Source organism: Megascapheus bottae, chromosome 7, assembly GCF_031878675.1.
Source record: "Megascapheus bottae isolate mThoBot1 chromosome 7, mThoBot2.hap1, whole genome shotgun sequence".
In the NCBI taxonomy this organism is placed as follows: domain Eukaryota; kingdom Metazoa; phylum Chordata; class Mammalia; order Rodentia; family Geomyidae; genus Megascapheus; species Megascapheus bottae.
Genome location: NC_143515.1, coordinates 21,904,925 through 22,026,820, shown reverse-complemented (window position 1 = coordinate 22,026,820; position 121,896 = coordinate 21,904,925). Strand labels below are relative to the sequence as shown.

At 42.1% G+C, this 121,896-nt stretch overlaps 1 non-coding gene, 3 pseudogenes and 2 gene segments (V, D, J or C); all 6 read right to left on the bottom strand.

Moving 5' to 3' along the window:
• Positions 1-19,386: 19,386 nt before the first annotated feature.
• LOC150060389 (immunoglobulin kappa variable 2-30-like) lies at positions 19,387-68,222 on the bottom strand. The segment is given in 4 exon segments: positions 19,387-19,908; positions 23,134-23,168; positions 67,510-67,822; positions 68,158-68,222. Coding segments are annotated over 4 exon segments (720 nt in total).
• LOC150060420 (small nucleolar RNA SNORA40) lies at positions 34,284-34,411 on the bottom strand. Its single transcript, XR_016536320.1, has one exon. It is a non-coding gene; the product is annotated as a small nucleolar RNA SNORA40 (small nucleolar RNA).
• LOC150060419 (WW domain binding protein 1-like pseudogene) lies at positions 64,933-66,095 on the bottom strand (annotated as a pseudogene).
• Positions 68,223-75,867: 7,645 nt separating the features above from the next.
• Positions 75,868-79,868, bottom strand: LOC150060418 (immunoglobulin kappa variable 2-29-like). The segment is given in 3 exon segments: positions 75,868-75,960; positions 78,977-79,440; positions 79,804-79,868. Coding segments are annotated over 3 exon segments (606 nt in total).
• Positions 79,869-90,478: 10,610 nt separating this feature from the next.
• On the bottom strand, positions 90,479-91,577 carry LOC150060417 (WW domain binding protein 1-like pseudogene; annotated as a pseudogene).
• Positions 91,578-115,131: 23,554 nt separating this feature from the next.
• On the bottom strand, positions 115,132-116,229 carry LOC150060416 (WW domain binding protein 1-like pseudogene; annotated as a pseudogene).
• Positions 116,230-121,896: the final 5,667 nt, after the last annotated feature.

Genomic DNA, 121,896 nt, shown 5'->3' with positions numbered 1-121,896 from the left:
AGCTGCATAGAAGGCTGAGATATAAGACTACAGGACAAAGACAGCCTGGGTAGGAAAAATCTATGAGACTTTTCATAGTGCTGGGATTGTAAGAATGTGCTACCAACAGCCTGGCTAACAGCAACATTTCAAAGGAGAAAAAAATGTACCGTTTTACATTTCCGTGCAGCAACATTCTTAACACTTTATCTATGTTCTCTTTCCAGTATTTGTTCATAAACATGTATATATTGTTACAGAGGGCTGATTTTAGGCATATTGAATTGCACACTTTACAAATGTCCCATTGATTTATAACTTGTCATAAAGATTTACTTGACTAAAGGTTAGCACATTGAGGTAGCTTTCCATTATTTCAGCAGCCATAGACATTTTCCCATTTTATGTTATTTATTTGCTTATTTTTGTGGTTCTTTGGGTGGAATCCAGGGCCTGGCTCATGCTAGACAAATTCTCCATCGCTGAGCTACACCCAAGCCCTCTAATGTTTGAATTTAAAATTTCTTGCAATTAAGTTAAAGAGAATAGAATTTTAGAACATTTCTTGGAATTATCAAGTTAAAAGGAATAGAATTTTAGTTGCTTTCTATATTCATTACCGAATTCTTTATCGAAAGAGTATGCCACTTTGAAACGCCAATGAGATATTTCACAAATGTTACTTTTCAACCATAAGAAGATTATTTTGCAGGTGTATTTCTTCCTTTTCAACCTGAAAGAAAAAACAAATCCCTGAGAGTAACGTAGGCTATCCATCTATGTACAACTGTCTGTTTCAGGTACTGAATTTGACAGATTATCTTGTCACTGAGAAACGAAAATAACTGACTTAGCTCCAGGTATCAAGTGCCAAATGAGCTGCCTTTTGAAAGCCTGATAGTGGAAACTCTGACTTTCTGTTTCTGTGAGTGCAGGTGGGAGTTGAGGGAAGTTATTCCTTCTGGTCTAATTCAGTGTAACTCATGTGGCATCAGTAAGCAAGCCTGTCACACATGGGGAGACCAGTGGCACTCCTTTTGCTGACAAGAATAGAGAGGCCCACCATGTTACCTTTCATGAAAGACTCTGCTACCACTTCCGAAATTCCCTTACAAAGGTCATTAACAATTATGTTGCAAAGAGTTTTCCCGAGATTGTTTATGTGATCATGACTAAATGTTATATATAAAATGTAGCCAACTGTTTTTATCCCCAGTTTTATTGTAAGACCTATTTTAGAGTTCATAAATCTCATGATCACAAAGAAGCAGACCAGAGAAAGGTATAAATCTCTTTTCAAATCTAGGGTGTATTTTTTTTGTAGTTTTATCTTACTTTAGGCTACTCATTTATTCATTATTTATTTATTGTTCCTATAAGGGGGGCTTGAAATAAAGCTTCGGCACTGTCCCTTAGCTTTTTTGCTCAGAGCTAGAGGTCTACCACTTGAGCCAAGTTCTACTTCTAGATTTTTTGGTAGTTAAATGAAGATAAAAGTCTCTTTGACGTTCCTGGCTAGTCTGGCTTTGAACCACAATTCTCAAATCTCAGCCTCCTGAGTAGGCAGGATTATAGGTGTGAGCCACTGGTGTTTGGCACACTTTATTTTAGGACATATTGTTCAAGGCCAAAATCACTCAAACAGCTTCTATAGCACAAATGAAGGAAAAACTAGACAATTTCTTTTTCTTTTTCTTTTTTCTTTTTTGCTAGTTCTGGGCTTGGGCTCACGGCCTGAGCACTGTCCTTGGACTTTCTCAAGGCTAGCACTCTACCACTTGAACCTCAGCACCACTTCCAGCTTTTTTCTATGTATATGGTACCGAGGAATTGAACCCAGGTCTTTGTGCATGCTAGGCAAGCACTCTACCACCAGGCCAAACTCCAGGCCCTTTTTTTTCTTTTTTTATGATAATGTATAGAGGGTTTACAGTTATATTTGCCAGGCATTAGGTGCATTACTTCTCATTTTTTGTCCCTATTTTCCTCCTCTACCCCCTCCCAATCAACTTGTTTCCCCCCTTCCCTTTTCCCTTTCAAATAAACAAATAAAACATATGTACAATATGCCAGGTAACAAAGTCAGATACTGTAACAATATGAGATTAACCAGAAGGCAACAAAAGAGAAGAGAAAATGTAATGACAATTTCATCCAGTGTTTATATAACCAAGATGCTTGGGAATCACGAGATTTTCTCCAGCTTTCCAACAGCTACATTATTCAAATAATGGAGACCGTCTCCTGGTCTACTTCTTGGACTGAAAGGTGTGTTCTTACCATCCCCATGGGAGAACATATGTTTTAGGTTGTGGAAGGAAGGATTTTCATTGGTATAAGGCTATGAAGATCAAGGAAGTCATGAGCTAAGCTACAGGATATTTCTTGCCTAGCTCAGTTATTTTAGTTTCTTCTTCACCAGTTATCTTCATTAAAACAATGATTCTTTAAGTGATTTTCACTTGGTGAAATTTCAAAAGTCATCTCCAAAAGGAATGTGGAAGAGTTTTCATATAAAAAGTGATTTCTGCCGGGAGTTTGGCCTAGTGGTAGTGTGCTTGCCTAGCATACACGAAGACCTAGGTTCGATTCCTTGGTACCACATACATAGGGAAAAAAAGCCAGATGTGGTACTGAGGCTCAAGTGGTAGAGCTCTAGCCTTGAGAAAGTCCAAGGACAGAGCTCAGCCCAGAGCTCAAGCCCAGGACCGGGAAAAAGTGATTTCTATGTCATACAAAAAGAAACAACCTTAAACATTCCTCTATGGCTATGTAGAGATGACATTTTTTAGATTTAGGAAAAGACTTTCACAATTACCAGTCTAATTCTCCATGTTATAGATAGGGAAACAGACCCAGTGTGTTGATTAAGATTGTTAACAAGGTAGTAGCAGACAAGGGATGCTAGTTTACTTTTCAGACTGCATGGTAAGTAATGTTTGCCTTAAAAAAAAAAATCTTCCACCAGTTGTACAAAGGGATTTCAATTCAACATGTCAATTAGTAAGTGCAAGACATCTTGATCAATGTCACCTGTTCCATTATTCTCCCTTATCTCTTCCAATTCAGTGTTCTTATTTTTATAAACAAACAGCCTAGTTCAGGAATTAGAGGCAAATAATAATCATTACAACAAGAGTGCAGTGTTAATTGTAAAGGACTCTATGATTTATAAATTTCAGTGTTTAAAAATTATCGTTAAGTAGTTGTAGAAGAAGTCGTCATTTAACAAAGCAATTTATGAATGCAATATATCTTGATCAATGCCACCCCTTAAACGTTTTAATTAGCTTATGTTAGCTGTAGGGGGAGGATTTCACTGTTACATCTCCATACATACTTACATTGTATTCCAACCAATCTTAACCCCCTATCATGCTCCCTGCCCCCCAATTTACAGACCCTAAACACACAGAAATATGGATGTCTACAGCAAAGTTTATTTGATATTTTATAAAATAGTCCTAGTACATCAACATTTTTGCCCCTTTTGTAGTTTAAAAGTATTTTGTTTTGAGATTCTGAAGTGATTTCTAACTTTTCAAAGGAAGAGAATCATTGGATAGAGAAAGAATCCCAGGTCCACTTCACTCGTGATTTTTAAAAATCCATCTGATTTATTTTAGTTAGAATAATAACACATTCTTTTTTTTTTTTTGCCAGTCCTGGGCTTGAGCTCAGGGCCTGAGCACTGTCCTTGGACTCTCTCAAGGCTAGAGCTCTACCACTTGAGCCTCAGCACCACTTCCGGCTTTTTTCTATGTATGTGGCACCGTGGAATCGAACCTGGGTCTTCGTGCATGCTAGGCAAGCACTTTAACCACTAAGCCAAACTCCAGGCCTAGAATAATAACACATTCTTTAAGTGAGGCAGCTAGCATAGAATTTTCTGAGATTATCTAACATAATTCTGGCAATTACTTTAACCAAAACTGGACTCTTTTCTATTTTATTTCTTAAAAAATGGCTTTGGTAAATGCCAACTCCTTTGTACAATGACTTAAAAATAGTAAAATAATGAAGAAATTGGATTTGTGGATTTTGTTAACTGTGCATAACATTTTAAATTACTAGATTTTTTTGAACGAGGAGGGTAAGGACATGATTTAAAAATTTGCAGAATGCTTTAAATTTGAGTGGCAAGTTCTGGGAAGAAGGAAGATGAGTAGAAGACCCTCTGTATCCTGGTAAATCCTGATCTTGGGGTTTATGACTAATATTCTGATATGAATAGGCAATTCCTGAAGTAACATATTTGAGCTTCAGAAATTGTCTAGCAATGATCAGATGCAGGTTGATTAAAGTAACCAGCACGGTTACCTCTAGCTAGATTCTGCCCTTGGTACTTGTCACAATTCTTATCATCCCCCTTTGAGAGTATTATCTGAGCACTTGGTGGCTCATGCCTACAATCCTAGTTATTCAGGAGGCCGAGATCTGAGGATGCAGTTCCAAGCCAGCCCTGGCAAGAAACTCTTCAAGACTCTTATCTTCAATTAATTAGCAAGAAGCTGGAAGTGGAGCTGTGACACAAGTGAAGGAATACCAGCCTTGAGCAAAAAAGCTCAAGGATAGTGCCCAGCCCTGAGTTAGGGCACACGAGTACTGACACTGGAGTACACACACACACACACACACACACTCTCTCTCTCTCTCTCTCTCTCTCTCTCTCTCTCTCTCTCTCTCTCTCTCTCTCTCTCTCTATGCCCTGTTATTATCATAAAAGTTACAAACAAGATTTAGGTAATCTTAGTAACTTGCTCTAGGCCAGTCAAGTACACTGTGGAAGAGCTGAGCTCGAAGTCCTGCCTGGCTTTACAATGTAGAATTTTTCCAGTGCACTTTTGTTTATACTGAAGAAATACTGGTTTAAGTATTTTTCTACTTTCCTTGAAAATGATTCCAAGATACATCCATTTCCTTTCTCTGGACATACTGAGTAGAGAGGTCAGGCCCATAACTCCCCCTGCCTCTAGCCTAAGGCTAGGTGGCATCCCACTTCCTGTTCCTCCTGATGAATCAGCATACAGTGGGGCTCCATGAGCCAGGTCATGAAACAATGCCATACTCTAACTTTGCCTTATTTCCCCCTTGGTGTTGTGTGGACAAGCTCAGGAGTATGGAAATCTTAGAGGGAAGGGTTCCCCAAATGTATGGAGGTACACATCAGCAACATCTGGCTCCTTCATCATCTCCTGAGCAATCTGTGGCCGACTCCCAAGCCAGCCCTGTGGTGAGAAAAGCCTGCTTTCATTTCTTCTTTCACCAAGCCCATCTGGACAGAGCAGGTGCAGGGCAAGGTGCTTAAAATAGAAGACTTGGTTCCGAGTGATGTGGCACTGCGGAAATCCCCTTGCCTCTTCACCTTCTGTTCAGAATAATGACCTGATGAAGATGTGGCTTTTCACTGCAGCTGTCTCCTCCTCCCCCTCCTCCTCCTCCTCCTCCTCCTCCTCCTCCTCCTCCTCCTCCTCCTCCTCCTCCTCCTCTCCTCCTCCTTCTTCTTTCTTCTTTCTTCTTCTCCCTCTCTATGGCATTTGTCATTTTTGTCAGTTGATCTGTCTATAGGTTCTTTTTTTGTAAAATACGTAACTTGTTTTTGGTAATCTCTAGGTTCCCTCCTTGCTTTGACATCCTGTGTCCATTTCTCTGATTAGGAATCAGAGTTTGGAATTCATCATTTGTATCTCATTTGATTTGCTTAGCAATGTTATTCCAATAGGAACAGCTGGGAATAACATTCTTTATTTTTTCTTTCTTTTTGATGCAGGGTATTGCTACATAAGCTAGGTTGATCTGACCACCATATGAAGCCTAGGCTGGCCTTGAACTTGAGACCCTCCTGCCTCAGCCTCCCAAGTGCTGGGCTTAAAAGCATGTTTCACCAAACATAATTTCTTATAGCCTTTCTTTCTTTCTTTCTTTCTTTCTTTCTTTCTTTCATTCTTTCTTTCTTTCTTTCACTTTCTTGGTGATTTTTTTGAAAGATTTTATTTTTTTGAAAGATTTTATTAACACTGATTTTTATATGATATTTCTTTTTATTTATTTATTTATTATTTTTATTTTTGCCAGTCCTGGGCTTGAGCTCAGGGCCTGAGCACTGTCCTTGGACTGTCTCAGGGCTAGAGCTCTACCACTTGAGCCTCAGCACCACTTCTGTTTTTTTTCTATGTATGTGGTACCAAGGGATTGAATCCGGGTCTTCATTCATGCTAGGCAAGCACTTTAACCACTAGGCCAAACTCCCGGCCCCTATTTTTTATTTTTTAATCAATTTTTTATTTCAATGTATAGAGGGGTACAGTTATATTCGCCAGGGAGAGGGTGCATTACTTCTCACACATTGATATCCCTTCTTATGTTTTTGTCCTCATTTCCCTCCCACCACACTCTCCCCTCATTTTTCCCTTCCTATTTCAAATAAACAAGTAAACATCTATATATTATACCAGATAACAAGTGGGATACTCTAACAACATGAGATTAACCAAAGGGCAATGCAAGAGAAGAGATAAAAACATAATACATAAAGAATAACAGTCACTTATAATTAAGCTCTTGTTTCCATGTCCTGGAGGTACATTAATTCTTTTTTTTTTTTTTTTTGCCAGTCCTGGGGCTTGAGCTCAGGGTCTAAGCACTGTCCTTGGGCTTTTCCTCAAGGCTAGCACTCTACCACTTGAACCTCAGCACCACTTCCAGCTTTTTTCTATGTATGTGGTACCAAGGAATTGAACCCAGGTTTTCATGCATGCTATGCAAGGACTCTACCACTAGGCCAAACTCCTGGCCCGGTCCATTAATTCTTACAGCCATTCTTAATTATGCTATTATCTTGACATTCTGTTTACTCTGCCCAGAAACAAAAAGAAAGCTTGAAAGTGGCTTGATGAGTTTGTTTAGAGTTCTTAAAACTAACAGACAATTAAATTTAGTATCTAGGGCTGTTCTTGTAATAACTGTTCTTTCTTTTTGGCTTAACAAATTTTTTTTTTTTTGCCAGTCCTGGGCTTGAGCTCAGGGCCTGAGCACTGTCCTTGGACTCTCTCAAGGCTAGAGCTCTACCACTTGAGCCTCAGCACCACTTCTGGCTTTTTTCTATGTATGTGGTACCATGGAGTCGAACCCGGGTCTTTGTGCATGCTAGGCAAGCACTTTAACCACTAAGCCAAACTCCAGGCCCCAAATGTTTTTTTTTTGCCAGTCCCAGGGCATGAACTCAGGGCCTGACCACTGTCCCTGGGCTTTCTAAAGGCTAAAGCTCTACCACTTGAGCCACAGCACCACTTCCAGCATTTTCTATGTATGTGGTACCAAGGAATCGAACCTGAGTCTTCATGCATGATAGGCAAGCACTCTACCACTAGGCTAAACTCCTGGCCAACAAATATTCTTAAAATCTTAAGAACTTGGACTTTTAAGAGATTTCTCTTTACTAAAATTTATTAATTCTTGCAACAAACCATGAAAAAGGCCTTGCTTTCCTAATGTACAAAGAAGGAAAGTGAAGTTCAGGAAATAATAATAATAATAATGATACCTTTTTAAAAATGGTTTCACTGTGGGAGATAAATGAGACTTAGACAAGTGTCTGACTTAATTCAGACTAAGGACAGGTTGGTTCACATCTACGAAACAACTATGAAACAACTATGTTTCACTTTTTTTTCCTGCTTAATGAGGCTAGAAAATAAGTTTAACGATGGCTCTTTAGCCTTAAATAAACCAGTCATACTGTGCACATATATGTAGGCATGTATGTATGTATATTTGTATGTATGTGTGACTTACTTGTTTTTACGTTTTGTGGTTCTGGGGATCTAACTCAGGTTCCTGAGTATGCTAGGAAAGCATTCTATTACCGAATGATATCCCCAATTTTCTACCAAATAGGCTAGCACTTAGTGCTAGGATGACAAATATTTACTTAATCATTAACTATTTGTACACGTTTTCATTTAACACCACAGCATATTTTAAATGAGACAAAGTGAATACAGATGAAACCATCAGAGAAGAGCTTAGGTCAGTGGTGGATTGGACACGGATGCTTCAAGCAGAGCAGGCAGATTCTCACAGTGATGGTTTCTGAGTTAAAATTGCTGGGAAAATGGACAGCCACTAGCTGGTCATTCTTGGAACCAGTCAAGGTTGTGGGTTACAAAGTCCAATGATGCAGTAAAGGCCAACTAAGTCATGAAATCTTAGTAAGAGAATGGTATGTATCATTCAAAATGATCTATTCTTTCCAACACAGACTCTAAACACATTGAATCTATAAACCTAGGTAAGAAAAGAAGTACTATGAAATAACAGCAAATAGGCCAGGAGTTTGGCCTAGTGGTTGAGTGCTTGCCTCACATGCACAAAGACCTGGGTTTGATTCCTCGGTACCACATACATATCAGAAAGCTGGAAGTGGTGCTGAGGCTCAAGTGGTAGAGCTCTAGCCTTGAGAAAGTCCAATGACAGTGCTTAGCCCTGAACTCAAGCCCAGGTTTGGCAGAAAAAAAAAAGAGATAACAGCAATTAAAATGAACATAAGATCTCACTAGTGTGACTGACACTGTGCTAATGTATAGAAATGTATAGATAGCAGAAAAATTGATGTGAGAAATTAAAATAACTGAGAATAAGGTTATGTACGGGTTTATAGACGAATTTAGAAGAGATATCTTTTTTAAAATTAGATTTTTCATTTTAATCATTAACAGAAACCAAGATTAATCTTACATTAGATAATGGTTGGGCTGAATAATGTGTCAGTCCCTAGAGGAAGACACTTCTCTGGGTCATGACTTCTCATATTCTTTATGATCTATCTTTACCTTGAGTCCTTGAGAGTATATGCAGATAATGCATATGTACATTCACATAATCAACACACACATATTGCAGCAAAACTAGAAGGTGATGTAATTTTCTTGCTTCTGCCTGCATTTCTATGGTGTTCCTTTTCAGATGTTCCTACAATCTGATACAAATCCAGAGGAAAGGAGGGTAGAACAGGGTAGCCTATGGTGTTGGTCCAGGCAGGTAGTTGTGTGGAACGGAAGGCTGGAACTTACAGGGTAGGTACCTGAGAGGCAATTTTTCCATTTGAGTGACTCTCTTGATCTTTCTGGTTCTGCTTCTTCACCTGAAAAGTGGCAAAATAATGTCACACTCCGCCAGTCAATGAATCCAAAGAACAAACAAACAATCACACACACAAAACAACCCCTCTATAATAGTTCTATAAACATTTATCAATCAACCATCCACAATTTATTCATTCAGCTGTGAACTTATTTATTCAACAAATGCTTGTATGACTAAGGCACCATGCATTATGCCAAGTTCTGTAATTGCTATAAAATAGTACATGGATTAAGTGTAAAATTTTTAGTACATTATGTGACAAATTCTGGGTAGACTAATTTAATAAAGTATACCCTTTGCAGTTCTAGATCATAAATGTACTAAACAATAATAAGCAATAAATATGTTAATTTCAGTAAGTGTTATTTGAGAATTATAATCTCTAATTTGGTGATATAAAGGTAGATCCTGATTTCAATGAAATTAAGAGGAATTATAAGAATCAAAGGTTACAGCTTGGGGAGATGGGGAAGGAGGGAAAGTGGGAGAAAAACATGGGAGGGGATAATAAAAGTTAAATAAGGAATGTATTCACTACCTTATGAATGTAATTATAACCCTTCTCTACATCACCCTGACAATAAAATTAAATAAAAATAATAATGTATGTAGATTGACAAAATAAAAGATATTTAAGGGAGACAAAAAAAACTCCTAGTTTGGGTTCTCAGTAAATGGTATGTGAGTCATAAGTTGAAACATGGAAACAAGAATGGCTTTCTATTGCTCCCCCTACAATTGTGATTCTCAGATGATTTGGTGCATGGTTTCCAAGGGAATATAATAGACAGAAGGCTTTGTGTCTTGGGAGCTTCTATTTTGATAGGAAATAAGTCAGAAATTCCTAGAACTTATATATATATATCATATGTTAAATACAAATATAGTATGATATTTAGTTAATATAGTATTGTGGAAGAGATTGATGAGTTTCTATTAAATTAGGATTTCTTCATTAGTCAGATTATTTCAAGAAAGATAGAATTCCTGTAAGCTATGTGGAAATAGCACAAAGCCTTTATTCTTCAGCTGTATCTGTGGAAAAATACATTACATGAATTAGGAGGATAACAACTCAGATAGTGTTCCTGTAAGGCTATTTGTGCAGAATCTTATTATTGGGGTATTTCATAAATCTGAAAACAGTGAGTGTTACATATCACTTTCCTATCAGATACTTGGAATTCGTTTAAAGTTACTTTTCAGTGTATTACAGAATAGAATACTGGTACTGAAAAGAAGTGTATTTCCTTTTTAAATAATTAGGAGTTGCTGGGTTTCTGAGCTTGTTGCTTGAATGTTAGAAAACCAAGTTGAGATTGAGGGTGGAGAGAGCCAGTTGCAGGTATGATAGTTAAGCAGAAGTGTGTGTGTGTGTGTGTGTGTGTGTGTGTGTGTATGTGTGTGTGTGTGTGTGTGTGTGTTTTGGGGGTGGGAGTGGTGAAGGTTAGATTGTCATTTTTTCACATATTTCACTTGTTTCAAATAGTACTTTTTTTAAAAATAATTTTATTGCAAAGTGATGTACAGAGGGGTTACAGTTACATATTTAAGGTAATGAGTGCATTTCTCGTCCAGCATTGTTATCCTTCCCTTGTTTTTCTTTCACTTTCCCTCCTCCCCCACCATCCCCTCCTCCAAGTTTAAAAGTTCATTTCGAACATATTGTCTTGTGAGTAGTTCAGTTGCATTGCTTTGCCCTTTGTCCTTTGTCTCACCAGTTTTTTCATTAATAGTCAATTTGGGTGCTCTTGTCTGTGTGCTCAATCATTTACAACCTTCAACAGATGGGTGGGGGTTGGAGAAACCAAAGAGAAGCCAATGTAAGGGCAGGACAAATGATGAGATCCTATTAGCCCTTTGGCTAGGGTGACTTTTGTCATGGTTGCTGTAATCCAAGGAAATCTCATCTCTGGTAGGGCGCATTAGTTAACATAACAGAGACTCCAAAATTATGTCTCCTGTCAATGGATCTTGGTACACCAAGAAGCAGTCCAGCTAGCAGACCCACTACACAGTGAATGTCAGAAGCCAGTAGCTCATTATGCTTGGGGAGGGATCTGTGTTTAGAATTCTCTAGGATAAATGCTATCTAGTCTCTCTGCTTTTCTTTTTTCCTCCTTTCTCATTATTTTCATCTCTATTACCTTTTGTATTTCTCCCAGCTTTTGAAAATCATGTTCCTCATTGTGATCATTTTTTAAATTAATTTTTTTTAATTTAAAGAATTTGTTAACATTGATTTTTATATCATATTTCAAATGATGTGTTTAACAAACAAGTATTCAGGAAGGGAATCTCTATATACAATCACTGGCGCTTAGATTTTAGAACATAATTAAAATTAGGCTGAGGGTATGTATGTCATAGCTACATATTAATCTATGTAATAAAACATTATGTCTATAGAGTCATAAATTTTTATGTCTATGTACTTGTGTTTATATTTCCAATACCATGTCCATAGCATTGGGTACTCAAATATTGAGTCCTCTCTCTTGTACTGTTTGGATCTAACAGCCACATATTAAGGATACCATGTGCCTTTTATTCCTTTGGTATTGACTTTAGATGAATCTAGAACGAATCAAGTTGAGTGAGATAAGTCAAGATCTTGTGATCATTTTTAATATTTTACTTTAATTTGGGTCAGGGTGCCACTCATGCTACTCAGCAAGCATAAGGCTTTGAGTTCAAACCTCAGTACAGACAAAACATGTTTTCTTGTATAGAGCATGGACTTGAAGTATAAACATCAATTTGCTAAATAAAATGCTATATACCCTCACAGGATATATTTCCCATTTCTTCATAAAGAGGAGAGGATTAAAATATCTGAAAGACTGTGGAAGATGTGGCCCAGATTGTGTGTTGGGATGGGTGATCTATCAGGAGTATCCTCATGTCTAGATTATTGTCTTTGGTGGATAATCAAACCCATATGTGTGCTTAGTCTGCAAAGAGCATGGTGAACCTTTCTCATTGTGTTCACATGGAGGGAGGAGCTCTGAGCTTTTGTTGGAAGGGCTGAAGGTGAGTGTGGAGTATTTGTGGGCCTTACTGCTGGCCCAGCAGGGCAGAGATTGATATGTCCTCCCATTACTTGAGCTTCTTCCCCCCTTTGCCTCACAGACACTAGCACTTGGGTCACATTGATCATCAATGATTATAGGATGAAAAAAAGCCAGGTATACGCCCAAACTTAGAACCTCTGAGAGATTGAACATAATACAATTCCCCAAGATGCTTGTTCTTTTCTAGATGTGATGTTATTTAGTTCTATACACAGTGGAGGGTAAAAGGAACCACTGGTAGAGAAGACCTTCAGTAAACCTGTCATCACTTCTGAGTCCAGGCAACCAAGTGGGTAGGAAGGGAGATGGATGTTAACAAGAAGCTCAGGAAGAGTTTGTGATGCCTTAGAGTTCAGAGCCTCCTTTTCCACAAGGGGATAAAGCTCTCTTCACACATTGTCCTTCTAGCTGGGAAGATAGCTGGATAGTTGGACCACTTGAAATTATATGATGATAACTGAAGAGCATATTTCTTTTGTTCACTATGAAATCTTTAGTGTTTTGGGAAATGCATTTTTTGCCTTACTTCTGCAACATTTTGTAAGTTCTCTTATGGCTTTGTAACAGGATGGATAGGGGGAAATAAAGTGAACTCAACTAGCTCCTTAGGCCTTGGGATGAGACACAGGATCAGCAAACTGTCTTCACCTTGTGCCTCATTTTATTGTGTTAGTTGCAAGATTTTCCTTACTTTTCCCTATTCAGTAAGAGAGAATGAGTAGTTGGGTTACCATGTATCATTGTATATTGGAGGAAACAAATGTTTCAAGCTCAACTTGCTAATAATTCAAACCAAGAAAAGATCATCATGGATCAAGTACAATATTTCATTTGTTCACTCAGGGTGAGATGATGCTGAGATGGAAATTTTACTCTTAATGCTTTAGTATAGACAGGAAAAATAACTTTATGAGTGATGTATTCCCATCTGAAAGCTAGCTCATAGCTTTCCATTCCTTCACATACTAATGTTTGGGCAGGCGTGTAAAGAGATGCACCTTCTCTGTCCTCCAACATGCATCAGATACTCCTCCTCTGTATTTGCTTTTGTAGAAGTCCCTAAACATTCCATCTGTCACCCCATTGTTCCCTGTTGCAATTTCTAGTCACTTGTTTCTACCCTAGGTGGGAGCTCCTTGGGGTTGAACCTTCTGTCTTTTCCACTGTGTTATCTGCCGAACAAAAAGTAAGAGCCAGGTACATAGTGATGATGATAAATGTACATTGAATAAATGAAGGTGATCATCTCTATATACAAACATAAATTTTTACAAAATAACTTTAAGAGTTTTTTGGTGTGAAAAGGAAGTCAACTTTCCTGTGACTTGATTAAGGGTCAATGGATGGGGGAATGGCTGTGTAGAAGGTTATATGCACGGGTGGGAAGGGAACATGCTAGAAGAGAAAGCTTTGGCTATAAGCTCAAGGAAGCTTACTGAAATGTATTCTGAAATGCTGCTGGCTCATGTCCACTCTTCCCAGCCTCTTGGTTACTATCCAACACAATTGGTTTCTTGCTGCTCTCAGATATTTCCAGGACCTCTCTTGGTCCCATGAAGCAGCCCCTCTTGCTCACAGCTTCTTTCTCACATATCACATGGTCACTGAGGTGTCAGACCTCTTCAAAGACATTGCGTATTCCAGCCTGAGATTTTCCAGTAGGAGATCTCTAGAGTTGAAGATGGGGCACTGAGTGGAGCTGGATGTCAAACAGGGTTGGGGGCTGGGGTTTTTCCATTCCTGTGCTGGACACGGATGTGGCCAGCTGCTTGGGGAGCCCAGGTGTGTGGGGTCTTGGGAACTTCCGAAAGGGTGTGGAGTGTACCACCCAGCCTATGGGAGGAAGATGGGAGTGAGAGCAACAGATGTGCTCTGGGTTCTGTTTTCGGTTCCCCAAATGGCTGTCTCCTTGACCAATGCAGTGTAGCCGTTGCTATGACAGTTGCTATCTTGGTCCTTGGGACTCTCCCTCTGAAGGTAGCATTACTTTTTTTAATCATTTCATGGCCAGTCACCATGACACTTGGTAGCAACCAATCTGACTATCTGGAGTGGGAATGAATGCCTGGGGTTGAATTTTGAGGACTGTGATGGGATACTAAGACAAACCTTTGATTAATGAATTATCTTTACAATCTAGACTAGCATTCTTCTCAGTTGTCTAAGGTGTGGCTGAATCTCTATTTCAGCACAGGTTCCTGGATTCTTTCCACAAGATGTCTGAAATAAGGTCCTTAAAAAAAGCAAATTTTATTTAATATTTGACATACAATTCCAGGAAATACAGTTTCAGAAAACAATGGCTACACAATAATGTATTGCCTCTGTTGTGTTAGAGCAAGCATCAGTTTTAAGTACAAAGCCATTAAATGACCATCTTTCAACAACTGAAGCAATGACAGAATGTCAAAAGAAAAACAAAGACAGATTAGCACAGGGTGGGCTATTTTACTTTAAGCACCATTACATGCATGGGTTTCCAGGCATATACAATTGAGTTGAATGTTTGGCATTAAGAGAAGAGGTGTTTTATCACCTAGCATTAACACACATTAGAAAACTGTGTAGTGCCAAAAGGATGGAATCCTCCCCACACCTGTACTCTGCAGCCAAACAATGTCAACTACGCAATAAAATTTTCTACTGAAAGTTTCTTTATCAAATTACTGCATAAACTGGGAGCAACTTTGAAATTAAGGAGCATGTACTCCTTTGTATTTTCTGTTTACATCAGAAAACAAATAGAAATGTAATGTATTCATTAAGGAGCATTAATTTTACAAAGAGAAAAGACTAAGAACAGATGCTAAGCTAATTAAGCTCTTACTGAAAAAACAAACAAAAAAGTAAAACAAATTAAAAAACCACAACAGATAGATAAATACTGGCTTCAAATTTCATTTTTTAAAATCTTAAGATCATATCATTCAGTCTCTGATTTCATCTTGTTATCTATTAAATGAAATATTGGATTTCTAAGCTCCTTCCTTCTTTGCTTCTCTCTCTCTCTCTGTCTCTCTCTCTGTCTCTGTCTCTGTCTCTGTCTCTCTCTCTGTCTCTCTCTCTCTCTCTCTCTCTTCTTTCTCTCTCTAAAGGCAGCAGTTAGTGGAACCATTGGTGACCCAGCTAAAGGTAATGGGACATTCTCTGGTGAGATCTTTGTCCATTCTGTTACCTCTTATCTTCATCCTAGTTAGACCTTTGTTCACACCAATCTAGAGGCTCCTCCTGAATTCCTGAACCTAAACAAATCTAAGTAATACACATTTAGTAGGAAAGTATTTCCAGCACATGTATATGGGCCTTTCTGCACCAGTGACCTGGACCTTCCCTTCTTTTGTGTTATTGTTACCTCACCCACACCTTCACATCTAACCAGCGACATGGTCCAACAATTTTTCCTTATTTCTGAACCTCTCTTTCCTCTCACATTTCCCCTCTCCTGAATTGTTATCTTCAGAACTTAAAAATGCTGCCATTTCTGTCCATTTCAAGCACACCCTCTGTGGACTCCAGTTCCCTTTCTGTTCTTTCAGTGACTGCTTCATAGCTCTCATTCACTGTTGTAATTCTTTCTTTTAAAGAGTTGTCCATGCACACTGATTCCATTGTAGATCCCGTTCTCCAGTTCACCAACTGTCCCTACATCTCTAACACTAATGGCCCAGTTTCATTGACCTGTCATCTGCTATCAGCACAGCAGAAAAATTCAACCTCGTTGTACAATTTCTTCTAGATTACACAACATCACCATTCTCCTAATTTCTCTTTTCTGGCTGATCATTTCCAATCTTCTGTTCCTCCTCATCTTGGGAATTCTCTACCTGTTGAGACTACTCTCCTAGTCGGGTTTTTTTTTTAAATGCCAACCATAGAACAATGACACTTTAATCCTTCTTTCCTGAATTCTAGACTCTAATATCCTACTGTATACCTCACCTCTCCTCTTGGTTTTCTAACAGACATCTCAGATGTAACATGTGTTTGAAAAAGAGCTTCTGAAGCTTCATTAATCAAGCCAATGTTTATTTAGCCTGTGATGGTCAGACAGATCAGTGGAATGACATGGAGAGTGTAGCTGTAGTCTCAACTTCTATCACTAGTAGCTATGCCCCAAAGATGCCAAAATGGGAGAAAGCCTTTTAAAACTAATAGTGCATAGCCATGGGGAAAAGAAGGAACTTGGAATCTTCACACTATTCAGAAAAATTAATTCTAGTCATTCTGCTCTTTTGCTTCAATACTTGCTCACATGTACTCATTATCACTTGTGAGCATGATTCTAGGTCATTATATACAATGATGTGGGAAAGGTAATAGTCACTAATTTGTCCTCTGTCTGTCTGTCTGTCTGTCTGTCTGTCTGTCTGTCTGTCTGTCTCTCTCTCTCTCTCTCTTTTCCTTTTCTTTTTTTCCCTTTTTTTTGTCATTCATGGTTCTTGAACTCTTGGCCTAGGTGCTGTTTCTGAGCATTTCAGCTAAAGGCTAGCACTCTACCATTTTGAGCCACAGCACCGCTTCCTCCTCTGCATTTCTCTAGGCTCATAATAATGGCTGACTTGTCCCCTGGTGGTGCTCAGCCCATGGGCAGAGGGCTATCAGACCCTGACTTGTGTCCTAGTAAGTCAGCCTTAAGTCTTCTGTGGGCCACTCTGGCCAACAGTTTAGTAAATTGTTAGATTTCACTTTGTTAACTTTTTTTCCCCCAGTCCTAGAGACTGAACTCAGGGCCTGAGCACTGTCTTTGGGCTTTCTCAAGGCTAGAGTTCTACCACTTGAGCCACAGCACCACTTCTGGCTGTTTTAATGTATGTGGTATCAAGGAATGGAACCTGGTCTTCGTGCATGCTAGGCAAACACTCTACCCCTAAGCCCCAAGCACTTTAACTTTTATAACAACCCTTCCCCTCCCCCAGTACATGTCTGTGTTTTGAGTGATGCCTGTTATGGGAAGACAAAAAAATTTGATGAGCACATGAACTCACTAAGGGTCTAGTTGCTTGAAAGCAAGAAGAGAGTTGTTAGGTTGACATATTGAAGAGTTAAGTCTTGGGATTGCCAATGCCTGAACCAGTATAAAAAGACAGAGAGACAAACATTTATCTTGGTTTCCTCATTGCTCTCTCTATTTAGCTCTTATGCCCCATTAGTCAGCCTTTGCTTTTTCTTTTGCCTTTATTTCCCTTCCTTCTCAATTTTCTTTTCTTCATTTTCCCTCAGACTGTCATCTTTTTCTTTTCTCAAAAATAATATACTCCAATGTTAATAAATTCTTTAATAAAAAGTAAAAAATATTAAAAAATATACTCAACATGGTTACATGCTTGAGGATTTGTTGGAACAAAGATATAACTAGCACCGACTTCAGGAAACATGGTTTTTATAGAAAGAGAGTGAAACACTGGGCCTATTTGAAGTCACAGAGTAACCTACTCTTTTTTTGGGGGGGGGTCACTGGACTTGAACTCAGCCTGCTCACTATCCCTGAGCTCTTCAGCTCTACCCTTGAGCTAAGCCCCACTTCCTGTTTTCTACAGGTTAATTGGAGATAAGAGTCTCAGGTTCTTTTGTGCCAGGGCTGGCTTTGATCCTCCTCTCTCAGTGTCCTGAGTAGCTAGGATTACAGGCGTGAGCCACTGCACCCAGCTAAAGTATCCTACTCTTGATCTCTGGAAGGCAGAATTGCAGAGTCCTCAAGAAAGAAGAATGCTGGGTTCCCACTTACTACTGTCTGACCTCTGACTTACTCTTCCCAGCCTTTCTTATCTGTAAACTGGTCATAAGACATTTCTTCATGTGAAGTTTTTTTTTTGAAGTATAAAACATACACAGAAGGGTGCATAGATCATTTAATAATACAACTCAAGATATTTTCACAAAGTAGCATGTCCCATGTTGAAGAATGGATCATTCTGCAACCTCCCTGATGCTCCTTATTGTCTCCCTACAGGCATTACCTCTCTCCATCCTCATCAAAGAGTAACTCATTCCTCAGTTCTTCTTTCAGTCTTTTGACAGTACTAGGGGCTGGGAGTGTGGCATAGTGGTAGAGTGCTTGCCTACCATGCACAAAGACCTGGGTTCAATTCTTTGATACTACATAACAAAGAAATACTTGAAGTGGTGCCGTGGCTCAAGTGGAAGAGAGCTGGCTTTGAGATAGCTCAAGGACAGTATCCAGGTCCTGAATTTAAGACCCAGGACTGGCAGAGAGAGAGGGGGGGAGGGCACACACTGGGGTTTGAACTGAGGGCTTTGTACTTACTACTACTGAACTCTTCCTTAAGTAACCCCTCTTTCTACAATTTCTAATTTTATTTTTTCCTGGTTTGAACTGTATATGGATGACTATACAGAGAATGCCTCTTTAGTATTTGGTTCCTTTTGATAGTGTTTATTGGCATTATCTATGTCATCAGGTATGGTTATCATTTGTTAATTCTTTTTATTGAATGGTAGTTCATCTCAATTTAGTCTACTAATGGTAGACATTTGGGTTATTTCTAATATTTGCCTTTAATAGAAGAAGGCTACTCTGGACATTCTTGCTTAAGTTCTTGTGGCCAGAGATATATATATAGGAGTGGGATTTCTGTTTATAGGTAATGAACATCTTTAAGCTTTCTAGAGCCTGTTCAACATTTTAATAAGTTTATTTGGCCTCAGATTGTAATGAGAATTGAATTGCCTTGAGGCAAGTGCCCAGCATTACCTTTTGGCACATAGGAGTTTTCCCTTAAGACATGTTTAAAAATGTAATAGAGTCCTAAGATTCCATCAAGATCAAGTACCAAATGGCTTTAGACATTTCTGTTATTGCCTCTTCACTTAGGCTGGTGCAATTGTTTTATTATTTCATATCACATTGCTATTCTTCCTTCACTAAGTCCTCAGGGTTTGTCTGAATTCTATCCAAGGGTATGGGATTGTATGAACTGTTCCCCTTAAGGAGTACATGAGGCCTTGCTGAGAAGGAGACAAGAAACAAACTTCTCCCACTTGACTCAGGAGATGGAAGTGCCAGTAGATGTCATGTGGGTCTCAGGAGGGGGACCTTGTAGTGGACAGTAGAGTAAAGCTACAATGCACGGTTAAAAATAGTGGCACATTTGAGCACAACTCAATATTGTTTCTGTATAATTGGAATTACAATGTATAACAACGATTAAATGAGGAAGGAGAGAGATCATCAAGTGCAATGATTCACTTTATTCATTGTTCCCCCCACCAATATCATCATGATTAAAGCTAAGGAGGAGGAGGGGAAATGAGGTGGGGAGAGGGGTTGGAAGATGGAAATGGGGGTATGCCCCTTGTGGGAAAAGGACTGTAGACAGCTGAGGCTTGGCTTGAGGAGAGGGTGCATGTGCCTTGGCAGGCCTTTCACTCTAACATTCATTCCTGTTGAAATCCTTGGTAGTGGGGGCGGACAGAGTCTTATGGGTGACCTCACAGGCATAGATATTATGACTGCTGTACTCGGTACTGGTCAGCGTCAGGGTGCTGCTGAGGCTGAAGGTGAGATCTTTGCTGTCCTGCTCTGTCTTGCTCTCCAGGATGCCGCTGGTCTTGTCAGCGCCATCAACCTTCCACTTGACTTTGATGTCGCTGGGGTAGAAGCTATCCACAAAGCACACTATGGAGGCACTTCCAGATGTCAACTGCTCTTGAGATGGTGGGAAGATGGAGACAGTTGGCTTAGCGTCATCCCCTGAGGGAGGAAGCACAGAGGATGGATTTAAATCACAGAGAATAAATAGCTCCTTGAGTGATTGTTGTGGATGGTCACATTGAAGACAGACACATAAGAGAGCAGGCTTATCTTGCAGAATTCAGACAAAAAAAAAAAGCCAGGATGTACTCGTATAAATCAATGGCTTGATGGTTTAGAGTTACACCCTAGATTTTCCCCTACTCCTTAGGAAAGTTCTGGTTTTGAATTCTTTGAAGCCATGCTGAGGCCTTTTACTATGGCTCAGTGCTTCAGTCCAAGAACACAGATCACTGATCTCTCTGGGGCCTTTGTTTTTTTTTTTCTTTTTAGAGGTCTGAACAGATCTTGGGCCACTCTGAATGCAAGAAACTAGGGTAGCAGAAAATGGACTTTTATTTCCTCCACCCCTATGTCCTAGCACTGCCACATCAGGCTCTCCCTGGCTTCCTTTGGTGTGGGGAGGCCAAAGCCATCCTACCCAGGTAGCCCATGCCTGTGTGTGTGCCAGGGTGAGTGTCAGTCTTCTCACCCTTTGGGACCAAATCAGCACCTCTTCTCTTCTACTCCTCACTGTGGCCTCCAAGTGAGACCCAGAACCTGGCTTGAAAGTCTGTAACCACATAGGGCCATTTTTAGTCAGGCTAGAAGGAGTTAACTGACATCTTGGCCACCTGCCTGGGAGGAGCTGGCTAACTTCAGTTCTGAACAAGCTGCCAGATGGCCTCCTGGAAACCCCCTCTGAGGAGATAGGAGCCCTTGTGTGGGAAGCCATAGTTAAAATGAAAACCAAGCATCTTTGTGAGAAGGAGTCCACAGAACCATGAAGCTATATATTTAAATAACGCTAATTTCAATGTTAACCAAACAATTCAACCTAAGGGTCTGAACTTTTACAGTTGATATTGTCTTCTCTTTCAACCCTCATTAACCTAATGTTTTTCCTCCCCATATGACTGTACAAAATAGATTTGGTAACAAAATAGTTAAGTGCTTGCAAAATAATCACAGGAAATCATCAAATGAATAGCCTTCTATCTGAGTGAAATTTTTTTCATTAATCAATTTACAAAGAAATTCTTTAGGGTTTAAAAACAATTTTTTTCCCTCCATGACAAGAAAATGCACCTGAGTGGATCTTGATCTCTTCACATTTTCCATTTAGTTTTAAAAATTTAAGAGTTATTGTATTTGATATTTCAAGATAGCTTATGAAGCTTTTAATCGAGTTTAACACTTTTTCAAGGTTTTTGTATGACTGAAATATCATCCTAGCTGAGCAATTAAAATTTTCTTATAAATCTTTAGGCATCTAAAATACAATTGTTTACTTTCCTTCCTTTAAACACATTTCTTTCAAACTGAGTTTTTGGTGACAACTCTCTTATTAAACATTAGAATAAGAGATATTTTGAGTACAAAGATTGGACTAAAAAGAGAATTATTTGCCAAGATCTTAGATTTTCAGGGTGAATCAAGATCAACATTTTGACAGTTGATCAGTCATTTTAAAGACTCTAAAAGTGCCAATGCTGTAGATTCTCCACTGATGTGGTTCTACTATTGGGCAAATGTCCTTTTCTAACTTCTTACTGATACTGTTAGTGAATGATATTGATTTTTACAGCTATCTTATAAAAGAATTAGTTTATCAGGCAACAGACTAAGAAATAGAGCTCTCATCTTTTCTATATTTTACACAATGAGCAAAGCCCAACCTATTTGTCAAAATTCAATAAAAAATGAATTTACTTTTTTCTTTTGAGTTTCAAGAGCCACTTTTTCATCTGCAGTTTTTCATATTTTTTAGCCTTTTTTCAGTTCCAAGAACCTCTTTTTCATCTATATTATATATATTTTTTAAGTCAGTTTGGCTTAACTCCATCTTTTGATCTCCAAATCCATTTTTGAAACTGAGTTTGATAAATTTGAAATATGCTCATTTACCCAGTCCATAAAACTCCTACATATACTTCTAAGAGTCAAAGCCTGTGGCAATTAGGTGCAAATTTCAGAAGGCAATAGAGAAAACTTAAGCTCCAATTGTATCACTTTGCCAAAGGTGATAAATAGATATTAGCTTATTTTTTCTCAATTTTTTTGCTACAAATATCACTAGATCAATCACTAAGTAGAGAAATTCTTTCAATTTAGATGCCACGTCAACTGACAAGCTCTTTGCTCTTCCTTGTGCTGAACAAATTTTCACTCTCTTAGTCATCTGCATTTTAGATTTGAACATTTTCCTTTTGGGCTTCATCTCAGCTTATAGGACTAACATGAAAACTCCCCATATCTTACAACTCTATATGAAAAAAAGAGTGAGAAAAGTGCACTTACGTTTGATCTCCAGCTTGGTCCCCGCACCGAACGTGAGCCACAGTCATGACTCTGCCATTTGTCCCTCAACAAAAACCTTCCTTGAAGCCAGTCAGCCAAAGTCAGAGAAAAGCATATTTCCTTGCCTGTCTCCTCAAAAATCTAACAATCTGCTTATTTTTTAAGCTGACTCTCTTCTGGCATTTCTCTCTTTACTTTGGAATCACTGAGAATGATATCCCAGAAATGAGGCCCAAACTTCACAAACAATTGAGCAAAAATGTACTTACGTTTGATTTGCAGTTGGGTCCCTTGGCCAAACGTGAACCACAGTGATTCAATTTGATTTCTCTCTGGACAAAAACCTCTCTAGAAATGTCATTCTATCCCTTTCTCTTAATCCCTTGTTCTGACTTAGCTTTAAAATGTAGCCACCAGCTATTTCTGACACCCAACTACTGGAAAACTCAAGAAGGAACACAAAGCAAGTAATGTGACAGAGTTAGTGAAGAAATCAGGTGAAAAGGATACTTACGTTTGATTGTCAACTTGGTCCCGCTGCCGAACGTGTACACACAGTGGTGTCTCTAAACTTCCCTCATGTACAAAAACTGAAGTCCCTTTCTGAGAGTTGAGCAAGGCTCTGTCTGGATTATGCTATTATGCTTCCTTATACATTTTTTTGAAACTATTACTTGGAAAGGTTTATTCTCACCCAATGACTGACTCTTGTTTTTCAAAGAATGTATACAATCAATTCTCAAGTCTGCTTACTGAGATCAACTTTAGCTATGCCTCAGAAGATGCTAGGGTCTGGCTTCCTGGAGTTAGTTTATAGATCATTTCATAGACACAGAGACCAAAAGACACACACAACCAAGAATGGAGAGTTTGGGTTTTACTCACGTTTGATTTCCAGTTTGGTCCCTTGGCCGAACGTCCACCACAGTGATAGTTCTCCATTGCCTTGCTGTACAAAAACCTTTCTCATCAAAGAGGAACAGAGCCTTGAATCAGCTGCAAAGACTTAGCTTCTTTTCAAGCAGATGTGAAAGCCGATGGGCTTCCCTAACAAGGGTTTGCTTTCTTAGGTGAAATCTAAAATTCAAGAATAACCCTTTCATTAGCAACCTACCACACCTGGAATGCTTATAATTTGTTTATTTAAAAAATAGCCCATGTTGAACATTATACTCAGTAATAAAAATGGAAACATGTTGATACTATAGTCCAAGACACTTTGAAAGCTTAACTTAATACTTTTGTGTTTATTTATAAAAAATGGCCTAAATATAAGTTGTATAGAAAAAGATGTAAATGAAAAAAACATCTGTTTTTGGGGGAACTGTTGCCAAGATTTTATTTGGTGTAATTATAGAATTCATTGGCTTTTCTCAGTTCACAGTAGGTAAGATTGCATTTCTGTTTAGACTTCTTTGCTATGATGCTATTTCAAAAAAGGGATATTAAATCTGGGTAATATTGGCTCATGCCTGTAATCCTAGTTACTTAGGAGGCTGAGATCTGAGGATTTTGGTTCAAAGCCAGCCTAGGCAGGAAAGTCTAAGTTATCTCCAACTGCACACACACACACACACACACACACACACACACACACACGGCTGTAAGTGGTAAGTGGAGCTGTGGATCCAGTGGTAGAGCACAAGCATTGAGTGCAAAAGCTCAGAAACAGCACTCAGGCCTAAAGTTCAAGCCTTAGAATAATAAAAAAAGAAAAGGTAGACTTAATATATATCAAATCCAGGTGTATATGTTTGAAATGTATTTTGGAATTGAACTATAGATGATATGTTTAACAAAAATGAAGTTGGATAGAGCAGAAAAATAGGCTTAATTTGGTGGCGAGGTCTGTTTTCTTGGTCTTGGGGCTCACTTCTCACTGGGCCAAAACAGGTACTGCTTTTGGAGAGATCATGGAATCCTAGCCTGCCATGGTATTGCCATAGTTAACTTACTAAGATTGACTACTGAAGATCTTCTTTTGATTCCTGATTACAGTCTGGTTTCCTGATTCATCTTTCATTCCTCCCCCTTTCCATACATTGTAGCTACTGACTTAAACTCCTTGCAGTTCTGTAGTCTCTAGCTTATATAAAACTTTCCTTTTGCTTGGGAACATCTTTGCTCACCTGGGTTAGTATGAGCTGGTTGTCTTTTATGATTTGATTCAAGTGACTGACTCCTTCGCTCAGATTATCCCCCAAGGAGGTAAACTTGAATGCCAAGTATGTAGATAGGTTACTATGCTCAAGATAGCTAATTGCTCTTATCAGTGGTCATTGAGTAACTAAAAGCAATTAATAAATAAGAGCAATTAGATGGGAAGCTATTTTCTTAGATTATAAGCTATTTTCTTAGACTGTCCATTCTTTTGTTTTATTTGACAGTGTTCAGGAGCTTCACAGTATCTCCACTTGGCCAATGCTCAAGAAACATTTAAAGAATACATTTTAAAAAACCTAATTGAAAATCAGTAATAGATCAGACACAGTGAGTAATAATATACCAAATATCAATACTAAAATTTACAAGAGAAATTGTAACTGTAAACTCTACGATAAGGTGGTAGATTATTTGATTCTGTCACTGGGAGCTTTGCAAATTGCCTTAGCTAGGTAGACAGAATCTGCTTAGTTAGTCAGACTCTATCAGAATCAAATAGAACGATTCTGCTAGTTATGATGAAGAAAGAGACAATCAAGTTGTAGGAAACAGAGAAATTAGAAGTTGAAAGGACGTATGCAAAATAGTTAATGAAGGATGTTGCCAACATGGATCATAAAGAAGATAGAAAGTTCTTTTTTGGCAGAGACATAAGCATTATCTTGCCCCCAACACGCTAGGAATTATAAATTAAAATGATTCCTGTTTCATAAATGAGATGAGGAATCTGAAGTGCAGAAATGTCAAGTAAATGGTTTGTGACAGCAAAGGACATAACTGGGATGTGCCTAAAAAGATATACAAGATTGTGCATTGGAATTTTGTTTAAAAGATGAATACTGAAATGTTCATAAATTTCAGTTTGGTTAAACTCTTTTTTTTTCCTTCCCAGTACTTGGACTTGAAGTCAGGGCATGTGCACTGTCCCTTTGCATTATTGCTCAAGGCTGGCTGGCTTCAAACTGATATCCTCATATTTTGCTTCCTGAACAGGCATTGCCACCAGGGACTGGCTAACCTACTTAAAGGGCTTTACAATGGAGCGAAAGCAGCCAATAAAGTAACACTAATTTGTATCTAGTGACGTGACAAGTGTTTGTGAGGATGCAGGTCATAGTTGTCAGATCTGATATCACAATCTTGTTAAAAATAGTTTTGTAGGTATATAAATAGAAGATAATTCCTAATTGCTATACAAATGGCCTGGTAATTATCCTCGGAGATGGCAGAGGAGAAATGACATATTTTCTCTTCTGTATATTGCACGTATGTTGTAGATTATTTGCTTTTTTCCTGGTGTGTTGTGCGTGTGCGTGTGTGTGTGTGTGTGTGTGTGTGTGTGTGTGTGTGTGTGTGTACATGTGCATTGGAGCCCCAAACTCGGGGCTTTGCACTCTTGCTTTGCTTGCTTGCTTATGACTGGCACTTTACCACTTGAGCAATACCTCCAGTTTGGCATTTTGCTAGTTAATTGGGGAAGGAGGCTCATGGCCTTTTTCGACTGTTCTGGGTTTGAATTGTAATTCTCTGATTTAATCTCCCGAGGATCTAAGAAAATTATTGACTTTAAAAAAATCATGTGGATAAATTTATTTCATGGTCTTCAGAAATAACAAAGCTATATCATCGAATAAAGGCATTTTCTAACATTGTCTGATAGCATTCTCAGTAATTAGATGCAAATATTGCAAATTATACTACAAACATAATTTTAAAATATGTGTGCAAGAATTTCTTTCATTTCATCATTTAATCCTTTTCTTACAATTTTTAAACCAATAGTGTAAAAAAGTAAGAACTTCCCTGGTACCACACAGATTACCTTTCACAAATGGAGAGGTAGAGGCTGAAAAATGGGAATGGAAGAGATGAGCTAGCCAGGTTAGGGAGTAGCTTGAAGACTTAACATGAAAAGTGCTTTAGAACAGGGTTGCTCTAAAGCAATCCTTGCTCACACAGTGGTGTTGACAGGAATGTTGAAGAGGAGGCCCACTGAGAAGTGGTTACACATTTTAACATGCACGGTGGAAACAAAGAATGTCTGCAAAGCATCTGTGCGAGGCTCTGCCAAGAACTGAGATTCTACACTGGACGTTGACAGGGTCAGCTTATTGAAGAAAGGCAGTGTCAATAAGACCATCTGGGAGGTGATGGAAATCACGTTTTTTGGAGTCGTGGGGGGTGGCGAGCATTCAATCAATAGTTCCTCATCACTGCACTACTGCAGCTACCTCCATTTGACAACTAGTACAATCACATTCTCAGAACAAATTATTAACTACTTATAGAGGGAAGAAATGGAGGCGGGGGGAGAGGAAGAAGAAGAAAGAGGAAAACGGAAGAGGGCAGAGAGAGAAGAAACAAGCAAACGCCCATCAACAGATAATATTGAATATTATGGATAACTACCTTGGCCATAAATATTCCTCAGATCTAACAATTTAAGGAACAGAAGACCTTGTATGTGCGAGGCAACTTGTCTATTGCTGAGCAACATCTCCAGACTCCATATTTTGTTTTATTTACCATAACTAGCCAGCCTATTTCGGGAGCTTCTCTCACATCAGCACCACACAGAAAATCACTAATGTTTAGGAACACAGTAGCACAGCTTGGTCCCTTTAAGCTTCCTTACCTGGCTGTGGAATATCGTTGTCTGATATATATCCTGAAGCCTGTGGTTCACTACTTTATTCTTAGTCACAGTAGAGTCCAAAGTAGGTGGCTGGTTTTGTCTCAGCTGCAATCCATGGATAACAACTTGTCATTTCTACTGTCCCTTGGCTGATACCCATCAGAAGAGAAGGGGATTCTCTGGTTCCACATCCAGTGATGCTCTGAAGTGGAACGAGCATCATTCTTCCAAGTGTCATGAGTGAATATCTGTCTTGGGTCTCCAAACTGGGCCCCACTAGCCTGGAAGGAAAGAGACAGGGGAGGTCACTTGAGGAAGAGCTGTTTCTTTGCTTGTGTCCATTTCTATTCCTCTGTAGAGTCGAGAGTATCAGCAGAATATTCTTCCCTGGGCGCAGATGCAATATGACCAAGATAATCCAAGATTCTGATCCCACTCTGAAAACTGCAGGCTATTCCCAGCAGGCTGTTCCTAGCAGGCTATAAGGCTGTAGTAGTTCTTGATTGCCTTTAATGAAGGGGAAAACAGCAGCAACTGGGGCAAGGGTTATTGCTCATCAAGGGCTCAGCATCTGTGATTTACATAGCAGGTGCTGTGGTTTCTGGCTCTTTTTACTAGAATGACCAGTGGAACTGTTGAGCAGATCCCTCAAGCTTCTGCCCTAGCCATTGCTTGCCACATAGTGTATGTGGTGGTTGTGGTCATCCTACTTTCGTCCCCAGGTTGATATGGCCTGGCATGTGTCTTTTGTATGGATGGAATCCTCTGGAGAGGAGAGGGTTGGACCAGCGGGTTTAGTGGAGTTGTATGTGAGTTCTTGAATTCCCCAGGTCATCCCTGCTCTTCCAGTGGGTATAGAGTGATACCACTGAGGGAGGACCACGGGGGGGCATTAACTATGGAGAATAATCTAGGGGAGTAGAAGTTGGCACTGGGTAGCATAAAATAGGAACAAATGTGCAGAGCCTGAATCCTTGGGAGGAAGGAGAGGCTTGCTTTATGCTTCCTTATTTTTACTGGTTTCAGTGAAAGCCAGCTGCCAAGTCACTCTTCCTGGGGAACAGCATGGAGACCTGCCCTTTCGTTAAGAATAATGAATGCTTAGTCACTATAAGGTGCTTCCTGCTTTTCCTATATGAGTGGTTATAGATACCCATTTATTAAAATCCCTGACTAAGGGAATGGCCTCGCTGATAAATCAAACTTTAAATGTGTATTGGGACCATTGAATTTTGTACTTAGTGATGACATGGGTTTCTTGTTTAATTGCAGCTACTTATTTTTGTTTTACTTCCTTCTTTTTGTTTTTTTTTTAAAAAATCGTATCTCTAAGTAGCTATACAAAGCTCTACAACTCAATGTGTCAGTTTATGTGTACAATACATTTTGATTAGTGTCACTCCTTCCATCATTTGGCTTTCATTTGTTCCCCAGCTTTGCCTGTAGTCCCAGCTACTCAGAGGTTAGGAGGATTGATAGCCCAGACAAAACCTTGGCAAGACTTCATCTCTACAAATAACCCAAGTATGGTAGTATGAACTAGCATCTGTTGTGGAAGGCCATCGATACAAGGATTTGTCAGAGGTCAGGCCCAAACAAATGTGTGAGACCCTACTTGAAAAATAATGAAAGCTGGTGGCGTGGCTTAGCTAGTTGGAATGCTTGCTTTAGCAAATAGGGGTCTGATTCAACAAGGAGTACTGCCAAAAAAAAAAAAAAAAAAAAAAGAACATTTGGCCAGGAGTGTGGCCTAGTGGCAGAGTGCTTGCATAGCATGCATGAAGCCCTCGGTTTGATTCCTTGGTACCACATACACAGAAAAAGCCAGAAGTGGTACTGGGTTCAAGTGGTAGAACGGTAGCCTTGAGAAAGCACAAGGACAGTGCCCAGGCCCTGAGTTCAAGCCCCAGGACTGGTTAAAAAAAAAGGAATGTTATACATGAAAATCAAATGTGAAGAGTTTGTTAGGGAACAAAAAAATGCCACTGTAGGGAGTCTCTCCTTTTTTTTTTTGTTAAATATGTCCCAAATTTGATGCTGGAGAAATTGTTTATGCAGAAACAAACAAATAACACAAACAAAATCATTTCTGAGAGATGGTTTTGTCCAGTGAGAAGTCCAGAAAACAGGCAGCTTATTAAGACAGATTGCTGTGTTTTAGCCATTAGTCATGCACCACGAACCTCTCTCCATCTCTGCCTGTTCCCTTCAGGGCCTTGGAGAGCTTGACTTGTTCAGTGATTTCAGCAAATTACAAAAAATTAAATTCACATGGCTCTGGGCATGATGGTACACATCTGTAAGTTTGGCGTGTAGGAAGTGGAAACAGGACAATTTCAAATTTATGGCCATCCTGGGATACATAGTTCCAAACTAGCCTAGACTACATAGCCAAGACCTCGTCTTAACAAAACAGGACAAAATAAAATACAACACAACACAACAAAACAAGTTTTGGGCTTGCCTCAAATGTGAGAACATGCCTGGGCACCAGTGGTGTACACCTGTAGTCCTAGCTACTCAGGAGGCTGAGATCTGAGGATTAAGGTTGGAAGCCAGCCTGGGCAGGAAAGTCAATGAGACTCTTATCTCCAATAAACTACACAGAAAAAGCCAGAAATAGTGCCATGGCTCAAGTGACAGAGGGCTGCCTTGAGCCCAGGGACGGTGCTGAGACCCAGAGTGTAGAATTTAAGCCCCAGGACTGGGCCAGGGGGGTGGATGGAGAAGAACACTTGCTGAACATGAGCATGTGTGAGGCTCTGGGTTGAATCCCTCCTATGCTAAAACAAAATAACAACACACATCACACGAGACAATTCAAAACAACAGAAACCTTGAAAAACCATGTAGAATGTGTTCTCTTGCCATTTAGAGTTGAACTAGAAAGTAAAAAGAGAAAAATAACGGAAAGAAGTCCATTTTTTGGTGAACTAAATAACACATGTCTAAATAACATATGGGAACTTTCTAGAAAATGAACAATTATATGTTGAATGGAATAAAACCAATAATAAAATCTTAAAATTTGTACATTACAACTGGAATCCAGAGGCACATACCCACTTATTCCAGAGAAATAAAACTTATTCCACAGAAAAACACATAACACCATTGTTCACAGCAACTTTATTTATATTAATAAAGTACTAGGAAGCAATTCTAGAATAAGTTAGTAATAGGACAATGTATAGTGAATTTATACTATGGAATTAAGACTAATAACAATAAATGGTATAGATACTTGGATAGATCTTAGGGTCACTGTGGGAGCACAAAGGTTTTATAATCTATGAGTGTAACAATTTTGTCATTTCACAAATAGTATGAGCTGGAAATGGAACTTTAGCGTAAGCGCTGAATACTGGATTTGTACACACACACAAAAAAATCTAAGGGACTGAAACCAGGTCCTGAGTTTAAGCTCCAGTACTAGCATGGACACACGAAAGGAAGAAATAGTACAACATAAACATTTTATAATTTTAATAAAACTGTAGAGAAAATAGTGGTAGGCAGGAGTTAGGGGTTGTTTGGGGCAAAGGTGTAAGTGTGGTGCTAGTTTTTAGCCTACTTGTCAACTAAGTTGAGATCACGCAGCTATGGCCAATGCATTGGAGACCACACATCCTTTCGGCTGCTCTACAGTAACCATAATTGACTGTCTGCTACAAAGACACACAAGTATCTCTTTACTGTGTACAGATAGCAAGGAAACTTCCTGGGTGTAGGATATGTGCACTACAAATTGTCTTAATTTGGGCAAATCTTTGTGTCCTCATTCGAGTGTATCTTATGGTTAGTTTCAACTCAACATGTCAGTTTTATGAGTGTATCTTGACTAATGTCACCTTTTCATCATCTCTTCCAGCCTCATTGATCTTCTTAAATTTTCCAGTCCCATTTTCGCATATATACACATATGTACACACATATATTGAATATTACAACTGCATTTTCCCATTTTCCCTCTCTTCATATATCTACCATTCTCCTCTAGATCTCCCCACCCCTAACACCACAAGTACCAGCTTCCTGTATTCATTAACTACAGGTTAATTGCTCAAAGGTGTTACACCATTGGGATTCTCCCATGCATAACCATACTTCAGTGAAGACATTTGTGTACCTGTGTACATGACCCTGTGTGTATACATATGTATTTATAAATCAGATCTAACTTCTGCATGTTGAAGAAAACATTTCTTTGTTAATGATAGACTATCATTCTTCCTGATGATGAGTGAAATTCCAATGTATATGTATGTATCTGTGTATATATATTTTCTTTGTCCATTTATCTGTTGCAGGGCACTGGAACTGTTTCTATATCTTGGCTGTGGCAAATAGTGCAGCAATTAACATACTACATACATACTACAAGTGGTTTTGCAGTATCTTCCCTTGTAATCTTCTGAATAAATGTCCAAGAGTGGTATTGCTGGAGCACAGGTTTTACCACTTGAGCGTCAGCTCAAGTTAAGTGGCGATAAGAGCCTCATGGATTTTCCTGCCCGGGCTGGCTTCAAACTGTGATCCTCAGGTATCAGCCTCTTGAGTAGTTAGGATTATAGATGTGAGCGATCAGCACCTGGAACTTCTGGCTTTTTGATTCTTAATTGGAGAGAAGAGTTTCCTAGACTTTCCTGCCTGGCCTGGCTTTGAACTGTGTTTCTCAGATCTTGGCCTTCTGAGCAGCTAGAATTACGGATGTGAGTTGGCACCTGATGGGAACGACTAAATTTAGGTAGCAGGTGTTACAGAGGTTATTTAACAAAATCCTGATTTGTTATCAATGTAGTAATTACTGGCTTAAAAATACCGTGTGTGTGTGTGTGTGTGTGTGTGTGTGTGTGTGTGTGTACTCGCATACGCACCATTTAGGTAGGTAGGATTCCAGAGGGAAGTTGGATGGAGTAGGTACGTGAAAAAGATAATTTTTGAATTTAGGATTAATTACATTAGGTTCTGTGTCTATATGATAGAATATTCTGAAAAGGTTATAGATGAAAGCAATGAGAAGAAAATAGTCTGAGGTCTCCTGTTGACCAAGTGACTCATTTTGAAGTTTGGTTGCCATTATAAAGTGTCGTCAGCAGATGGCAGAGGAGGGTAATCCCAGAGCTCACTTCTGTCATACTCAGTAAGCATTCTAGCTACCACCAAACTGATGATCTCTATTATCTATGTCTCTATATCTTTATGTTCATCTATTTCTACATCTCTCTCTCTCCATTTCTCTATATCATCTACACTCATATGTGCACCCATTTGAATGTTTACATATGTATATTTCCACCTATCTACATTTAGAAAATTAGTGTACCTATTTATTTATTATAAGGTGTTTTCTGACTATAATAATAAGCAATATTTCATGGCAATTAAATGTTTCCTTTCCCAAGGACATTGTGCTTTATCATAGCTTATCCAAGGTAGCTTTAAGGAATAGCTGTGGAATTTGACATGTGGAAAATGATACAATCATGGTTCAAAAAGAAATGTACTCTGCTTCACTTAGGTAACTGTAACCCCTATGTACCTCATCTCTAAAATGACAAAAAAAATTAAAAAGAAAATGACCCAGAATTGTCACTCAGCCATCCCCAGAATTCTTTCTTGTTGTAATCATGTATGCCTCTTCTGCAGCTCCATTTGAATATTTAACCCAGTCTGTAATATGTAGATCTTAGTAAATTCAAAAAGTCTAAACTCATTCAGTGGAAAAGGGAAAGTTTCTTTCTCAATAGGATCACACGACCATAACATTTATATCCACATTATTTATAAAGTCACCTTCAATATCTAGGACCTGCTGTGGACGCAAAACTCTGAGTGTGCTTACATCCTTTACATCTTGCATTTACACCTCTTCCTGTATGCTTCAGATCATCTCAGGACTATGCATGCCTACTATAGATCAATGTGAAGTGAATTGTGGTTATACTGCATTTTCTACAGTACAGATGTTTTATTTTCCGTTTTTATTTATTATTTTTGTCAATTGTGGGTGGGGCTTGAACTCTGGGTATAGGTGCTATCTCTGAGCTTTTTTTTTTTTTGTTTTGTTTTTTTGCCAGTCCCGGGCGTGAGCTCAGGGCCTGAGCACTGTCCTTGGACTTTCTCAAAGCTAGAACTTCACCACTTGAGCCTCAGCACCACTTCTGGCTTTTTTTTTTTCTATGTATGTGGTACCAAGGAATCGAACATGGGTCTTTGTGCATGCTAAGCAAGCACTCTACCTCTAGGCCAAACTCCCAGGCCCTCTGAGCCTTTTTTTTTTTTTTTGTGGGGCTTGAGGCTTGAACAACTTGGCCTGGGCATTGTCCCTGAGCTCTTCAGCTCAGGCTACCGCCCTACCCTTGAGCCAAGCGCCACTTCCTGTTTGTCTAGGGGTTAGTTGGAGATAAGAGTCTCAGGTCCTTTTGTGCCTGAGCTGGCTTTGAACCTTGATCCTCAGATCTCAGCCTCCTGAGTAGGCTTCTCTGAGCCTCTTTGTGCTCAAGGCTAGCACTTTACCACTTGAGTTACAGCATCACTTCTGGTTTTTGAGTGGTTAATCGGATATAAGAGTCTCATGGGGACTTGACTGCCTGGGCTGGCTTCCAAAGGCAATCATGAAATCTTAATCACCTATGTCTAGGATTGCAGGTGTGACGAACTCACTGGGGCCCACTGGGGACATTCTATGTCTTGAGCCACAGCACCACTTATGGTTTTCTAGTGGTAAATTGGAGATAAAAGTCTCACGAACTTTTAGTGCCCCGGCTGGCTTTGAACTGTGATCCTCGGGTCTCAGCCTCCTGGGTAGCTAAGATTACAGATATGAGCCACTGCACCGGCTGTTTTATATTCTTGTCATTCATATTTTTTTGTGTATACTGATTGCTCAAATAGACTTCATTGTAGTATTTCATATATTTATATAAAGTACTCTAATGGTTTTAGATATTTCTCACCCTTTAATCTTTTCTTTCATTCTTCTATTCCCCTTAAACAGTCCAACTGTTGACATATTACTACTTATATGTTCATTATATATGCTCACATATTACACACATGTTATATATGTCCTATATTCCTTTGTGTTTTTACATGCATATTTATCTTTTGGGTTTAGCAAGCACACATGAGAGCAAGTATATGATTTTGTCCTTTTTTTCAGCTTTTACATCCATTTTATCCTCAGAGTCAACTGTGTGAGTTAACAAATCCCCACACTGGCAAATGTAGGAATCATATTCCTTCTTACATGTAACAAAATTTCATATTCAGTGATGAGCTCTGGCTTGCGAAAGAGGATTTATTGTTTGTACCTGTCTGTAAGGCTTTGTTACAAACTAAACAAAGACACACACACACACACACACACACCTCTGTTCTGTGACTTTGTCCTCAAGTAGTCTTGCTTTGCTTACTATGAAGGCTCCAGATCTACATACTTCTCTGATAATGACTCGGTTTCATGTGAAGCCAGGCCAGGCTCCATGGCACATGATTTTTAAGACTTCCCAAAAACCTCTTCAGTTCCTCACAGGGCAGGCACAGACTCCACTGTGGAAATCAGCTGCGGATGCTGCGTTTCCTGCTGCTTCCACGGTACGCAATATCCTAACCCTGTGGTACCTACAGCCCAGAGCAAAACCCTCTCTGAGCAGGGTGGCCCACTAGTCCCCATGGGCTGCCTGTCAGGGGGTCAGCAGAGCAGATGCTGTGAGGCAGTGTGAGGACAAGGGTGTAGAACTGAGAGCAGCATGCTGCAGCTGAAGCCTCTTTCCCCAGAGATGGCAACTACACTCAGTTACTCAGAACAGCCACCATCAAGAAGACCAGCAACAACAAGTGCTGGTGGGGATGCGAGGTAAACAAACCCTTCTAAACTGTTGGTGAGAGTGAACTATTTGTCTGGCCTGTGTGTGAACCATGATTCTTCTGATCTGTATTTCCAACGGCTAGGAGTAGAGGCCAAAGTTACCCCTCTTGGCCACCTACACGTCTGAAACCCCATAAGATATTCTCCATGTTGTCTATGCAGCCAGTGTTAGTTTACACACATCTGTTCATTTACAGTGCACATTTCTTAATATTTTCTTTGCTAAGGGAGGAAACAATATTTCCATCAGCACAGGTCTCCTTAGCAGTTTTTTTTTTTTTTGCCAGTCCTGGGTCTTAAAATCAGGGTCTGAGCACAGTCCTTGAGCTTTCTCTAGGCTAGAGCTCTACCACTTAAGCCATTGCACCACTTCTGGCCTTTTCTATATATGTGGTACTGAGAAATCGAACCTGGGTCTATTTCTAGGCAAGCACTCTACCACCAGGCCAAACTCCCAGCCTTCTTAGCAGTTTTTTTTAAAGCATTTATTTTATATGATAATTGAAACTATGATTTTTCCTTTTTATGTTTTGTAAACAATATTTCTGTCTGCTTCATTTTCTTTTCTCCTTCTCTTGTGTCCTTGCCCTGTAACAAGGCACTTAGGTCATTTTTTTGTTGTCGTTGGTTTTGGTCAGTTGTGGGGCTTGAACTCTGGGCCTGGGTACTGTCACTGAGCTATTCAGCTCAAGGCTGATACTTTACCACTTTAAGGCACAATGCAACTTCTGGTTTTCTGGTGATTAATTGGAGATAAGAGTCCTGCCCAGCTTGGCTTTGAACTGCAATCCTCAGATCTCAGCCTCCTGATTAGCTAAGATTACAGCCACCAGCTCCTAGCCAGATGCCAATTTGATGTGCGCGAATCCTAAGCCTGAGGTTCATTCCCTGCAATATGTGTTTCTCACTGCTGACGTCCTTACCCCATCACTGCCTTCCATGCTCCTCCTCACATCAGGGCCCTGAGGTCTGTCTTATATGCCATCTCTAACACCAACAACTTTTGCCAACTTGCAGAAGCCCTCATGATAGGTTGGTCTGGTGAGATCAGACCTAAGGTGGCTTTGGCCAGGATCTTTAGTAACCATGGAGTCAGTGAAGATTGAGAACATCCATCACGGTGAGCATGGCCACGGAATGTGCAGCACCAGGAGTACCAGTCAGAAGGCATGTTTTCCCCCCAGCTTCCCCCGTATGAGGACTTGATCTCAGGGATTCCTGCTTTCTACACACTCTACCACTTGAGCCATGCTACGATGAGTCCTTCTGGCTTTAGTTACTTGTAGGGAAAGTCTTTCATTTTTGTTCAGAATAGGCAAAGATCTTCCTACTACAGCCTCATGCAGAGCTGAAACTACAGATGTGTGCCCTCAAGCCAGTCTGTTTGCTCAGATGGAATATTGCTAACCTTTTCCCTGGGTTAGGCTTTAACTGCAACCCTCTCAATCTCAGTCTCCTAAGTAGCTGAGATTACAAGTGATTACAAGATGCTGGCCACACTCCAGGGGAAATGGATAGGAAGAGGTGAGTCTGAAGCGTCACATTATCCCCACTGGATCCTAAATACTGAGAACTGAAAGATTAAGTGTAAACATTATAAGACATTTTCATGCTTTTCCTTCCATTACTTTTCCCAAGTGAAGTGATACTTGTGTGTTTGGGATTTAGTGTATATCTCACTGTCAAAAAGAAGAGAATTGGTAAAGCACAAAGTCCCTCTATAAGTCACCTTTACCATTTTCCTGTTGCTGTGGGAGTCTTCCCAAGAACATGTCTTCAATCTTTCTGGAAATTTCCTTTGTGTTAGCCTGTGTATTTACTCAGAAGTGACAGGGAATCTGTACATTTCTGTCACATGCTACGGGGAGTCTGTTGTAGTTGACCATTAATGGGTTTCATTGAGTGTAGCTGTGGCTCCCTCGGCATGGCGACCTCAACTGCAATGTCTGGCTCTGAGTTCCAAACCTTGTCCTTGCACACAGACTCAGAGAATCTGCTCTGCTGCTTCCCATGTAGGCAGCACAGGGCCACAGCTGGGCTGTCCCACGCAGGGTGGTTTTTGTTCTGGGCTATAGCACTGTGTTAACAATTTTTGTACCTTGCCCACAGTAATAAACTCCAGCATCCTCAGGCTGCACCCTGCTGATTTTCAGGGTGAAATCTGTGCCTGCCCCACTGCCACTGAATCTGTCTGGGACCCCAGTAACTCGGTTGGAAACCTTGTAGATCAGGAGTTGTGGAGACTGGCCTGGCTTCTGCAGGTACCAATTCAAGTAGGTGTTTCCATCGCTATGTACGAGGCTCTCACTAGACCTGCAGGAGATGGAGGTGGGCTCTCCAGGATTGATGGACAGAGAGAGTGGAGTCTGTGTCATCACGACGTCTCCACTGGATCCTAAGAAACGAAAGAAAAATATACGGCTATATATAAAACTTATCAGCAAGTTCCATAATTTTCCTTTGTTTTACATTACAGGTTAAACAATTTATTGTTGGGATTTTGATTTAGAATCTAAATAAATTTTAAGACAGGATGTAATATTTTCACACAAATGGCTTTGTCTATACCATCTCATGCAATAGAACACTTTTCAGTAGAATACAGGTCCTGATGCTTCAGGAATCTTCCTGCCTGTCGCAGATCTAGATATCAACTTCCATGTAGAAATAACAGATTTGAACATCACAAGTAGACAGCACACACAAAAGCATCAGTGGTACCCCCAGGCCTTATCCTCACACCCCTTCCCTACTCATCTCCTTCCTCTCCCTGTGCCCTTACCAGGGATCCAGAGCATCAGCAGCCCCAGCAGCTGAGCAGGGCACCTCATCTTGAGAAATGGAAGTGTGCAGTGCTCACCAGTCCCTTAGGGTCAGAGCTGAGCTTTTATGTTAGACTTGGCAGGGAGGCTCCTCCCTAGGGAGCTCTATGCAAATGCAATGTTGGGTGCAGCCAGGTGCAAAGACTTGAAGGACATGGAAGGAGGCATCTTAGTTGAGTCCAACCATTTCAGTATTGGAGGGAAGCCAGTGGAGGTGAATGTCTTGCTGTTTGTCTCCATGGGCAGTAGGAGGCCATGGGGAAAGTCTGGCTGTGTTGGAGTAGAAGTGGGAGGGGGAGGTGCATGGGGGCCAAGCTCTCTAAGGCAGCCCACAGACCCTGTGCAGGGCAAGTGGAGGGATTGGTCTCCTGGAGGGGAGCAGTGCCTATGTGTCCCATTCTCTGTTGAAAACATAAACCACTTTGTTCTCACAAGTTTGTCCTTTGGTTTCCTCTAATTGACAGCATAGACTGGACCTTGTTGCCATGTGAAGAAAGCATGGCAGAACGATTAGCAAGAGCTTTCCCTTGGAGGTCCTTTTGTGCCTGGGCTTGCGTTGAACCTTTATCCTCACATCTCAGCCTCCTGAGTAGCTATATGAGCCACTGTGCCTGGCTAAAACTTTTCATTTAAACAATATTTAATAATGAATTACAGAATTTGAGTTTCCAAACTCAAGCTAGTTTACATTTGTCAAATTTGTTCATGCTATAGTGTGCTTATTGTTTAACACTTAGTTGGGTTCATTATCCATTGTGTTAGAAATTTTACCAATGTGAAACATGGTTCGCTCAGTCTCTCTCCCAGCTTATCCTCACTTTTTCTCTCTCTCTCATTTTCTAGAGGTTAATTGGAGATACAAGTCTCAGGTCCTTTTGTACCCAGGCTGGCTTAGAACCTTGATCCTCAGATCTCAGCCTCCTGAGTAGCTAGGATTACAGTTGTGAGCCACCATGCCTGGGTCCTTCTCTCTTTTTCTTCTCTTGCTCTGACTCCTTTGTTTCCTTTTCTCTCTCCTTTTTTCCTTCTTTATTTACCTCCCTCTCTTCCTAATTCCCTTCCTCCCTCCTTCCCTTCCTCCCTCCCTCCCTCCCTTCCTTCCTCCCTTCTTTTCCCTCCCCTTCCCTCCCTCCCTTCCTCCCTTCCTTCCTTCGTCCCTTCCTTCCTTCCTTCCTTCCTTCTTTCCTTCCTTCCTTCCTTCCTTCCTTCCTTCCTTCCTTCCTTCCTTCCTTCCTTTTTTCCTCCTTCCTCTCATGATTTCCAGCATGATTTGTTTTAATAAGATTATTAACCAGAGGAATTTAGCAATTAGGCTTCAGTTATTTTGGGATATTGCATAGATTTCAAATAATCAATTCAAATCAGGAGCTCTTCATGAATTCATCTAGGAAACTGGGGTGTAAGAGCTTCTATGTCGCTCTTACAACAGTTACCCTTTCTGTGGTATCCTGGGGATCCCATATCAGATATGCCCACCGCCCACTGCCCACACAGTTACTTCTTCATTTGCTGGCTGTTTTGCATAGGCCCCTGGAGGCTTGCCCAACGGTGCAGGTTTTATATATGTGAGACCTTTGCAATGGGAAAACAGCTGCAGCAGGCAGGCAGGAGCAGGAAGATGAGCTCAAGAAGCCAGGTCCTCATCACTCTGCTTCTCTGGGTCTCTGACCTGTTGTGATGCTTTCAGTACCTTTTGTAAATCTGAAAAATGGTTTGGATGGAAGCAAGAGGTGTTCTCTTTGCTGGTGTTTCTGTTCTTTTTGTTTTATTTGTCTGTCTTGGGGAGGGAAATGTAGGGCATAGAAATGGAGGAACAAAGGGTAAACAAATGCAGATGTGGAAAATGAAGTATACAAATTGTGGGTGGGGATACTGAACTCCTGGCCCCAGGAGGGGGAGAGTGAAGGAGAGGTGACATTTTCTAGAAAGAAATCTACTCATTATCTGATTTATGTAACTGTAACAACTCTGTAATCACCTTTATAGTGACAATAGTAAAGAAAAGACTAAAAAGTATAATAAGAAAAAATGTCTACCTCTAGTATGGATCTGATAAGTGCTACTTATCAGTCAATCAGAAGTGCACGTAAGTGGTGTGTTTCCATGATGAGGTCTGAATGTGTGCGCATGTATGAATGACCGCTGTCCATGCCTGCTTGCAGCTGCCTGTGGGAGTAGAGCAGCTGTGGCAGTGGAGAAAAGCCAAAAATGAACTGCAAATCTAGTTAGAATGTTTACAGCTGTTGTACCCTAAGTTCGAGAACCCGCCAAAAGACTACCAGAGACCACGATGAATGCAAGCCACAAAGAGCTGTTTATTAGCAAGCTTGAGTTTGGTCCTACGTGCCCATGAAAGTCAGTGATGCTTGGAGCCCAGAGCACAGAGTCAGCACAGTTTTTATAGTACAGAACAAACAAGTCTGGGGGATTTCCATTTTCACAATATTACAGTTAATTAACCCTTACATTGATGGACTCCTTAACACCTTATCTGCTTTATTAACTGTAAACAATTGTGAAGCTCAGCTGCTGACTCGCGGACAAATTCCAGGTGCCTCCACTAAGTCTCCGAGTGAATAGCTGATGACATTTTTGAATCCTTCTGATAAGGATTTAGGGGAAATCATCTCCCAGCTTTCTGCAAGATGGAGGTAGATTTAACAAAATGGATTCTGACTAGTTACAGCTTCTCAGCTTCAGCTCTTTATTCTTAGCTTGATCTCTTCATTCCCCCCTTTTAGTTATGTAGCCCAATGGGCCAATCCTGGCCTAGATGGTCCAGATGAACGCCTTCAGTGGTCAGAAGCCAGAGGGGGTACGTCAAGCAAGGCATGCTGTCGTCAGCGCTTTTGACTGGCTGATAGGTGGTCTCCTCTTTAGAGCTGCCAGGCTATCTTATTACTCCAGTGTGGTTCACCCAAAAGCAATACCCCAAGGCGACACTCAAACCTCTAGGAACAATATATCTAGTCCTCTTTTGTTCTGGATGACAACTTCACCCCAGTGAATTCTCTGGGAGTCTGAAAGTCCAAAGTCCTCACATGCTGTCTCCACGTAGGAGTGATGGGTCCAGTAGCTCTTTACTGGAAACCAGCTGGGGAACATGTTCCAACACTGACTTGTGAGGCCTATAAGGGCTGGATTTAATCATGGTTAACAGTGCCAGCTGAGATAACACATGGCTGGGGGGAGCAACAATTGTTATCAGACTCGGGCAGACAGCATTCTTTGGTTTGGAGGGGCATACAGTGTGCCCTCCTAGTTCTACACCCAAGAAAACTCTCACAATTATGAAATATACATCCAAGCATAGCAGCTTCTCAGATGGGCACAAAGAATAGTTCCACATCCTGACCCTGTTTATATTATGGCTAGCTCAATTATATGCAAATTTTACTTTTAATCTCCATTTTCAAGACATGCTCATACCATCTACTATAAACAGGAACTCTCTAGGACTATTCTTCTGTTTCTTTACTGAACTTTTTCTCTCTTCTTTACTTGACTATACCCCTGATTCATATTTAGCACCTCTCATGTCTAGGCTGTTCAGCACTGGATGGAAAATTACAGGGGTTCATTGCAGTTGGATGCAAGCACACAAAGATGTGCTTGGCACTTGCCTTTACCCATCCAGAGTCACCATGATGGCTGCAAAAAGTTACTTAGGGGCAGTCTCCTCACTTCATTTTTTTACTCACATGAAATCATACTATTTCTCTGTAAAAGATTTCTCTGTGAGATTTCTTTGTAGAGAGAGCTGAATTTCTGCCTGAGCTTTTCTCCCCCATAACTTCATTAGGGGACTTTGAACTTAGCACAAATAGAATGTCCCACCACCAAGGGTTTATTTCCAGTCCTGTCAGGAAGCATCTGTGGGGTGGTGGAATCAGGCAAGACAGGTGGCAGCAGCTTCATCTCTCAGCAGCTCCAATGGAATGTCAAACTTCCTGCTGGGTCACCTGCAAATTTCTGCACAGACTGGTTAGAGAAGCTTACCCTAAGGCCTGACTATGGTGAAGTCTCCCAATGATTTCCTGGTTGTTTTTCCTGAGCACACTCATTTTTGCAGGCTGGCACCCCATTGGTTTTTAGGACAGTATAGGGCTGAGATTCCAGGGTGACAATTTTTAGTAACCAGATTTTCTTTAAACGAGGCTAGGATTCTCTAGACAGGTATACAAGACTTGAACCTGTAGCCATTCCCCACAGGTGCAGTCTCCAGTCTTGCACATCTATTACTACTCTCTTCCATACCTCTAATTTATCCTGTGTCACTTTCCAAAAATGACTCTGGTCCATTCATCTTAAGGGGTTTGATGGACAAAGATTCATCTTCTATAACTTCTTCAGGCTGACTCAGGGGCGTTGTCTCTATACTTAGCTAGGGACCCTAAAAGCTTAGCCTGTTTTACCAAGAGGTTGCCAGGATTCCATTTTAGGAGCAATATTTTACTCTAAACTGGAGATCATATAAAACATTTAACAACTGCACAAACTTTTTCTTTGGCTACAATAATGTAGTTTACTTAACACCCATTTGCAAAGGCATTTTCCTGAATTTGTGGCTGATGTTCAACCCAAATCTCACTCAGCTAGAGCTTTGAGCATATGTGTCGTGTCGGGATTGTAAACTACCCAGTATTACAGATGCCTGCCAAGTTATGGAGTAAATAGACATGGGCATTAGTAAGGTATGCTTGAAAACTATTCTATGACCTCCTGGCTCTGATTAATTTCAAATGGCCAAGCACAGGTGACTCTAGGATCTGACACCATCTCTGCCATCGAAGCAGTGGCTTACTGCATCTGGATGCTTCATTGTCCCAGTAGTGTCTCTCCACACAGGGATAAATGTCCCATTGGCATTTCACTTGCTTGGTTTGTTGCTGGACTTGAACTCAGGGCCTGGGCACTGTCCCTCAACTCTCCAGCTCAAGGCTGGACTCTGCCACTTTGAGCTCCAAAGCAACTCTGCCCACCAGCATTCTGATGGCAGATGTGACACCACAGTCTCAGAGGGACTTTGCTTTGCCCGGGCTGGCTCAAAACTGCAGCTTTCAGATCAATGAGTCCTACAAAAGACCATTTTACTCCAATTAAAGCAACAAGGTGGTCAACATAGAAATCGTCTCTAAGCATGATCTTACCTGGAATTTGGTAAGGGCCAAAATTACATCTGAATAAGGATTGCTGTCCTTCTCCAGGGGCCTGTGGGAAATTGCTATAAAGTAACTTACAAGAGCAATCTGAAATAGTAATTAAGCAATCCTTTCTATAGTCCTAATTTTCCTTTTTTCTCTTTCTTGAAACAAACATTTAGGACAACTTCACTTTCAAATTTTGTTCAGAAACCCATTTCTAATGTTCTTTAAAACTTTTACTGATATTTGCTTAAACACTTAACACTTTAGTCTTTATTTGCATTTGAAAAACCTTTAAGGGCTCAAGGCACTCTCTTGCCTCCAGGCCTCCTTTAGAAGAGGCTTCCCCCCCCCCCCCTGCAGTTTAGCTTACTGCCTAGAACTCCAACAACAGTTTTAAACTCAAGTAAGTTTTTCCTTAATGCCAGAACTACAAACTTCATCAGTGCACCAAAAGTCCAGACTTAGTTTCCTTCTTTTTCTAAAATACACCCAATTGCTAAGTAGTATGAAACCAAATCATAAGGAGATAAACTTTTAAACATTCCTTTTAAATTTTAGGGGGCAGTTTAAGAAATACTAATCACATCACCCACATTTTGCCATCAGATTTTCAGTGTCAGTCTGCAAGGAAAAAGGGTGAAGATGGTCCACTCAGTCCATCTGACCAGGTTTGAATGAACAGTCTTTGTGCCAGCTTATCTTTCAGCTTGCGTGGACCCTCCCTTAGGGCCTTTTCCACCATGGGAACCCAGAGCTGCACCTTTGCCAGCTCACCTCTCACCCCCAAAGATGGTTACACAGGACTATCCCAAGTTTTCCTGTCCTTTTTTTGGGCATTTGATTACCTAAACAATTTTAAAAGACAGACAGACAAAGTTTCTGACATTGATAAACAAATTCACATTAAAATCTCTAATACATGTCTCCAAACTTTAACTTAAAGGAATAAATTCCAAATTTCCTAATGCCTCTGGGCTAAACAGGATACAATGTTTACAGTGTAAACAGATTTTTTTTCCTCCTTAAAACAATGCAATAATCCTTTTAGACATTGGAAAACATTCAAACCTAATAATTTTCTTGAAGATTAGACTTAGCTTTACTCAATTGCCTTTGTTTTTTTTTTAGTATAAATTCATCAATTGTTCTATACAGCATGCTGACAATTTAACCTTGAACATGTTCACTCACATCCATTCAGACACACATTCATACTCAAAGATCTTAAAGCACGCAAAATTAATATCAGCAGTATATTTTCTGGAAGTTTGTGTCAACAGTTTTCCAGTCTTACTCTTGCAGATGAGATCTAGGTTCAAAACAAAACGTTTTACAAGGTAATTTAGTTGAAATTATTATTTGGTGGGACACTTCCAGCACCAAATCTAGCCCACCTAGAGTATGACTCTAGTATTTTCCCAATTTTGACTAGGCCACCTCACATGACAGTTTACAGGACCAAATTTAAACCTGGGAAAACAAGACTGATGCCTGTGTCCTGCCACCAATTGTCTCCAGATTGTGCAGCTGAGTGGGATGAGCCACACCAGGCCTGAGACTTATTTACCAGGAATGTCCAAATGAATAGTGGCAAAGACACAAAAAACAAGAACCCATTAGGACTGGTACAGATTTCAAGAATGACATGGCACCAGACAAATCACCTCAGGAAACCATAAAACAGGGGCAGAGAAACAAAGACCTTTAAGGAAACCCCAAATTTTCTCATTAGAAACTTTAAAATGTTGCAAGACCAAGTCTAGGGGAAGATCCTCTGTGGATGCCGCTTGGCTCATCTCCTCAAACACAAGACTTTGAGAGGGAGAGATAAGAAGTGGGGGGTTAGATTTCTCCATGTCAGGCTCCCTCTTTCTCCTCCTTTCTGATTCTGGAGACATGTCCTGCCTTAGAGGGAGAAAAACAGTTTTTGTTAAGCAGGGGAACGTCCCTCCGGTGGTCATTCTGTAAAGAAAGTAGGACATTTTAACTGGCAGAACATTTTAAGTTTTTCTGGGTAAACTTCATCACTGGCTGGTCAGCCTTGCCCTGGAAATCCTTAAAATGCTGAAGGATAAGGTTATGGGCATTGCAAGCTCCTTACCTCCCTTTATGACCCATTTTCCTGAAAGGCAATGAGAAACATCAATAAGGGGCAAGACACAGATAGTCAACATACAAAGACAGCAACCCCTGCTGGACAAGAAATCAGTTCGAAGATACTAAAACTAAGCCGAATACAACTGACATACAAACATAGAACTACAGCAAACACAACCGTCATACCTGGGAGACTCTTGTGCCCTAATCTCCAGATGTTGTGTCCGGGAGACTCAAACTCCCTAGCCTGCAATGACCCAGAGTTGCCATGCCCGGGAGACCACACCATGCTCCCTAATCTGCAGCGGCCTAGATAGCAAAACAATGATCAATGTGACATAAGACAATCACACAACAAGATGAAACACATGAAACACTTACACAGACAGATTGCTTACATGCCCAGACTGTCAACCAGGAGGAGGGGACTCCAAGTCCCTCCAAGACAGTCTGGGTAGGGCTATCAAGCTCAATCACAATGTGCCCATTCTTGAGGTAGCCCACTCCCCGTGGGGCACAAGGGACATCTCCCACTGGCCCGTTGGCTGTCCTATAGCGCGTCCACCAGGAACTCTTGCCAACCCGAAAACTGAACCTGCAGGCAAACACAAAACCAAACAGAAACCAGGCGCCGAAAAAGAAATAATGACAATTGTCCTTACTTACCGGCCATTTTCTTCTGGCCCTGTGCTCTGGCGTCTGGGTGGGCTTATAAGGGGCATCCCGGACGAGCCCCCAACGGTTGTACCCTAAGTTCGAGAACTCCCTGAAATACCACTAGAGACCACGATCAATGTAAGCCTGAAAGAGCCAATTATTAGGAAGCTGGAGCTTGGTCCTCCGTGCCCAAGAAAGGCAGTGATGCTTGGGAGCCTCGAACACAGAGTCAGGACAGTTTTTATAGCACAGAACAAACAAGTCTGGGGGATTTCCATTTTCACAATATTATAGTTAATTAACCCTTACATTGATGGACTCCTTAACCCCTTATCTGCTTTGTTAACTGTAAACAATTGTGAAGCACAGCTGCTGCCTCGGGGACAAATTCCAGGTGTCTCCACTAAGTCTCTGAGCGAATAGCTGATGGCACTTTGTAATCATTCTGAGAAGGGTTTAGGGGAAATCATCTCCCAGCTGTCTGCAAGATGGAGGTAGTTTTAATAAGATGGATTCTGACTATTTAGAGCTTCTCTGCTTCAGCTCTTTCTTCTTAGCTAGAGCTCATTATAGCAACATAACTCGGTACCAGCAGACAGCAGGACAGGCTCCTAAAGCACTGATCTATGGTGTATCTACTTGGCCATCCAGAGGCCCTGATCGATTAGGTGGCAATGAGTCTGGGGCAGACTATACTCTATCAGCAGCATACAGGCTGAAGATGTGGCAGAGTATTACTGTCAGCAGCAGCATAGCTATCCTCCACAGTTCTTCAGCCTCTAGCACAAATCTCCTCCCCAGGCCATGGGTGAGTGGGCCTTGCTGTGTGGACAGCTCCCTGCTCACACAGCCCTCAACTGGCATCCTTCCTCTGTGCCTGAGAGGCTGCATTTCTTCACTGGGGCCTGGCAGGGTATGCAGGGCCCAGGGAATCATTTCTCTTTTCCCAAAAGATATTAAGAAATAGACAGACACTGGTGGCTCATGCCTATAATTCTAGCTACTCAAGAAGCTGAGATCTGAGGACTGCAGTTCAAAGCCAGCTCTAGCACTACAGTCCATGAAACTGTTATGTTCAATTAACCACCAGAAAACTGGAAGCTGTTCTGTGGATGAAGGGGTAGATTGGTAGCCTTGACCTGAAGAGCTCAAGAAGAGCACCCAGGTCCAGAGTTCAAGCCCCACAACCCCCGCCTCCCCCCAAAAAACTCAAAACATTTCAGCCAAGTGCTGGTGGTTCAACCTGGATTCCTAGTTACATAAGAAGCTGAAATTTGAAAGTCATGGTTCAGATCCAATATGTATAGGAAAGACTGAGACTCTGATTAACTACTCAAAAGCTAAAGTGGAACTGTTTAGATTTTTGAGAAATCATCAAACTGCTTTTCCTTATTGATATTGCTAACAACTGGGGTCTCATCTACTGGGAATTGCCTCCTGAGTATCTAGGATTACAGGTGTCAGCCAGCATGCTCTGCTTGAGCATGTTTATTTTATTTTATTTTTCTAAGAGCCTTTTCATTTTATTCAAATACCTGCTAGTTTTCTATTTTTTCTCAGGAAATGACCAAATTAGAGGAAGAGAGAGGTGAGTCTGAACATGGAGTATGGCTGAGGTGGCATCTGGGTACACTTGGGGTTCCATTCACAGTGAGGAGGAGGGAGAGAGGGAGCAGGAGTCTGGGTCCAGACCAGCTGCTGTAGATCAGATTTCCCACCCTGGCCCCACACTGAGTGGGAGAAATCACACTTCTGTGAGATGAAGTTGCTCTGGGTTTCTCATAGTGTTTAGTGGGACCCAATTCCAACTGATGCAACTATGTATTACTTTCTGAAGTTTATATGTCAGTTTGTCCTGTGACTTTCTCTTCATTTCAATGTTGATTTAATCTAGTGTAACTTCAATATGACACCAATTTTCTGGCATCATTTATGTTTTTATATATAATGGTGGTTTGTTGGGTACTGTTGGCTCACACCTGTAACGGTATCTACTCAGGAGAGTGAGATCTGAACATTGTACTTCAAAGTCAGTTCAGGTAGACATGCCTGAACCACCAAAAAGCTAGAACTGGAGCTATCACTTGAATGGTAGCGCAATGTCCTTGAATGAAAAAAACTAAGAGACAGTTCTTAGGTCCTGAGTTAAGTTCCTCTATTTGCACCTCGCTCAGATAGCTCTTTAGTATTCTCTGGAAAAATTTAAAAATGCTGAACTTTTTCTTAAAAATTTGGTAAAACTTGGCCACTTCCTTTAGTCTGTACCTTGGGGGTCATTACACTAAGTTTTGTTTTTAAATATGATTGAACTGATGCAAATATATAAATGAAAGAAATGAAAATAAAAGTCTGAGGCCTCTTATAGACCGAATGTTTAAGTTGCGTTGAAGTTATAAAGGATTGTCAGAAGATGGCAGAGGAGGATAAGCCATGAGCTAAATTAGGTCTGATGGCTCCATCTGCTGCTAGCACCAAGAGCTGTGATTATATCTCTGTCATCTATATCTCTATTATATCTTTTTCTACATCTATGTATATCTCTCTCTCTCTGTATCTTTCTATCATCCACACAGACATGTACTCTCATGTGAATATTTGCACGAGTATATTTCCATATATCTACATTTAGAAAATTATTGTACTCATTCATTTATGGGTTTTCTGACTATAATAATATGCAATTCTTCAGGACAATTAAATATTTGCTTTCTCAATGCCACTGTGCTTTAATGTAGATTATTTAAGATTGCTTTATGGAATAACTGAGGAATTTGATGAGTAGAAAGTGACATAGACACAGATATGTGATTTTTCATGATTATAAATTTTCATGAGCATAAGCCATTTTCATAGTGTTCTTTTTTCATATATTTTTATTGTAATTAATAGAAGGGTTACATTTTATTTGCCAGATAGAAGGTGCCTTAATTCACATTCATTGATATCCTTTCCTTGCTCCCCATTTCCCTCCCCCCTAGCCTCACCCCTCATCTTGTTTTCCCCCCTTCCCTATCCAATTTCAAATATCCAAATGCAAATATATCCAATATATCAGATAACAAAGTGAGATACTATAACAATATAGATAACCAAGGGACAGCAAAAGAGATGAGAGATAACATAGTACATTAAGAACAACAATCACTCATTAGAGGGCTTTTGTTTCTATATCCTAGAAGTTCTTTCATTTAGCGTCATACTATATGGCCTTATGAATCAAGGTTTTGTTCTATTGTAAATCTCTGCTAGGAGAGCCCAAGGTTTCTACTGATTATGACAAATGATGGAAACCATTGAGCCTATGTTCCTTTGAGTCTGGCTTACTTCACTTAATATGATTTTTTCTAAGTCTTTCCATTTCCTAACAAATGGGGTGATGTCATTCTTTCTGACAGCCGCATAGAATTCCATTGTGTACAAATACCACATCTTGTTGATCCACTCATCAACTGAGGGACATCTAGGTTGGTTCCATATCTTTGCTATGGTAAATAGTGCTGCAATGAACATTGTTGTGTCTTTTTTTCTGGATGATTAGGTAAATGCCAAGTAGTGGAATTGCTGGGTCATAGGAGAGCTCTATGTTTAGTCTTTTGAGGAACTGCCATACTGCTTTCCATAGTGGTTGAATGAGTGTGCACTTCCTCCAACAGTGTAGTAGTGATCCCTCCTGGCCACATCCCCTCCAGCATCTGTTGTTATTAGTTTTCTTGATCCTGGCCATTCTAACTGGAGTGAGGTGGAATCTTAGAGTTGTTTTGATTTGCATTTCTTTTATGACCAGAGATGTTGAGCATTTCTTCATGTGTCTATAGGCCATTTTTTTCTTCTTCAGAGAAGACTCTCTTTAAGTCTTTGGCCCATCTTTTAATGTTACTTTGGAGATTAGTTTTGGAGTGATTCTATTTTTGAGCTGTTGATATGTTTAAGATATAAGGCCTTTGTCCGTTTTATGGTTGGTGAATATCTTCTCTCATTCTGTAGGCTTCCTAATTAATTTACTATCTATGTCCTTTGTTATTCCAGCCTTTCTCTGATTTGTTGTGATTCTTGGTCCTTATTAAGAAAGTTTCGACTTGTGCCAAGGAGGCCTATTCCTTCTTGTAAAGTTTTCAATGTGTCGGCTTTTACCTCAAGGTCTTTGATTCATTTGGAGTTAATTCTAGTGCAGGGTGACAAAGAAGGATCCAACTTTAGTTTTCTGCAGGTGCTTAACCAGTTCTGCCAGCACCACTTGTTGAAGAAGCTGTCTTTCTTCCATTCTATTTTTTTGGCTTCCTTATCAAAGATTAGGTGGCCATAGGTCTGTGGTTTAATATCTGGGTCCTCAGTTGTATTCCATTGGTCTTCAGGCCTGTTCTTGTGCCAGTACCAAGCTGTTTGGTAATTAGAGCTCTGTAATAGAGTCTAAAGTTTGGTATTGAAATTCCTCCTGTGCTGTTCTTTCTGCTAGGAAGTGTTTTTGCTATACGGGGTCTTTTATTATTCCATGTGAAATTTTGGATTGCCTCTTCTATTTCTTTAAAGAATGACATTGGGATATTGACGGGTATTGTGTTGAATTTGTAGATAGCTCTTGGCAAGATTGTCATTTTCACAATGTTGATTCTTCCAATTCAGGAGCATGGGAGGTTTTCCCATTTCCCCAGTTCTTCTTTAATTTCCTTTTTAGGGTTTTAAAGTTTTCATCAAAAGATCCTTTACATTTTTAGTTAAGATAATTCCTAGGTACTTTATTTTCTTTGAGGCTGTACAAAAGGAGTTGCTTTCTTGATTGTTGCCTCATTCCTCTCACTGTTGGCGTAGAAGAAGGCAGTTGATTTTTGAGGGTTAATTTTATGCCCTGCGACCTTTCCAAAGTTTTGAATCAGCTCAAGGAGCTTGGGAGTGGAGTCTATAGGATTCTTTAAATACATAATCATGTCATCTGCAAAGAGGGAGAGTTTTTACTTCCTCTTCCCCTATGTGGATCCCCTCTATGCTTGCTTCTTGCCTTATTGCATTGACTAGGAATTCTAATACTATATTAAAGAGGAGTGGAGAGAGTGGGCATCCTTGTCTCATTCCTGATTTTAGAGGGAATAGCTTTAGCTTTTCACCATCAAGTATAATACAAGCTGCGGGTTTGTCATACATAGCCTTTATTATACTGAGGAATGTTCCATGGATTCCTAGTTTCTCCAGAGCTTTTCACATAAAGGGGTGTTGGATCTTGTCAAATGCCTTTTCTGCATCTATTGAGACAATCATGTGATTTTTGTCCATGCTCCTGTTGATGTGTTGTCTAAGATTAATTGATTTGCGTATGTTGAACCAGCTTTGCCTCCCTGTGATGAATCCAGTTTGATCATAGTGTATAATTTTTTTTTGATGAGTTATTGTAGACGGTTGGCCAGTATTTTGTTGAGAAGTTTTCCGTCGATGTTCATCAAAGAAATAGGTCTATAGTTCTCTTTCTTTGATGAATCTCTGTCTGGTTTGGGGATGAGGGTTCTACTGGCTTCATGGAATGAGTTAGGGAAGGAGCCTTCATTTCATTTCGTTGAAGAGCTTGAGGAGTATTGGTGTGAGCTCTGCTTTGAAGACCTTATAGAATTCAGCTGTGAATCCATCTGGCCCTGGGGTTTTCTTAGGTGGAAGGTCTCTTATTGCCATTTCTATTTCAGTGCTTGAATTAGGCCTGTTTAGTTGGTTTAGTTCTTCTTGGTTCAGGGTGGGTATGTTAATATTGTCTAGGAATTCATCCATTTCCTCTAGATTCTCAAATTTGTTGGCATAAATTTTGAGAAGTATTCCCTCATGAGACTCAGGATCTTGGTAATTTCTGTCATGATATTACCATTTTCGTCTGTGATTTTTTTTATTTCGGTATGCTCCCTTCATTTTTTGGTAAGATTTGCTAAGGGTCTGTCAGTTTTCATAGTTTTTTTCAAAGAACCAACTACTTGTTTTGTTGATTCTTTCTATAGTTTTTTTTTGGACTCCAATTATGTAATTATGCTTTGAATTTAATAATTTGCTTCATTGTACTGGGATTAGCGTTGGTTTGTTGCTCTTTTTCCAGGAGCTTAAGGTGACACATTAACTTGTTGGTTTGCAATTTTTCCAATTTGTTATTGTAGGCACTCAGAGCTATAAATTTTCCTCTGAGTACTGCCTTTGTCATGTCCCAAAGGAGCTGGTATTTTGTGTGCTCCTTTTTGTTACATTTCATAAACTTATGTTCTGATCTCTTCAGTGACCCATTGGTGATTCAACAATGTGTTGATCAATCTCCATGAGTTACAGGGTTTTCGTTGGTTGAGATGGATGGTCAGTTCCAATTTGATGCCCTTGTGGTCTCAGAGAGTGCAGGGAATAATTTCAGTGTTTCTGAATCTGCCCAGGTTTGTTTTATGCTCTAAAATGTAGTCTATTTTGGAAAATGTTCCATGTGCTGCTGAAAAAAGCGTATATTGTGTTGTTGCTGGGTGGAATATTCTGCAGATGTCTGTTAGATCTAGTTGGTCTATACAGTTGTTCAATTCTAAGGTTTCTCTGTTGAGTTTTTGCCTTGTTGATCTATCCATAGGTGAGAGTGGTGTGTTAACGTCACCAACAATCACTGTGTTTCAATCTATGTATGGTTTCATAGTGTTCCTTTTAGTACTTTTCCCCAGTGAGTCATTGTGTGTGTGTGTATGTGTGTGTGTGTGTGTGTGTGTGTGTGTGTGTGTGTTTGATTTAGTTTATATCTCAATGTGCAAAGGAACAGAATTGGCAAAGCACAAAAGCCCCTCTAGGAGCTTTACCACTTCGCTGTTTCTATGGGAAAATCTTGCTAACAAAACAAGTCTTCAATCTTTCTGGAAATTTTCATGATGTAATTTTGTGTATTTACTCAGAAATAACTTAGGGGATCTGTATAGTTCTGTCACAAATACTGTGGGGAGTCTATTGTAGCTGACCATTAATGGTTTCACTGAGTGTATCAGAATCCCCATAGCATGGAGACCTCAGCTGCAGTGTGTGGCTCTGAGTTCCTCAACCTTGTCCTTGCATACAGACTCAGAGAATCTGCTCTGCTGCTCCCCAGGCAGGCAGCACAGGGCCACATCTGGGCTTCCCCATGCAGGGAAGTTTTTGTTATGGGCTGTAGCACTGTGATAGGGTATTTTATATTTTGCCCACAGTAATAAACTCCAGCATCATCAGGCTGCACCCTGCTGATTTTCAGGGTGAAATCTGTGCCTGCCCCACTGCCACTGAATCTGTCTGGGACTCCAGTATCTCGATTGGAAACCTTGTAGATCAAGCGTTGTGGAGCCTGGCCTGGCTTCTGCAGGTACCAATTCAAGTAGGTGTTTCCATTGCTATGTAGGAGGCTCTCACTAGACCTGCAGGAGATGGAGGTGGGCTCTCCAGGTTTGATGGACAGAGAGAGTGGAGTCTGTGTCATCACGATGTCTCCACTGGATCCTAAGACATGAAAGACAAGTATATGGACATACATAAAACTTTTCAGCAAGTTCCATAATTTTCCTTTGTTTTACATTACAGGTTAAACAATTTATTGTTGGGATTTTGATTTAGAATCTAAATAAATTTTAAGACAGGATGTAATATTTTCATAGAAATGGCTTTGTCTATACCATCTCATGCAATAGAACACTTTTCAGTAGAATACAGGTCCTGATGCTTCAGGAATCTTCCTGCCTGTCACAGATCTAAATATCAACTTCCATGTAGAAATAACAGATTTGAACATCACGAGTAGACAGAACACACAAAAGCATCAGTGGTGCCCCCAGGTCTTACTCTCACACCACCCCCCTACCCATCTCCTTCCTCTCCCTGTGCCCTTACCATGGATCCAGAGCATCAGCAGCCCCAGCAGCTGAGCAGGGCACCTCATCTTGAGAAATGGAAGTGTGCAGTGCTCACCAGTCCCTTAGGGTCAGAGCTGAGCTTTTATGTTAGACTTGGCAGGGAGGCTCCTCCCTAGGGAGCTCTATGCAAATGCAATGTTGGGTGCAGCCAGGTGCAAAGACTTGAAGGGCATGGAAGGAGATATCTTAGTTGAGTCTAGTCCTTTCAGTATTGGAGGGAAGCCAGTGGAGGTGAATGTCTTGCTGTGTGTCCCCATTGGCAGTACGAGGCCAAGGGTCCAGTCTGGCAGTATTGGAGTAGAAGGAGGAGGGGAGCTGCATGGGGGACAACCACTCTAAGGCATCCCACAGACCCTGTGGAGGGCAGGTGTGGGGACTGGTCTCCTGGAGGGGAGCAGTGCCAATCTGTCACCTTCTAAGTTGAAAAGATAAGCCACTTTGTCCTTCCAAGTATTGTCCTTCAGTTTCCTCTCATTGACAGCATAGATTTCAGCTCTGCTGGTTATTGTCAAGTGAAAAAAGCATGGCAGAAAGAAAGATTAGCAAAGCTTCCCTTGGTCCCAGTGAATTAAACTCTGTGATACTTGTAAACAGACATGCCAGGAAGGAAAATAAGAATTTCTGTGTCAGCTAATAAGCTAAATGCTGAGTTCACGAGAAGACCAAAGGTGGGAAATGTACTTTTATTAGTGCATATAAACTTTCTGGGAACTAGTTTTAACTAACTTGTGTACAATCTGTCATACTTATTTCTAGACATATACGATTCATAAAAACATCCCCCCTTTTTTGGAAGTACTTGATTTGTAGTCAGGGGTTCAAAGTTGCTAAGCGGGCATTCTACCACTTGAGCCATGGCTTTTATCTTGCTTTATGCAGATATTTATGGAAATGGAGAGTGATGGATATTTCAGCCCTGGCTGGTTTATTATCAGAATTCCTTGAATCTCAGCCATATGAGTAGTTAGGGGTCATGGGTATCTGACAAAAATATTTCTTATTCATTTTTATACTTTTACTTATTGTGCTAATACTGGTGTTCGATTTCAGGGTCTGGGCACTGCCTATTAGATTTTTCATTCACAATGTGCTCTGTACCCCTCCAGCTACACGCGCATTTCTGGCTTTTTACTGGTTAATTGGAGATAAGAATCCCATAGACTTTTCTGCCTGGGCTGTCTTACAACTACATTCCTCAGATTTCAGCCTCCTGATTAGGCAGGAATTCAGGTGTGAGCTAGTGTTGCCCGGATAAAAGGAATTTCTTTTTTTTGTTTTTGTTTGTTTTTTTTTTTTTTTTTGCCAGTCCTGGGCCTTGAGCTCAGGGTCTGAGCACTGTCCTTGATCTTTCTCAAGGCTAGAACTCTACCACTTGAGCCACAGCACCACTTCTGGCTTTTTTCTATGCATGTTGTACCGAGGAATTGAACCCGGGTCTTCGTGCATGCTAGGCAAGCACTCTTCCACTAGGCCAAACTCCCAGCAAAAGGAATTTCTTAAAGGAAGAGTATGTTGATATTGTCAGGCATAAGGAGCACTTATAGATCTTTTTTTTCTTCCTATATCCAAATGCCTTTATTGTCACGAATGTTAGGAAGTTACAACCATTTTCCTTGCCTTCAAATAGGCTTGTACTTGGCGAAAAAGGAAATGTCAGTGGAGAATGTAGGTTGGTTCATAACTGTAATGTCAGTACTTAGAGTGATCTCAAGTTCAAGGGCAGCCTAAGGTACATGGCAATTCCAGTAAAAGTAATCACGCACACAAATCCAACACAAGAAAAGAAAACAAGAATGTAAATTTTGAGTGTAGTGTGGTTTTACAGTATTTGATTTGCAATATGATTTGAAGCCTTTTGTTTTGTTGTGTTTTGGTACTGTGTCTAGTTACAGTTTGACAGTTTTTCCATAAGCTTTCTATGAAAACACCGGATTATCAGACAGCAGAGTTGCTAACTTGCACAGCGTGGCTTCTGAGAAGTCTATGACCACAGGCTGAAGTAGATGGCGAGTGGGTGGATTGAAAGCATGGAAAAAAGCACTAGAATTCAAGTTTGGTGATGTAGGCAAATTTTCTGAGTAATCTTTTTTTAATATATGAGAATGATGGAGCATGTCTTTCACAGCTTTGATAGCCTAAATGTTAAAAGCAGCTCTGAAGTTGTGCTAGATGACTTATGGAAGACACAAGATGCAAAGTATTTTGAAAGAGGAAGGATGAGAATAATCATCCTCCCTAGAGTTTGAAGTTCACGGAGCTCACCAGCAGAGGGCACCAAGGGCCAACATTCTCCTCCACTGCCCTCCTATGCTAGAATTGAACTGAAGACCTTTGGCTGATCAGGTCTTACTTGGCTTTTCAGTTCCAGGCTGGCACTGTCCCACTGGAGTCATGCGTCCACTTCCACCTTTTTGCTGGTGATTTTGAGAGAAGTGATTTTTCCATGTCAGAACTGACTGGAACTGTTGATTCTCAATGTAGCTTCCTGGTGTCTGGTTTACTTGCCCTCCCCTTTTTTTTTAAATTTGAATTTTGTAAATAATTAAGCTTGAGAATTACATTGTCCTATTCGTAAAGAAATGGAAAGGTGTGGAAAAATTCATGTTAAGTGAAGTTAACAAGACCCAAGGAACTTAGGCTCCATGGTTTTCCTCATTTGTAACAAGTAGTATACATCTAGGATTCTCGTATCAGAGGTTCATAATAGCTCAAAAGCTCTGTACATATGGTCATATACGATGAGGCCCAACAAAATGAACTTTAGGAAACAAGAGGTTTATCTTTGTGATTGTTGTCCTTAATATACTGTGTGAAGTCATTTCTTTTTTTTTTTTTAGATGGTGACTGAGTTTCCTTTTTTTTTTTTTAGATGGTGACTGAATTTCTTTCTTTTTTAAAATATATTTTATTGTAGTTAATAAAAGGGTTACATGATATTTGCCAGATAGAAGGTGCATTAATTCACATACATTGATACCCTTTCACATGTCTTGGTACCCATTACCCTCCCCCCACCCACCACCCACTCCCCGTATTGGTTTTCCCCCCTTCCCTATCAAGTTTCAGATAACCAAATACAAATAAATTCAATATATCAGATAACAAAGTGAGATACTGTAACAATATGAGATACCCAAGGGATAGCAAAGGAGATGAGGGGTAACATAGTACATTAAGGACAACAATCATTCGTTATATGGCTTTTGTTTCAATATCCTGGAGGTCCTTTCAATTAGCTTCATACTATATGGCCTTATGTATCAAGGTTTTGCTCTATTGCAAATCTCTGCTAGTAGAGCCCAAGGTTTCTACTGATTATGACAAATGAGGGAAACCATTGAGCCTAAGTTCCTTTGAGTCTGGCTTAGTGAAGTCATTTCTTTTCTCTTTTTCCCCTTATATTTAATCTCATGTGGTTAATTATCTGACTTTGTTAGCTGGTATATTGTGTATCTGTTTATTTGAAATAGGAAGGTAAGGGGGAACACAAGATGATTGGGAGAGGGTAGGAGGAAGGAAAGGGGGACAAAAACATGAGAAGTGGTATGAATGTTCAAGGAGTAATGTACCCACTACCTGACAAATGTAACTGTAACCCCTCTATACATCACCCTGCAATGAAATACAAAAAACAAAACAAAACAAAACAAACCTTTGTCTTGTTCAATGAGATTGTGAAACTCTTCCTGAAAACATGTGGACCATTTACCATCAGCCTAGCATGAGCGAAACTAGTAGTTGCTGGAGACTTATAATGAAGGATTAATCATACATTCTTTGGTGGATTGTGATTAATTGCTTTGAGTTGAATCTCTGAGAAGGCTCCTGTTCCCTTTTCATGGTAGTTATGCCAGTGGATTGTGGAGTATTCTGATCACTAAATTACATTTCCTTGAATGTTGATAAAGTGTGAGCCTGGCATCTTGTCACAAGTCATAGAAACCATCCCTAACAGATGTAAATATGAAATAAATTTCTGAGAAGTATATTAAAACAAAAGAACAGAACTAGAATTAGGTAGACAGAGGGGATGAGTAGAGAGAGATTGTGCAGAATCATGAACTGGGTGACAATGATCAAAGCATACTGAGAAAATGACATGTTAAATGGAAACTCTCTTATACAGCTCCTTAAAGGTAATAAGAAAAATGTAAGAAACAGAAATAAAAATAAAGGATTATGGTTATTTACACTGGTTAGTTCACCATACTTGTTAGCTTTCTGTTATGGTGACTAAACATCATAGGTGAAGAGAAAAGGTCTATTTTGGCTCTAGTTTTGAAAGTTCCAATGCCCTTGGTGAAAGCAAGAGGGTGATGGGAGATTGCAAGTAAATGGGGAAACAAGGTCCAGCCCTGAAAAGATTTGATTTTTCAAATGTGTTAAATTTACACTTTCATTATTCCATGGAAATTGAAACATACTCCATTATAACTGACCGGATGGGTGTATTAGGGGAAATGGAAAATCACAGAGACTTTTTACTTCTCTCACTCAAGTTTTGTCCTGTGGGTTTATGTTTGAGGTTAGGATAAACTATTTCATTTCCTGAAATGTCATCATCCAACACTACCGCGTCTAGCTCTTGCTGCATTCTGCAGAAGGAGTTGACCACAAGCTCCACAACTGTGATCTGCTCCACAGTCTCAGGACATAGTCAGAGCGCAATAATCTTGTATTTGTGATACTTGGCATGCTAAAGCCCTTTAGTTGCTGATAGTCTGTCTTTCTTCCCTCCTACCTTCCCTCCCTCTCTTTCTTCCTCCCTTTCTTCCTCCTCTTGCTCTCTATCCCTTCTCTCTTCATTTTTCCTTCTTTTTTACCCCCCTCCCTTCTGAATTCATTCTGTTCCTCCTTCTTTACATCCCTCCCTCCCTCCTTCTCTTTGTGGGTTTTGAGGCTTGAACTTGGCCTGGGCACCATCCCTGAGCTCTTCAGCTCAAGGCTGTCCCACTACCCCTGGCCCTGGGTGGTGTACCTAAGCGCTTCAGCACAAGGCTACTCCCCTACCCTTGAACCAAGCCCCACTTCCCATTTTCTAGAGGTTAATTAGAGATAAAATTCTCAGGTCCTTTTGTGCCTGGGCTGGCTTTGAACCTTGATCCTCACATCTCAGCCTCCTGAGTGGCTAGGTGAGCCATCGTGCCTGGCTAAAACTTTTCATTTAAACAATGTCAAATAATGAATTACAGAATTTGAGTTTTCAAGCTCAAGTTAGTTTACACTTGTCAAATTTGTTCATGCTATAATGTGCCTATTGTATAACACTTAGTTGGGTTCGTTATACATTGTGTTAGAAATTTTGCCAATGTCAAATGTGTTTCACTCAGTCTCTCTCCCAGCCTCTCCTCACTCTCTCTCTCTCTCTCATTTTCTAGAGGTTAATTGGAGATACAAGTCTCAGGTCCTTTTGTACCGAGGCTGGCTTAGAACCTTGATCCTCAGATGTCAGCCTCCTGAGTAGCTAGGATTACAGGTGTGAGCCACCATGCCGGGCTCCTTCTCTCTTATTCTTCTCTTGCTCTGACTCCTTTGTTTCCTTTCCTCTCTCCATTTTTCCTTCTTTATTTACCTCCCTCTCCTCCTAATTCCTTTCCTCCCTTCCTTTCCTCCTTTGCCCCTCTCCTCTCTCTTCCTCCCTCCCTCCCTTTCTCCCTCCCTCCCTCCCTTCCTTCCTTCTTTCCTTCCTTTTTTCCTTCTTCCTCTCATGATTTCCAGCATGATTTGTTTTATTAAGATTATTAACCAGAGGAATTCAGCAATTAGGCTTCAGTTGTTTTGGGATATTGCATAGATTTCAAATAATCAATTCAAATCAGGAGCTCTTCATGAATTCATCTAGGAAACTGGGCTGTAAGAGCTTCTATGTCGCTCTTACAACAGTTACCCTTTCTGTGGTGCCCTTGGGATCCCATATCAGATATGCCCACAGCCCACTGCCCACACAGTTACTTCTTCATTTGCTGGCTGTCTTGCATAGGCCCCTGGAGGCTTGCCCAACCGTGCAGGTTTTATATACGTGAGACCTTTGCAATGGGAAAACAGCTGCAGCAGGCAGGCAGGAGCAGGAAGATGAGCTCAAGAAGCCAGGTCCTCATCACTCTGCTTCTCTGGGTCTCTGACCTGCTGTGATGCTTTTAGTACCTTTTGTAAATCTGAAAAATGGTTTGGATGGAAGCAAGAGGTGTTCTCTTTGCTGGTGTTTCTGTTCTTTTTGTTTTATTTGTCTGTCTTGGGGAGGGAAATGTAGGGCATAGAAATGAAGGAACAAAGGGTAAACAAATGCAGAAGTGATAGTAGATCTGTGGAAAATGAAGTATTCAAATTGTGGTTGGGGATACTGAACTCCTGGCCCCAGGAGGGTGAGAGTGAAGGAGAAGTGACATTTTCCAGAAAGAAATCTACTCATTATCTGATTTATATAACTGCAACATCTCTGTAATCACTTTTATAGTGACAATACTAAGGAAAAGACTAAAAAGTATAGTAAGAAACAATGTCTACCTCTAGTATGGGTCTAATAAGTGCTACTTATCAGTCAATCAGAAGGTGCACATAAGTGGTGTGTTTCCATGCATCCATGATGACTGAATGTGTGCGCATGTATGAGTGACCGCTGTCCATGTCTGCTTGCAGCTGCCTGTGGGAGTAGAGCAGCTGTGGCAGTGGAGAAAATCCAAAAATGAACTGCAAATCTAGTCAGAATGTTTACAGCAACATAGTGTGGTACCAGGAGGAGCAGGAAGATGAGTTCAAGAAGCCAGGTCCTCATCACTCTTCTTCTCATCTACTCCACCATCACTCTGCTTCTGCATGTACTCAGCCATGCGGAGCCCCTGATGGATTCAGTGGCTGTGAGTCTGGGGCAGACTACACTCTCACTATCAGCAGCATACAGGCTGAAGATGGGGCAGACTATTACTGTTAACATTATCATAGCTGCCTTCCCACAGTTCTTCAGCCTCTGGCAAAAACCTACTCCGTAGGCCATGGGTGAGTGGGCCTTGCTGTGTGGACAGCTGCCTGCTCACACAACCCTCAACTGGCATCCTTCCTCTCTGACTGAGAGGCTGCATTTCTCCACTGAGCCTGGCAGGGTTTGCAGGGCCCAGGGAATCATTTCTTTCCCTAAAAGAAATTAAGAAATAGACAGACCCTGGTGGCTCACACCTGTAATCCTAGCTATTCAGGAAGCTGAGATCTGAGGACTGCAGTTCAAAGCCAGCCCTAGCACTACAGTCCATGAGACTCTTATCTTCAATTAACCACCAGAAAACTGGAAGTTGTTCTGTGACTGAAGGGGTAGAGTGGTAGCCTTGACCTGAAGAGCTCAGGAACAGTGCCCAGGCCCAGAGTTCCAGCCCCACAACCCTCTTGCCGCCCCCCCCCCCCAAAAAAAAAACAAAACATTTCAGCCAAGTGGTGGCTCAACCTGTATTCCTAGTTACATAAGAAGCTGAGATTTAAAAGTCATGGTTTAAATCTAGTATATATAGGAAAGACTGTGAGACTCTGATTAACTACTCAACAGCTGAAAGTGGAACTGTTTAGATTTTTGAGAAATCATCAGACTGCTTTTCCTTATTGATATTGCTAATGACTGGGGTCTCATCTGCTGGGAATTGCCTGTTCATAAGGCACAGTGCGTGGTTGCTTGAGCTACAGCACCACTTCTGTCTTTTTTCTAAGTATGTGGTACTGAGGAATAGAACCCAGGTCTTCATGCATGCTAGGCAAGCACTGTATCACTAGGCCAAACTCCCAGCCTCACTTGTTGTTTTTAATCTTATGGGAGTTTTTACATTTCCCCTTTACCACTTATCTCTTAATGATTGCATCCACATTTTGTACAGGGAAATTATATCTCAGAAATAAAACTGCTATGCAACTAGGCAGCTGATGCCAGTGACCGACCCTGAGATTTCTGAGTATATTTTCTTGGAGTTTCTACAGTGTTTGTAATTTATTATTATTATTATTATTATTTATTTTGTGAGTCATGGGGCTTGAACTCTGGGCCTGTGCACTGTCCCTGGACTCTTCAGTTTAAGACTACCATCCTACACCTTGAGCCACAGCCCCATTTCCATTTTCTAGTGGTTAAGTGGAGATAAGAGTCTCTTGTTTTTTAGTGCCCAGACTGGCCCTCAGGTCTTAGCCTCCTGAGTAGCTAGGATTACAGGTGTCAGTCAACATGCTCCATTTGAGCATTTTTATTTTATTTTTTTTCTAAGAGCATTTTCATTTTATTCAAATACCTGCTAGTTTTCTATTTTTCTCAGGAAATGTCCAAATTAGAGGAGGAGAGAGAGGTGATTCTGAACACGGAGTGCGGCAGAGGTGGCATCTGGGTACATTTGGGATTCCAGTCATAGTGAGAAGGAGGGGGAGAGGGAGCAGGAGTCTGGGTCCAGAGCAGCTGCTGTAGGTCAGATTTCCCAACTTGGCCCCACATTGAGGGGAGAAATCACCCTTCTGTGAGATGAAGTTGCTCTCGATTTCTCCAAGTGTTCAGTGGGACCGAATTCCAACTGATGCAACTGTGTATTACTTTCTGAAGTTTATATATCAGTTTTTCTGTGACTTTCTCTTCAATTCAATCTTTGATTTAATCTAGTATAATCTTAAATATATCAATTTTCTGACATTTTTGTTTTTATATATAATGGTGGTTTGTTGCGTACTGTTGCCTCACACCTGTAACCATAACTACTCTGGAGCGTGAGATCTGAACATTGTACTTCAAACCAGTTCAGGTAGACATGTCTATGAGAATCTTTTTTTTTTTTTTTTTGCTGTTTGGGACTGAATTTTATTTGGGCTTCTCACAGTGGCTAGAGCCACTCTGTCTTCAGAACAATCACAGCACAGGAAATGTGTCACCAAGACTGCCCAGAAAAGTCTGATTAGCTGAATCTTATTGCTTAAAATACACATATTCACAGTAACTGACAAATGGGGATGTGCCTCTTACAGGAATGGTTACCATTCGCAAATCTTCCAGCTGTAGCACCAAGCCCTCCATCAACCCCTTCCTTCTCATTCACCTAGCTCAATCAAGATGCAAACTAGACTCAATCTAAATCTTCCCTGGCCCCAACTCTTCCCTCAGTCCCCCACTTCCAGCTCACTTGTCAGCAGAAGCAACCAGAGCTTGATACAACCATGAAGCTCAGCGTAGCCAGTGCATTTTCTTCTTCTGGGGCCTTCAGGACAGGATGCTGCAGCAAAGCCAACAGTCATCACTCAGGCCTGTGGTGAAGGGGGGAATGAAGCTTGAGAGGGTCAGAACTCATCGTTTGACCGGTTAAGTGAAAAAGGATTTGTTTTGGTAAATAAAACTTGTTCTCCTCTGAGCCACCTCAGTGAGCTGTGTGCGATTTAAAGAAGGTGGCAGCACAGGGAAGGGCTGTAGCTGCGCTCTGCAGCAGCCTTTTGGAGCCTGTCAGGTATCAGTGGAGGATGGTGCGAACTATGGCACGAGGGTGTCTGCCAACACCTTCTAGCAATCCTGGACAGTCAAGCTCTGGGCCACAGCCAGTTCAAGCTCATCACGGAAGATCCAGCCAAGCTTCTGTCCCCAGTGGCTGTGGACACTCCTGTGGGCTGACATGGAGGGCAAGGACCAGCAAAGGAAGGCAGATGGGTTTGGAGCACGTTTCCATGTGCAGGAAAGAGAGTGTCCACGGAGCAATGTGCAAATTGCAGTGATTAGAGAGTGAAACCTCTCCCTGGAACACAGTGTCTCTGGCAAACACAGGCGGCTGCCATGGACATGCTGTTGAATATACCTGAGTACACAGGCAAACATTTGTTCAGTAAAGAGTAAATGTGTAAAATAAATTAACTTGAGAAGGTCATACCTGCTCCGGATGTGCCTAACTTGAGCAGAATGGCTGCTGTTCAAAGTAGCTTCACAGAAACACAGAGCTCGGAGCTCACACAACATACACAACACAACAAGGACATATAGACACACACACACACACACACACACACACACACACACACACACACACACACCACTCAAAGTCATTGTGTACAGACTTCACTGTGTTCGACATGGATTTTGGTTTTGTGGCATCCAAACGCAGACACTCATTTGCCTCACAGTCTTGGATTTGTCTGGTTTTTTTTGTGTATATATGTATATATTTTTTCCCTTTTTCCCCAATTTCTTACCATAATGTTAATGCCTAGTCTGAATATCATCGTTCAAGAGAGGACAAAGAACCAAACTCTATGAACAGCGTTGGACAAGGAATGTTAATTTCAGCAGCTTGCTTCTTTCCGAGGTTTCCTATCAAAGCTCTACTGGTTCTCTGAAGGCAAACGATAGCAAGGACCTAGGGTCCTGCTGGAGGGAGTCCTGCACTCCTGCCCAGGATACAGGAATGCAAGGCACCCTACTCCAACAGGCAAGAGGCAGAAACACAGGCAATCAAGGTGTGTCTTCCAAGTGGTTGGTTGAAAACAAACATCAAGATAGAATCAAAGAGAAAACACTGAGAGCCAGGCTAAGGGGCTGTCTCTCCCCAAATGCACAGCTTCTACAGTCCATCTGTTCACTAAGGACAGAAAGACACAAAGGCTCACACACGGTAAGTTTGGGCTGGATGACGACTAGGGCCTTCTGTTCACAAAAAGCTCAGAGCCACCATCACTCAGTCCTGCACACATTCCCTTCTGAACCAACTGCAATCAGACTCTTTGAAGGCCATCATCTTGTCTGGAAGCAAACAGCTACATATGTGTTCGTAATGCTGCCTTCCACTGGCTTGTCATCTGTTGGGCAGCACAACCTGAATCAGCTCCAGCCAGTAAAGCCTACTGGGAAGGGGCCCCTCAAAGAAGCACAGCATTGCACTGAACTGGTTATCTGGGATTTGAGTGCCCAACAATCTACCTGTTAACCACCTGCAGGGCAGCTCTCATCCTTCTACAAGATTAGCTCAATGCCAGCTTTAGACACTGTCAACCACAAGTGACAATGCCCAGGCCCCTGGGGGCTTCCTTCTTCAAGGAGGGCCAAGAGAAGCTGCCTTTCCTGGAACTGAGACATGGCAAAAATGTGTGAAACTAAAACTGAGCATAAATCTACTCCATCACCAAGGATCCTGTCAGGGCACAGTCCCAGCCCCCACTCCTTGGGGGCTTTTTAAAACACACATCTCCCTTACCCAAGCAGGTAGGTGAGATATGACTTGAAAAACAGAAGAAGGGCATAAGTAAGGGGCAAAAGGAATGAGTGACAGAACCAGCTACACAGCCCGGCACAACACTGTGCTTCTGTGGGGGGAAGGCATCTATACCCCAAACTGTATGTGGAGATGTGGGAAATGTAGGAGAGGAGAGAGAAAAACAAACAAAAATAAACAAAAAGAGAACGAAGTAGCTGTACCACTTCTGAAAGTCACTTAATGCTTCTCTGTGGGTCTTCTCTGCCCTGGTCACTTGCCAAATCCTCAGGTACAGGCAAGGCCTGCTCTAGCTGGGGGAGCTGCTGCTCTGGGAGTTTGGGGAGTCCTGTTCATTGATGGTGTTCAGCAGAAGGCACGCAGGTGCCATGGCAGGTGGGGGTGCCCAGGCTCTTGAGCCTGCTCCTCAGAGACCTGACAGAGCCCTTCCTCCTCACCGATAGGAGGTCGCACGTGGCAACTGTCACAAAAGTACAGGGGACCATCCAAGGCATCATCAATAAGCCTGCTGAACTCTTTGAGTTCGTCGTCATGGTGGCCCTGGTTGCACACACACACGTCAATGCCTGAGTCACCTGTGAAGCGGCGATGTCTGCCAGGCGTCTTGTCTTCGCTCTCAGGGACTGCACCATGCTCCCAGCCAGAATCTTACAGCAGCTGCTCCTTACATTCGGAATCCTTGTCCAGGAAGGCCCCAGGGTCAAGCTCCCCAAGGCCAGCCACTGAGCCACTGGGCTCCATTGCTGGGGCTTTATTGGCTGCTTGGTCAGCTGGCACATCAGAGGGCTCAGGGTCAGAGGTGCTGGGGGATCTCGTGCTGCTTCCGCTGGGCTGAGACAAGGGGCTACTCTGTGCCCCCTGAGGACCCCAAGTGGCATCAGCACCTGGGGGGCTGGCACCTGCAGGGCCACACTGAGGTGGCAGTGGCTGGGGCGGCTGCTGCTGCTGTAGTTGGAAGGCACTATATGGTGGGGGAGGAGTTGGAGGTCGGTTCACCACTTCCTCATAAGGAGGTCGTAAATAGTTTGGCAAAGACCTGAAATAAAATGACAGCGCTGAGTAATTGTGGGCTTCCGGGTAGGCGATCAGGTTGTTTCATGTTGTTGCTGCTGAGCCTGAAGGCAGAGCTTGGCTCGGAGGTGATGACAGACACAACAGCAGCTCAAGGTGATGATGATGGTCCACACCAGCCAGAACCACCAGAGTTCATAGTAGTTGCAGCACTGAGACTGTCCACAGCAGTGTCCTGTGTCACAGAGGTAGCTTTGATTGTGGGTACCCACACAGCTTCTTTATCCTGCGGGGGTTCGGCTCTGGCTGACAGGTGACCTGGCAGTGCCTGGAGAAGCAGGAGTGCCATGGCACCCAGGAGCCTTCTCCTCTCCATCCCCCTCTGGCTCCTGCTCCTCCACCATGGCACTGCCACCTTCCTCCTCTGCCTCCCTCCCTTCTTCCTCTCCTTCCTTCTTTCCTTCTTTCCTGTCTGACTCTCCCCTCGCCTGTGAGAATCTTACCTCCAATTAACCACCAAAAAGCGAGAACTGGAGCTATCACTTAAATGGTAGCACAATGTCTTTGAATGAAACAAACTAAGAGAGAGCTTTTAGGTCCTGAGTTAAGTTCCTCTATTGGCACCGCACCCAGATAGCTCTTTAGTATTCTCTGGAAAAATTTAAAAATGCTGATTTCTTTCTTAATGATTTGGCAAAACTTTGCCACTTATTTCCTTTAGTCTGTACCTTGGGGGTCATTACACTAGGTTTTGTGTTTAAATATGATTGAACTGATGCAAAGGATTTAAATGAAGGCAATGAAAATAAAAGTCTGAGGCCTCATATGGACTGCATGGACTCATTGTGAAGTTGAGTTGCAGTTATAAAGAATTGTCAGAAGATGGCAGAGGAGGGTAAGCCATGAGCTAAATTAGGTCTGATGGCTCCATCTGCTGCTAGCACCAAGAGCTGTGATTATACGTCTGTCATCTCTATCTCTATTATATCTTTTTCTACATTTATGTATACATCTCTCTCTCTGTATCTTTCTATCATCCACACGGACATGTGCTCTCATGTGAATATTTGCATAAGTGTATTTCCATATATCTACATTTAGAAAATTATTATACTCATTCATTTAGGGGTTTTCTGACTATAATAATATGCAAAGATTCAGGACAATTAAATATTTGCTTTCTCAATGCCACTGTGCTTTAATATAGGTTATTTAAGATTGCTTTACAGAATGACTGGAATTTGATGAGTAGAAAGTGACATAGACAAGATGTGTGGTTTTTCATGATTATAATTTTTCATGAGTCTAAGCCATTTTCATAGTGTTCCTTTTATTACTTTTCCTAGTGAGTCATTTTTGTGTGTGTGTGTGGGGGAGGTGGATTTAGTTTATATCTCAATGTGCCAAGGAACAGAATTGGCAAAGCACAAAATCCCCTCTAGAAGCTATACCACTTCGCTGTTTCTATGGGAAAATCTTGCCAAGAAAACAGGTCTTCAATCTTTTTGGAAACTTCCATGATGTAAATTTGTGTATTTACTCAGATAACTTAGGGAATCTGTATAGTTCTGTCACAAATACTGTGGGGAGTCTATTGTAGCTGACCATTAATGTTTTCACTGAGTGTATCCAGGGAGACCTCAGCTGCAGTGTGTGGCTCTGAGTTCCCCAAACTTGTCCTTGCATACAGACTCAGAGAATCTGCTCTGCTGCTCCCCAGGCAGGCAGCACAGGGCCACAGCTGGGCTGCCCCATGCAGGGAAGTTTTTGTTCTGGTCTGTAGCACTGTGATAGGGTATTTTGTACCTTGCCCACAGTAATAAACTCCAGCATCCTCAGGCTGCACCCTGCTGATTTTCAGGGTGAAATCTGTGCCTGCTCCACTGCCACTGAATCTGTCTGGGACTCCAGTATCTCGGTTGGAAACCTTGTAGATCAGGCGTTGTGGAGACTGGCCTGGCTTCTGCAGGAACCAATTCAAGTAGGTGTTTCCATCACTATATACGAGGCTCTCACTAGACCTGCAGGAGATGGATGTGGGCTCTCCAGGATTGATGGACAGAGAGAGTGGAGTCTGTGTCATCACGATGTCTCCACTGGATCCTAAGACATGAAAGACAAGTATATGGACATACATAAAACTTTTCAGCAAGTTCCATAATTTTCCTTTGTTTTACATTATAGGTTAAACAAGTTATTGTTGGGATTTTGATTTAAGACAGGATGTAATATTTTCACACAAATGGCTTTGTCTATACCATCTCATGCAGTAGAACAGGAATCTTCCTGCCCCTCACAGATCTAAATATCAACTTCCATGTAGAAATAACAGATCTGAACATAAAATGTGGTCAGAACACACAAAAGCATCAGTGGCGCCCCCAGGCCTTACCCTCACACCCACCTCCCTCCTCATCTTCCTCTCCCTGTGCCCTTACCAGGGATCCAGAGCATCAGCAGCCCCAGCAGCTGAGCAGGGCACCTCATCTTGAGAAGTGGAAATGTGCAGTGCTCACCAGTCCCTTAGGGTCAGAGCTGAGCTTTTATGTTAGACTTGGCAGGGAGGCTCCTCCCTAGGGAGCTCTATGCAAATGCAATGTTGGGTGCAGCCAGGTGCAAAGACTTGAAGGGCATGAAAGGATGCATCTTAGTTGAGTCCAACCATTTCAGTATTGGAGGGAAGCCTGTGGAGGGGAATGTCTTGCTGTTTGTCTCCATGGGCAGTAGGAGGCCATGGGGAAAGTCTGGCTGTGTTGGAGTAGAAGTGGGAGGGGAGGTGCATGGGGGCCAAGCTCTCTAAGGCAGCCCACAGACCCTGTGCAGGGCAAGTGGAGGGATTGGTCTCCTGGAGGGGAACAGTGCCTATGTGTCCCATTGTCTGTTGAAAACATAAACCACTTTGTTCTCACAAGTTTGTCCTTCGGTTTCCTTCAATTGACAGCATAGACTGGACCTTGTTGCCATGTGAAGAAAGCATGGCAGAACGATTAGCAAGAGCTTTCCTTGGTCTCAGTGAATTAAACTCTGTGATACTTGTATGAAGAGAACTTGGCAGGGAGGAAAATAATTTCTGTGTCAGCTAATGAGCTAATTGCTGAGTTCATGAGAAGAGCAAAGGTGGGAAATTGTACTTTTATTAGTGCCTATAACCTTTCTGGGAACTAGTTTTAACTTGTGTACAATCTGTCACACCTATTTCTAGACATATTGGATTCATAAAAACATCACCCTTTTATGGTAGTACTTGATTTGTAGTCAGGGATTCAAAGTTGCTAAGCTGGCATTCTATCACTTGGGCCATGGCTTTCATCTTGCTTTATGCAGATATTTATGGAAATGGAGACTGATGGATATTTCAGCGCTGGCTGGTTTATTATCAGAATTCCTTGAATCTCATTCATATGAGTAGTTAGGGGCCACGGGTACCTGGCAAAAATATTTCTTGTTCATTTTTATACTCTTACTTATTGTGCTAATACTGGTGTTTGATTTCAGGGTCTGGGCACTGCCTATTAGATTCTTCATTCACAATGGGCTCTGTACCCTCCAGCGACACCTCCATTTCTGGCTTTTTACTGGTTAATTGGAGATTAGAGTCCCATAGACTTTCTGCCTGGGCTGTCTTAGAACTACATTCCTCAGATTTCAGCCTCCTGAGTAGCCAGGAATTCAGGTGTGAGCTAGTGTTGCCCGGATAAAAGGAATTTATTTTTTTTTTCATTTTAAAATCATATTAAAAGTTTTCTTTTTTTCCTCTCTTTTTTTTGCATTTTTTTATTGTAATTAGTAAAAGGGTTACATGATATTTGTCAGATAGAAGGTGCATTAATTCACATACATTGATACCCTTTCACATGTCTTGGTACCCATTTCCTCCCCCCCCACACCCCCCACCCATCTTGGTTTCCCCCCCTTCCCTATCAAATTTCAAATAACCAAATACAAATAAATTCAATATATCAGATAACAAAGTGAGATACTATAACAATATGAGATAACCAAGGGACAGCAAAGGAGATGAGAGACAACATAGTACATTAAGGAGAACAAGCATTCGTTATATGGCTTTTGTTTCAATATCCTGGAGGTCCTTTCAATTTGCTTCATACTATATGGCCTTATGTATCAAGATTTTGCTCTATTGCAGATCTCTGCTAGTAGAGCCCAAGGTTTCTACTGATTATGACGAATGAGGGAAACCATTGAGCCTAAGTTCCTTTGAGTATGGCTTACTTCACTTAATATGATTTTTTCTAAGTCTTTCCATTTCCTAACAAATGGGGCGATGTCATTCTTTCTGACAGCAGCATAGAATTCCATTGTGTACAAATACCACAACTTGTTGATCCACTCATCAACTGAGGGGCATCTAGGTCGGTTCCATATCTTTGCTATGGTGAATAGTGCTGCAATGAACATTGTTGTGCTAGTGGATTTATTATGCCCTTGTTTCTGGATGGTTGGGTAAATGCCAAGTAGTGGAATTGCTGGGTCATAGGGGAGCTCTATGTTTAGCCTTTTGAGGCACTGCCACACTACTTTCCATAGTAGTTGAACGAGTTTGCACTCCCACCAACAGTGTAGTAGTGATCCCTCCTGGCCACATCCCCTCCAGCATCTGTTGTCATTCGTTTTCCTGATCCTGGCCATTCTAACTGGAGTGAGGTGGAATCTTAGAGTTGTTTTGATTTGCATTTCTTTTATGACCAGAGATGTTGAGCATTTCTTCATGTGTCTATAGGCCATTTTTGTTTCTTCTTCAGAGAAGACTCTCTTTAAGTCTTTGGCCCATTTTTTAATGGGATGGTTGTTACTTTGGAGATTAGTTTTGGAGTGATTCAATTTTTTGAGTTGTTGATATATTTTAGATATGAGGCCTTTGTCCGTTGTTTGGTTGGTGAAGATCTTCTCCCACTCTGTAGGCTTCCTAATTAATTTACTAGCTATGTCCTTTGCTATTCAAAAGTGGGATTGCAGTTTAATGCAGTCCCACTTATCCAGCCTTTCTCTGATTTGTTGTGATTCTTGGTCCTTATTAAGAAAGTTCGACTTGTGCCAAGGAGACCTAGTGTATCTCCTATTCTTTCCTGTAAAGTTTTCAGTGTGTTAGCTTTTACCTCCAGGTCTTTGATCCATTTGGAGTTAATTCTAGTGCAGGGTGACAAAGAAGGATCCAACTTTAGTTTTCTGCAGGTGCTTAACCAGTTCTGCCAGCACAACTTGTTGAAGAGGCTGTCTTTCTTCCATTCTATTTTTTGGCTCCCTTATCAAAGATTAGGTGGCCATAGGTCTGTGGTTTAATATCTGGGTCCCCAGTTCTATTCCATTGGTCTTCAGGCTTGTTCTTGTGCCAGTACCAAGCTGTTTTGATAATTATAGCTCTGTAATAGAGTCTAAAGTTTGGCATTGAAATTCCTTCTGTGATGTTCTTTCTGGTAAGAAGTGTTTTTGCTAAACGGGGTCTTTTATTATTCCATATGAAATTTTGAATTGCCTCTTCTATTTCTTTAAAGAATGCCATTGGGATATTGATGGGTATTGTGTTGAATTTGTAGATAGCCCTTGACAAGATTGTCATTTTCACAATGTTGATTCTTCCAATCCAGGAGCATGGGAGGTTTTTCCATTTCCTTAGTTCTGCTTTAATTTTAAAAGGAATTTCTTAAAGGAAGAGATGTTGATATTGTCAGGCACAATGGGCACTTATGGATCTTTTTTTCTTCCTTTCATTGTCATGAATGTTAGGAAGATACAAACATTTTCCTTGCCTTCAAATAGGCTTGTACTTGGCGAATAAGGAAATGTCAGTGGAGAATGTAGGTTGGTTCATAACTGTAATGTCAGTACTTAGAGTGTCTCAAGTTCAAGGGCAGCCTAAGGTACATGACAATTCCAGTAAAAATAATCACGCACACAAAACCAACACAAGAAAAGAAAACAAGAATGTAAAGTTTGAGTTTAGTGTGGTTATACAGTATTTGAACTGCAATATGATTTGAAGCCTTTTGTTTGGTTGTGTTTTGGTGCTGTGTCCAGTTACTGTGTGGTTTGACAGTTTTGCCATAAGCTTTCTATGAAAACACCGGATTATCAAACAGCGGAGTTGCTATCTTGCACAGCGTGGCTTCTGAGAGGTCTGTGACCACAGGCTGAAGTAGATGGCGAGTGGGTGGATTGAAAGCATGGAAAAAAACACTAGAATTCAAGTTTGGTGACGTAGGCAAATTTTCTGAGTCATCTTTTTTTAATATATGAGAATGATGGAGCATGTCTTTCACAACTTTGATAGCCTAAATGTTAAAAGCAGCTCTGAAGTTGTGCTCGATCACTTATGGAAGGCACAAGATGCAAAGTATTTTGAAAGAGGAAGGATGAGAATAATCATCCTCCCTAGAGTTTGAAGTTCACGGAGCTGACCAGCAGAGGGCACCAAGGGCCAACATTCTCCTCCACTGCCCTCCTATGCTAGAATTGAACTGAAGACCTTTGGCTAATCAGCTCTTACTTGGCTTTTCAGTTCAGGGCTGGCATTGTACCACTGGAGTCATGGCTCCACTTCCACCTTTTTGCTGGTGATTTTGAGATAAGTGATTTTTCCATGCCAGAACTGGCTGGAACTGTTGATTCTCAATCTCAGCTTCCTAGTGTCTGGTTTACTTGCCCTCCCTTTTTCTTTTAAATTTGAATTTTGTAAACAATTAAGCTTGAGAATGACATCGTTGCATTCGTAAAGAAATGGAAAGGCGTGGAAAAATTTATGTTAAGTGAAGTTAACAAGACCAAGGAACATAGTCTCCATGGTTTCCCTCATTTGTAACAAGTAGTATACATCTAGGATTCTCCTATCAGAGGTTCATAATAGCTCAAAAGCTCTGTATATAAGCTCTGTATATAAGCTCAAAAGCTCTGTCATATAAGATGAGGCCAAGCAAAATGAACTTTAGGATATGGAAACAAGAGGTTTACCTTTGTGACTATTGTCCTTAATATTCTGTGTGAAGTCATTTCTTTTCTCTTTTTCCCCTTATGTTTAATTTCATGTGGTTAAGGTATCTGACTTTGGCACCTGGTATATTGTATATCCATTTATTTGAAATAGGAAGGTAAGGGGGAAAACAAGATGATTGGGAGAGGGTAGGAGGAAGGAAAGGGGGACAAAAACATGAGAAATGGTATCAATGTTCAAAGAGTAATGTACGCACTACCTGACAAATGTAACTGAAAACCCTCTATACATCACCCTGCAATGAAATACACAAAAGAAAAGAAAACAAAACAAACCTTTGTCTTGTTCAATGAGATTGTGAAACTCTTCCTGAAAACATGTGGACCATTTAATATCAGCCTAGCATGAGCAAACTTAGTAGCTGCTGCAGAGACATCATGAAGGATAAGGCATATAATCTTTGGTGGATTGTGATTAAATGCTTTGAGTTGAATCTTTGAGAAGGCTCCTGTTCCCTTTTCATGGTAGTTATGCCAGTGGATTGTGGAGTGTTCTCATCACTAAATTACATTACCTTGAATGTGGATAAAGTATGAGCCTGGAATCTTGTCAGAAGTCATAGAAACCATCCCTAACAGATATAAATATGAAATAAATTTCTGAGTATATTCAAACAAAGAACAGAACTAGAATTAGGTAGACAGAGGGGATGAGTAGAGAGAGATGGTGGAGAATTATGAAATGAGTGACAATGATCAAAAGATACTGATAAAATGACATGTTAAATGGAAACTCTCTTATACAACTCCTTAAACGTAATAAAAAAGAAAAATGTAAGAAACAGAAAGAAAAATAAAGGATTACAGTTATTTACACTGGTTAGTTCACCGTACTTGTTAGCTTTATGTTATGGTGACTATACCTCATAGGTGAAGAGAAAAGGTCTATTTTGGCTCTAGTTTCGAAAGTTCCAATGCCCTTGGTGAAAGCAAGAGGGTGATGGGAGATTGCAAGTAAATGGGGAAACAAGGTCCAGCCCTGAAATGATTTCATAGTTCAAATGTGTTAAATTTACACTTTCATTATTCCATGGAAATTGAAACATACTCCATTATAACTGACAAGATGGGTGTATTAGGGGAAATGGAAAATCACAGAGACTTTTTACTTCTCTCACTCAAGTTTTGTCCTGTGGGTTTATGTTTGAGGTTAGGATAAACTATTTCATTTCCTGAAATGTTATCATCCAACACTACCGCGTCTAGCTCTTGCTGCATGCTGGAGAAGGAGTTGACCACAAGCTCCACAACGTGATCTGCTCCACAGTCTCAGGACATGGTCAGAGTGCAGTAATCTTGTATTTGTGATACATGGCATGCTAAAGCCCTTTAGTTGCTGATAGTCTGTCTTTCTTCCCTCCTACCTTCCCTCCTTGCCTCCCTCCCTCTCTTTCTTCCTCCCTTTCTTCCTCCTCTTGCTCGCTTCCCCTTCTCTCTTTATTTTCCTTCTTTTTTACCCCCCTCCCTTCTGAATTCATTCCATCCTTCCTTCTTTCCTTCCCTCCCTCCCTCTCTTTGTGGGTTATGAGGCTTGAACTTGGCCTGGGCACCGTCCCTGAGCTCTTCAGCTCAAGTCTATCACCCTACCCCTGGGCCTGGGCAGTGTACCTAAGCTCTTTAGCACAAGGCTTTTACCCTACCCTTGAACCAAGCCCCACTTCCCATTTTCTAGAGGTTAATTAGAGATAAAATTCTCAGGTCCTTTTGTGCCTGGGCTGGCTTTGAACTTGATCCTCACATCTCAGCCTCCTGTGTACCTACATGAGCCACTCTCCCTGGCCAAAACTTTTCATTTAATAATGTCAAATAATGAATTACAGAATTTGAGTTTCCAAGCTCAAGCTAGTTTACATTTGTCAAATTTGTTCATGCTATAATGTGCTTATTGTATAACACTTAGTTGGCAGGAGCAGGAAGATGAGCTCAAGAAGCCAGGTCCTCATCACTCTGCTTCTCTGGGTCTCTGACCTACTGTGATGCTTTTAGTACCTTTTGTAAATCTGAAAAATGGTTTGGATGAAAGCAAGAGGTGTTTTCTTGCTGGTGTTTCTGTTCTTTTTGTTTTATTTGTCTGTCTTGGGGAGGGAAATGTAGGGCATAGAAATGGAGGAACAGGACTCGGGAGTTTGGCCTAGCGGTTAAAGTGCTTGCCTAGCATGCACAAGGACCCGGGTTCGATTCCTCGGTATCCCACATACACAACCAAGCCGGAAGTGACAGAGACGAGACTGCAACAAGCGACAGAGAGCTAAAGCAAGCAAGTGGAGCCCAACCGAGTGGTGGCCAGAGCGGGCCTGAGCGTGCGGGAGCGAGCCCAGACAGAGCCAGCAAGGCTGGAGCGAGCGGGGCCAGAAGGAGAAGGGGCCGGAGCGAGCGGGGAGGGAGCGAGCGGGGCCAGAAAGAGAGAGAGAAGGGGGCAAAAAAAAAAAAAAAAAGAAATGGAGGAACAAGGGGTAAACAAATGCAGATGTGGAAAATGAAGTATACAAATTGTGGGTGAGGATACCGAACTCCTGGCCCCAGAATGGGGTGAGTGAAGGAGAGGTGACATTTTCCAGAAAGAAATCTCATTATCTGATTTAGGTAACTGTAACACCTCTGCAATCACCTTTGTAGTGACAATAGTAAAGAAAAGACTAAAAAGTATAATAAGAAACAATGACTATTTGTAGTATGGATCTGATAAGTGCTACTTATCAGTCAATCAGAAGGTGCATCCATGATGAGGTCTGAATGTGTGCGCATGTACGAATGACCGCTGTCCATGTCTGCTTGCAGCTGCCTGTGGGAGTAGAGCTGCTGTGGCAGTGGAGAAAAGTCCATGATGAACTGCAAATCTCGTCAGAATGTTTACAGCAACACAGCACAGTACCAGCAGACAGCAGCAGGACAGGCTCCTAAAGCACTGATCTATGGTGTTTCTACTTGGCCATCCAGAGGCCCTGATCAATTCAGTGGCTGTGAGTCTGGGGCAGACTACACTCTCACTATCAGCAGCATACAGGCTGAAGATATGGCAGATTATTACTGTTGGCAGCAGCATAGCTATCCTCCACAGTTCTTCAGCCTCTAGCACAAACCTCCTCCCCAGGCTATGGGTGAGTGGGCCTTGCTGTGTGGACAGCTGCCTGCTCACACAACCCTCAACTGGCATCCTTCCTCTCTGACTGAGAGGCTGCATTTCTCCACTGAGGCCTGGCAGGGTCTGTAGGACCCAGGGAATCATTTTTCTTTGCCTAAAAGAAATTAAGAAATAGACAGACACTGGTGGTTCACACCTGTAATCCTAGCTATTCAGGAAGCTGAGATCTGAGGACTGCAGTTCAAAGCCAGCCCTAGCATTACAGTCCATGGCACTCTTTCCTTCAATTAACCACCAGAAAACTGGAAGTTGTTCTGTGGCTGAAGCAGTAGTGTGGTAGCCTTGACCTGAAGAGCTCAGGAACAGCACCTTGGCCCAGAGTTCAAGTCCAACAACCCTACCCTAAACAAAAAAACCCCAAAACATTTTAGTCAGTTGCTGGTGGCTCAACCTGTATTCCTAGTTACATAAGAAGCTGAGATTTGAAAGTCATGGTTCATATCCAGTATGTATAGGAAAGACTGTGAGTCTCTGATTAACTACTCAAAAGCTAAAGTAGAACTGTTTAGATTTTTGAGAAATCATCAGACTGCTTTTCCTTATTGATATTGCTAACGACTGGGGTCTCATCTGCTGGGAATTGCCTGTTCATAAGGCACAGTGCCTGGTTGCTTGAGCTACAGCACCACTTCTGTCTTTTTTCTATTTATGTGGTACTGAGGAATAGAACCCAGGTCTTCATGTATGCTAGGCAAGCACTGTATCACTAGGCCAAACTCCCAGCCTCACTTGTCGTTTTTAACCTTATGGGAGTTTTTCCATTTCCCCTTTACCACTTATCTCTTAATGATTGCATCCACATTTTTTTTTTTTGCCAGTCCTGGGCCTGAGCTCAGGGCCTGAGCCCTGTCCTTGGACTTTCTCAAGGCTAGCACTCTACCACTTGAGCCTCAGCACCATTTCCGGCTTTTGTCTATGTATGTGGTACCAAGGAATCGAACCCGGGTCTTCGTGCATGCTAGGCAAGCACTTTCACCACTAGGCCAAACTCCCGGCCTCTGCATCCACATTTTGTACAGGGAAATTACATCTCAGAAATAAAACTGCTAAGCAACTAGGCAGCTGATGCCAGTGACAGACCCTGAAGTTTCTGAATACATTTTCCTAAGTTTCTGGATAATTTATATTTTATTATTATTATTATTATTATTATTATTATTATTATTATTTTTGTCAGTAATGAGGCTTGAACTCTGGGCCTGGGCACTGTCCCTGAGCTCTTCAGTTTAAGGCTACCATCCTACACCTTGAGCTACAGCCCCATTTTCCATTTTGTAGTGGTTAAGTGGAGATAAGAGTCTCTTGTTTTTTAGTGCCCAGACTGGCCCTCAGGTCTTAGCCTCCTGAGTAGCTAGGATTACAGGTGTCAGCCAGCATGCTCCATTTGAGCATTTTTATTTTATTTTTTTTCTAAGAGCATTTTCATTTTATTCAAATACCTGCTAGTTTTCTATTTTTCTCAGGAAATGTCCAAATTAGAGGAGGAGAGAGAGGTGAGTCTGTACACGGAGTGCGGCAGCAGAGGTGGCATCTGGGTACATTTGGGGTTCCATTCACAGTGAGGAGGAAGGGGAGAGGGAGCAGGAGTCTGGGTCCAGAGCAGTTGCTGTAGATCAGATTTCCCACCCTGGCCCCACATTGAGTGGGAGAAATCCCACACCCTTCTGTGAGATGAAGTTGCTATGGGTTTCTCAAAGTGTTCAGTGGGACCGAATTCCAACTGATGGAACTATGTATTACTTTCTGAAGTTTATATGTCAGTTTGTCCTGTGACTTTCTCTTCATTTCAATATTGATTTAATCTAGTGTAACTTCAATATGACACCAATTTTCTGGCATCATTTATGTTTTTATATATAATGGTGGTTTGTTGGGTACTGTTGGCTCACACCTGTAACGGTATCTACTCAGGAGAGTGAGCTCTGAACATTGTACTTCAAAGCCAGTTCAGGTAGACATGCCTGTGAGAATCTTACCTCCAATTAACCACCAAAAACTAGAACTGGAGCTATCACTTGAATGGTAGCACAATATCTTTGAATGAAAAAACTAAGAGAGAGCTCTTAGGTCCTGTGTTAAGTTCCTCTATTGGCACCCCGCCCGGATAGCTCTTTAGTATTCTAAAAATGCTGATTTCTTTCTTAAAGATTTGGTAAAACTTTGCTGCTTATTTATTTTTGTCTGTACCTTGGGGGTGATTACATTAATTTCTGTGTTTAAATATGATTGAACTGATGCAAAGGATTTAAACTAAGGTTATGAAAATAAAAGTCTGAGGCCTCATCTGGAATAGATGTACTCATTGTGAAGTTGAATTTTCAGAAGATGGCAGAGGAGGATAAGCCATGAGCTAAATTAGGTCTGATGGCTCCATCTGCTGCTAGGTGCCAAGAGCTGTGATTATATCTTTGTCATCTATACCTCATTATATCTTTTTCTACATCTATGTGTACATCTCTCTGTATCTTTCTATCATCCACACAGACATGTGCTCTCATGTGAATATTTCCATAAGTATATTTCCATATATCTACATTTAGAAAATCATTCTACTCATTCATTTAGGGGTTTTCTGACTATAATAATATGCAATGATTCAGGACAATTAAATGTTTTCTTTCTCAATGCCACTGTACTTTAACATAGGTTATTTAAGATTGCTTTATAGAATAACTGTGGAATTTGATGAGTAGAAAGCAACATAGACAAGATGTGTGGTTTTTCATGATTATAATTTTTCATGAGCATAAGCCATTTTCATAGTGCTCCTTTTATTCCTTTTCCCAGTGAGTCATTGTGTGTGTGTGTGTGTGTGTGTGTGTGTGTGTGTGTGTGTGATTTAGTTTATATCTCAAAGTGCAAAGGAACAGAATTGGCAAAGCACAAAAGTCCCTCTAGAAGCTATACCACTTCGCTGTTTCTATGGGAAAATCTTGCCAAGAAAACAGGTCTGCAATCTTTCTGGAAACTTCCATGATGTAATTTTGTGTATTTACTCAGAAATAACTTAGGGGATCTGTATAGTTCTCTCACAAATACTGTGGGGAGTCTATTGTTGGTGACCATTAATGGTTTCACTGAGTGTATCAGAATCCCCATAGCATGGAGACCTCAGCTGCAGTGTGTGGCTCTGACTTCCCCAACCTTGTCATTGCACACAGACTCAGAGAATCTGCTCTGCTGCTCTCCAGGCAGGCAGGCCAGGGCCACAGCTGGGCTGCTTCATGCAGGGTGGTTTTTGTCCTGGGCTGTAGCACTGTGCTAGGGTATTTTGTACCTTGCCCACAGTAATAAATTCCAGCATCATCAGGCTGCACCCTGCTGATTTTCAGGGTGAAATCTGTGCCTGCCCCACTGCCACTGAATCTGTCTGGGACCCCAGTAAATCGGTTGGAAACCTTGTAGATCAGGAGTTGTGGAGACTGGCCTGGCTTCTGCAGAAACCAATTCAAATAGGTGTTTCCATCGCTATGGACGAGGCTCTCACTAGACCTGCAGGAGATGGAGGTGGGCTCTCCAGGTCTGATGGACAGAGAGAGTGGAGTCTGTGTCATCACAATGTCTCCACTGGATCCTAAGGAATAAAAGAAAAGTGCAAGGTTCTGCATAAAACTTTTCAACTGGTTTCATACTTTTCCCCCATTGCGCTAAATTATTATTTGAACTTTGATGCATTTAAATATTCAGCTTTAAGATTTGCACAGAAAGTGCTCCGTCTCTACCATCTACCTATATAGAATAATTTTCAGAAGAATCAAGGTTGAGATGCTTCTGGAATCTTCCTACCCCTCACAGATCTAAATAGAAACTTCGATGTAGAACTAACAGGTCTGGACATCACAAGTAGACAGCACACACAAAAGCATCAGTGGCGCCCCCAGGCCTTACCCTCACACCCACCTCCCTCCTCATCTCCTTCCTCTCCCTGTGCCCTTACCAGGGATCCAGAGCATCAGCAGCCCCAGCAGCTGAGCAGGGCACCTCATCTTGAGAAATGCAAATGTGCAGTGCTCACCAGTCCCTTAGGGTCAGAGCTGAGCTTTTATGTTAGACTTGGCAGGGAGGCTCCTCCCTAGGGAGCTCTATGCAAATGCAGTGTTGGGTGCAGCCAGGTGCAAAGATTTGAAGGGCATGGAAGGAGCCATCTTAGTTGAGTCCAACCATTTCAGTATTGGAGGGATCCAGTGGAGGAGAATGTCTTGCTGTTTGTCTCCATGGGCACTAGGAGGCCATGGGGAAAGTCTGGCTGTGCTGGAGTAGAAGGGGGAGGGGAGGTGCATGTGGGCCAAGCTCTCTAAGGCAGCCCACAGACCCTGTGCAGAGCAGGTGTGGGGATTGGTCTCCTGGAGGGGAGCAGTGCCTGTCTGTCACCTTCTCAGCTGAATAGATAAACCACTTTGTCCTCACCAGTATTGTCCTTCAGTTTCCTTCCATTGACAGCATAGACTGGAGGTATGTTGGTTATTGTCAGGTGAAGAAAGCATGGCAGAAAGAAAGATTAGCAAGAGCTTCCCTTGGTCCCAGTGAATTAAACTCTGTGATACTTGTGTGAACAGAGTGTGCCTGGAAGGAAAATAAGAATTTCTGTGTCAGCTAATAAGCTAATTGCTAAGTTCCCAAGAAGAGGAAAGGTGGGATTTGTACTTTCATTAGTGCATATAACCTTTTGGAAACAAGTTTTTTTTTTTTTTTTTTTTTTGCCAGTCTTGGGCTTGGGCTCAGCGCCTGAGCACTGTCCTTGGACTTTTCTCTACCACTTGAGTCATAGCACCACTTCCAGCTTTATTCTATGCATGTGGTACCAAGGAATGGAACCTAGGTATTCGTGCATGCTAGGCAAGCACTCTACCACTAGGCCAAACTCCCGGTCCCCTCTGGAAACAAGTGTAACAAACTTGTGTACAAGCTGTCATACCTATTTTTTGGACATATCGGATTCATAAAAACATCCCTGCTTTTTTGGTAGTACTTGATTTGGAGTCAGGGATTCAAAGTTGCTAAGCCGGCATTTTACCACATGAGCCATGGCTTTCATCTTGCTTTATGCAGATATTTATGGAAAGGGAGACTGATGGATATTTCAGCCCTGGCTGATTTATTATCAGAATTCCTTGAATCTCAGCCATATGAATAGTTAGGGGCCACGGGTACCTGGCAAAAATATTTCTTGTTCATTTTTATACTCTTACTTATTGTGCTAATACTGGTGTTTGATTTCAGGGTCTGGGCACTGCCTATTAGATTCTTCATTCACAATGGGCTCTGTACCCTCCAGCGACACCTCCATTTCTGGCTTTTTACTGGTTAATTGGAGATTAGAGTCCCATAGACTTTTCTGCCTGGGATGTCTTAGAACTACGTTCCTCAGATTTCAGCCTCCTGAGTAGCCAGGAATTCAGGTGTGAGCTAGTGTTGCCCAGACAAAAGGAATTTCTTAAAGGAAGAGATGTTGATATTGTCAGGCATAATGAGCACTTCTGGATCTTTTTTTTTTCTTCATATATCCAAATCGTTTCATTGTCACGATTGTTAGGAAGTTACAAGTATTTTCCTTGCCTTCAAATAGGCTTGTACTTGGCGAATAAGGAAATGTCAGTGGAGAATGTAGGTTGGTTCATAACTGTAATGTCAGTACTTAGAGTGATCTCAAGTTCAACGGCAACCTAAGGTACATGACAATTCCAGTAAAAATAATCACGCACACAAATCCAACACAAGAAAAGAAAACAAGAATGTAAATTTTGAGTGTAGTGTGGTTTTACAGTATTTGAACTGCAATATGATTTGAAGCCTTTTGTTTGGTTGTGTTTTGGTGCTGTGTCCAGTTACTGTGTGGTTTGACAGTTTTGCCATAAGCTTTCTATGAAAACACCGGATTATCAGACAGCAGAGTTGCTAACTTGCACAGCGTGGCTTCTGAGAAGTCTGTGATCACAGGATGAAGTAGATGGCGAGTGGGTGGATTGAAAGCATGGAAAAAAACACTAGAATTCAAGTTTGGTGACGTAGGCAAATTTTCTGAGTAATCTTTTTTTAATATATGAGAATGATGGAGCATGTCTTTCACAGCTTTGATAGCCTAAACTGTTAAAAGCAGCTCTGAAGTTGTGCTAGATGACTTATGGACGGCACAAGATGCAAAGTATTTTGAAAGAGGAAGGATGAGAATAATCATCCTCCCTAGAGTTTGAAGTTCACGGAGCTGACCAGCAGAGGGCACCAAGGGCCAACATTCTCCTCCACTGCCCTCCTATGCTAGAATTGAACTGAAGACCTTTGGCTAATCAGCTCTTACTTGGCTTTTCAGTTCAGGGCTGGCATTGTACCACTGGAGTCATGGCTCCACTTCCACCTTTTTTCTGGTGATTTTGAGATAAGTGATTTTTCCATGCCAGAACTGGCTGGAACTGTTGATTCTCAATGTAGCTTCCTAGTGTCTGGTTTACTTGCCCTCCCTTTTTATTTTAAATTTGAATTTTGTAAACAGTTAAGGTTGAGAATGACATCGTTGCATTCGTAAAGAAATGGAAAGGCATGAAAAAATTAAGACTAAGTGAAGTTAACAAGACCAAGGAACATAGGCTCCATGGTTTCCCTCATTTTTAACAAGTAGCATACATCTAGGATTCTCCTATCAGAGGTTCATAAAAGCTCAAAAGCTCTGTACATATGGTCATATAAGATGAGGCCCAACAAAATGAACTTTAGGAAATGGAAACAAGAGGTTTATCTTTGTGATTGTTGTCCTTAATATGTGTGAAGTTATTTCTTTTCTCCTTTTCCCCTTATCTTTTAATTTCATGTGGTTAATGTATCTGACTTTGGCACCTGGTATATTGTATATCCATTTATTTGAAATAGGAAGGTAAGGGGGAAACCAAGATGATTGGGAGAGGGTAGGAGGAAGGAAAGGGGGACAAAAACATGAGAAGGATATCAATGTTCAAGGAGTAATGTACCCACTACCTGACAAATGTAACTGAAACCCCTCTATACATCACCCTGCAATGAAATACACAAAAGAAAAGAAAAGAAAACAAACCTTTGTCTTGTTCAATGAGATTGTGAAACTCTTCCTGAAAACATGTGGACCATTTATTATCAGCCTAACAGGAGCGAACTTAGTAGCTGCTGGAGAGACATCATGAAGGATAAAGCATATATTCTTTGATGGATTGTGATTAATTGGTTTGAGTTGAATCTCTGAGAAGGCTCCTGTTCCCTTTTCACGGTAGTTATGCCAGTGGATTGTGGAGTGTTCTCATCACTAAATTACATTGCCTTGAATGTGGATAAAGTATGAGCCTGGAATCTTGTCAGAAGTCATAGAAACCATCCCTAACAGGTGTAAATATGAAAGAAATTTCTGAGAAGTATATTAAAACAAAAGAACAGAACTAGAATTAGGTAGACAGAGGGGATGAGTAGAGAGAGATTGTGCAGAATCATGAACTGGGTGACAATGATCAAAGCATACTGAGAAAAATCACATGTTAAATGGAAACTCTCTTATACAACTCCTTAAAGGTAATAAGAAAAATGTAAGAAACAGAAAGAAAAATAAAGGATTATGGTTATTTACACTGGTTAGTTCACCATACTTGTTAGCTTTCTGTTATGGTGACTATACCTCATAGGTGAAGAGAAAAGGTCTATTTTGGCTCTAGTTTCGAAAGTTCCAATGCCCTTGGTGAAAGCAAGAGGGTGATGGGAGATTGCAAGTAAATGGGGAAACAAGGTCCAGCCCTGAAATGATTTCATAGTTCAAATGTGTTAAATTTACACTTTCATTATTCCATGGAAATTGAAACATACTCCATTATAACTGACAAGATGGGTGTATTAGGGGAAATGGAAAATCACAGAGACTTTTTACTTCTCTCACTCAAGTTTTGTCCTGTGGGTTTATGTTTGAGGTTAGGATAAACTATTTCATTTCCTGAAATGTTATCATCCAACACTACCTCGTCTAGCTCTTGCTGCATGCTGGAGAAGGAGTTGACCACAAGCTCCACAACTGTGATCTGCTCCACAGTCTCAGGACATGGTCAGAGCGCAGTAATCTTGTATTTGTGATACATGGCATGCTAAAGCCCTTTAGTTGCTGGTAGTCTGTCTTTCTTCCCTCCTACCTTCCCTCCTTGCCTCCCTCCCTCTCTTTCTTCCTCCCTTTCTTCCTCCTCTTGCTCTCTCTCCCTCCTCTATTCCTTTTTCCTTCATTTTTACCCCCTTTTCTTCTGAATTCATTCTGTCCTTCCTTCTTTCCATCCCTCCCTCCCTCCTTCTCTTTGTGGGTTTTGAGGCTTGAACTTGGCCTGGGCACCATCCCTGAGCTCTTCAGCTCAAGGCTGTCCCACTACCCCTGGGCCTGGGTGGTGTACCTAAGCTCTTCAGCACAAGGCTAGTACCCTACCCTTGAACCAAGCCCCACTTCCCATTTTCTAGAGATAATTAGAGATAAAATTCTCAGGTCCTTTTGTGCCTGGGCTGGCTTTGAACCTTGATCCTCACATCTCAGCCTCCTGAGTGGCTGTATGAGCCACCATGCCTGGCTAAATCTTTTCATTTAAACAATGTCAAATAATGAATTACAGAATTTGAGTTTTTAAGCTCAAGCTAGTTTACATTTGTCAAATTTGTTCATGGTATAATGTGCTTATTGTATAACACTTAGTTGGGTTCGTTATACATTGTGTTAGAAATTTTACCAATGTGAAATGTGTTTCATTCAGTCTCTCTCCCAGCCTCTCCTCCTTTTCTCTCTCTCATTTTCTAGAGGTTAATTGGAGATAAGAGTCTCAGGTCCTTTTGTACCGAGGCTGGCTTAGAACCTTGATCCTCAGATGTCAGCCTCCTGAGTAGCTAGGATTACATATGTGAGCCACAATGCCGGGCTCCTTCTCTCTTTCTTAGTCTTCTCTTGCTCTGACTTCTTTGTTTCCTTTCCTCTCTCCATTATTCCTTCTTTATTTACCTCCCTCTCTTCCTAATTCCCTCCCTCCCTCCCTTCCTTCTTTTTTCCCTCCTTCCTCTCATGATTTCCAGCATGATTTGTTTTATTAAGATTATTAACCAGAGGAATTCAGCAATTAGGCTTCAGTTATTTTGGGATATTGTATACATTTCAAATAATCAATTCAAATCAGGAGTTCTTCATGAATTCATCTAGGAAACTGGGGTGTAAGAGCTTCTATGTCGCTCTTACAACAGTTACCCTTTCTGTGGTATCCTGGGGATCCCATATCAGATATGCCCACCGCCCACTGCCCACACAGATACTTCTTCATTTGCTGGCTGTTTAGCATAGGCCCCTGGAGGCTTGCCCAACGGTGCAGGTTTTATATACGTGAGACCTTTGCAATGAGCTGCAGCAGGCAGGCAGGAGCAGGAGGATGATTTCAAGAAGCCAGGTACTCAACACTCTGCTTCTCTGGGTCTCTGACCTGCTGCGATGCTTTTAGTACCTTTTGTAAATCTGAAAAATGGTTTGGATGGAAGCAAGAGGTGTTCTCTTTGCTGGTGTTTCTGTTCTTTTTGTTTTATTTGTCTGTCTTGGGGAGGGAAATGTAGGGCATAGAAATGGAGGAACAAAGGGTAAACTAATGCAGAAGTGATACTAGATCTGTGGAAAATGAAGTATACAAATTGTGGTTGGGGATACTGAACTCCTGGCCCCAGGTGGGGGAGAGTGAAGGAGAAGTGACATTTTCCAGAAAGAAATCTACTCATTATCTGATTTATATAACTGCAACATCTCTGTAATCACTTTTATAGTGACAATACTAAGGAAAAGATTAAATGTATAGTAAGAAACAATGTCTACCTCTAGTATGGGTCTAATAAGTGCTACTTATCAGTTAATCAGAAGGTGCACATAAGTGGTGTGTTTCCATGCATCCATGATGAGGTCTGAATGTGTGCGCATGTATGAATGACCGCTGTCCATGTCTGCTTGCAGCTGCCTGTGGGAGTAGAGCAGCTGTGGCAGTGGAGAAAATCCAAAAATGAACTGCAAATCTAGTCAGAATGTTTACAGCAACATAGTGTGGTACCAGCAGGAGCAGGAAGATGAGTTCAAGAAGCCAGGTCCTCATCACTCTTCTTCTCATCTACTCCACCATCACTCTGCTTCTGCATGTACTCAGCCATGCGGAGCCCCTGATGGATTCAGTGGCTGTGAGTCTGGGGCAGACTACACTCTCACTATCAGCAGCATACAGGCTGAAGATGGGGCATATAATTACTGTCAGCAGCAGCATAGCTATCCTCCTACAGTTTTTTAGCCTCTGGCACAAATCTCCTCCGTAGGCCATGGGTGAGTGGGCCTTGCTATGTGGACAGCTGCCTGCTCATACAACCCTCAACTGGCATCCTTCCTCTCTGACTGAGAGGCTGCATTTCTCCACTGAGCCTGGCAGGGTTTGCAGGGCCCAGGGAATCATTTCTTTCCCTAAAAGAAATTAAGAAATAGACAGACCCTGGTGGCTCACACCTGTAATCCTAGCTATTCAGGAAGCTGAGATCTGAGGACTGCAGTTCAAAGCCAGCCCTAGCACTACAGTCCATGAGACTCTTATCTTCAATTAACCACCAGAAAACTGGAAGTTGTTCTGTGGTTGAAGGGGTAGAGTGGTAGCCTTGACCTGAAGAGCTCAGGAACAGTGCCCAGGTCCAGAGTTCCAGCCCCACAACCCTCTTGCCACCCCCCCCCAAAAAAAAACCAAAACATTTCAGCCAAGTGGTGGTGGCTCAGCCTGTATTCCTAGTTACATAAGAAGCTGAGATTTAAAAGTCGTGGTTTAAATCTAGTATACATAGGAAAGACTGTGAGACTCTGATTAACTACTCAACAGCTGAAAGTGGAACTGTTTAGAATTTTGAGAAATCATCAGACTGCTTATTCTTATTGATATTGCTAACGACTGGGGTCTCATCTGCTGGGAATTGCCTGTTCATAAGGCACAGTGCCTGGTTGCTTGAGCTACAGCACCACTTCTGTCTTTTTTCTATTTATGTGGTACTGAGGAATAGAACCAGGTCTTTGTGCATGCTAGGCAAGCACTATATCACTAGGCCAAACTCCCAGCCTCACTTGTTGTTTTTAATCTTATGGGAATTTTTACATTTCCCCTTTACTAATTATCTCTTAATGATTGCTTCCACATTTTGTACAGGGAAATTATATCTCAGAAATAAAACTGCTATGCAACTAGGCAGCTGATGCCAGTGACTGACCCTGAGATTTCTGAGTATATTTTCTTGGAGTTTCTACAGTGTTTGTAATTTATTATTATTATTATTATTATTTATTTTGTGAGTCATGGGGCTTGAACTCTGGGCCTGTGCACTGTCCCTGGACTCTTCAGTTTAACACTACCATCCTACACCTTGAGCCACAGCCCCATTTCCATTTTCTAGTGTATAAGTGGAGATAAGAGTCTCTTGTTTTTTAGTGCCCAGACTGGCCCTCAGGTCTTAGCCTCCTGAGTAGCTAGGATTACGGGTGTCAGCCAGCATGCTCCATTTGAACATTTTTATTTTATTTTTTTTCTAAGAGCATTTTCATTTTATTCAAATACCTGCTAGTTTTCTATTTTTCTCAGGAAATGTCCAAATTACAGGAGGAGAGAGAGGTGAGTCGGAACACGGAGTGCGGCAGCAGAGGTGGCATCTGGGTACATTTGGGATTCCAGGCATAGTGAGAAGGAGGGAGAGAGGGAGCAGGAGTCTGGGTCCAGAGCAGCTGCTGTAGGTCAGATTTCCCAACTTGGCCCCACATTGAGTGGGAGAAATCACTCTTCTGTGAGATGAGGTTGCTCTGGGTTTTTCAAAGTGTTCAGTGGGACCGAATTCCAACTGATGCAACCGTGTATTACTTTCTGAAGTTTATATATCAGTTTTTCTGTGACTTTCTCTTCATTTCAATCTTTGATTTAATCTAGTATAATCTTAAATATATCAATTTTTCTGACATTTTTGTTTTTATATATAATGGTGGTTTGTTGCGTACTGTTGCCTCACACCTGTAACCATAAGTACTCTGGAGTGTGAGATCTGAACATTGTACTTCAAAGCCAGTTCAGGTAGACATGTCTATGAGAATCTTTTTTTTTTTTTTTTTTTTTTGCTGTTTGTGACTGAATTTTATTTGGGCTTCTCACAGTGGCTAGTGCCACTCTGTCTTCAGAACAATCACAGCACAAGAAATGTGTCACCAAGACTTCCCTGGCCCCAACTCTTCCCTCAGTCCCCCACTTCCAGCTCACTTGTCAGCAGAAGCAACCAGAGCTTGATACAACCATCAAGCTCAGCGTAGCCAGTGCATTTTCTTCTTCTGGGGCCTTCAGGACAGGATGCTGCAGCAAAGCCAACAGTCATCACTCAAGCCAGTGGTGACGGGGGAATGGCGCTTGAGAGGGTCAGAACTCATCGTTTGACCAGTTAAGTGAAAAAGGATTTGTTTTGGTAAATAAAACTTGTTCTCCTCTGAGCCACCTCAGTGAGCTGTGTGCGATTTAAAGAAGGTGGCAGCACAGGGAAGGGCTGTAGCTGCCCTCTGCAGCAGCCTTTTGGAGCCTGTCAGGTATCAGTGGAGGATGGTGCGAACTATGGCACGAGGGTGTCTGCCAACACCTTCTAGCAATCCTGGACAGTCAAGCTCTGGGCCACAGCCAGTTCAAGCTCATCACGGAAGATCCAGCTAAGCCTCTGTCCCCAGTGGCTGTGGACACTCCTGTGGGCTGACATGGAGGGCAAGGACCAGCAAAGGAAGGCAGATGGGTTTGGAGCACGTTTCCATGTGCAGGAAAGAGAGTGTCCATGGAGCAATGTGCAAATTGCAGTGATTAGAGAATGAAACCTCTCCCTGGAACACAGTGTCTCTGGCAAACACAGGCGGCTGCCATGGACATGCTGTTGAATATACCTGAGTACACAGGCAAACATTTGTTCAGTAAACAGTAAATGCATAAAATAAATTACCTTGAGAGGGTCATACCTGCTCCGGATGTGCCTAACTTGAGCAGAATGGCTGCTGTTCAAAGTAGCTTCACAGAAACAGAGAGCTCGGACCTCACACAACATACACAACACAACAAGGACATATAGACACACACACACACACACACACACACACACACACACACACACCACTCAAAGTCATTGTGTACAGACTTCACTTTGTTCAACATGGATTTTGGTTTTGTGGCATCCAAATGCAGACACTCATTCGCCTCACAGTCTTGGATTTGTCTGGTTTTTTTGTGTGTGTGTATATATGTATATATTTTCTCCCTTTTTCCCCAATTTCTTACCATAATGTTAATGCCTAGTCTGAATATCATCGTTCAAGAGAGGACAAAGAACCAAACTCTATGAACAGCGTTGGACATGGAATGTTAATTTCAGCAGCTTGCTTCTTTCCGAGGTTTCCTATCAATGCTCTACTGGTTCTCTGAAGGCAAACGATAGCAAGGACCTAGGGTCCTGCTTGAGGGAGTCCTGCACTCCTGCCCAGGATACAGGAATGCAAGGCACCCTACTCCAACAGGCAAGAGGCAGAAACACAGGCAATCAAGGTGTGTCTTCCAAGTGGTTGGTTGAAAACAAACATCAAGATAGAATCAAAGAGAAAACACAGAGCCAGGCTAAGGGGCTGTCTCTCCCCAAATGCACAGCTTCTACAGTCCATCTGTTCACTAAGGACAGAAGGACGCAAAGGCCCACACGCGGTAAGTTTGGGCTGGATGACGACTAGGGCCTTCTGTTCACAAAAAGCTCAGAGCCACCATCACTCAGTCCTGCACACATTCCCTTCTGAACCAACTGCAATCAGACTCTTTGAAGGCCATCATCTTGTCTGGAAGCAAACAGCTACATATGTGTTCGTAATGCTGCCTTCCACTGGCTTGTCATCTGTTGGGCAGCATAACCTGAATCAGCTCCAGCCAGTAAAGCCTACTGGGAAGGGGCCCCTCAAAGAAGCACAGCATTGCACTGAACTGGTTATCTGGGATTTGAGTGCCCAACAATCTACCTGTTAACCACCTGCAGGGCAGCTCTCATCCTTCTACAGGATTAGCTCAATGCCAGCTTTAGACACTGTCAACCACAAGTGACAATGCCCAGGCCCCTGGGGGCTTCCTTCTTCAAGGAGGGCCAAGAGAAGCTGCCTTTCCTGGAACTGAGACATGGCAAAAATGTGTGAAACTAAAACTGAGCATAAATCTACTCCATCACCAAGGATCCTGTCAGGGCACAGTCCCAGCCCCCACTCCTTGGGGGCTTTTTAAAACACACATCTCCCTTACCCAAGCAGGTAGGTGAGATATGACTTGAAAAACAGAAGAAGGGCATAAGTAAGGGGCAAAAGGAATGAGTGACAGAACCAGCTACACAGCCCGGCACAACACTGTGCTTCTGTGGGGGGAAGGCATCTATACCCCAAACTGTATGTGGAGATGTAGGAAATGTAGGAGAGGAGAGAGAAAAACAAACAAAAACAAACAAAAAGAGAACGAAGTGGCTGTACCACTTCTGAAAGTCAATGCTTCTCTGTGGGTCTTCTCTGCCCTGGTCACTTGCCAAATCCTCAGGGACAGGCAAGGCCTGCTCTAGCTGGGGGAGCTGCTGCTCTGGGAGTTTGGGGAGTCCTGTTCATTGATGGTGTTCAGCAGAAGGCACGCAGGTGCCATGGCAGGTGGGGGTGCCCAGGCTCTTGAGCCTGCTCCTCAGAGGCCTGACAGAGCCCTTCCACCTCACCGATAGGAGGTCGCACATGGCAACTGTCACAGAAGTCCAGGGGACCATCCAAGGCATCATCAATAAGCCTGCTGAACTCTTTGAGTTCGTCGTCATGGTGGCCCCGGTTGCACACACACACGTCAATGCCTGAGTCACCTGTGAAGCGGCGATGTCTGCCAGGCGTCTTGTCTTCGCTCTCAGGGACTGCACCATGCTCCCAGCCAGAATCTTACAGCAGCTGCTCCTTACATTCGGAATCCTTGTCCAGGAAGGCCCCAGGGTCAAGCTCCCCAAGGCCAGCCACTGAGCCACTGGGCTCCATTGCTGGGGCTTTATTGGCTGCTTGGTCAGCTGGCACATCAGAGGGCTCAGGGTCAGAGGTGCTGGGGGATCTCGTGCTGCTTCCGCTGGGCTGAGACAAGGGGCTACTCTGTGCCCCCTGAGGACCCCAAGTGGCATCAGCACCTGGGGGGCTGGCACCTGCAGGGCCACACTGAGGTGGCAGTGGCTGGGGCGGCTGCTGCTGCTGTAGTTGGAAGGCACTATATGGTGGGGGAGGAGTTGGAGGTCGGTTCACCACTTCCTCATAAGGAGGTCGTAAATAGTTTGGCAAAGACCTGAAATAAAATGACAGCGCTGAGTAATTGTGGGCTTCTGGGTAGGCGATCAGGGTGTTTCATGTTGTTGCTGCTGAGCCTGAAGGCAGAGCTTGGCTCGGAGGTGATGACAGACACAACAGCAGCTCAAGGTGATGATGATGGTCCACACCAGCCAGAACCACCAGAGTTCATAGTAGTTGCAGCACTGAGACTGTCCACAGCAGTGTCCTGTGTCACAGAGGTAGCTTTGATCGTGGGTACCCACACAGGCTTCTTTATCCTGCCGGGGTTCGGCTCTGGCTGACAGGTGACCTGGCAGTGCCTGGAGAAGCAGGAGTGCCATGGCACCCAGGAGCCTTCTCCTCTCCATCCCCCTCTGGCTCCTGCTCCTCCACCATGGCACCGCCACCTTCCTCTCTGCCTCCCTCTCTTCTTCCTCTCCTTCCTTCTTTCCTTCTTTCCTGTCTCACTCTCCCCTCGCCTGTGAGAATCTTATCTCCAATTAACCACCAAAAAGCGAGAACTGGAGCTATCACTTAAATGGTAGCGCAATGTCTTTGAATGAAACAAACTAAGAGAGAGCTCTTAGGTCCTGAGTTAAGTTCCTCTATTGGCACCCCACTCAGATAGCTCTTTAGTATTCTCTGGAAAAATTTAAAAATGCTGATTTCTTTCTTAATGATTTGGCAAAACTTTGCCACTTATTTCCTTTAGTCTGTACCTTGGGGATCATTACACTAGGTTTTGTGTTTAAATATGATTGAACTGATGCAAAGGATTTAAATGAAGGCAATGAAAATAAAAGTCTGAGGCCTCATATGGACTGCATGGACTCATTGTGAAGTTGAGTTGCAGTTATAAAGGATTGTCAGAAGATGGCAGAGGAGGGTAAGCCATGAGCTAAATTAGGTCTGATGGCTCCATCTGCTGCTAGCACCAAGAGCTGTGATTATACGTCTGTCATCTCTATCTCTATTATATCTTTTTCTACATTTATGTATACATCTCTCTCTCTCTGTATCTTTCTATCATCCACACGGACATGTGCTCTCATGTGAATATTTGCATAAGTGTATTTCCATATATCTACATTTAGAAAATTATTGTACTCATTCATTTAGGGGTTTTCTGACTATAATAATATGCAATGATTCAGGACAATTAAATGTTTCCTTTATCAATGCCACTGTAGTTTAACATAGTTTATTTAAGATTGCTTTATAGAATAACTGTGGAATTTGATGAGTAGAAAGCAACATAGACACAGATGTGTGGTTTTTCATGATTATAATTTTTCATGAGCATAAGCCATTTTCATAGTGTTCCTTTTATTACTTTTCCCAGTGAGTCATTTTTGTGTGTGTGTGTGTGGGGGGGGGTGGATTTAGTTTATATCTCAATGTGCAAAGGAACAGAATTGGCAAAGCACAAAATCCCCTCTAGAAGCTATACCACTTCGCTGTTTCTATGGGAAAATCTTGCCAAGAAAACAGGATTTCAATCTTTCTGGAAAGTTCCATGATGTAAATTTGTGTATTTACTCAGAAATAACTTAGGGAATCTGTATAGTTCTCTCACAAATACTGTGGGGAGTCTATTGTAGCTGACCATTAATGTTTTCACTGAGTGTATCCAGGGAGACCTCAGCTGCAGTGTGTGGCTCTGAGTTCCCCAAACTTGTCCTTGCATACAGACTCAGAGAATCTGCTCTGCTGCTCCCCAGGCAGGCAGCACAGGGCCACAGCTGGGCTGCCCCATGCAGGGAAGTTTTTGTTCTGGTCTGTAGCACTGTGATAGGATATTTTGTACCTTGCCCACAGTAATAAACTCCAGCATCCTCAGGCTGCACCCTGCTGATTTTCAGGGTGAAATCTGTGCCTGCCCCACTGCCACTGAATCTGTCTGGGCCTCCAGTATCTCGGTTGGAAACCTTGTAGATCAGGCGTTGTGGAGACTGGCGTGGCTTCTGCAGGAACCAATTCAAGTAGGTGTTTCCATCACTATGTACAAGGCTCTCACTAGACCTGCAGGAGATGGAGGCGGGCATTTCTTCATGTGTCTATAGGCCATTTTTGTTTCTTCTTCAGAGAAGACTCTCTTTAAGTGGTGGCCTATCACTTATCCTATCACATATCCTACCATTCCTTCCAATGTATTATCATATACTTTTCTAGAATATGACTAGAATATGACTCTCTTTAAGTCTTTGGCCCATTTTTTTTAATGGGATGGTTGATACTTTGGAGGTTAGTTTTGGAGTGATTCAATTTTTTGAGTTGTTGATATATTTTAGATATGAGGCCTTTGTCCGTTGTTTGGTTGGTGAAGATCTTCTCCCACTCTGTAGGCTTCCTAATTAATTTGCTATCTATGTCCTTTGCTATTCAAAAGTGGGATTGCAGTTTAATGCAGTCCCACTTATCCAGCCTTTCTCTGATTTGTTGTGATTCTTGGTCCTTATTAAGAAAGTTTCGACCTGTGCCAAGGAGGCCCAGTGTATCTCCTATTCCTTCTTGTAAAGTTTTCAGTGTGTTAGCTTTTACCTCCAGGTTTTTGATCCATTTGGAGTTAATTCTAGTGCAGGGTGACAAAGAAGGATCCAACTTTAGTTTTCTGCAGGTGCTTAACCAGTTCTGCCAGCAGCACTTGTTGAAGAGGCTGTCTTTCTTCCATTCTATTTTTTTGGCTCCCTTATCAAAGATTAGGTGGCCATAGGTCTGTGGTTTAACATCTGGGTCCTCAGTTCTATTCCATTGGTCTTCAGGCTTGTTCTTGTGCCAGTACCAAGCTGTTTTGATAATTATAGCTCTGTAATAGAGTCTAAAGTTTGGAATTGAAATTCCTTCTGTGATGTTCTTTCTGCTAAGAAGTGTTTTTGCTATATGGGGTCTTTTATTATTCCATATGAAATTTTGAATTGCCTCTTCTATTTCTTTAAAGAATGCCATTGGGATATTGATCGGTATTGTGTTGAATTTGTAGATAGCCCTTGGCAAGATTGTCATTTTCACAATGTTGATTCGTCCAATCCAGGAGCATGGGAGGTTTTTCCATTTCCTTAGTTCTGCTTTAATTTTAAAAGGAATTTCTTAAAGAAAGAGTATGTTGATATTGTCAGGCACAATGGGCACTTATGGATCTTTTTTTCTTCCTTTCATTGTCATGAATGTTAGGAAGATACAAGCATTTTCCTTGCCTTGAAATAGGCTTGTACTTGGCGAATAAGGAAATGTCAGTGGAGAATGTAGGTTGGTTCATAACTGTAATGTCAGTCTTTAGAGTGATCTCAAGTTCAAGGGCAACTTAAGGTACATGACAATTCCAGTAAAGATAATCGCCCACACAAATTCAACACAAGAAAAGAAAACAAGAATGTAAATTTTGAGTGTAGTGTGGTTTTACAATATTTGAACTGCAATATGATTTGAAGCCTTTTGTTTGGTTGTGTTTTGGTGCTGTGTCTAGTTACTGTGTGGTTTGCCACTTTTGCCACTTTAAGCTTTCTATGAAAACACCGGATTATCAGACAGCAAAGTTGCTAACTTGCACAGCGTGGCTTCTGAGAGGTCTGTGACCACAGGCTGAAGTAGATGGCGAGTGGGTGAATTGAAAGCATGGAAAAAAACACTAGAATTCAAGTTTGGTGACGTAGGCAAATTTTCTGAGTCATCTTTTTTTAATATATGAGAATGATGGAGCATGTCTTTCACAGCTTTGATAGCCTAAACCGTTAAAAGCAGCTCTAAAGTTGTGCTAGATGACTTATGGAAGGCACAAGATGCAAAGTATTTTGAAAGAGGAAGGATGAGAATAATCATCCTCCCTAGAGTTTGAAGTTCACGGAGCTGACCAGCAGAGGGCACCAAGGGCCAACATTCTCCTCCACTGCCCTCCTATGCTAGAATTGAACTGAAGACCTTTGGCTAATCAGCTCTTGCTTGGCTTTTCAGTTCAGGGCTGGCATTGTACCACTGGAGTCATGGCTCCACTTCCACCTTTTTGCTGGTGATTTTAAGATAAGTGATTTTTCCATGCCAGAACTGGCTGGAACTGTTCATTCTCAATGTAGCTTCCTAGTGTCTGGTTTACTTGCCCTCCCTTTTTATTTTAAATTTGAATTTTGTAAACAATTAAGCTTGAGAATGACATCGTTCCATTCGTAAAGAAATGGAAAGGCGTGGAAAAATTCATGTTAAGTGAAGTTAACAAGACCAAGGAACATAGTCTCCATGGTTTCCCTCATTTGTAACAAGTAGTATACATCTTCCATTCTCCTATCAGAGGTTCATAATAGCTCAAAAGCTCTGTATATACGCTCTGTAAATAAGCTCAAAAGCTCTGTCATATAAGATAAGGCCAAACAAAATGAACTTTAGGATATGGAAACAAGAGGTTTACCTTTGTGATTTTTGTCACTAATGTACTGTGTGAAGTCATTTCTTTTCTCTTTTTCCCCTTATGTTTAATTTCATGTGGTTAAGGTATCTGACTTTGTTACCTGGTATATTGTATATCCATTTATTTGAAATAGGAAGGTAAGGGGGAACACAAGGTGATTGGGAGAGTGTAGGAGGAAGGAAAGGGGGACTAAAACATGAGAAGTGGTATCAATGTTCAAGGAGTAATGTACCCACTACCTGACAAATATAACTGAAACCCCTCTATACATCAACCTGCAATGAAATACACAAAAGAAAAGAAAACAAAACAAACCTTTGTCTTGTTCAATGAAATTGTGAAACTCTTCCTGAAAACATGTGGACCATTTAATATCAGCCTAGCATGAGCAAACTTAGTAGCTGCTGGAGAGACATCATGAAGGATAAAGCATATAATCTTTGGTGGATTGTGATTAAATGCTTTGAGTTGAATCTCTGAGAAGGCTCCTGTTCCTTTTACATGGTAGTTATGCCAGTGGATTGTGGCGTGTTCTCATCACTAAATTACATTGCCTTGAATGTGGATAAAGTATGAGCCTGGAATCTTGTCAGAAGTCATAGAAACCATCCCTAACAGATATAAATATGAAATAAATTTCTGAGTATATTAAAACAAAAGAACAGAACTAGAATTATGTAGACAGAGGGGATGAGTAGAGAGAGATGGTGGAGAATTATGAAAAGGGTGACAATGATCAAAGCATACTGAGAAAATGACATGTTAAATGGAAACTCTCTTATACAACTCCTTAAAGGTAATAAAAAAGAAAAATGTAAGAAAGAGAAAAAAAATAAAGGATTATGGTTATTTACAGTGGTTAGTTCACCATACTTGTTAGCTTTCTGTTATGGTGACTATACCTCATAGGTGAAGAGAAAAGGTCTATTTTGGCTCTAGTTTCGAAAGTTCCAATGCCCTTGGTGAAAGCAAGAGGGTGATGGGAGATTGCAAGTAAATGCGGAAACAAGGTCCAGCCCTGAAATGATTTGATTTTTCAAATGTGTTAAATTTACACTTTCATTATTCCATGAAAATTGAAACATACTCCATTATAACTGACAAGATGGGTGTATTAGGGGAAATGGAAAATCACAGAGACTTTTTACTTCTCTCACTCAAGTTTTGTCCTGTGGGTTTATGTTTGAGGTTAGGATAAACTATTTCATTTCCTGAAATGTCATCATCCAATACTACCTCGTCTAGCTCTCGCTGCATTCTGGAGAAGGCATGCTAAAGCCCTTTAGTTGCTGGTAGTCTGTCTTTCTTCCCTCCTACCTTCCCTCCTTGCCTCCCTCCCTCTCTTTCTTCCTCCCTTTCTTCCTCCTCTTGCTCTCTCTCCCTTCTCTCTTCATTTTTCCTTCTTTTTTACCCCCCTCCCTTCTGAATTCATTCCATCCTTCCTTCTTTCCTTCCCTCCCTCCCTCCCTCTCTTTGTGGGTTATGAGGCTTGAACTTGGCCTGGGCACTGTCCCTGAGCTCTTCAGCTCAAGGCTGTCACCCTACCCCTGGGCCGGGGCGGTGTACCTAAGCTCTTCAGCACAAGGCTTTTACCCTACCCTTGAACCAAGCCCCACTTCCCATTTTCTAGAGGTTAATTAGAGATAAAAGTCTCAGGTCCTTTTGTGCCTGGGGTGGCCTTGAACTTGATCCTCACATCTCAGCCTCTTATGTACCTACATGAGCCACTCTCCCTGGCCAAAACTTTTCATTTAATAATGTCAAATAATGAATTACAGAATTTGAGTTTCCAAGCTCAAGCTAGTTTACATTTGTCAAATTTGTTCATGCTATAATGTGCTTATTGTATAACACAGTTGGCAGGAGCAGGAAGATGAGCTCAAGAAGCCAGGTCCTCATCACTCTGCTTCTCTGGGTCTCTGACCTACTGTGATGCCTTTAGTACCTTTTGTAAATCTGAAAAATGGTTTGGATGAAAGCAAGAGGTGTTTTCTTGCTGGTGTTTCTGTTCTTTTTGTTTTATTTGTCTGTCTTGGGGAGGGAAATGTAGGGCATAGAAATGGAGGAACAAAGGGTAAACAAATGCAGATGTGGAAAATGAAGTATACAAATTGTGGGTGAGGATACCGAACTCCTGGCCCCAGAATGGGGTGAGTGAAGGAGAGGTGACATTTTCCAGAAAGAAATCTACTCATTATCTGGTTTAGGTAACTGTAACACCTCTGCAATCACCTTTGTAGTGACAATAGTAAAGAAAAGACTAAAAAGTATAATAAGAAACAATGACTATCTGTAGTATGGATCTGATAAGTGCTACTTATCAGTCAATCAGAAGTGCACATAAGTGGTATGTTTCCATGCATCCATGATGAGGTCTGAATGTGTGCCCATGTATGAAAGACCGCTGTCCATGTCTGCTTGCAGCTGCCTGTGGGAGTAGAGCTGCTGTGGCAGTGGAGAAAAGTCCATGATGAACTGCAAATCTCGTCAGAATGTTTACAGCAACACAGCACAGTACCAGCAGACAGCAGGACAGGCTCCTAAAGCACTGATCTTTGGTGTTTCTACTTGGCCATCCAGAGGCCCTGATCAATTCAGTGGCTGTGAGTTTGGGGCAGACTACACTCTCACTATCAGCAGCATACAGGCTGAAGATGTGGCAGATTATTACTGTTGGCAGCAGCATAGCTATCCTCCACAGTTCTTCAGCCTCTAGCACAAACCTCCTCCCCAGGCTATGGGTGAGTGGGCCTTGCTGTGTGGACAGCTGCCTGCTCACACAACCCTCAACTGGCACCTTCCTCTCTGACTGAGAGGCTGCATTTCTCCACTGAGGCCTGGCAGGTTCTGTAGGACCCAGAGAATAATTTTTCTTTGCCTAAAAGAAATTAAGAAATAGACAGACCCTGGTGGTTCACACCTGTAATCCTAGCTATTCAGGAAGCTGAGATCTGAGGACTGCAGTTCAAAGCCAGCCCTAGCATTACAGTCCATGGCACTCTTTTCTTCAATTAACCACCAGAAAACTGGAAGTTTTTCTGTGGCTGAAACGGTAGGGGGGTAGCCTTGACCTGAAGAGCTCAGGAACAGCACCTTGGCCCAGAGTTCAAGTCCAACAACCCTACCCTGAACAAAAAAAACCCAAAACATTTTAGCCAAGTGCTCAACCTGTATTCCTAGTTACATAAAGCTGAGATTTGAAAGTCACGGTTCATATCCAGTATGTATAGGAAAGACTGTGAGTCTCTGATTAACTACTCAAAAGCTAAAGTAGAACTGTTTAGATTTTTGAGAAATCATCAGACTGCTTTTCCTTATTGATATTGCTAACGACTGGGGTCTCATCTGCTGGGAATTGCCTGTTCATAAGGCACAGTGCCTGGGTGCTTGAGCTACAGCACCACTTCTGTCTTTTTTCTATTTATGTGGTACTGAGGAATAGAACCCAGGTCTTCATGTATGCTAGGCAAGCACTGTATCACTAGGCCAAACTCCCAGCCTCACTTGTCGTTTTTAACCTTATGGGAGTTTTTCCATTTCCCCTTTACCACTTATCTCTTAATGATTGCATCCACATTTTGTACAGGGAAATTACATCTCAGAAATAAAACGGCTAAGCAACTAGGCAGCGGATGCCAGTGACAGACCCTGAAGTTTCTGAATACATTTTCCTAAGTTTCTAGAGAATTTATATTTTATTATTATTTTTATTTTTTTTGTCAGTCATGGGGCTTGAACTCTGGGCCTGGGCACTGTCCCGGAGCTCTTCAGTTTAAGGCTACCATCCTACACCTTGAGCTACAGCCCCATTTTCCATTTTCTAGTGGTTAAGTGGAGATAAGAGTCTCTTGTTTTTTAGTGCCCAGACTGGCCCTCAGGTCTTAGCCTCCTGAGTAGCTAGGATTACAGGTGTCAGCCAGCATGCTCCATTTGAGCATTTTTATTTTATTTCTTTTCTAAGAGCATTTTCATTCTATTCAAATACCTGCTAGTTTTCTATTTTTCTCAGGAAATGTCCAAATTAGAGGAGGAGAGAGAGGTGAGTCTGAACACGGAGTGCGGCAGAGGTGGCATCTGGGTACATTTGGGATTCCATTCACAGTGAGGAGGAAGGGGTGAGGGAGCAGGAGTCTGGGTCCAGAGCAGCTGCTGTAGATCAGATTTCCCACCCTGGCCCCACATTGAGTGGGAGAAATCACCCTTTTGTGAGATGAGGTTGCTCTGGGTTTCTCAAAGTATTCAGTGGGACCGAATTCCAACTGATACAACTATGTATTACTTTGTGAAGTTTATATGTCAGTTTGTCCTGTCACTTTCTCTTCATTTCAATGTTGATTTAATCTAGTGTAACTTTAATATGACACCAATTTTCTGGCATCATTTATGTTTTTATATATGCTGGTGGTTTGTTGGGTACTTTTGGCTCACACCTGTAACGGTATCTACTCAGGAAAGTGAGCTCTGAACATTGTATTTCAAAGCCAGTTCAGGTAGACATGCCTGTGAGAATCTTACCTCCAATTACCCACCAAAAATTACAACTGGAGCTATCACTTGAATGGTAGCACAATGTCTTTGAATGAAAAAACTAAGAGAGAGCTCTTAGGTCCTGAGTTAAGTTCCTCTATTGGCACCCCGCCCGGATAGCTCTTTAGTATTCTCTGGAAAAAATTTAAAAATGCTGATTTCTTTCTTAAAGATTTGGTAAAACTTTGCTGCTTATTTATTTTTGTCTGTACCTTGGGGGTGATTACATTAATTTCTGTGTTTAAATATGATTGAACTGATGCAAAGGATTTAAACCAAGGCAATGAAAATAAAAGTCTGAGGCCTCATCTGGAATACATGTACTCATCGTGAAGTTGAATTTTCAGAAGATGGCAGAGGAGGATAAGCCATGAGCTAAATTAGGTCTGATGGCTCCATCTGCTGCTAGGTAACAAGAGCTGTGATTATATCTTTGTCATCTATAGCTCATTATATCTTTTTCTACATCTATGTGCACATGTCTCTGTATCTTTCTATCATCCAAACAGACATATGCTCTCATGTGAATATTTCCATAGGTATGTTTCCATATATCTACATTTAGAAAATTATTCTACTCATTCATTTATGGGTTTTCTGACTATAATAATATGCAATGATTCAGGACAATTAAATGTTTCCTTTCTCAATGCCACTGTACTTTAACACAGGTTATTTAAGATTGCTTTATAGAATAACTGTGGAATTTGATGAGTAGAAAGCAACATAGACACAGATGTGTGGTTTTTCATGATTATAATTTTTCATGAGTGTAAGCCATTTTCATAGTGCTTCTTTTACTTTTATTCCTTTTCCCAGTGAGTCATTGTGTGTGTGTGTGTGTGTGTGTGTGTGTGTGTGTGTGTGTGTGATTTAGTTTTATCTCAATGTGCAAAGGAACAGAATTGGCAATGCACAAAATCCCCTCTAGAAGCTATACCGCTTCGCTGTTTCTATGGGAAAATCTTGCCAAGAAAACAGGTCTTCAATTTTTCTGGAAACTTGCATGATGTAATTTTGTGTATTTACTCAGAAATAACCTAGGGAATCTGTATAGTTCTGTCACAAATACTGTGGGGATTTTATTGTAGGTGACCATAATGCTATTACTGAGTGTATCAGAATCCCCATAGCATGGAGACCTCAGCTGCAGTGTGTGGCTCTGAGTTCCCCAACCTTGTCCTTGCACACAGACTCAGAGAATCTGCTCTGCTGCTCCCCAGGCAGGCAGGGCAGGGCCACAGCTGGGCTGCTTCATGCAGGGTGGTTTTTGTCCTGGGCTGTAGCACTGTGGTAGGGTATTTTGTAGTTTGCCCACAGTAATAAAGTCCAGCATCATCAGGCTCCACCCTGCTGATTTTCAGGGTGAAATCTGTGCCTGCCCCACTGCCACTGAATCTGTCTGGGACCCCAGTAAATCGGTTGGAAACCTTGTAGATCAGGAGTTGTGGAGACTGGCCTGGCTTCTGCAGGTACCAACTCAAATAGGTGTTTCCACTGCTATGTAGGAGGCTCTCACTAGACCTGCTGGAGATGTAGGCAGGCTCTCCAGGGTTGATGGACAGAGAGAGTGGAGTCTGTGTCATCACGATGTCTCCACTGGATCCTAAGCAATAAAAGACAAGTGCAAGGTTCTGCATAAAACTTTTCAACTGGTTACATACTTTCCCCCATTGTGCTAAATTATTATTTGAACTTTGATGCATTTAAATATTCAGTTTTAAGATTTGCACACAAAGTGCTCCGTCTATACCATCTACCTATATAGAATAATTTTCAGAAGAATCAAGGTTGAGATGCTTCTGGAATCTTCCTACCCCTCACAGATCTAAATAGAAACTTCGATGTAGAACTAACAGGTCTGGACATCACAAGTAGACAGCACACACAAAAGCATCAGTGGTGCCCCCAGGCCTTACCCTCACACCCACCTCCCTCCTCATCTCCTTCCTCTCCCTGTGCCCTTACCAGGGATCCAGAGCATCAGCAGCCCCAGCAGCTGAGCAGGGCACCTCATCTTGAGAAATGCAAATGTGCAGTGCTCACCAGTCCCTTAGGGTCAGAGCTGAGCTTTTATGTTAGACTTGGCAGGGAGGCTCCTCCCTAGGGAGCTCTATGCAAATGCAATGTTGGGTGCAGCCAGGTGCAAAGATTTGAAGGGCATGGAGGGAGGCATCTTAGTTGAGTCCAACCATTTCAGTATTGGAGGGATCCAGTGGAGAAGAATGTCTTGCTGTTTGTCTCCATGGGCAGTAGGAGGCCATGGGGAAAGTCTGGCTGTGCTGGAGTAGAAGGGGGAGGGGAGGTGCATGGGGGCCAAGCTCTCTAAGGCAGCCCACAGACCCTGTGCAGGGCAGGTGTGGGGATTGGTCTCCTGGAGGGGAGCAGTGCCTGTCTGTCCCCTTCTCAGCTGAAAAGATAAACCACTTTGTCCTCACTAGTATTGTCCTTCAGTTTCCTTCCATCGACAGCATAGACTGGAGGTATGGTGGTTATTGTTGGGTGAAGAAAGCATGGCAGAAAGAAAGATTAGCAAGATCTTCCCTTGGTCCCAGTGAATTAAACTCTGTGATACTTGTGTGAACAGAGTGTGCCTGGAAGGAAAATAAGAATTTCTGTGTCAGCTAATAAGCTAATTGCTAAGTTCCCAAGAAGAGCAAAGGTGGGAATTGTACTTTCATTAGTGCATATATCCTTTGGGATACAAGTTTTTTTTTTTTTGCCAGTCTTGGGCTTGGGCTCAGGGCCTGAGCACTGTCCTTGGACTTTTCTCTACCACTTGAGTCATAGCACCACTTCCAGCTTTATTCTATGCATGTGGTACCAAGGAATCAAACCTGGGTATTTGTGCATGCTAGGCAAGCACTCTACCACTATGCTAAACTCCCAGTCCCCTCTGGAAACAAGTGTAACAAACTTGTGTACAAGCTGTCATACCTATTTTTAGACATATCGGATTCATAAAAACATCCCGGCTTTTTTGGTAGTACTTGATTTGGAGTCAGGGATTCAAAGTTGCTAAGCCGGCATTTTACCACATGAGCCATGGCTTTCATCTTGCTTTATGAAGATATGTATGGAAATGGATACTAATAGATATTTCAGCCCTGGCTGGTTTATTATCAGAATTCCTTGAATCTCAGCCATATGAATAGTTAGGGGCCACGGGTACCTGACAAAAATATTTCTTATTCATTTTTATACTTTTACTTATTGTGCTAATACTGGTATTTGATTTCAGGGTCTGGGCACTGCCTATTAGATTCTTCATTCACAATGAGCTCTGTACCCTCCAGCTACATGCGCATTTCTGGCTTTTTACTGGTTAGTTGGAGATAAGAGTCACATAGACTTTTCTGCCTAGACTGTCTTACAACTACATTCCTCAGATTTCAGCCTCCTGAGTGGCCAGGAATTCAGGTGTTTACTCACATGAAACCATACTATTTCTCCGTAAGAGATTTGTCTGTGAGATTTCTTTGTAGAGAGAGCTGAATTTCTGTCTGAGCTTTTCTCCCCCATAACTTCATTAGGGGACTTTGAACTTAGCACAAATAGAATGTCCCAAGGGTTTATTTCCAGTCCTGTCAGGAAGCATCTGTGGGGTGGTGGAATCAGGCAGGACAGGTGGCAGCAGCCTCATCTCTCAGCAGCTCCAATGGAATGTCACACCTCCTGCTGGGTCGCCTGTAAATTTCTGCACAGACTGGTTAGAGAAGCTTACCCTAAGGCCTGACTATGGTGAAGTCTCCCAATGATTTCCTGGTTGTTTTTCTTGAGCACACTCATTTTTGCAGGCTGGCATCCTATTGGTTTTTAGGACACTATAGGGCTGAGATTCCAAGGTAATACCAGGGTGACAATTTTTAGTAACCAGATATTCTTTAAACGAGGCTAGGTTTTTCTAGACAGGTATAGAAGACTTGAACCTGTAGCCATTCCCCACAGGTGCAGTCTCCAGTCTTGCACATCTGTTACTACTCTCTTCCATACCTCTAATTTATCCTGTCTCACTTTCCAAAAATGACTCTGGTCCATTCATCTTAAGGGGGTTGATGGGCAAAGATTCATCTTCTATAACTTCTTCAGGCTGACTCAGGGGCTTTGTCTCTATACTTAGCTAGGGACCCTAAAAGCTTAGCCTGTTTTACCAAGAGGTTGCCAGGATTCCATTTTAGGAGCAATATTTTACTCTAAACTGGAGATCATATAAAATATTTAACAACTGCACAAACTTTTTCTTTGGCTACAATAATGTAGTTTACTTAACACCCATTTGCCAAGGCATTTTCCTGAATTTGTGGCTGGTGTTCAACCCAAATCTCGCTCAGCTAGAGCTTTGAGCAAATGTGGGGTGTCGGGATTGTTAACTACCCAGTATTACAGATGCCTGCCAAGTTCCTGCCAAGTTATGGAGTAAATAGACATGGGCAGTAGTAAGGTATGCTTGAAAACTATTCTATGACCTCCTGGCTCTGATTAATTTCAAATGGCCAAGCACAGGTGACTCTAGGATCTGACACCATCTCTGCCATCCAAGCAGTGGCTTACTGCATCTGGATGCTTCATTGTCCCAGTAGTGACTCCCCACACAGGGATAAATGTCCCATTGGCATTTCACTTGCTTGGTTTGTTGCTGGACTTGAACTCAGGGTCTGGGCACTGTCCCTCAGCTCTCCAGCTCAAGGCTGGACTCTGCCACTTTGAGCTCCAAAGCAACTCTGCCCCACCAGCATTCTGCTGGCAGATTAGATACCACAGTCTCACAGGGACTTTGCTTTGCCCGGGCTGGCTCAAAACTGCAGCTTTCAGATCAAGGAGTCCTACAAAAGGCCACTTTACTCCAATTAAAGCAACAAAGTGGTCAACATAGAAATCCTCTCTAAGCATGTTCTTACCTGGAATTTGGTAAGAGCCAAAATTACATCTGAATAAGGATTGCTGTCCTTCTCCAGGGGCCTGTGGGAAATTGCTATAAAGTAACTTGCAAGAGCAAGCTGAAATAGCAATTAAGCAATCCTTTTGATAGTTGTAATTTTCCTTTTTTCTCTTTCTTGAAACAAACATTTAGGACAACTTCACTTTCAAATTTTGTTCAGAAACCCATTTCTAATGTTCTTTAAAACTTTTACTTATATTTGCTTAAACACTTAACACTTTAGTCTTTATTTGCATTTGAAAAACCTTTAAGGGCTCAAGGCACTCCCTTTGCCTCCAGGCCTCCTTTAGAAGAGGCTTTTTTTCCCCCCTGCAGTTTAGATTACTGCCTAGAACTCCAACAACAGTTTTAAACTCAAGTAAGTTTTTCCTTAATGCCAGAACTACAAACTTCATCAGTGCACCAAAAGTCCAGACTTAGTTTCCTTCTTTTTCTAAAATACACCAATTGCGAAGTAGTATGAAACCAAATCATAAGGAGATAACCTTTTAAACATTCCTTTTAAAGCCCCTTTTCCCCAATTTAATACATTTTAGGGGGCAGTTTAAGAAATACTAATCACATCACCCACATTTTGCCATCAGATTTTCAGTGTCAGTCTGCAAGGAAAAAGGGTGAAGATGGTCCACTCAGTCCATCTGACCAGGTTTGAATGAACAGTCTTTGTGCCAGCTTATCTTTCAGCTTGCGTGGACCCTCCCTTAGGGCCTTTTCCACCATGCGAACCCAGAGCTGCACCTTTGCCAGCTCACCTCTCACCCCCAAAGATGGTTACACAGGACTATCCCAAGTTTTCCTGTCCTTTTTTTGGGCATTTGATTACCTAAACAATTTTAAAAGACAGACAGACAAAGTTTCTGACATTGATAAACAAATTCACATTAAAATCTCTAATACATGTCTCCAAACTTTGACTTAAAGGAATAAATTCCAAATTTCCTAATGCCTCTGGGCTAAACAGGATACAATGTTTACAGTGTAAACAGATTTTTTTTCTTCCTTAAAACAATGCAATAATCCTTTGAGACTTTGGAAAACATTCAAACCTAATAATTTTCTTGAAGATTAGACTTAGCTTTACCCAATTGCCTTTGTTTTTTTTTTAGTATTAATTCATCCATTGTTCTATACAGCATGCTGACAATTTAACCTTGAACATGTTCACTCACATCCATTCAGACACACATTCATACTCAAAGATCTTAAAGCATGAAAAATTAATATCAGCTATATATTTTCTGGAAGTTTGTGTCAACAGTTTTCCAGTCTTACTCTTGCTGGTGAGAACTCGGTTCAAAAGAAAATGTTTTACAAGGTAATTTAGTTGAAATTATTATTTGGTGGGACAGACACTTCCAGCACCAAATCTAGCCCACCTATAGTATGACTCTAGTCATTTTCCCAGTTTTGAGTAGGCTACCTCCCATGACAGTTTACAGGACCAAGACTGATGCCTGTGTCCTGCCACCAATTGTCTCCAGATTGTGCAGCTGAGTGGGATGAGCCACACCAGGCTTGAGACTTATTCCCCAGGAATGTCCAAATGAATAGTGGCAAAGACACAAAAATCAAGAACCCATTAGGACTGGGACAGATTTCAAGAGTGACATGGCACCAGACAAATCACCTCAGGAAACCATAGAACAGGGGCAGAGAAACAAAGACCTTTAAGGAAACTCCAAATTTTCTCATTAGAAACTTTAAAATGTTGCAAGACCAAGTCTAGGGGAAGATCCTCTGTGGATGCCGCTTGGCTCATCTACTCAAGCACAAGACTTTGAGAGGGAGAGATAAATTGTGGGGGGGTTAGATTTCTCCATGTCAGGCTCCCTCTTTCTCCTCCTTTCTGATTCTGGAGATGTGTCCTGTCTTAGAGGGAGAAAAACAGTTTTTGTTAAGCAGGGGAAGGTCCCTCCGGTGGTCATTCTGTAAAGAAAGTAGGACATTTTAACTGGCAGAACGTTTTAATTTTTTCTGGGTAAACTTCATCACCTGGCTGGGTAGCCTTGCCCTGGAAATCCTTAAATTGCTGAAGGATAAAGTTATGGGCATTGCAAGCTCCTTAACTCCCTTTATGACCCATTTTCCTGAAAGGCAATGAGAAACATCAATAACGGGCAAGACACAGTCAACATATCAAGCTGTTTTGAGAATTATAGCTCTGTAATAGAGTCTAAATTTTGGAATTGAGATTCCTCCAGCACTGTTCTTTCTGCTAAGAAGTGTTTTTGCTATACGGGGTCTTTTATTATTCCATGTGAAATTTTGGATTGCCTCTTCTATTTCTTTAAAGAATGCCATTGGGATATTGATGGGTATTGTGTTGAATTTGTAGATAGCTCTTGGCAAGGTTGTCATTTTCACAATGTTGATTCTTCCAATCCAGGAGCATGGGAGGTTTTTTCATTTCCTTAGTTCTCTTTAATTTCCTTTTTCAGGGTTTTAAAGTTTTCATCAAAAGATCCTTTACATTTTTAGTTAAGATAATTCCTAGGTACTTTATTTTCTTTGAGGCTGTACAAAAGGAGTTGCTTTCTTGATTGTTGCCTCATTCCTCTCACTGTTGGCGTAGAAGAAGGCAGTTGATTTTTGAGGGTTAATTTTATGCCCTGTGACCTTTCCAAAGTTTTGAATCAGCTCAAGGAGCTTGGGAGTGGAGTCTATAGGATTCTTTAAATACATAATCATGTCATCTGCAAAGAGGGAGAGTTTTTACTTCCTCTTCCCCTATGTGGATCCCCTCTATGCTTGCTTCTTGCCTTATTGCATTGACTAGGAATTCTAATACTATATTAAAGAGGAGTGGAGAGAGTGGGCATCCTTGTCTCATTCCTGATTTTAGAGGGAATAGCTTTAGCTTTTCACCATCAAGTATAATACAAGCTGTGGGTTTGTCATACACAGCCTTTATTATACTGAGGAATGTTCCATGGATTCCTAGTTTCTCCAGAGCTTTTCACATAAAGGGGTGTTGGATCTTGTCAAATGCCTTTTCTGCATCTATTGAGACAATCATGTGATTTTTGTCCATGCTCCTGTTGATGTGTTGTCTAATATTAATTGATTTGCGTATGTTGAACCAGCTTTGCCTCCCTGTGATGAATCCAGTTTGATCATAGTGTATAATTTTTTTGATGAGTTATTGTAGACGGTTGGCCAGTATTTTGTTGAGAAGTTTTGCATCGATGTTCATCAAAGAAATAGGTCTATAGTTATCTTTCTTTGATGAATCACTGTCTGGTTTGGGGATGAGGGTTCTACTGGCTTCATGGAATGAGTTAGGGAAGGAGCCTTCATTTCATTTCGTTGAAGAGCTTGAGGAGTATTGGTGTGAGCTCTGCTTTTAAGACCTTATAGAATTCAGCTGTGAATCCATCTGGCCCTGGGGTTTTCTTAGGTGGAAGTTCTCTTATTGCCATTTCTATTTCAGTGCTTGAATTAGGCCTTTTTAGTTGGGTTAGTTCTTCTTGGTTCAGGGTGGGTATGTTAATATTGGCTAGGAATTCATCCATTTCCTCTAGATTCTCAAATTTGTTGGCATAATTTTTGAGAAGTATTCCCTCATGAGACTCAGGATCTTGGTAATTTCTGTCATGATATTACCATTTTCGTCTGTGATTTTTTTTATTTCGGTATGCTCCCTTCATTTTTTGGTAAGATTTGCTAAGGGTCTGTCAGTTTTCATAGTTTTTTTCAAAGAACCAACTACTTGTTTTGTTGATTCTTTCTATAGTTTTTTTTTTGGACTCCAATTATGTAATTCTGCTTTGAATTTAATAATTTGCTTCATTGTACTGGAATTAGCGTTGGTTTGTTGCTCTTTTTCCAGGAGCTTAAGGTGACACATTAAATTGTTGGTTTGCATTTTTTCCAATTTGTTATTGTAGGCACTCAGAGCTATAAATTTTCCTGTGAGTATTGCCTTTGTCATGTCCCAAAGGAGCTGGTATTTTGTGTGCTCCTTTTTGTTAAATTTCATAAACTTATGTTCTGATCTCTTCAGTGACCCATTGGTGATTCAACAATGTGTTGATCAATCTCCATGAGTTACAGGGTTTTCGTTGGTTGAGATGGATGGTCAGTTCCAATTTGATGCCCTTGTGGTCTCAGAGAGTGCAGGGAATAATTTCAGTGTTTCTGAATCTGCCCAGGTTTGTTTTATGCTCTAAAATGTAGTCTATTTTGGAAAATGTTCCATGTGCTGCTGAAAAAAACGTATATTGTGTTGTTGCTGGGTGGAATATTCTGCAGATGTCTGTTAGATCTAGTTGGTCTATACAGTTGTTCAATTCTAAGGTTTCTCTGTTGAGTTTTTGCCTTGTTGATCTATCCATAGGTGAGAGTGGTGTGTTAACGTCACCAACAATCACTGTGTTTCAATCTATGTATGGTTTCATAGTGTTCCTTTTAGTACTTTTCCCCAGTGAGTCATTGTGTGTGTGTGTATGTCTGTGTGTGTGTGTGTGTGTGTGTGTGTGTGTGTGTGTGTGATTTAGTTTATATCTCAATGTGCAAAGGAACAGAATTGGCAAAGCAAAAAAGCCCCTCTAGGAGCTTTACCACTTCGCTGTTTCTATGGGAAAATCTTGTTAACAAAACAGGTCTTCAATCTTTCTGGAAACTTCCATGATGTAATTTTCTGTATTTACTCAGAAATAACTTAGGGGATCTGTATAGTTCTGTGACAAATACTGTGGGGGGTCTATTGTAGCTGACCATTAATGGTTTCAGTGAGTGTATCAGAATCCCCATAGCATGGAGACCTCAGCTGCAGTGTGTGGCTCTGAGTTCCTCAACCTTGTCCTTGCATACAGACTCAGAGAATCTGCTCTGCTGCTCCCCAGGCAGGCAGCACAGGGCCACATCTGGGCTTCCCCATGCAGGGAAGTTTTTGTCCTGAGCTGTAGCACTGTGATAGGGTATTTTATATTTTGCCCACAGTAATAAAGTCCAGCATCCTCAGGCTGCACCCTGCTGATTTTCAGGGTGAAATCTGTGCCTGCCCCACTGCCACTGAATCTGTCTGGGACTCAAGTATCTCGATTGGAAACCTTGTAGATCAGGAGTTGTGGAGACTGGCCTGGCTTCTGCAGGAACCAATTCAAGTAGGTGTTTCCATTGCTATGTAGGAGGCTCTCACTAGACCTGCAGGAGATGGAGGTGGGCTCTCCACGTTTGATCGACAGAGAGAGTGGAGTCTGTGTCATCACGATGTCTCCACTGGATCCTAAGACATGAAAGACAAGTATATGGACATACATAAAACTTTTCAGCAAGTTCCGTAATTTTCCTTTGTTTTACATTACAGGTTAAACAATTTATTGTTGGGATTTTGCTTTAGAATCTAAATAAATTTTAAGACAGGATGTAATATTTTCACACAAATGGCTTTGTGTATACCATCTCATGCAATAGAACACTTTTCTGTAGAATACAGGTCCTGATGCTTCAGGAATCTTCCTGCCTGTCGCGAGATCTAAATATCAACTTCCATGTAGAAATAACAGATTTGAACATCACAAGTAGACAGAACACACAAAAGCATCAGTGGTGCCCCCAGGTCTTACACTCACACCACCCCCCTACCCATCTCCTTCCTCTCCCTGTGCCCTTACCATGGATCCAGAGCATCAGCAGCCCCAGCAGCTGAGCAGGGCACCTCATCTTGAGAAATGGAAATGTGCAGTGCTCACCAGTCCCTTAGGGTCAGAGCTGAGCTTTTATGTTAGACTTGGCAGGGAGGCTCCTCCCTAGGGAGCTCTATGCAAATGCAATGTTGGGTGCAGCCAGGTGCAAAGATTTGAAGGGATGGAAGGAGCCATCTTAGTTGAGTCTAGTCCTTTCAGTATTGGAGGGAAGCCAGTGGAGGTGAATGTCTTGCTGTGTGTCCCCAATGGCAGTACGAGGCCAAGGGTCCAGTCTGGCAGTATTGGAGTAGAAGGAGGAGGGGAGGTGCATGGGGGACAACCACTCTAAGGCAGCCCACAGACCCTGTGCAGGGCAGGTGTGGGGATTGGTCTCCTGGAGGGGAGCAGTGCCTGTCTGTCACCTTCTAAGTTGAAAAGATAAGCCACTTTGTCCTTCCAAGTATTGTCCTTCAGTTTCCTCCCATTGACAGCATAGATTTCAACTCTGCTGGTTATTGTCAAGTGAAAAAAGCATGGCAGAAAGAAAGATTAGCAAAGCTTCCCTTGGTCCCAGTGAATTAAACTCTGTGATACTTGTAAACAGACATGCCAGGAAGGAAAATAAGAATTTCTGTGTCAGCTAATAAGCTATTTGCTGAGTTCAAGAGAAGACCAAAGGTGGGAAATTGTACTTTTATTAGTGCATATAAACTTTCTGGCAACTAGTTTTAAATAACTTGTGTACAATCTGTCATACTTATTTCTAGACATATACGATTCATAAAAACATCCCCCCTTTTTTGGAAGTACTTGATTTGTAGTCAGGGGTTCAAAGTTGCTAAGCGGGCATTCTACCACTTGAGCCATGGCTTTCATCTTGCTTTATGCAGATATTTATGGAAATGGAGACTGATGGATATTTCAGCCCTGGCTGGTTTATTATCAGAATTCCTTGAAACTCAGCTATATGAGTAGTTAGGGGCCATGGGTACCTGGCAAAAATATTTCTTATTCATTTTTATACTTTTACTTATTGTGCTAATACTGGTGTTCGATTTCAGGGTCTGGGCACTGCCTATTAGATTTTTAGTGCCCAGACTGGCCCTCAGGTTAAGACCTGAGTAGCTAGGATTACAGGTGTCAGCCAGCATGCTCCATTTGAGCATTTTTATTTTATTTTTTTTCTAAGAGCATTTTCATTTTATTCAAATACCTGCTAGTTTTCTATTTTTCTCAGGAAATGTGCAAATTAGAGGAGGAGAGAGAGGTGAGTCTGAACATGGAGTGCGGCAGAGGTGGCATCTGGGTACATTTGGGATTCCAGTCATAGTGAGAAGGAGGGGGAGAGGGAGCAGGGGTCTGGGTCCAGAGCAGCTGCTGTAGGTCAGATTTCCCAACTTGGCCCCACATTGAGTGGGAGAAATCACCCTTCTGTGAGATGAAGTTGCTCTCGATTTCTCCAAGTGTTCAGTGGGACCGAATTCCAACTGATGGAACTGTGTAGTACTTTCTGAAGTTTATATATCAGTTTTTCTGTGCCTTTCTCTTCATTTCAATCTTTGATTTAATCTAGTATAATCTTAAATATATCAATTTTCTGACATTTTTGTTTTTATATATAATGGTGGTTTGTTGTGTACTGTTGCCTCACACCTGTAACTATAACTACTCTGGAGCGTGAGATCTGAATATTGTACTTCAAAGCCAGTTCAGGTAGACATGTGTATGAGAACCTTTTTTTTTTTTTTTTTTTTTTTGCTGTTTGTGACTGAATTTTATTTGGGCTTCTCACAGTGGCTAGAGCCACTCTGTCTTCAGAACAATCACAGCACAGGAAATGTGTCACCAAGACTGCCCAGAAAAGTCTGACTAGCTGAAACTTATTGCTTAAAATACACATATTCACAGTAACTGACAAATGGGGATGTGCCTCTTACAGGAATGGTTACCATTCGCAAATCTTCCAGCTGTAGCACCAAGCCCTCCATCAACCCCTTCCTTCTCATTCACCTAGCTCAATCAAGATGCAAACTAGACTCAATCTAAATCTTCCCTGGCCCCATCTCTTCCCTCAGTCCCCCACTTCCAGCTCACTTGTCAGCAGAAGCAACCAGAGCTTGATACAACCATCAAGCTCAGCGTAGCCAGTGCATTTTCTTCTTCTGGGGCCTTCAGGACAGGATGCTGCAGCAAAGCCAACAGTCATCACTCAAGCCAGTGGTGACGGGGGAATGGCGCTTGAGAGGGTCAGAACTCATCGTTTGACCAGTTAAGTGAAAAAGGATTTGTTTTGGTAAATAAAACTTGTTCTCCTCTGAGCCACCTCAGTGAGCTGTGTGCGATTTAAAGAAGGTGGCAGCACAGGGAAGGGCTGTAGCTGCGCTCTGCAGCAGCCTTTTGGAGCCTGTCAGGTATCAGTGGAGGATGGTGTGAACTATGGCACGAGGGTGTCTGCCAACACCTTCTAGCAATCCTGGACAGTCAAGCTCTGGGCCACAGCCAGTTCAAGCTCATCACGGAAGATCCAGCCAAGCTTCTGTCCCCAGTGGCTGTGGACACTCCTGTGGGCTGACATGGAGGGCAAGGACCAGCAAAGGAAGGCAGATGGGTTTGGAGCACGTTTCCATGTGCAGGAAAGAGAGTGTCCACGGAGCAATGTGCAAATTGCAGTGATTAGAGAGTGAAACCTCTCCTTGGAACACAGTGTCTCTAGCAAACACAGGCGGCTGCCATGGACATGCTGTTGAATATACCTGAGTACACAGGCAAACATTTGTTCAGTAAACAGTAAATGCGTAAAATAAATTACCTTGAGAGGGTCATACCTGCTCCAGATGTGCCTAACTTGAGCAGAATGGCTGCTGTTCAAAGTAACTTCACAGAAACACAGAGCTCGGACCTCACACAACATACACAACACAACAAGGACATATAGACACACACACACACACACACACACACACACACACACACACCACTCAAAGTCATTGTGTACAGACTTCACTTTGTTCAACATGGATTTTGGTTTTGTGGCATCCAAATGCAGACACTCATTCGCCTCACAGTCTTGGATTTGTCTGGTTTTTTTTGTGTATATATGTATATATTTTTCCCTTTTTCCCCAATTTCTTACCATAATGTTAATGCCTAGTCTGAATATCATCGTTCAAGGAGGACAAAGAACCAAACTCTATGAACAGCGTTGGACAAGGAATGTTAATTTCAGCAGCTTGCTTCTTTCTGAGGTTTCCTATCAAAGCTCTACTGGTTCTCTGAAGGCAAACGATAGCGAGGACCTAGGGTCCTGCTGGAGGGAGTCCTGCACTCCTGCCCAGGATACAGAAATGCAAGGCACCCTACTCCAACAGGCAAGAGGCAGAAACACAGGCAATCAAGGTGTGTCTTCCAAGTGGTTGGTTGAAAACAAACATCAAGATAGAATCAAAGAGAAAACACTGAGAGCCAGGCTAAGGGGCTGTCTCTCCCCAAATGCACAGCTTCTACAGTCCATCTGTTCACTAAGGACAGAAGGACGCAAAGGCCCACACGCGGTAAGTTTGGGCTGGATGACGACTAGGGCCTTCTGTTCACAAAAAGCTCAGAGCCACCATCACTCAGTCCTGCACACATTCCCTTCTGAACCAACTGCAATCAGACTCTTTGAAGGCCATCATCTTGTCTGGAAGCAAACAGCTACGTATGTGTTCGTAATGCTGCCTTCCACTGGCTTGTCATCTGTTGGGCAGCATAACCTGAATCAGCTCCAGCCAGTAAAGCCTACTGGGAAGGGGCCCCTCAAAGAAGCACAGCATTGCACTGAACTGGTTATCTGGGATTTGAGTGCCCAACAATCTACCTGTTAACCACCTGCAGGGCAGCTCTCATCCTTCTACAGGATTAGCTCAATGCCAGCTTTAGACACTGTCAACCACAAGTGACAATGCCCAGGCCCCTGGGGGCTTCCTTCTTCAAGGAGGGCCAAGAGAAGCTGCCTTTCCTGGAACTGAGACATGGCAAAAATGTGTGAAACTAAAACTGAGCATAAATCTACTCCATCACCAAGGATCCTGTCAGGGCACAGTCCCAGCCCCCACTCCTTGGGGGCTTTTTAAAACACACATCTCCCTTACCCAAGCAGGTAGGTGAGATATGACTTGAAAAACAGAAGAAGGGCATAAGTAAGGGGCAAAAGGAATGAGTGACAGAACCAGCTACACAGCCCGGCACAACACTGTGCTTCTGTGGGGGGAAGGCATCTATACCCCAAACTGTATGTGGAGATGTAGGAAATGTAGGAGAGGAGAGAGAAAAACAAACAAAAACAAACAAAAAGAGAACGAAGTGGCTGTACCACTTCTGAAAGTCAATGCTTCTCTGTGGGTCTTCTCTGCCCTGGTCACTTGCCAAATCCTCAGGGACAGGCAAGGCCTGCTCTAGCTGGGGGAGCTGCTGCTCTGGGAGTTTGGGGAGTCCTGTTCATTGATGGTGTTCAGCAGAAGGCACGCAGGTGCCATGGCAGGTGGGGGTGCCCAGGCTCTTGAGCCTGCTCCTCAGAGACCTGACAGAGCCCTTCCTCCTCACCGATAGGAGGTCGCACATGGCATCTGTCACAAAAGTCCAAGGGACCATCCAAGGCATCATCAATAAGCCTGCTGAACTCTTTGAGTTCGTCGTCATGGTGGCCCTGGTTGCACACACACACGTCAATGCCTGAGTCACCTGTGAAGCGGCGATGTCTGCCAGGCGTCTTGTCTTCGCTCTCAGGGACTGCACCATGCTCCCAGCCGGAATCTTACAGCAGCTGCTCCTTACATTCGGAATCCTTGTCCAGGAAGGCCCCAGGGTCAAGCTCCCCAAGGCCAGCCACTGAGCCACTGGGCTCCATTGCTGGGGCTTTATTGGCTGCTTGGTCAGCTGGCACATCAGAAGGCTCAGGGTCAGAGGTGCTGGGGGATCTCGTGCTGCTTCCGCTGGGCTGAGACAAGGGGCTACTCTGTGCCCCCTGAGGACCCCAAGTGGCATCAGCACCTGGGGGGCTGGCACCTGCAGGGCCACACTGAGGTGGCAGTGGCTGGGGCGGCTGCTGCTGCTGTAGTTGGAAGGCACTATATGGTGGGGGAGGAGTTGGAGGTCGGTTCACCACTTCCTCATAAGGAGGTCGTAAATAGTTTGGCAAAGACCTGAAATAAAATGACAGCGCTGAGTAATTGTGGGCTTCCGGGTAGGCGAGCAGGGTGTTTCATGTTGTTGCTGCTGAGCCTGAAGGCAGAGCTTGGCTCGGAGGTGATGACAGACACAACAGCAGCTCAAGGTGATGATGATGGTCCACACCAGCCAGAACCACCAGAGTTCATAGTAGTTGCAGCACTGAGACTGTCCACAGCAGTGTCCTGTGTCACAGAGGTAGCTTTGATCGTGGGTACCCACACAGCTTCTTTATCCTGCCGGGGTTCGGCTCTGGCTGACAGGTGACCTGGCAGTGCCTGGAGAAGCAGGAGTGCCATGGTACCCAGGAGCCTTCTCCTCTCCATCCCCCTCTGGCTCCTGCTCCTCCACCATGGCACCGCCACCTTCCTCTCTGCCTCCCTCTCTTCTTCCTCTCCTTCCTTCTTTCCTTCTTTCCTGTCTCACTCTCCCCTCGCCTGTGAGAATCTTACCTCCAGTTAACCACCAAAAAGCGAGAACTGGAGCTATCACTTAAATGGTAGCGCAATGTCTTTGAATGAAACAAACTAAGAGAGAGCTCTTAGGTCCTGAGTTAAGTTCCTCTATTGGCACCCCACTCAGATAGCTCTTTAGTATTCTCTGGAAAAATTTAAAAATGCTGATTTCTTTCTTAATGATTTGGCAAAACTTTGCCACTTATTTCCTTTAGTCTCTACCTTGGGGGTCTTTACACTAGGTTCTCTGTTTAAATATGATTGAACTGATGCAAAGGATTTAAATGAAGGCAATGAAAATAAAAGTCTGAGGCCTCATATGGACTGCATGGACTCATTGTGAAGTTGAGTTGCAGTTATAAAGAATTGTCAGAAGATGGCAGAAGAGGGTAAGCCATGAACTAAATTAGGTCTGATGGCTCCATCCGCTGCTAGCACCAAGAGCTGTGATTATACGTCTGTCATCTCTATCTCTATTATATCTTTTTCTACATTTATGTATACATCTCTCTCTGTATCTTTCTATCATCCACACGGACATGTGATCTCATGTGAATATTTGCATAAGTGTATTTCCATATATCTACATTTAGAAAATTATTGCACTCATTCATTTAGGGGTTTTCTGACTATAATAATATGCAAAGATTCAGGCCAATTAAATACTTGCTTTCTCAATGCCACTGTGCTTTAATATAGGTTATTTAAGATTGCTTTATGGAATGACTGGAATTTGATGAGTAGAAAGCGACATAGACAAGATGTGTGGTTTTTCATGATTATAATTTTTCATGAGTCTAAGCCATTTTCATAGTGTTCCTTTTATTACTTTTCCCAGTGAGTCATTTTTTGTGTGTGTGGGGGGTGGATTTAGTTTATATCTCAATGTGCAAAGGAACAGAATTGGCAAAGCACAAAATCCCCTCTAGAAGCTATACCACTTCGCTGTTTCTATGGGAAAATCTTGCCAAGAAAACAGGTCTTCAATCTTTTTGGAAACATCCAGATATAACTTAGGGAATCTGTACAGTTCTGTCACAAATACTGTGGGGAGTGTATTGTAGCTGACCATTAATGTTTTCACTGAGTGTATCCAGGGAGACCTCAGCTGCAGTGTGTGGCTCTGAGTTCCCCAAACTTGTCCTTGCACACAGACTTAGAGAATCTGCTCTGCTGCTCCCCAGGCAGGCAGCACAGGGCCACAGCTGGGCTGCCCCATGCAGGGAAGTTTTTGTTCTGGGCTGTAGCACTGTGAGAGGGTATTTTGTACCTTGCCCGCAGTAATAAACTCCAGCATCCTCAGGCTGCACCCTGCTGATTTTCAGGGTGAAATCTGTGCCTGCCCCACTGCCACTGAATCTGTCTGGGACTCCAGTATCTCGGTTGGAAACCTTGTAGATCAGGCGTTGTGGAGACTGGCCTGGCTTCTGCAGGAACCAATTCAAGTAGGTGTTTCCATCACTATATAGGAGGCTCTCACTAGACCTGCAGGAGATGGATGTGGGCTCTCCAGGATTGATGGACAGAGAGAGTGGAGTCTGTGTCATCAGGACGTCTCCGCTGGATCCTAAGAAACGAAAGAAAAATATACGGCTGTATATAAAACTTATCAGCAAGTTCCATAATTTTCCTTTGTTTTACATTATAGGTTAAACAAGTTATTGTTGGGATTTTGATTTAGAATTTAAATAAATTTTAAGACAGGATGTAATATTTTCACACAAATGGCTTTGTCTATACCATCTCATGCAATAGAACAGGAGTCTTCCTGCCCCTCACAGATCTAAATATCAACTTCCATGTAGAAATAACAGATCTGAACATAAAATGTGGTCAGAACACACAAAAGCATCAGTGGCGCCCCCAGGCCTTACCCTCACACCTCCCTCGCTCCTCATCTTCCTCTCCCTGTGCCCTTACCAGGGATCCAGAGCATCAGCAGCCCCAGCAGCTGAGCAGGGCACCTCATCTTGAGAAATGGAAGTGTGCAGTGCTCACCAGTCCCTTAGGGTCAGAGCTGAGCTTTTATGTTAGACTTGGCAGGGAGGCTCCTCCCTAGGGAGCTCTATGCAAATGCAATGTTGGGTGCAGCCAGGTGCAAAGACTTGAAGGGCATGAAAGGATGCATCTTAGTTGAGTCCAACCATTTCAGTATTGGAGGGAAGCCTGTGGAGGGGAATGTCTTGCTGTTTGTCTCCATGGGCAGTAGGAGGCCATGGGGAAAGTCTGGCTGTGTTGGAGTAGAAGTGGGAGGGGAGGTGCATGGGGGCCAAGCTCTCTAAGGCAGCCCACAGACCCTGTGCAGGGCAAGTGGAGGGATTGGTCTCCTGGAGGGGAGCAGTGCCTATGTGTCCCATTCTCTGTTGAAAACATAAACCACTTTGTTCTCACAAGTTTGTCCTTTGGTTTCCTCTAATTGACAGCATAGACTGGACCTTGTTGCCATGTGAAGAAAGCATGGCAGAACGATTAGCAAGAGCTTTCCTTGGTCTCAGTGAATTAAACTCTGTGATACTTGTATGAAGAGAACTTGGCAGGGAGGAAAATAACAATTTCTGTGTCAGCTAATGAGCTAATTGCTGAGTTCATGAGAAGAGCAAAGGTGGGAAATTGTACTTTTATTAGTGCCTATAACCTTTCTGGGAACTAGTTTTAACTTGTGTACAATCTGTCACACCTATTTCTAGACATATTGGATTCATAAAAACATCACCCTTTTATGGTAGTACTTCATTTGTAGTCAGGGATTCAAAGTTGCTAAGCTGGCATTCTATCACTTGGGCCATGGCTTTCATCTTGCTTTATGAAGATATTTATGGAAATGGAGACTGATGGATATTTCAGCCCTGGCTGGTTTATTATCAGAATTCCTTGAATCTCATTCATATGAGTAGTTAGGGGCCATGGGTACCTGGCAAAAATATTTCTTGTTCATTTTTATACTCTTACTTATTGTGCTAATACTGGTGTTTGATTTCAGGGTCTGGGCACTGCCTATTAGATTCTTCATTCACAATGGGCTCTGTACCCTCCAGCTACACCTCCATTTCTGGCTTTTTACTGGTTAGTTGGAGATTAGAGTCCCATAGACTTTCTGCCTGGGCTGTCTTAGAACTACATTCCTCAGATTTCAGCCTCCTGAGTAGCCAGGAATTCAGGTGTGAGCTAGTGTTGCCCGGATAAAAGGAATTTGTTTTTTTTTTTCATTTTAAAATCATATTAAATGTTTTCTTATTTTCCTTTCTTTTTTTTGCATTTTTTTATTGTAATTAGTAAAAGGGTTACATGATATTTGTCAGATAGAAGGTGCATTAATTCACATACATTGATACCCTTTCACATGTCTTGGTACCCATTTCCTCCCCCCCCACACCCCCTACCCATCTTGGTTTTCCCCCCTTCCCTATCAAATTTCAAATAACCAAATACAAATAAATTCAATATATCAGATAACAAAGTGAGATACTATAACAATATGAGATAACCAAGGGACAGCAAAGGAGATGAGAGACAACATAGTACATTAAGGACAACAATCATTCGTTATATGGCTTTTGTTTCAATATCCTGGAGGTCCTTTCAATTAGCTTCATACTCTATGGCCTTATGTATCAAGATTTTGCTCTATTGCAGATCTCTGCTAGTAGCGCCCAAGGTTTCTACTGATTATGACGAATGAGGGAAACCATTGAGCCTAAGTTCCTTTGAGCCTGGTTTACTTCACTTAATATGATTTTTTTCTAAGTCTTTCCATTTCCTAACAAATGGGGCGATGTCATTATTTCTGACAGCAGCATAGAATTCCATTGTGTACAAATACCACAACTTGAAGGAAGATGGCGCCGAGACAATAGGGACGCTGCCTAGCTTTCTCTGACAAAAAAAGAGAACCAGGGAGTCCCACGAGCCAACTATCTAAAGAAATCCACAACAACAAACTCAAAAAGCAACGGAGAAGGACTCAAACCGGAAAAGAAATCCAGATAAAGCTCACATCCAACTTTCTCAAAGAATTCGGAACGCGAGGACCCCTCCCCCACCTCTCGCCCAAAGCCGCGGAAAGCCGCGCGAATAGCGGCTTGAGCGGGCACCGGCTCCACGCGGGGAAAGCGGGGGCGGGCACCGGCTCTTGTTGGGAGCCAGAGTGGAATCAAACTGTACCTTGACTTGCATCAGACGATGGCTTTATTGTCTTATTGCTTTCTGCCCTATTCTATGTAAATGACCTGAGAATTACCATATGAATGTAACATCAGGAGGTTCCCTGGGTCAGGAGGAGGGAAGAAGGGGGAGTGGAAAATAGGCGCGGCAGTCTCAGCAGTCTTTGCCTGGACTGCGGACATCCCGGACCCTGTGTGTCTGTCTCTCTTCTTTTTCTTCCTAGTCCTTGTCCCCTCTTTCAGGAACCCCAATCTGCGAACCCTGGTTTGCTGCCGGTTGGCCCCGGTAGGCTCTAATCCACGAAAAGCGGCGGCAGTGGAGGGCACCAGGCTGGGAGCCCAACGGCTGCAGAAACCAGCACAGAACCGGGCCACTGAACAGCGGAAGCAGCGGAACCCAGACGCAGAACCAGAACAGCAAGCAGGGGAACCCAGAGGCAGAACACAGGCGGTGGCGGAGACCCGAGGGGAGTGAAAGACTACCCACCACTGAGGAGCTCCCGCAGATGGACGCAGAGGCGTGAGTAATACAGCGCATCCCCAAACACATCGGGAAAGCGGAGCGGGTGCCAAGCAATAGAACTTAACTCAGACCCCAACACCCCGCCCGAGAAAGACTGGCGGGAGCAGGGGGGCAAGGATATCCTGTCCCTCCCCTCAACAGCCCCCTCCCTCAGGCCATTGACTGGAGATTGACAGGCGGGCTACCCATAAGACCGAGCACCCCACCAAGGGAGGCGGGGCTGTCCCAACTCCCACCCGCCCAACGGGCTCAACCCCCAGCCCTCTGACTGGAGACTGACGAGCGGGCGGACCCTAAGACTCAGCACCCCACCAGGGGAGGCGGAGCTGTCCCAGCTCCCACCCACCCACCAGGCTCCTCACCCAGGCCACTGGATCTGGAGAGTGGAGCGATTTGGGACCCGGCCTTACAACAGTGGGTAGGGGGTGCGGGTAAATAGGAGCCAGCATCTGCCCCCCCTCAATTCTCGAGCAGGGCATCCTCCAGCTGGGAATCCTGAGCAAGACAACACCGAGGGCCCCCCCCCACAGTCACAGACTCTGACATAGCAGTGGAAACACAGCAGGGATCTGAAGGGCCAACCAGCAGCCAAGCTCCCCTTCTGAGAACCAAAAAGGCGCGGCTCCGCCCTTGGAGCCCAAGTCCCCAGCTGGGCCCTGCCCCTGGGAACAGAGGGGCCTCCTGCTGGTCCTGCTGAGAGCTCCTGAAACTCTCAATCCCCAGACCCTTGGCTTGGGGCCGCCCCTGGAAGCACAGGAAAACGTCCGCCAACCATGCTCAGACAGAAGCTCGCAGATCCATCCCATGGTCCACTGTGAGGCCACTGGCTGGGCTAAGAACTAGTCGCGCAGCAAC